At 45.1% G+C, this 144,179-nt stretch overlaps 4 protein-coding genes across 4 annotated transcripts; 3 read left to right on the top strand and 1 right to left on the bottom strand.

Moving 5' to 3' along the window:
- Positions 1-4,983: 4,983 nt before the first annotated feature.
- Positions 4,984-27,580, top strand: GDF10 (growth differentiation factor 10). The gene is made up of 3 exons (XM_006276179.4): positions 4,984-5,737; positions 15,664-16,571; positions 26,567-27,580. Exons 1-3 carry the CDS (start codon positions 5,461-5,463, stop codon positions 26,756-26,758), a joined length of 1,377 nt encoding a protein of 458 aa, XP_006276241.2. The 5' UTR covers positions 4,984-5,460; the 3' UTR covers positions 26,759-27,580.
- A 4,598-nt stretch (positions 27,581-32,178) lies between these two features.
- On the top strand, positions 32,179-39,543 carry GDF2 (growth differentiation factor 2). The gene is made up of 2 exons (XM_006276175.4): positions 32,179-34,400; positions 37,180-39,543. Exons 1-2 carry the CDS (start codon positions 34,055-34,057, stop codon positions 38,124-38,126), a joined length of 1,293 nt encoding a protein of 430 aa, XP_006276237.2. The 5' UTR covers positions 32,179-34,054; the 3' UTR covers positions 38,127-39,543.
- A 22,281-nt stretch (positions 39,544-61,824) lies between these two features.
- RBP3 (retinol binding protein 3) lies at positions 61,825-87,019 on the top strand. Its single transcript, XM_006276180.4, has 4 exons — positions 61,825-64,974; positions 76,554-76,744; positions 81,406-81,548; positions 82,997-87,019. Exons 1-4 carry the CDS (start codon positions 61,927-61,929, stop codon positions 83,323-83,325), a joined length of 3,711 nt encoding a protein of 1,236 aa, XP_006276242.2. The 5' UTR covers positions 61,825-61,926; the 3' UTR covers positions 83,326-87,019.
- An 11,347-nt stretch (positions 87,020-98,366) lies between these two features.
- Positions 98,367-143,876, bottom strand: ZNF488 (zinc finger protein 488). Its single transcript, XM_006276181.4, has 4 exons — positions 143,794-143,876; positions 115,580-115,802; positions 101,066-101,294; positions 98,367-99,763 (listed from the first exon to the last, which is right to left on the bottom strand). Exons 2-4 carry the CDS (start codon positions 115,796-115,798, stop codon positions 98,610-98,612), a joined length of 1,602 nt encoding a protein of 533 aa, XP_006276243.2. The 5' UTR covers positions 115,799-115,802; positions 143,794-143,876; the 3' UTR covers positions 98,367-98,609.
- Between the last annotated feature and the right edge of the window lie 303 nt (positions 143,877-144,179).

Raw genomic sequence — 144,179 nt, 5'->3', positions numbered from 1 at the left:
ATAATTCAATCAAGACTGTTTTTCAACAGTTGGAATTCAATTCCTTTTTTTTTCTTCTTCTTCCAGTAATTCTGGTTTCCATGGAAAGCTTAGACTTTATTAACAAACAAATGGCAGAATACCATTTTTGATAGTTTGGTTCCCTTCATATTCCCATTCTTCTCCATGGGCCAGAATCCCAAATAGACTACATCTTCCAAGAAGAGCTATGGCCAGACATTTACATAATGTATAACCTCCCAATATAGAATGAGCCTATGGAGGACGATATAAAGTACTTGAACTACAAATCCCATGAGCCAAAAAGCCAGCATTTCCAAATCAGCATTGCAGTTGTCAGCTGAAATCTTTTAGAGTACAATTTCTACTGAAACTTTCCATAAGAGAACATTATTTCAGAAAGCTCTTACTGGTGGTGACAGAAACACTGTGATTTGTGGCTATTTATTGTCATATTTGACATTTCAGTCTACTTCCTAGTGACATGCTGTCCACTTCTACAACTGACACTGACTGGCTAATTGACATCTTGGCTAGTACATATAACTGACAAGACAGGGTCTGAAGGCACAAGTCGACCAAGCCCATGGAAGCTTGTTGGTAATGATGGCATGGTTGAAGCTTGCCCAGTCACTGCCTGTGCTGTATCCGTTCTGTGCATAAACAGCAGGCTGGACAGCAAAGACATAGGCCCAGGTCCTCTGAGTGGATGGGCATCTTCTCAAGCTTGGGGAGCCATCATATTTGAGATGATCCCTTAAGGCTTAGAAAAGTGTTTCTCAAACCTTTGATATTGGAAGCACTCTTTTAATCTGGATTCAAATTGGTTCCACACTTCACTCTTACACCCCAAAAAGTGTATATATTTATATGTTTGGGAAAGTGTGTGTGTGTGTGTGTGTGTGTATGTGTAAAACATATTCCATTCCCCTGACAGAGGAAATCATACCAGTGCTGAGGTGTTCTGTTAAAAAATGATACCAAATACATCTTCCTTTAAGCAAAAGATTAATCTCTATATCAGTGATTCTCAACTTCTTTAGCTTCCAGGCATCCCTCCAAAACATTTCTGAATTTCACAACACACCAGTTGGAAATCTCTGAGATGGATCTAAATTCAGAAGAGATACAGAGCAGGTCTTGAGGCTAAAAAAAGCTAAGAACTGCTGATGGAACTGGTGCCACTTAAGGGCAGCAGGGGCAGGAACTCACCTGCTGTGTCCTGCTCCTTTCACCCTCTACTCACTCCTGACCCCTTGTCTGCACCTGATGGGGAAAAGACAGACTCTACTGATAAGGCTGCTTATGCAAGGTGTCATAAACTATTGACTACCCTGCATCCCCTCTCACCAGACCCTGGAGCATGGAAGAGATGGAGGAGAGGCAAAACTGCAAAAGGTGGCTCTTTCTGTGCATCCACACATGTAACCACCCACTTCCAACAGAACACACTGGTGGGAGTGTGATGGGGGCTGGCAAAGGGGCTGCCTGGGAGGAGGTGAAGGCAGCAGCAGCAGTGGCAGTCTTGGAGAAGTAGCTTTAGTTAGGCACCACTGAAATAACTGGGGCAGGCACAGGGTGCCAGATGGGGAAAGAGAGCTTTTACCTTCTCACACAAGGGTCACAGTTCTGTCACTCTTGTGGCATGCTAGCATGCTAGGGCACACTTTGAGAATCACTGGCTTAGCAGAATCAATCCTGAACTCCCAACAGAACATAGAAAGGGAATCAGGACATTTATTCCCTAAGAATCACTCTTCAATAGGAGGGGCTGATCTGGTCATACACTTTACATGCAGTTAGTTTGATAGTACCTGTTTTTAAAATCCAGTCTTGTAAGATACTGGGGCTGTTGCTGAATGATGCAAAGTGCCCCCATCTCCCATTGCAATCAATAAAAGATGAAGGTGCTCAGAACCTTAAACAAGCAGACCTTTGTAGGAGACCTTTAAGGGCATGCTACAAGGCTCTTGGATTTTCACTGGCTTTTCCCCAGTAGGGTTAGCTTAGAAGTGATCTGACCGGTATTTAAGGCTGATGGTGGCTTATGGGTAGTACTTTTAGAAAGGACAGAAAAACTGACTAAAACAGGCGGCAATATAAATCAATGGTATAATGTGCAGTATGAGCACCTGATAATCAGAAGGGTTTTAAATACCATGCTCAACAAATCATTTACAGATGCAAAGTTGTACTTTCATCTAGGGATAACACTTCAGATATATTAATCACTCCACAACATGCATGTGAGGTAAGAATTAGTAGAATCACTTTTATAGTTATGAACACACAAACACAGATCATTTTTTTCATTCATAAGCCAGAAGGGCCTATTAAGACCACCTACTCTGACTTCCTGCATAATAGTTTCTTACCTGTGGTCAAACACCAGCTACAGATGAAAAACCAACCCATGCATCCCGGTTCCTAATCCCTTGGTCCATGGTTCTTATTTAACATTTATATAATGACAGCACCTGGAAACCACAACCAACTTGGGCCTCATTTTGTTAGGTGTCATAACCTGTAGAGCAGAGGTGTCAAACATCTGGCCCTTGGGCTGGATCTGGCCAGCAGAAGTTTGGGGCCATGGCCTGCTACAGAATTTAGGGCCCTTTGGCCCTACTGGCCATGGCTGTCTGCAATGAACTTGACTCATGACCACTGCCCTGCGGCCTCTCCTGCTGCTGACAGACCCCCACCACCTCTGACTCAGGGCTGCCAACAAACCCCTCACCACTGCTGCTGCCTCTAGACGTGCTGCTACTGCTGGACCCACCACCACCATCAGACTTGCCACCACCGTGGTGGCCACAGCAGCTGCACTCATGCCTCAGGCTGGATCCAGCCCAAGAGAAGCTAAGTGATCCAGATCTGGCCTGCAGCCCAAGGTGAGTTTGACACCCCTGCTGTAGAGCATTCTGCTTGTTTCATGAGCTAAATTGTTAAGTATCAGAATAGCTTCATTCTTGTTCAGAAAACACAAAACAAAACTCCTTCTTCTTACTCTTCATATATCATTCTTGTTGTCACCCCATACATCACTGGGTTGGATGTGAAAAGCTTCTTAAAGTGCCACTGTTAGCTTCTTTAAGAACCTGTTTGGTCGAGAACATTTAGCCCATCATACTTCTTTCAGTCGCTGTGTAGTTAACATTTTACGTGCTTTAAGAAGTGGTCTTCTGCAAGCCTGGCTAATCATGCAACAGAGCAAGATATTTTTGTGAGTGAGAAATGAAAGATATATCATACTATAGACTGAAGCCCAATCTCCATAATGTATGTTTTATCAACTTCCCTGAAGTTTTAACTTTAATTATCCCAGCTACTAGTTTTATTAGTTAAAAAAAAAAGATGCAGGCAAAATGATTTAAATACAGACTTAAAGGTCTTATAAACAAACAAACAAATAAAAAGGCTTCAGTGTGTTACTTTATTTCAAAATCAAAAAAGTAAATCCCCCTGTTTCAGTTCTCTACCTTCTACAAGGAAACACATGCACAGGTCATAATAGTTCCTTTATAAAAATGTTTCTAATTCCACAAGAAAATATTGTTTGTTTCTTCATATATAAACTGTTGTTAATGGTGTGTAACACTATTTATATCATGTTTTTAACAGGAAGCAAGATCTGCAGTTTGAAATCTTGAATGCATGCTCTGACTATAGGGCGGCTTTCCTCAAGTCCTGGCTGTGACTTGAGCTATTTAAGAAAAAAAGACTCTACTTGGCAAGGGCTTTAATTAGCAGAAATTTCCACGCTAGGAATATTATTCTGCATGAGCAGAAATTGCATAGCTCTTGCCTGTAGATGCCTTAGAGATGCCATTGATTGGCCATATTCAGAACAGGGGAATTATGTGACCCAGTGCTAATTTGAATTCCTTTACCAAACACATTTTTATTTCATCATCCCAGCTGCATAAAAGAGTCAAAGTACCAGAGCTTTAAAGACTTTGAATTCCTGCTGTTCTGCAATAAAATAAGGCAAGAAATATTAGCCATCCCTGGTTGATTCTTTAATTCTTTCCCAACAATGTCAAAGTATCAGTGTCCTACAGGTTTTAGTGCAGGTTAAAGACTGATACAAAGTGTATGCTTGAATAGGAGTTTGGAGTGAGTTAAAGGGAGAGAGAACATTTTAATGGGACATTGGTCCAAAATAGCCCAGCTTGTTCCTACCTCCTGCTGCCTCTTCCTCCTTTTCACAGGACCTTGATTGTATAGAAACAGTACAGACAAAACCACAAACAACAAAAGGTTTGCTCACGCCCCCAGTGGAGGTCATGAGCATGCTACCATGGAGAAATAAAAAAGCATCAAAGGATGGTCTGGATTATTTATAAGCGAAGATTAATTAATGGGAGGTTTGATACTTTCACAACTTGCATTTGGACAAATTTGTTTTTGCAGATTGTTCGTTTTTACATGCAAGGGGCACAGACCAATGTGGCCTGGTGCTAATTTTAAAAATGAATCAAACCTTTCTTTGCTACAGTCCAAAACCGACAAACTTGTGGTTCAGAAACTTTCAATAGTATCTGCTCAAATTTGACACTCCAAGGTTAAAAAATCACAAAAGGGTTGTGTTATGCAGAGCAACAGTAGCTTTTTCCATCATTTTTTTCAATTATTGCATTGTGCACTCTCCAAGAAAAGTAACTGTCTTGGCTACAGGAGGACAAGCTTTTTTTTTTTTAAAAAAAAAAAAGAGGCAGAATGAACAAATTCACCTAAAATGGACTACTCTCCCCTCGAGGGCAGCTCGAAACCGGCTGTTCCCCGGCCCCGCGGGGTGTGGTCCAGCGCTACACTCTCGTTCAGACCCACCGGGGGGGGGGGGGGGGGGGGGGGGGGGGGGCTGCACGGGCCGCGATGCAAACAGCCCAGCGACGCCTCCACCCCCGCAGGCGTAAAGGCCCTTCAGCAATTCCTGCGGCCCTTTCCCCCCTCGGGCCACAGAGCTCGGCTCCTGCAGCCCCGCCACCCTGCCTGCTGAAACCTGGCCTTCGGCCGCCCCCGTCCGTCCCGTCCCGTCCCGGGGCCGCCCCGGGGTGCCAGCCACCCTGCTCTCCCGCCCCTTCCTTGCCGCCGGCGTCTTGCGTCCGGGGGGCGGCCCGCGTGTCCGCCCGCGCGTTACCTCTGCCGGGGGCTGAGCAGCGGGAGCCGCCGGCCGCGCTGCCCCCAGCCCCCGGGGGCCGGGCCCGGCCGCCCGCCCGCCGGCCCCGCGCTCCTGGTGCCGGGGCTGCGCCGGGCTCCGGCCCTCCCCGTGCGCGCCGTCGCGGGCCCGGCCGGGGCGCCTCACCTCGCAGGCAGGTGATTGGCCAGGCGGGCTCGGCATCACGGCGGAGGGGGGCCCCGCGGCTCAGCCCCTCGCCCGGCTGCGGGAGCCTGGAGCCCCAGCGCCAGCCGCGTGCGGGCGTCTCCGGCAGCGGCCGCTTCCCCGAGCCCCTCCGGGCCATGCCCCCGGCCTGCCCCCCGATGGCCGGCCGCCTCGCCTGCTGCCTCTTGCTGGGGCTGCTGGGCCGCGGGGGCTGCCACGCGCTGCCTGCCCGGGAGGAGCCCCGCGCCCCGGACTTCTCGCCCGCCGGCACCCACCCCCGAGGGGACGCGGCGCTGGGCGGCATCGCGCGGGACGTGGTAGCTGTCCACATGCTTAAACTGTACGAGAGGTACAACCGGGAGGGCAGCCGGCCGGGGGACGGCAACACGGTCCGCAGCTTCCGCGCCAGGCTGGGTAAGAGCTTCCCGCCCGCGGCGGGCTCGTGTGCGCCGGGGCCCGGCTCTGCGGGCGCCGCTGGCCGCCGGGGGAGCTTGCAGGGGGTGGGAGGATGCTGCATCGGCGACGGGTAGCATCCCGGGCTTATGAACCTGCAAAACCCCCATGTGGGGAAAGGTGTCGCTTTTCCGGAGCGTCCCTTGCCGGGGCTGTCAGCAAATGGGGGCGCCTGGCACCCCCACAGCTGCGCTCCTCCGCCCGGGAATAAAGCGGGAGTGACAGCCCGGCAAAGCTCCCAGCCTCGCCCGCAGCTCGGGCCCAAACTCCCGCAAGTTGCAGCTCGGAGCAGCGCCGCCTACGGGACTTCCTAAAAGTTCTCCAAGTCTCGTGTTTTGAAGTGGCCGCTGTGATTTCTGCGCGAGGAAGAGCAGGAGGTTTCTCCCCCGCGCGCACACACGCGCACCCCTTGCTTCGCTGGTTGTGCGGCAGGCAGAGCAGACCTGCTGCAAGACAACCGCTTAATGCGAGAAAAAGTCTGGGGGGGGGGGGGTGGATAGGAAAGCCTGCTGTTCAGTATTGGATGCTTGGCATTTTTGTTTTTTAAATTAACATTTGTAATTAGTTCCTGGAGAAAATAGTTCCTCATTAGGTGACTAATCCTGTTAACTGGCAATTATAACAAAAGGAAAAGCATCCTGCTTGTGAGAATAAGGAAAAAAGCTTTTTGTTTTTTTTTTTTAACCTTACTCTTCTAAAATAAAAGGCTCTGTAGTGTTTTAATAATGTTTAAGATCATGCATTTACAAACTGGTTTTACAGTTAGTCTGAGTCTATCTCAGTATCTCCTCGGCTTTCGGGTTTTAAAATGCTGGCGATGCAGAGCACTGTACAATATGGTAAATTAACTTCAATTTCTGTTTTTGCAAGTATATGGGAAGCAGAGTCATAGCACTGTAAGGCTGCGTGGAGGGGTGTGTGCTTGCAGTGGCACAAGTTGCCGCAGCACATACCGTTGCATACGCGCTTTGTCAGGGGACAAGCAAATTGCCCTTGCCCAGCCCCTCCCAACCCTTCAGCCAGGGATTGCTGCTGGCCCCAGCAGTCTTACCTGGTGGCCTGGAGCAGCAGGGGCACAGATCAGGCAGCACAGAGGCCTGGCCAGCAGCCAGAGCTATTGCTCTGGATGACCCGGCTTCTCTGTTCCAGCTCACACTTGTTGTGCATGCATTTTGCCACTTTTTCTTCCCGCTTTTGGTTTTTTTGTTTGTTTTTTGTTTTGCTACCAGGAAATCCTGGTAGCAGAGTTTGGCCCTGTGCTGCAAATTTGCAGTGTGGAGCATGTTTTAACTGTTTTGTGGCACCACAAAGAAGTTTGCAGGACCACAAACCTCACACCTCTCTGCGTGTCTGGATGCAACCTAAGTTCTTTTTATTGATTCTTATACCCAGGTATATGATCATCAACTCCTAGCAGAAAATCTATTTTATTAGTAAGGATATAAGACAAACCCATATATTGGAAAGGGTTACAAACCTTAGTGCTTCAAAGCACTAATCAACCACTAACGGGTTAGGAAGAGACTTCCCCTGTGGGCAAGTTATTCCATAACTGCCTGATTCGGAGCCCTGGACTGCTAGTCTGATGTAGCAGACCAATTCCTGTGTTCCTATAATATACTCTTACTCGTTCTTTGATTGACCTGCTTTACAAATGGCTTGACTGGAGGCAGATGGCTGAGCTTATTTTAAAACAAACTTTACTGAGATGCCATTATTATTAGCATTTAAGGAGGATAATTTCTTATTGGTCACTATTGTTATACCCATCTTACAGATGGTGAACCTGAGGTACATAACATTAGAAGTAATTTATCTAAAATCATGCAGTCAGTAAAGGGCACAGCCAGGTCAAAAGCCAGAGTCACCTGGCTCCCAATCTGATGCTTTCTCTACCAGATCACAACTCTTACTTCAGTAGCCTGAAACAGGAAGCCCCTCTGGCTCTTTGAAAATGTAGTGGGGAAGTAAGTGGGCTGTGATGAGATTTAATGTTATCTTACTATAATAAGATATAAAAAATATGGAAATCAATATGGCAGGAACCCCCCTAGCTTGCAGTATATTTTGCATTATTCTTCTCTCTCATGAAATTGTATAATTTCTGCACCTCACTGAAAAAGAAGAAAATAAAAAAACCTCATTGCTTTCTTTTGGTTACATGCATGAAGTTTCTATGTCTTGTATTACACAGATAGCAGCTAAGGCAATTGATTTCTGGGATACATAAAACCATGCAATAGCTATAAAAACCATCAGTGTTCAACTTCACTTTCAGTGATAGTTATTGGTTTAAAAAATAGAAATATGTGCATCTTTCAGAAAGTTCATAATGCCTGTCTGCCCTCTGCTGTAGCATAAAGCTGTTTGTTGAATTAGTAGCCACTGTATTATTACATATGTAAACATTAAGGTAACAAAGTCATGTATCAAAAAGTTAGGAAGTGCCATAATTCAGGTTGACTAAGCAGCCTTAATTTGACTCCCTTATGTGCGTGGGCATTATGATATAGTTTTAATTACATACATACATTTAATTGCTGTTTCCTCATGCATACATTTATTGCTCAGCATTGCGCCCCAGAATTAGCAGCCAATGTTCCTTATCTTCTGCATTCAGTGTGTGGCCCCATGTGCTGTTTACTGCACACCCTCCAAAACTTACATTGAACTAGTTTCCTCATGGGCCCTTTGCTGGTGCACATCACCATGACAGGAATACTCTCTCTCAATAAAAAAACTGAGGCAAAGAGATGAAAGATAAAATATTTGATTGCCTGCTAGCTTTGGGTTCCTGCTTATTTTCTGAATACTCTGCTCTTCATCTTTCAAAATGCAGCACCAATTAATTTCACTTAAAGTTGTAAGTGCTCAACAGTTGTACTAATTTGTCCCTATAAGCCTTATTTTGAGTAATCAAAAAAAAAAAGGGTTGGACAAGTGAAGCCAGATTATCTTCCATCTATTAGGTGCATGAGTGAATTTTGGATGTCTAAGTGTGATTCTAGTCCCCCTGCTCAAGTTTCTGAGCAACATTTAATGCAAAAGGTGGGTTGCCACTTCTTCCTCACTGCTTTTTTGTGATTTAGTCATAAGAACTAGAAAACAATGTGTTACAAAAGTAGAAGCATTAATGGATTTTCAGGACTTGAACAGAGTGGAACAGAATTGCACTTAGGCACTTAGTCCACATAGATGTCTAATAGGTGGAATAGAATTTGGCCCATAGGCTGCACTTGTCACTTGACTGGCATCCAATATAATTTTGTGGCAAAGATGGAAAATTCAGTTTCTCAGTGCAGCTTCCAATATCTATCTAAACCACAGACCATTTTCTCTGCCTTGGCAGCCCTGCCTTTCATCCACTACATGATTTCAGACTTTGTGAAGAAATGAAACAAGTAATGCAACTAGAGATGGGTGAGAGGGGCACCTGCTCCACACACCAAGGTAGGAGGGTCGATAGAATCACCCCCTCCCCTGCAGAGTCCATGACCTGGTGGTATTGCCATGCTGGGAACTCCAAACCAGTCCCTGGCTGCTGCTACTTTAAGAGCAACAGCCAAGGCCAACAGCGCATGCACACCAGCAGCAGCAGCTCAGCCAGGACTATGCAGGAGTCCCAGCATTGATAAGGCTGCTTTCCCCCCTACACCTCCCAAACCTGCTCTTGGATTGGTGCACAACTGGTGGGGAGATGGTCCGATGACTCAAAAGCAGTGTCAGGACCCATGGTCTCCCACAGGGTTTGCACCAAGCACCAACTCTGTTATGCCACTGAAATGAAATAAGGATCCTGCACATTGTCTGACTCTTTTCCTTTAACAGAGAAGCACTTAGCCATGTTAGTCTGAAGTCAGACAGAAAGCAGGGTAGGTGTGCACCTTATAGAGTAACTAAATCAGAAATGTATAGTATAGTCTTTCATAAGCATCTTATTTCATCAGATGCCATGAAAGACCCTTCATTTATCCTGTGCAAAGGTCCTTTCATAGCATCTCATGAAGTAAGCCCTTTGCTTACGAAAGCTTGTGCTACACATCTCTGATTTAGTTACTCTATAAGGTGCAAATCTACCCTGGACCATCTAGCCCATCCAATGAGGCAGGGATTCTGTGATAGAAGAAAAACAGCAATGCTATCATGAGAGCCAAATTAAAGTCACATGGGAAAACTTCATTCTAGCATTTTTGTAGTTTTGAGTGCTTGACATTTAGGATTTGAATGTAACTTTGGGTTTTAATGTAACTTCTGGGATTTAAAACACTAAAAATATGTAGCAGTATATTGTTCTCCTAATATGGATCATTAGTGCTCAGTTTTGAAACTTTTAAATCTGTAGTGTAGGCACCTGGCATTTGAGCTAATAGAGAGCGTCCAGACAAGCGCACACGTGCATTTCCCTGGGGACAAATAGCAGCAGCACAATATGTACTACTGCTACTTGTCCCCAGGGAATGCCCATACATGCATCATAATGTCATAGTGCTTAGGGTCAGAAGGGACCTAAACAGATCATCAGGTCCAACCCTCTGCCCCAGGCAGGAATGGGTTCCGCGGTCATATCACCCCAGTCAAATATCTGTCCAGCCTCCTCTTGAAGTCCCTCAAGGTAGGAGAGAGTACCACCTCACTTGGGAGCCCATTCCAGAGCCTGGCAGCCCTAACTGTAAAGTAATGACTCCTGATGTCCAGTCTGAACCTTCTCTCTAACAATTTGTGGCTGTTATTCCTAGTAACTCCAGGTGGTGCCCGGGGGAACAGAGCCTCCCCCAATTCTCGCTGGTCCTCCCTGGTGAGTTTGTAAACGGCCACCGGATCCCCTCTCCGCCTTCTCTTGTGTGCTGTGGTGCATGGCAAGTTGCCCCAGGTGGGGTTGGGAAGGCTGGAGCCAGTACCTGGACTAGCCCCAGCAACCTTACCTGGGGTCCTGGGGGCTTCCCAGGGCTCCAGCAGTGGTGATCCAGCAGTAGAGAGCTTAGCTGGCAGCTGGAGCGTGGCTCCAGCCAGCCAGGCTCTGGTTTCAGGCAGCACATGCTGCCACCATATGTATTGTCCCTCATTTTTCCACTGCAGGTTTTTTGACACCAGGATCACCCGGTGTCAACACCCCTCCCCCCCCCCCGCACTGCAAATTATCAGCATGGAGAACTCCCGCATGTGCAGCGTATGCAGTGTGTGGCACCTCAGGTGGGTCTGTGGCACCGCATACACATCTGGGTGCGCCTGTGGAATCTAACCTGAACTAACTCATGGCAGTACCAAGTTATCCTTTGCGGGCCACAGATGCTAGAAGGTGGCCTCTATCCAGGTTTTGGAGGAAGTGTGCTTTAGGGGTAACAGATCACTATTTCTCTATCTCCTCTTCTCTACCTTCTTGCATGTACCCCAGTAGCCTGACTTCTCCCCATCCTTTCCACACACACACAGCCTGTCTCCAGGAGCTGCTTCTTCTTCCTCCTACCCATCCAAAGTGTTGTGGTAAATCAACCTGAAGTGGTCACTGGCCTGCAGAATTTCAGCTAAAACAGATAAGCAAAGGTATAAGCAACTTTAAAACTGTCACGTGATGGAGAGGGGTAGGTAATCTTATCTATAGGCATAGCTAACAGCTTTAGTGTGTGGCACTTAAATAGTTAAGTCTGAAATAAATTTGGTCAGAATCATCTCAACAAAGGTTTTCTGGTGAAATTTTCTGATTTGTCTAAATCCAAATGATTTACAGAGATGTGACAGTTTTGACAAAAGGTCCATCAAAAATCTGTCTGGCTTCTTGCCAGCCCACCTGCCTGGTTTCTCAGCTGCCTAGACATCTAGCCTTCCTGGCTTCTCTGTGTCAAGACTTACAGGCTGCCATTGTACTTTGCAGAAAAGTTTGAAAATGTTGAGTTTTGTTCCACTTTGAAAACTAGACTTCCATAGGCAGAATTCTCTGTGAGATGGAATCACCAGAGCTATCTGCAGTCTGAAATCACACAGCTGCTGTAGAGTATCTTACTGGAGAGTAGGCTGAAACCTCCTGGCCTAGAAAAGCAGCTGGATAGACTGCACAGCTGACACATGGAGCTAAATTAACAACGTTCAGTCATGCTAGGAACTACGAAGGATTGGGACAGAGCTGCTTATTTTCACTTGATGTTTTGAGTAGAGCAGTGACTCACTCTGACAACTGCCTTGTGTCCCACAAAAAGTGAAAGTATTAAGATGGTTCTCTCCTTGGTTCTGCTTCTGGTCAAGGTTGGCAGTATAGGAAAACTTGCTCTTGAGAGCGTTCCAGGTTCTAAAGATTTGAGTTACCAGTAGTTTTCCAAATCAAGTGTGAGTCTTTGGAGGGCTGTCCTTCACAAGACTTTAAATTGGGATAATCAGGATAGAGCTGATTGATAAATTTCTGATACAAAATTGGTCAGAAAAGGAAGATTTGACGGAACTGAACCATTCTGTGGAAATGTCAATTCCCTTGACACTTTCATGGAAACTTCAAGACTTCCTAGACTGTGGCTGTCTGATGCTGAAGCAGATTCTTCCATTTTACCATAAATTTTGAATTAAAACAAAATGTTGATATTGTAAACCATTCTGGAGCAATGAAAGTTCCCTGTTCCCACGAGCTCTACTTGATACACTACAAACCTTTAACTTCTTTATGGCAGTGGACCAAAGGTTGGGAGATCCAAATCTAGTTCCTGGCTCTGACATAGCTCTCTTATAGGTGAATCTGCACATCACCCTACAACGATGTAGTGACATGCTACATCGCTATACAGTGCACTACAGTGACATAGCGATCATGCGGGTCTACATGTGATTCCTAGCTATGTCACCATAGTGGCATGCTTCCCCATTTTATCATGCCACTATGGTGATGTAGCGGCAAAATCTAAGCATACACTGTGTGCACATTGCCATAACTGCCCATACTGCTCCATGCTTTAGTACTTCCAAAAGGAAGTACTAAAGTATGGTGCCATATCAACATCACAGTACGGTGATGGGTAGATGCGCCCTATGTACCTTTACGTATGTCAGTTTCTCACTGCCTCTATTTCCCATCTATAATATTGGGTGGATAATCCTCTGTCTACTTATTGTAACCTCTTTGGGCAGGGACTATCTACTGTTGTATAAGACTCTTGTTTGGGACCTCTTGATGCTACCATTAATGCAATCCCTATAATTGAAGTATGAAGGACAGGGAAGGGGTTGTCAAAAACTAACATTAACTGTACTGTTTGAAAGCCTGTTCTTCAATCTCACCTACTACAAACAAGATAACTCTTATAATAAAAAGAACTCTAATGAATCATTAATTCACAGGCACTTGTAAGCATGGTGGTTTTATCTGGCAAGTATTATCTGTTCTTATTGCATATATATAAAAAAAAAAAAACTAGGCTAACCACGTAAAAGTAATTCATTCTGCTGAACAAAAAACTAGAGGTATTAAAGGTGGAAATATGACTATCAGGACATTTACACCAACAACCTTGCTCCAAGATACATAGCAAGAGCATTACATTGGAGAATAACCCTAACCGTATTTCAGGAGGATATAGTAAAGTTGAACTGCTTGAGACTAACCTGTAGACTGATAAAACTGTTCATAATCAATCTAAATATTTCTTTGTTCATTTTCATCTTGTTGCTTTGTCCTCCCTCGGATTGCTCTAACCTTTTCCTTTCTTTGTATTTAAATTCAGGTGTACTCTTCATTTCCATTGTCATCAGCAGTAGCTCTATACATATGGGTATCAAAGGACAGAATTTCCCTTTAAAGTTTACATCTTTTAGATCCATTCTGCTCTTCAAAATTCAAATACTTTAGACTTTAGGCTATGGGTAAATTAGAAAGGAAACTTGAAATCTTATGATCCTGCAATGCCCTGCTATGGCTATGTAAACAGAAAAAAAGAAAGAAAGAAAGAGGAATATGACAACTTTGCTTTGATAGATAATAGGCTGCAAGTGCATTTTCTGCTGCTTTGGATGCTACTTGTGTTTAGATACAGCCTCCTAAATATTAGATACACTAGAATTTCCTGGTGAATTTAGATGATGATACTAATAATTATTTAACTGAAGAATCAAGTGCATTTGTACAAAACCATATTTACAAAGGCATTTCTATTCTAACACTGATCTTTCAACTGGTTAGAAAGAGATTATCAAAAATCAGGTTTGAATCCTGGCAGCTGAATCCTGTCAAGGGCCATTTGGGAAACAGTCTAAAACATCCCTAGCAGATAGGAAAACTCTCCCCAATTTGGCTCAGTGTTCCCTAGTGGCTCCTTCATATTTTAACCGATGGGCCCTGGACATACAATCACCTGTTAAACATCCATCTGGTAGATGTTGGTCTGCACCACAAAGTTTGGAGCTGAATCCAAATATCCCCAAAGCTCAAGGTGGGTTTGGCTTTGGCTTTGGCCAGCGTCCAGTAAGAAACCTCATGTCTACACCACAGTCCCAGGTGTGACTGCAGCTCAGGTAGACCTATCCTAACTACCTTCAAACCATCTGGCTCTGCTGCTCGTAGACAGGTAGCTGTGGCAGCAGAGAACTCAGCCCTGGCCAGCTACACAAAAATGTATCCAGCATATTAGGAGAACATTGCAGCCTGCACTGAAATCCATATTGTCATGGCTACACTGCCAGTGGTACTGAGCTCACTATTTAAAGCCAGCTTGGCTCTGTCTTCACTATATGCAGTCACAGCAGGATAGACTTACCCTCAGTTTCAGAGCTGCCAAACTCTGTGCAGTTCCATGGGACACTTCTCAGTGGCAAATAGTTCTTTTATTTCCTACACAAGGTGGCCAGATCAACAAGAAGGATATCTAGGGAGACAAAAGCAAATCTCTTAAGCAAAAGCAGGTGAGGTAGAAGGACAAAGCCAGAAACTGCTTGTGCAGAGGAGGACAAGAGCATGAAGAAGGGAGATTTTTCTGTCTGTTTTACTTCTGTCTTGTTTGTGTCCAACTGCTTGACAAACAAAGTCATTATCACCATTTTACAGAGAGGGAATAGCTTGTAGGTCAACCTGCAGGTGAATGGCAGAGCCAGGAAGAAAATCAAATTCTCCCAAATCTCAGTGGAGTTTTCTACCCACTATATTGGGAGAAAGCAACCTATGGGCTACAGGCCAGATTCAGCCCACTGAGCAATGTCAGTCAATCTGCAAAGCTGGGGCAACATCAGCAATTCTGCAGCAGAATGGCAGGAGGGTGTAAGGCAGGGATGAGCAGCAGCACCAGCAAAGGGAGCAGTGACCTATCTTCAGAGTGAGCTGAGCTAATTTGGCCCACTGTTCCTAAAAGGTTCTTGAACATTGCACTAGGCAACACTGAAACCACTGTTGATAGTGCCTCCTTATCTACGCTGCCTGGACAGTAGGAAGGGGAGCATTAGGAGAGACTGCTCTGCTTCTTTGTTGTCCGTAAGTGAAAGAATAAGGGAAAGCAGAAGGAAATGAGGAAGACTAGTGTGGGGGTTAAGGCAAGGGTCAAAGATTCAAAAGATCTGGGTTCATTCCTCAGCTGTGTAAAATTGGGCAAGTTACTTGATCTCTGTGTGTTTCAGTTATCCATTGGTACAATGAAGACAATCCTTCTTTCATTTATCTGCATTGTAAACTCCCTGGGGCAAGAACCAGCTCTTGTGGTTACATTCAGTGCCCAGAGTTTTAGGGTTCCTTGATGCTACTAACAGAAGCTTGATTCTCCTTCCACTTAAGCTGGCTTTATACTTGTGGAGCTCCTTTGAGGTCATTGCAATATCTGGCTTAAAGTGAGATAAGTGAAAAGGGATTGGGGTCCATAAGTCCAACTATTTAGAAACAGTTTGATCATTCTGAGCATTAATCTACTCATTTATTCATTCTCTTGCAGAACTTTTATCCCAGAAACCTCTATACTGCTTCAATCTGACGTCAATGCAGGATTCAGAGATGATCCTTGCTGCCACATTTCACTTTTATTCTGACAAACGCCCCCGCCATCAAGAGGTGTTCTGCAAGCGGTCCAAGAACTCATCTTGTCGCCTCCTCCACTTGCCCCAGATCCCACGGCTCAACCTTATTTTCCGAAGCATCCCCCAGAACTCTGCCTATGGGCTAGTCAAAGGGAATGTGACTGTGTTTCCCCAAAGGCGGGGGTCATGGCAAGTGAAGGACATCTCACACATCATAAATGAATCAAAGCTGGCTGGTGAACTTATTCTCTGTGCAGAACTTGACTCTGGAGAGAAATACCAGGGAATACCTGAGCAGGTTGCTCGCCATTTTCCATACATACTTGTTTATGCCAATGATTTAGCAATAGCTGAACCTAACAGTGTGGCAGTCACCCTCCAACGATATGACCCTTTCCCTTCCAGTGATGGAGATCCAAGCCTGTCTCCCAATGCTTCCTCAGACACACGTGTGAGGAGGGACACATACCTTTCCAGCTCGATCCAGAACAATGAGTTGCCTGAGGTGGAATATATCAACAATGATTACAATAAACATGACATATGGGAAAGTGCCTACAAGTCCCTAAAACCAAGAACCTCACGTAAGGATCGCAGGAGGAAAGGGCATGAAAATACTGAAACACTCACAAAATCTCAGATGCTAAATTTTGATGAGAAAACAATGAAGAAAGCAAGACGGAAACAATGGAATGAGCCTAGGATTTGCTCTAGAAGATACATGAAAGTTGACTTTGCTGATATTGGCTGGAATGAATGGATCATATCTCCCAAATCATTTGATGCCTATTACTGTGCAGGGGCTTGTGAATTTCCAATGCCCAAGGTAGTATGAGCCTTTACTGCTTATAATTTCCAGACATACCTCCTAATCTTTTATCTGGTGTATGCACACTGTATTGAATGTTCCATTTCTCACAATGTTCTAGGACCTTGTCTAACTTAGTCTAAACTACTCAAACAGTAGGATCTTCATCAACTTACCATATTTATTTGCATAGCGCACACACCTTTTCCCCCAAAATTAGCTATAGGAAATTGCCCGGGGGGGAGGGGGGGGGAGGAGCGTGTCTTAAGGAAATTGATATTTCTTCAGTGGCTGAAAGTTTGGGCTCCAAGCTGGGGCAGGAATCCTCTCCTGAGCTTCACTCTCCCCCTCCCAGTTACGTGATCAACAGGACTGGTCTAACCCTCTCACAGCCACTGCTAAATTAAGGCTTTTATAGTATCAGTTTACCTATAGTGTCAGCCTACCTACCTACTGCTGTAGCAGTAGCAGCAGCAGCATCACTTATGGGGGAGGAGGGGTGAGGTTGATGAGAGTACTTTGATTTTACTGTCCAGAGCCTTCAGTTGCAAGTAAGGCTGTCTACACCCCAGCCATTTTTTCTTCCTTCTCAAAATGAGGTGTGTGTCTTATTTAAAGTAGTGTGGTATAGGAATAGTTACATTACCTCAGAAACTATTTTGAAGTCTAACAGATTTCTCCCTTAAGGAAACACACTCCAGCCTTCTTCTGGAAGCTATCTTATTGCTTCTTGCATTAAATATTCATTAGATAAACAGGAGCAAGATAGTTTCTTTCCTATTTGGGGATAGGGGCCTGGGCTGGAACCCAGGATCTCTTCCTTGCCAGGAAAAGCAGCCATGTCATTGAGCCATCTGGTTCTCCTCATCCTGGCCCCACAGATCTTCATTGTCTGGCTGTCCAGTGAGTCAGCTTCAAAAAGAGGGCTGGAGAATACTTTGGGCAATACCTACCCTGTGACTTGGAGGTAAGAGCATTTTGGGAAGCAGGCAGCACAGATTCAAATTACTTCTTTTGCTTAGAACCTGGGTAAGTACCCTGATCACTCAGCTATTGGGTTAAAAGTTTGGAGGGTTATCTTCTTCCTCTAACGCCAAACACCTGCTAGTTATTGCTGCTCTGCAACTAAAGTTTTGGGACTTACCCAACAATATGCATATGGATGGCACATATAGCATCCACAGTGCAGCCTATTAAGCTGGCTCAGTAGGAAAGCAAAGTGAGTGTAGCTAAATGGAATCCAAAGTGTGCACAAGTGCCAAAAATTGCTGTTACATGACTACGTAATTTCTGCGTATTTAGACCCAAATCTTGAATTTGTTGTACTCTATGTTGGAAGGATATATTCTGTACTTTACATTAGGAGTAATATATCTTTCAATGGTGTTACCATGGAGCTGGGAGAAAACTTTTGGTGACAACATTTTTGATGAATAATGCATATTTGGTGATCGTGAAATATTTTATAATTTTTTCTTTCATTGTGAATTGTTAGGGGTTTTTTGACATTTTAAAAGCAATGCCAACCCCTGCCAGGTGCTCTCTCTGTAGTGTTGGGCAAGTCATGCAATCTACCTTTGCTTCAGTTACCAACTGATAAAATGGAAACATTTTTTTCTCTTATATGTCTGTATTGTCAACTCTATGGTTAGGGACAGAAATTATACATAAAGTGGTATAAGTGATAGGAAACTGGTTCAAATCTGTAACACAACAGAAGTTCAGTACACATAAACTGCTGTCAAAGGTTAAATGCAGACAGTCAAAAAGCCCAAGGCTGAATTGATTCAGTCTTTGCAGGTTAGTCTAAACTGCAAAGATTGAATCAATAAGCAAATGAACAGACATTCATTTTTGATTCAGGAAATGCAGCCACATGCCTGCAGTCGCTCAAGCCAGAAGCTGGGGGACCCTAGAACATGGCTCTCTGGCACATAGCCAGCATGGGTTGTGTGTTCGCTTCATTTTCCTTATGCCCCCAAGGTCTCTGGGATTTGCAGTCCACAATCACAGGAACAGGACTCTGCTGGGTTGCTCATCACTTCCTCTTCCTGCTTCCAGGTGCCTCTGGGATTTGTAGTCCACAGTCGCACCCAGCACTAAGTAAACCAGCAGGGCTGGGCAACTCTGTACTTGGGGGGCAGGTGAGTTTAACCCCCCTCTCTGACTCCAGACCCCGGCTGAAGTTTGCCTGAGGGCCAGCCAGTGAGGCCAGTGAGCTAACCCTCACTGCTCCAGCTAAGGAGCAGAGAAGTGGAACCAGCCCTGCTCTCTGGAGCAGGCAGCACAGCCCATTCCAGATCAAGGCTGCAAAGCATGTTGGGCTGCTGGGGGACTCTGGTTTAACTTGAACCAGGAAGGGGTCTGGGACAGAAGTTTCATAAACTGGTTTGACGTAAATCAGTTAAGTCTGATACTACATTCAACCAGGTTTATCTTACACCAGTTTCAGCCATTTTGAAACTGGTTTATGTACACTGAACTTCTGTTCTGCTACAGGTTCAAATCAATTTCTGGTCACTTAAACCGGTTTATGTGTAACTTCTGTCCCTAGCCAAAATGGCCAAAACTGGTTTAAGATAAACCTGGATGGATGTAGTATCAGACTTAACTGATTTAGGTTAAATTGGTTTATTCAACTTCTATCCCAGATCCCCTCCAGATTCAAGTTAACTCACAGTCCTCTGGCATCTCAGGACATTTTGCACCTCCCCAGAAAACCCCACCCCTCACAGGCTGGGCAGGTTAGTTTTAGCCCGAGCTGTCTGCTCCAGCCAAGCAACAAGGCAAGCTCTAGCATCCCTGGCTTCTAGCCTGAGCCACTGCAGGCACGTGGCTGCATTTCCAGAATCAAAAGTGAATGTCTGTTAACTTGCTTATTGGTTCAATCTCTTCAGTTTAAATTAACCTGCGAAGATTGAATTGATTCAGCCTCAAGCTTTCTGACTGTCTGTACTTAGCCTATGGAGCAAGAACTGGCTTCTGTGGTTACAGTCAATGCTGGAGTGTTGTAGCTCCTGATCACTACAAAAAGAGGGTTGAGTTTCTTCCCATTTAGGCTGTTTTAAAACTGGTTTAACTTTAAAGAGCTTATTGTAATATAATGCAAACAAAACTTCTTTATTGCTTTTGATTTGAAATGACTCTTCATTTTGTGAGCCTATAATTTTTCTTTGATATCTTGTAAATGCTCCATAGGTAAAGAGCATTTTTAACCCAAACAAATTTTTTACTTTCCAGAAGTGCCAGCAAGCTGGGGGAAAAAAGATAGACATATAACTCCAATTTTGAATCTCTTCTATTGGAGTAGGTGAAATTTACTTTAAAAGTTCCATACTAAAGGTCCACAGGAGTCTTGGCATTAATGGCATCTGAACTATGGTTTCCTGTTTTTATTTTTTTCTGTTAGAACATAGCTGTATCATGGTGACTCATTCTTATCAAATTTACTGACTGACTGAAATATACTGCAGGTATATTCAGCACTAGACAAATGAGACTCCTACACTAACTAAGGTTCACACTAAGGTGTCCAGCCCTGTGACATAGTACCCTATCTACCCTGCCCCTGCCGCTTATGCCATGCAGGGTATCACTCTGTAGTGTCCTATAACAAAAAGCAAAAGTTGCACTTAACTTCTGTACCAAACTGGATGGTCAGCACAGGTCTTGTAAGACATAGAAGCAATTTATGCACGTTCAGAAATTCAGTAAATATATCCAGGAAATGCACATGTTGAAAATGCATGGCCCTAATTTGAGATAAAATAAATGGCTAATTGCACAGTCAGAACACAAACACTTGGTAAAACCCTGCAGCAATGAATCTGAAAGTACTGAAGGATATACCCTCAGCTTCCCTATCTATAAGATAGATAGATATGACATGGCAAAACTGCAGATAGCAGTGAGACTGAAGCATGAGAAGATGTACATGAGACAGCTTTACTGTAGCTAGCTTAGGTACCAGAAGCAGATGCAGAACAAGACTTCATCACAGGCCAGGCACACCTGCCAAGGATACTTGCATACTCTGCATACTTACACAGAGAAACAATCTGTGCTGAAACCTGTATTGCTAGCTAATTTATCACTTCTACTAGTATCAAGCTAACTAAATTAAAATTGACTTATGTTCACCTAAACATACTGCATTCACACCGCCTAACTGCAGTGTAGAGAGACTAGGAGCAAGATAATATGGCTAGTCCACTGGAATACATGGAGTCTGTGACATAGGTTCCATAGCACCAGATTTAGTTTCATGTTCTAATCATAAAATCATCTTGCCCCTTTACTATAATAAAGCTGGGTTCTTTGGGGCAAAACAGCTTTTCTGTATCAAAAGTGGGTAGATAAGTTCTTAGTTGTAATACAAAACTGAAATATCATATAAATAAACTAAGCCATTTCTAAGTTAGGGAACAGTGCATGATCTTTAAATGTCTTTTAAGAGACCTAAAATCATTAATCTTGTGCTCATGCTTTTAATACTCAGCTTACAAAGGTGTTAGAAATGAAGCTGTAATTCTGAGTTACAAAATCAAAATCTTTGTGTGTAGATGTGTGGTGTTTGTTTACACATCTTATTCTGAACAAAGCCTACTTATTAGTGGCTCACAACTTTTGTTTTAGAGACTAACTGCAATACTCAATTTTTCAATCATACCTTTTTAAATATAAGCAACAAAACTTGCACAAAGAAGGTTTGAGCAGTTCTTGAATGCAGACTTTAGTTTCAGTGCATACAAACTACTTAATCTTGGAGGAAAAAGGAATACTATTTGTAGGAGCAAAAGCAGTGTTGGGCCTTGCCAAATGTGGTTATCCAAACCACAGTCAAGAGCATGAATTCAAAAGCCTGCATATGTTGGTTTGTGATCTTAGATGTCCTAAGTCAGAGGCAATGGTGAAGTTTTTCAGATGTAGACTATACTGATAACCCTGTGAATGAAGGATGGATCATTTGTAATTGGAAAAAAAGAACTGGGGTTTCTCTTATGAGATATAGTGCTAGAGTTGTTTGATCAGAGCTGTACTTTACTGCTGGGATGTTGAGAAGCAGCAAGTCATGAGAGAGGCAAGGATTTTTTTGTGAGTGATATCATTGTTGGGATAGATTTAGACAAGATTTATAATGTAGTACATTCTTCTTCAGGTCTGAGAAAAAAGCAGGCCCAGCAAGGACTGAAAACATCCTTCGGGGCTCTGAAATTGGAGGAGAGAGAAATTCTCAGGGGTACCTGGCAGACAAAAAAAGATAGCTTGATTAGTGAAAGGTCAAGACCCTTTAACAGAGAAGAGAAGTATTATCATTTGTGGTGTGAAAAAAGATTAGCAGGAATCAGGTAGGTTACAGTGAGACATGAAGTCAATATATGTGTTAAGTCCTTGGTTCTTAGTGTCCAGCCAGTTTATGATTTTTTGTTCCCAGGCTTGCCTTTTAAAGGAGTTTTGCAAATTTCCCTTGAGCACGAGGATAGTGAGGTCAAAGTGAGTGATGGTTCTGTGATGCATTTTCCTACACATGTTTCTGGGTCTGTCTTTAATCTTCTGCCTGTAATCATTCAGTCTGGTGTGTAGTTTAGTCTAGTTTCACCCACAGAGTTTCCATGAGGGCATATGTACCCTGGATGAGATATACCAGTTTTTGGAAAAGATGTGTAGGATCTGTGGATTCTCATGAGTCCATTGTGGGAAATATTGATTGTTGTAGCAATAAAGATGCGATAGTTTTTGCATTTATTGTAAAGACAAGGCTGTATCCCATTTGATGTGTGTTCTCAGCCCTCCCCAGTCATGGCTTTCAAAGAACTTCCTAACCTTACTCATCTCATCCATGGAACCAAACTCCCCACTGATTAACAGACATCAACTGGGACACCCCATATATTACACCTTACTGGAATCTTTCCTCAAGAAGACAAGAAAGCAATCTCTCTTTGGGACTGAATCAGTGAGGCCTAAAGACATTAGATTGCCATCAACCTAGGTTGGATTCTATATTACTTAGGGCCTTGTTACACCTTACACTATGAGCTTCACAAATATTGATTAGTGTTAATGCTAGCTTGAGTTTGGAGCAATCACACATTTAGGCCAGCAGGGACCTGGAGAACTAAAAGGTAAGAATACCTCTTTCCCATTCCAGGCTTCCCTCCTGCCTCCCAGGGCTCTCCCCAGTTCTCCCTCCCCCTGCACCCCTGTCATCTGTGCCGCTGGGCTGCTGCTGTCCTCCGCTGAGCCCAGACCAAAGAGCAGCAGCAACAACCAGGCAGGAAGGTTAACCCTTCCCTGCCTGCTCCCCCAGGACAGACAGCTCAGGGGCTGCAGGGGGGACACTGAGCAGGGATCTGGGGTGCTGGGCAGGGATGGGCAGTAAACTGGATCCAGGCCACTGAGGTGGGGAGGGTGTTTACAGCGTAGCCTAACCTAGAGTGGCTATACCTTGGTATAACATGAGCTGGATAACATGGATCAGAGATAATCCTGCCCTGGAGTAGCATAACTCTGAGGCACCTAAAGAGTGCTTAAAACGAGTTTCAGGTGTTAATATGCAGACAGTCAAGGTGTTAAGAGCTCCAACAGCTGCCCAAAAATACTGTGTAACAAGGTCTTTACTAGAAAGGATGAAGTCTCTAACCTCCAAAGATGTATAGTTAATATCAGAGAAAATCAGAAAAGACCTATTACTGACATCAGCTCCAAGACTGGATTCCAGCTTAGACAGCAAGCTATGTCTTCCACAGATGTAAACCAGCATAGCTGCTTTGACGTTAATGATGTTCTGTTGATTTACACTGGCTGAGAATCTGGTTCTGTGTCCATTAGCGTGTATCTGGCATTGTGGAAAATCAGTGCTCACATTTATCCTTTTTGTGGGATCTACAATAACTAGAAATTTCTTGTTTTTGGTCCTTGTAAAATTTCCAAAACTATGAGTTTCATTTTGAGTCAAGGACTTAAACCCCCAAAGAAACATTTCCTAAAACTCATAAATGTTTCCTGCCTAGGTTTTTGGGGAGAAAGTCAAGATGAGGTAAGAAGAAGCTGACAGTAAGTGGATGTAACTTATATGGAGGGATTGTAGAGAGAGAAGAGCAGCTAATAAAGCCCTGCAGGTGTCAGATAAAACAAGTATGTGTGGGGGGGAGGAGGTACTTTATTTTATACCTCCTTTAGTTGCTTTTCCTTTATCAGTTCCATAATTTTATCCTCTAAGGACCAAACTGTTCCAAAGTGGGATTGCCCTGGAGGTGAAAGAGGGTGGAACTTGACCAACCTTATATAACTTGCTTGCCAGTGTGTAATGAATTACCAGTTGGACCATAATTATATCACTATATCAACACCATCACTGCAATGCATTCATCTTTGACTACCATAAGCTTTCCACTTAAGCGCATTGGCATAAAGGTAATGCAAAAACCTAGACCAGCATCACTCAAAACTTGAGCCAGGCTTTCAGAAAGGCTGGCAAAATTCTCCACTTGGCCTGAACTGGGTGGAAGTGCTGCTTGGTCTCACTATGGATTTGTTATTTAGGTAGCCAGGTTCCATGCAGAGTAACAGTCCATAATAAATGGTTCTTTCTGTGAACATTATTGAGGTTTGTATTTGTGCCCTTCAAGGAATGCAGGCTGTAGCAATCTAAAAGTGCTGGCTCTTTGGCAGGCTAACGTAGCGAAGAGACGAGCCAAGCAGAGAGCTGGAGAAATGATTTTAGGGAAGAAAACTCAAGACTGGCTTTCTATCATAGGGAAATCTGTCTATTTCCTGTTGTGTTACAGCCTTAAGACTGATATAACCTCTTGCAGTTTACTATCCTGAGATCCCATAGACTAGTAACTATGTGGGCTGCTGTCCATTAGAAAGGAGTTAGGGGATTTTGTAGAGTGGCGGTTTAGCATTTGTGACTGTTCCAAGTAAAAACTGCAAAATTTAAAAAAGCAAAATGTAGTTAAACAAAAATAAAAATCATGTAGCAGTTTTTAATAACATTTAAAATACTGAAGTAGGAGTCTACAGGTCCAAGTTGTACCCTTAGCTCTGCACTCACTGTGCAGTGTTGAAAGCCACCCATTCTCTTCCATGGTTTTGCCATCTGTCCAACAGGAATAATAATCTTACCAATTTAGCTTAATTCATTGCTCTTTGTAAAGGGCGCTGAGACCTACAGATGGATGGTGCTATGGAAGAACAAGCTGTTTATCACACTAAAGCATTCTAATTACAAAAAGACGATTTCCAGGATAAGTCACCTGATGAGACCTGCCTTTATTTCAAAGCCCCAAAAGACCTGCAATTAATTTCACAGATTATAGTGGCTCAGATAATATGTTTTACTTGAAAGCATTTAAAAGTTTTAGCCGGGTTGAGTTTTTACTGACTTTGAGCTATATCTTAAAGGCAGCATAAGTTGTCATTTTTAAGGTTAAAAATTAGCAACTAATTAACCTAGAAACCTCTTCTGTATAGTACTTATGTCCTAGATAATTTTGTATGCTGAACTTGAAAAATCAAGAAATTCCCATGTGTGCAATTCCAAAGAAAGCAGAAAAGTCCCTATTAATGTTAGGGGTAAAACTACTTTCTGCTTATTTATATCATCCTATATTTTCAAATGTATGTAGTATTTTATCTATTCTAAGCAATAGGACACAGTGCCAATGTATGCTGTTCAACAGTTGTAGAGGTGGCTTCATTTTAGCGGTGGTGTGTTTTCAGTTGGGGATTTCCAGAACTGCAGGCAAGTATTTGTGTACCAAACCTGTACATGTAGATTCTGCAGTTGTTAATGGCAAAAGCATACCAATAAGACAGGAGAGGTTTGACTATACATTTACAGTCACTTGCTGAGACTATGTGCAATAACAGTAACCTGCTCATGATGGAACTGCACTACACTGTTTCCATTCTGTCATAGCTTTTCACACTTTCTTTCCCTCTTACAGAACATTGTTGAACTATTCCCACTAGAAAATCAGTAGTAAAAATAACAAACAATACACTGTTCAGTGCACTGGTACTGTACAAGTTTAACCGTAAACTCATTTTACACACCCCTCTTCCCTCTCTCTCCTCCACACACACACAGGGTCAGTGAGGGGTCTTGCAGGCATGCAGAGATGGACAAAGCATTCAGTGATTAGAGGCATTGAGTCTTTGTCTATGTGGGAGAAATCAACTGGTATAGTGGTTGAAGCATAATTTAATTACTTTAGATTTACTCCACAAAGTGGGTAGTACTCTTGAATCACTCTTATTTCAGAAGAATTCCTCTGCTTCTATGGCAGAGTAATTATTCCAGAAGAAGGCAGTTGTTTCAGATTAGCATCCACTTGAAGACTTACTCCTGAATAGATATGACAGCCAATTTCCCCACATAGAGGCCGCGTCTACATGAGATGCTTACTGCACAGTAGCTTACTACTGCGCAGTAGCTCATTAGTTCTGCACAGTAGCCTCATGGAGCACAAACTGTGATACAGTGCTACTGCATAGTAGTAACATGCTACTGCACAGTCAGCATCACCTGGAAGCTGTGCAGGGACGCTACTGTTCAGTAATGCCGGTTACTGCGCAGTCATTTAATACTTGGTTATGCAAGTTCTACATGATTGTGCAGTAACTGCGCAGTCAGTGTGTCATATAGATGTGACCAGACAAGACCAAACAGATTAGTGAAGACTAGGAGGAGGAAGGGAAGTAATCTTAACCATGGCTTTTGCTTCATGAGTCCGCAGAGAGCGGGTCACAACTTCAGTGCTCTCCACCTGTGTAAGCTAAGGAGTCTAGCCCTATGACTGATTGATGCCTCCCAGGCAGGAGTACAGAGAACATGAAGGATTCTGTACTTTACTCCCCTGGGGTTCAAGTGCATGGGGGAAGACATGGGTTATTCCTGTATTTTCACTTTTTTAAAAAAACCTTATCTACAATCATTTTCTAAGCCCATTTGGGAAAGTGATTTCCTGTAAGTGAAACAGCAATTATTTCTTCCTTTGTTCCAGATTGTCCGGCCATCGAATCATGCTACAATCCAGAGCATTGTAAAAGCAGTAGGAATCATTCCAGGCATTCCAGAACCCTGCTGCGTTCCTGACAAAATGAACTCCCTCAGCGTCCTGTTCTTAGACGAAAACAAAAACGTCGTTTTAAAGGTATATCCCAATATGTCTGTTGAGACCTGTGCCTGCCGATAAGTCTTTACAAATAAACCTTCAATACAACCAACACATTCTGCTTGACTACACTGGGAAAGTTGTGAATGGGAAATGACTTAGATTGTGTTTGTGAATGAATCCAAACCCACATCTCCTTCTACAGAAAGAATGCAGAGACACTATAGCAGCACACGTGCTCACCTCTAAGGACCTTAAATTTCATCATTTGTCTTGTAATGTAACAATGATTCACCTTCCAGAAATCCCAGACTTTTCAAATCTATTTTAACCCATCTAGCTAAGAAATCTGATCGTTTTTACTTAAGTTTACCGTAACTGGAGGACTAAAATACATTTTTATATACTATTTTCCTGGCTATTTTACTTTTCAGCTAACCAAGAAGATGGGAACGGACTTTGCAAAAGCAAGAGTATTTTAGAATATTGCTTTTTTACACAAATCAAATCTTTTTGCCTAAAATTCATACCTTTAGTCCACATATTTATACTGAAAAAATGCTGTAATAAAAGGGCTTAATATACATATTTTTCTTCAGGATTCAAATGTAGTGCACTGTATAAGCTTTTATATATTCAGTATATTAATATAACTATTTTTGGTTACCTTTCCATAATATATACTTTGTTTTACAAAAGATGTAACACTATCCCACCGTCATTTCTGTGCTGGTTAATTTCAGGTTCTTAAACATATGTATTCTCTGAATAACACATACTATATAGTAATATGTTTAAATACTAAAAAATAACCAAGATTTATATTTTTGTAAATTATACTTTATATCCTTTAGGTTGCTTTTAACAAAAGCTAATAAATTAAGGTACAGTAGTATTTAAAAATAGTTGAAATGTCTTTCTATAAATACACATTGTTGTATTCTGTTAATTAGAGGAAAAGCAATGCTATCTTATTTGGAATGTCCAGGCTATGCTTGTCACAATATAATTTATAGATTAAAGCCAGAAGGGACTACTATGATCATCTAGTCTGACCTCTTGCATAATACAGGCCAAAGAACCTCACCCAGTAACTTCTGTATCAAGCATAAAGTCACAGCACCCTGGTTGAAAATTGCTGCCTAGTTTGGGAATCTTGATATGGCTTAGGTGGGCCAAGTGCTGAACTGTTCAGTCCCATCATGATAAAACTGCTTCAGGGCATGTCCAGAAGCAGAACTTTAAGTACCTGAACTTTAGTTCTCTACATCTAGAATATAAGTGATTCCAGGGTTCGGTGACAGCTGAGCAAATGCTTTGAGGTTCTAAGTTTTAGACTCACATATCAAGACTCACCTAAATCACATTTTAGACACCTAGCTCCTTTTATGGTCCTAGCTTTTATGTGCCTCCACTCTCTACCTGTAAAATGGTGGTAATAACACTATCATACTTCATATAAGTGTTGTTAGCAATATTAAAAAATAGTATGTTAATCTTATGGAGAGTCAAACCACTCACCTTAAAATAGAAGGTTAAAAACAAAAGCATTTTGCTTAACATGAGCATCTCATGCATTCTTTGGTGCCGATAGGGTCTGATTCTTTTTTCACTGTTATAAATATGGAAGAATTTCATTAAAGTTGATGGAGTTACATAAGTGTAAACAAGACGAGAACCAGACCCATAATATATGATGCAATAGCTATACCTGAGTTACAGCTTAGAGTGTAGACCTTTTTTGCAATTTAAAAAAAATATATTAAACCATTGCCTATACTGTCCTAAACAAATACTCATCTTTTCCCACAGACATGGCCTTGTTCCCATTTAACATCTGGCTAGAATGACACGTTGGTCTAGTGTATTTATGTTCTGGTCTATTACATTTTGTTTTCCTTAGGGAGCCTATTTTACATCCTGAACTGTTCCTTGGTCACAGACTTGCTTTCCAAGTCATGATGATGCAGGTGACTAGGAGAAGGAAACACAAATCTTTGATTCAATATGTTTGTAGGTAAAAGTCCCTCTTCTGTACACAGCGAGGGTACTTTAAAGAACATGGTCAACACTTAAAATTTTTGCTGGCATAGCTGTCAGCTAGATTGCAGAAAAAAAAATCACACCTCAGACTGATGCAGCTGTGCTTGCAAACCTTTCTAATGGAGACACAGCTTATGTAGGCAAAAGAGTTCTTTTGCTGGTATAACTTATTTCATTTAAGGAAACAGAATGAGACATATCAGCGAAAGGACATTTTTCCTGCTATAATCTGAGTCTCTGCTTGGAAGACTGGGAAGGTTTTCTGTCAATAAAGCTATACCAGTCAATTTTATAGTGCAGAAAAGGCCTAGGCCAAGATTTTTCAAAAGCAATGATTGATTTAAGGAACTTTAATGTGTGGTTATCTTACCTGAGATACTTTAAAAGGGGCCTGTTCTTGAGCCAGTGTCTAGAACACATCCTATGAAAACCAGGATCCATAAGTTGTGTAAAGTTTGGAGTCCAAAATCACTTGGCATTTAGAAGGCTTGCCCTAGAATGTGGTGTTTCAGTTATTGCAGTGGGAAGGGGGTAGTTTGGAGATGGAGCATAAGAAAGAGCCTGTATCAGGGAAATACTTTCTCCAGAAGCTGATTCTAATATAATCTACTCCTATTGACTTCACTGGGAAATATATTTTCATAGAACCTCTGAACAAAAGGCTACATCAGGCCTAGGCTGAAGTTATACATTACATTTAGACCATACTAAATCTGTGGAATGTTAACCAATTTTAAAAACAGAATGTGCTGTAAGCAGTTACACATTATGAGTTAATACTGTTCCTTGCCTGCATAACTCTGACTTGACACTGGAGGGCTGGTGAGCAGGGCCATGAGAGCCAAGACACCTGGGGTCTATCCCCGTTCTGAGGATGCAAGGCAGCAGTGCATCCTGGGATGCTAGAGGACTCATTTTATCTCTGTGGAGCAGACTGAATTTACCCTAAATTTTTCTAAGTAGCATGGGCCAGAGTTAACCCTCTCCTGAAGTGGCATAATGTTGAGATGCTCAGAAGGCACTTAACTAGAATTAATGAGTTTTAACATGTGGATGCTCACTTTTTAAGTGTCCTTAGTATGATCTAAGTTTAACATGCACTTTGAAGGTAAATCAATGGCAAAAAGAGTGATGTTATTGCTAAATACAAACAGGTGAATAGTGAGTAGGAGCTGGGAGGTAATTTTACTTCTGTATACCGCACTGGTGGATGAACACTAGAATACTGTATACTGAACTAGTGTCCACATGTTAAAAAGGATATTGAACCACTGGAGACAATATAGAAAAGAGCAACAAAAATTATTTGATGGGTGGAGAAATCACCTTACAGAGAGAGACTCAGAGGGTGCCTCTAAACGTGCTCAGTAAAACATCACCATCTACACGTGTGGCAGTTAGGTCAATGTAGATTTATTTACTACACTCTCAGATAGTCCCATCTGACACAAGTACTATCTGAAGGTGGAATAAATTACTGTGCTTATGTGCATGTGTAGATGGTGATGTCAGGATTAGCTTACTCCAGCTCAAATTGTACCAAAGTTTATTCAGTCGCATTAATTGCATGTGTAGACATGCCAAGAGAATTCAATCAGAAAAAAAGTCTATGAGGTGACTTATTTATTATGTAAGTACCCTAATGACAAGAAAATACCATGCATGAAAAGGTGTTTTAATATAATACAGAAAGGCATAACAAGATCAAAGGCTAAAAGTTGAAGCAAGACAAATTTAAATTTTAAAGTAGGCACAATTTTTTTTTAAGTAATGACAATCACCCAGTGGAACAAAATCCCTAAGGAAGTGATGGATTCTCCATCTCTTAACTCAAGATTAGATGCCTTTTGGAAAGATGTGCCTTAGCCAAAAACAAGTTATGTTTTATTCGGACATAATTTACTTGGCTTAATACAGGGGGCAACGTCACTGAAATGTTATTCCCTGTGCTAAATGAGAGGTTAGACTTGATGAGCTCATGTCACATCTGGCCTTAAAAACTACAAGTCCAGAAAACAAGATTTGCATGTCACTGGAGAAGAATCATGTCACGGGATGGGGTCCTTAAGGATGGCCGTGTTCTCCTAAAGCCCCTTGACCATGCCAATGTGGCCCGATGGGCACCCTCAGTTCTCACTCCACGTCTTTGATGAAAAATATGAAAATAGGGAAGCTGCCTTTAAGTCCTCTTGGACACGGTTTGATGGACTTACTGAACCCTGTGGGTTCCCAGATCCCTTGTGGGTCTCGTTCCACAATGGGTGTTTCGGGGCACCCTAGCCTTATGGGCTATATGCATGGCTCCAACTGCCCTTTTACCATGCCCTAAGCCTCACAGATGGTGCTGGCATTGTCTTGCCTTGGCCTCATTATAATTTGGTCCCTTGTCCACATTGGGCTCTCCGCAGCCCTGTCTCTGCACCCTCTCTGGCGCCAGGGTCTCTGCACCCCAAATGCCACGCCCTTTCTGGCACCGGGGTCTCTGCACCCCCAAAAGCCGCGCCTCTGGTGCCGGGGTTTCTGCACCCCCAAATGCCACGCCGTCTCTGGCGCCGGGGTCTGTGCCCCCAGCAAATGCTGCACTCTCTCTGGTGTCAGGGTCTCCGCGCCCTAAATGCCACGCTCTCTCCAGCGCTGGGGTCTGTGCACCCCAAATACCGCACCCTCTCTGGCGCTGGAGTCTGTGCACCCCAAATGCCATGCCCTCTCTGGCGCTGGAGTCTGTGCCCCCACCAAATGCTGCGCCCTCTCTGGCACCAGGGTCTCCACTCTGTAGTGGGCCCCCAGTGAGGCCTCCTTCTTCCCCAAATAGCCTCACCCAAACCACCGGTCTTATAAAACTACAAACAAAACATAAGCCCCTGAGCTATAACTTAACATAGGCTACCAAAGGTGTGCTCTGCCCCTTTACCATTACCCAGAGCAGAGGTTAGTCAGGCCTCTTTCCTTTCTCATTCTAAGAGGGCTCCTTCCCCCTTAGCCACCAGCAGAGAACTGCCTCCCTTAGTTTCAGCCTGGGTTTATATGGGCCTAAGGCCCTGCCCCTTCCTGCCAGCTGACCAGGTACAGGTGCTGACTAATTTCCACCTTAGCCGGTTGCCATGGCAACCTGCATCTGGGCTCCTGCCTGGCTCTTTGGGCTCTCCCCAGGCAGTTCCTGCTTTTCCTGCTCTTCTAGGAGCAGGGCACCTTAGTGTCCTGTGACAAATCAGATAAAAGCAGAGTAAAGGAAGATATGCTCTGTAGGGTTGTGTGAAGCTTCAGCCCCTGATTCAGTTTGGTGGAGTTTTGGCCCGATTCGGTGGCCAAATCTTCAAATCCAAATTTAATCAGGAGACCCTTTAATCTCTCTGAATCAAATCGGAACCCTCCGAATCGATTCGGACAGATTCAGAAAGATTCAGAGATTTGGACATAGACACAGCTTTAAATGTTTTTTCTACAGACCTCAAGGTACCAGGCGGCTCATCAGCACTGTGATGGTGGGGCAGATGGAGCATCCCACAGGAGTGCAGGGGGGTCCCCAGAGTGCTCAGCAGTAGACCCGGAAGTGGACCAGAAGGACTTCCAGTCCACTTCCAGATCCACTGGGGAGATGCTGCCTCCCCCTCCCACCCCCACCCCATGCTCCCGCTTGGCTCAGCAACTGGTGCCTCCTGAGTCTGGAGGGTCCCCCCGTGACTGATTGCCGAGATGGGGAGTGCAGGGGGGGCCCCCAGCGTGCTCCCTGGCAGACCCGGAAGTGGACCAGAAGCATTTCCGGTCCACTTCCAGGTTTGCTGCCGAGCACGTGGGGGACCCCTGTGCTCCTGTGGGATGCTCCATCTGCCCAACCATTGCAGCATTGATGAGCCACCTGGTACCTTGAGGTCTGTAGAAAAAACATTTAAAGCTGTGTCTATGTCCAAATCGTAGATTCTCCGAATCAGCATCAAATCTTCAGATTCAGATTCGGCCAAATTGGGGACAGTGATCCGAATTAACGAATTGAATCACTGTCCTGATTCGGGCCAATCCAAATAGAATACAGCCCATTTCACATACCCCTAATGCTTTGCTAAAAAACTGGAAAAGAATGACTAGGGATAAAATTTAGCGGTAATTTTGCGTAGGTGTTTTGAGCTCTCCTAGTATCAATGAGATGGTATGGCATCCACGCATGCTACAGGTTAATTTCTACTTTAAAAAATCATACAAAGGCAGTTTAAGTAAACTGGTTGTATAATATTAGATTAGATCATTTAGGATGGTTAAGTTCAATCAAATTAAATATCAAATCATAATATGCTATATAGATAACTAGTTTAACTTCCTGAGATACAAAAAACACAACTAACGAATCTCACTTCTTTTACTTTGGCCCAGATCTATATGGAAAACAATAACATCCATGGATAATCTTCGTTACAGTCATAGAAACCATTTACTTTCTACATTGGTTTAGTAGGCTGAGTTTTATCTTCACTTTGAGATCACTTAGGCAATAACTGGTTGTTCTTGGACCAACTTAGCCAACCTCGTGTGCATGAATCTAAGAAAATACATTACATAACGTGCTATAAAGTCACACTGTTTTTCTCCATGCATCAAAGGATGCACACTGAAAATAGAAAATCTACAAACAACTTGAAGCAAACTTGATACAAAACAGATATTTCACTGTGTACAAATAATAGCTCTCAGCTGATAAAAAGAAGGAAATTTTAAGGTTGTGTGCAATGTTGTGAGATCATGTGTTGCAAGAGCACAGAGTTCTACCAGAAGAGTGATTTTGGATCAATAAATTAAGGGACTGGGGTAAATATCTGAGGGCAATGTTTGCTAACTGCTAATGAAACATTTTGTTCTTAACCCCCACCCCTCTTTTCAGCTTTTGTAGTTCCTTAGGGAAACACAATTTTATTCTCCACCCCCAAAATGCTTCTCTTTAGACCTCTCCCTGTTGGCAAGGAAATGATAAAAAACATAATTAAGCAATGATGACCCTGAAGTGAAATGTGGATTCTTTACAGTATGCAGTGTCCTTCCCATAAGCCATATGTGTTTGTCAGATGTTTATAGAATCTTCATTAACTAAGAGCTTTGCTAGATAACAGAAGCTGAAGCATGGCATCAATGGCTAAGATAAGGGCAAGTGTACAACCAATCTGCTTGACAACTGACAAGAGGCTGTGGTTTGAAGCAGGCTGCAAAAGAGCTCAAGAAAGTGATTTGCAAAGGGCATTTCAGTTGTTTGCCTTCTGTTTCCCTTTCTTCTGGCTCTAATCAGACGAGTTCCAGTCAACTGGAATAGCCCTGTCTTTTCTTCACCATTGGAAAGTGAGCATAGGGAAAATGAACTATTTGGGGACATTTGCTGCATTGTCCATTTTCAACATCATTGCTTGTTTGACAAGAGGCAAACCCTTGGAAGAAAGAAGCAAGTTATCAGTTACGGAGGATTCTGATATATACTTTGGTGAGCTGGGAGAGATGGAAGGTGAGACGCATCTCAATTTTAGAAGCCTACTGGAGAACATGAAGGCAGATTTACTGAGGAGTTTGAACTTATCTAGGGTTCCTTCACAAGAGAGGACCAAAGAAGAACCACCGCAATTCATGATTGATTTGTACAACAGATATGCCATGGACAAGTCTTCCATCCCTGCATCCAACATTGTGCGGAGCTTCAGTACTGAAGGTATGACATCTTAAATACAGACAGGAATTTACAAGGCAGTCTGTGAGTTGGGTATTAAGTTCCTATTGAAATTCGGGGGAAGCTTCATACCTAACTCCCATAGGCTCCTTAGACCAATCCCAGCCCTGGTCTGTTTTGTAGTTCTTTCTTCTGCTCCTTATTTTCTTTTGGTCTACATGAAACATAATGGCTTTTAGTTCTTTTCTTTGATTTCACATTGTACAATCTCTCCTTCTCATACTGAATCAGATGAGGCACCACATCTATAAAATTGAGGGTTATTTTGTTATCTGTCTCAAAGCTAGAGAATTAGGGCTGAGTTGAAAAATTTGGAGCTATACGTGAGGCATCAACATAAAACCATAGGGTTGGAAGGGACCCCATGAATCCCCTCATCCAACCCTCTGCATAGATGCTGGGTATGTTTATTTCTAAACCACCCCAGACAAATGTCTATCTAGCCTCTTAATGAAAAACCTCCAATGCAGGAGTTTACGTAGCTTTCCTAGACAGCTTGTTCTGTTTTCCTTTGTTTCTTACTTTTAGGAAGCCTTTTTTCTAAGATTTAATTTAAAACTGCTTTGCTGCAATAAACCCACTGTCTTGTGTCCTGCCCTCTGTGACAATGGAGAACACTTTTTATCCCTCTTAGGTTAGTGCAGCCTTTCACATTTTTTAAAACTGCTATCCCTTCTTATGGAACAACTGTTTGCAGTGTTCCTCCCATACTTTATCAGGAGAAAAGCCAAGTAAAAAACATAGCTTGGGATTTGAACTAGGGTCACCACTCCTCACTCCCAAAGTTCTGGAGTGTTCGGATTGAGGGTTCTGGTTTGGGCCCGTCCCAGCTCAGCATATCAATAAAGTGTTGTCTGTGGAACATTTAAAAATAATAAAAGCTTAATTATTAGAAGCGATAAAAGGAGTGTTAAATGAATGTAATGATGGGGAAATGAAAAGGCCGAGGAGAATCAAATCTTCTCTAATTACAGAATAGACACTGCAACAACACTATAACCACCTTTATATTCCCTTATTAACGTGCTAACCCTGACCCACAAGTATGAGCTGGAGTACAGTTTCCAGGGCCCATTCTCTGCTCAGACTAGAGGTGACCATTTTTTGAACAGGCATGGAAATTTGTTCATAAAAACTGGACTAAAGTTCATCAGTTCATTTTACTTCAACCACCAAACAGCTATCAGATGAGACTAGAGGTGACCATTTTTTGAACAGGCATGGAAATTTGTTCATAAAAACTGGACTAAAGTTCATCAGTTCATTTTACTTCAACCACCAAACAGCTATCAGATGGTGGGAACTCTTAAACACTGCCAACCTTATCTTCCCAAAGTGCGTAATACCTATAGCCCCCTTGACTTCAGGAAAGATTGCTAGTTCTCTCTGCACTGCTGAAAAAAAAAGCAAACCCACCAATCTAATCAAGACATGAATCAGGGACATGGAAGGGAACTGTTCCTTATCTCATTACCAATCCTCCCAAAGTAATAAGACCCTGAAGCTTTTGGATTACCTCTTTTCCCTCATTCTCTTCCAATCTAAGCTGGTTTTTGTGCTAAGATATTAGGAAGACTTTTTTTTAATGTTACGATTTTATGCTAAGATATTGAAAAGAATTGAAAAGCTGGCACAAGGGCATATATATTTGCTATGTAATTTCTAAGAGGAATTTATCCTAATGCAAAATGATAGAGGCAGAGTTTGTACTTCAGTCTTCCAGTAGATTTTCAGCCTTAGTACAGGTAGTCCTCGGACTTACGACACAATTGGTTCCTGAAAACTGCATCTTAAGTTGAAACGTTGCAACTTGGAACCAATTTTCTCATAAGAAACAATGTTATAAATGGGAGATTGGTTCCTGAACCAAGGCCCGATACTCTATTTTCACCAAAAATACTCCAGAATTTTGCACTCGATCAATTATAGATGAGTAATATAGCTACATTAATATACTTATATTGTAAATAGCAATCATATTGATTTGGAAGGACTTCTTTGAGGTGACTTTGCTGCACTTTTTGAAGGGCTCTTGGTTGGACTTTTTGAAGGGCTCTTGGCTGGAGTCTTCTCAGGAGTCTTGGCTGCCGGTTTTTCTGGAGTCTTGTCTGCTTTCTTAAAGAAAGTGCCCAAGGAAGTTTGGACAGATGTTCTCCAGGGAGATGGGTGATGCAGCGAACTTGTTTGCTGGATGCCACTGCAACGGATCAAGCGTTGTAAAGTTTAAACTGAGGTCAGAAAGTTGAAACAGGGTGTCAATTTATAAACATTGTAAGTGCGAAACGTTGTAACTCGAAACGTTGTAAGTCAAGGACTGCCTGTACTTCAGGAACTCTATCTGTCAGAGGCTCTAAAGGAAGCCACCAAATTTGAAGACTTCCTGGTTGCCCTAGTATTATCTCCATTACTGACCAGTACTTCCTACTTTTTGGCTCTTTATACTCCTAGTCCCAACTCTTTACATGCCCAATGTAATATAATTTTGGTCACCAAAACTTGATCCTAAATATAGTTTGTGTCAGCAGTGACCTCTGTCAGGGTTTCTCACCTTCCTAACATTCAGATGAAGTCAGACCATTTTATTTAAGGCTATTCATTATGGTATAGCTTTAGTCTAACCAGGCCCTTGCAAAGAGTGGGTGTTTCTTCCGAAATGGAACATAAATCTTTCTAACAGCATTAGTTCTCCTCATTGGATTAGCATTATGTCACACTATCTGTTGGAAGTTAAGTAATCACATTTATTAACCTCCTGTTGCAGATGTTGTTTCTTTGACCTCATCAGAAGAAAATCCCTTTCAGAAACACATCTTGCTCTTCAATGTCTCTATCCCACACCATGAAGATGTCACCAGGGCTGAGCTAAGAATCCACATTTCCTGTCATAAGGATGCTGGCTCTCTTTCTAGACTGGAAGGCAACATGGTCATTTATGATATTCTTGAGGGAGACCTCTGGGAAAGCCAAGAAGGCACCAAAGCATTCCTTGTCTCTCAGGATATCCAAGAATGTGGATGGGAAATGTTTGAGGTATCTAGTGCTGTGAAACGATGGGTAAGGACAGACAGAGCAAAGACTAAAAACATGCTTGAGGTTGCTGTTGAGAGTAAAACACTGGGTGATTTCACTTGTGGGAAGCTGGACATCAGTGTTACCCCTGACACTAAAAATCTGCCCTTGTTAATAGTGTTCTCCAATGATCGCAGCAATGGAACCAAGGAAACCAAAGTGGAGCTCCGGGAAATGATTGTTCATGAGCAGGAGAGTGTGATAAAAAAATTAGCAAAGAACAGCACTTTGCCTGCAGAGGAAGAGGATGTACAAGAAAAATCTTTATCCATCACGGGGCTCCGCCAGCCTTCATCCAGAAGCAAAAGAAGCACTGGATCGAACCACTGTCGGAGAACCTCCCTCCGGGTAAACTTCAAAGAGATTGGCTGGGATTCCTGGATCATTGCACCTCAAGATTATGATGCATTTGAATGCAATGGGGGTTGCTTCTTTCCTCTGACAGATAATGTTACCCCAACGAAGCATGCTATTGTTCAAACCTTAGTGCATCTCCAAAACCCTAAGAAAGCTGCAAAAGCCTGTTGTGTTCCTACCAAGCTTGATCCCATTTCCATTCTCTACAAAGATGATGCTGGGGTGCCCACATTGAAATATAACTATGAGGGGATGAAAGTAGCAGAATGTGGCTGCAGGTAGTACAGGGCAGCAACTTTGAGAGTGAGAACACAAACCTTTCTCCTCTTTTGTAAATCTGTACATTAATGGTGTAAATGTAAATCCATGCATGCAAACAGTCTTTTGAAAAAAACAAATGCTTTACCTAATTATATTAATTGTAAATAAATTGCATATATCATGGTACAATTAATACTGGATTAAATCCTGTGAGATTGATAGTCCAATACATTATTTAATAATAGATAACACTCCATCCTGCATAATCTAAACATAATGTTTTGCTAATTCATTTAAATGCTCTGGTTGCAAACTAGAGGATTCTCAAAGCAGCCTCTAGAATTTGGATGCCCAACAGAATTTAATAGGAATTAATGATCTAAATACCTTATGTAGGATGAACAATCTATCATGGAATAAAAGGAAACTAAGCTTTACTGTGCTCTTTGGTAAATGCCATTTGCACATTTTTTTCCTATCAATAGCTTAGTCCTCAGTGAAACTACTGTTTTCACTTCTATTTCACACAAGGTAAGGCCATGCATGTAGGCACCTAATACATAAAATGACCCTGCCTTTTTCAAACCAATGGTAAATTGTTTGTATGTCTATACCTTTAGTTAACTTTGGAAAACTCAGTTCTTATAGAACTCAAAGAATTAAGCACAACTGGATGGTAAACTAGATGCTGCAAGCCCTTATTCCTAAACCAGGACTTTCAAGACGTTTTAGTATACATGACTTACAACCATGAGCAAAGGTTTGTCACATTCCAGCTGAGTGTTTCAAGTCTTAATTATTTCCAGTGTTTCCTTGTGTGTGTGGCAGGTGCTTTTGTTGTAGCTTTCTTATCCGCATTGTCCCTATTTTTACCGCTTTATGGCACATACTTGAACGATAAGAAGTGCAGCCTTCCGCCTTTAAGACACCATTTCCTCTGAAGAACTGCATCCCTTATCTCCAAACAGAGATAAAGAGCCATTTTGACCTACTGTACATTCTTAGTATTTCTTCAGAAGAATATGCAGTCAAACAATGTTCATAATTAGAAGCTGCATCCTGCTCCCACTGATTCCACAGGGAGCTGTTGGGTACTCAGCAGTTTTGAAAAAAAGATGTTTATGTTGGTGGCTAAATGTGCGCTGAGGGGTCTAACTTCAGGTTCCCAGCTTTCAAAAACATTTGTTAGTGAGAAATATTACTTTTCATGCCTAATATACTCTCTGCTCTAACTGGAAGTTTAGCAATAACTGAAAAACCTTAGCTATATTTGTTGAGATATAGTAGTGGGGGTGATGGTATCATTGTATGTTCCTTCAGTTGATAGGTTTTACTTTCATTAATCAGGGACTTAATCCTGAAGTCTTTAGTCAATTTGGATTCCTTTTGATTTCAGTGTGGGTTTTGCCTAAATAAAAACTACCTAAAGCCTTGTGAATTCAGCTCCAGGTGATTGGTCTAAGTCAGTGATTCTCACCCAGCAAGCTACAACACCTATCAATTCAAAATGATCCATACAATTGATGAGGCAAGAATCTAAATGGTAGCTCAATGTACAGCAAGCAACGTGATTTAAATGGGTACATATGTTTTAAATTAGGGCCGCCTGTGGGCAAGATCAATTCATTTGGCACAAACCATTCAGCTATGAAGTCTAATACACAGTTTATTTACTATTGTTAATATAGAGCAAGTAGCAGGCAACCAAGAGTGAAGCAGTTATAATTCTATCAAAAGCTTCAGGTGACATCATAAACCATGAAAACAAAGCTCAATTCACTAGAATCCTGAGACTGAATTATAGTCCTTTTCATTCAGAATTGGCCTGCACAAACCTAAATTAAATATCTGCATCCACCCATGTCCCATGATCCACTTTCCACTGCTGTTTCCCCCAACCTCACTAAGTTGCTACTGATGTTTCCTTCCAGTTCTACTCCTTGTGTTCTCTACTCTTTACCTTTATGTCTTGATATTTCTTCTACTCATTATTACTGTTCCCTTTTCTCTCAGTGTCCAGTGTTCCCACTGCCTCTGCTTCCCTACTGTCTCCTGTGCTCCAGATCATTATCACAGCCTCCCCTTCCTGTGGGCATAAAGAAAGAAGTGGAGTGCTCACATTACCAGAAAATGTGTTTAGTGACTTGTGAAGGTGATAGTACCTCAGAGCATCCATTCATTTCACATAGAAGGCCTGATTCTGTTCCTATAGGGTTTCAGTGAGAACAGGATTATGTTTATGATCAGCTGAAAGGGCAAATAACAGGAGCACCATCCTCCAGAAATTCACAGGGAGATACTCATAAACATCAACATTTCTTTCATGGGAACTTATGTTATATATTGATTTTTTTTATTTAGAGAAAAGATTGGTTTGGTAGTGCCTTTTATTGGACCAATTAAGTTGGAAGAGATGTTAGACTAGCTCTGTGGCACAAAAAAACCCCTCTCTCGGGTCAGATTTGTATTTATACATTTATTCACTGTGAAGAAAGACAAAAAAGCATGTTTGGCCCATAGATTCAGATTTCAACCACATTAGCAAAATTCCAGAGCAACACTACTGATCACTTCAGACTTTCAGCACTATAATCAGTTCCATAAGAAATGTACAGAGCCTGATAATGGGCTCTAATAAGGCCGAAGTGATGCAATGCCACCTTCAAGTAGCTCTTTTGAGTTAACTGTAGATTCCCTGGGCATCAGAGAGCCCAAAGGTTACACACAGCTGCTATACATCCAGCCAGTTGGAATGTAAGGGGAATACTCCAGCCATGTGTTGTTCTTCACATTAAACGTAAGGGAAGCTTGTGTTAAGCAAATAAAGGTTTATGCATAATATACCCACTGAGCAGCACAAATCCTGCTCCTAGCTGTAACAGGCAGCTCACTCTGTTTTGATCAGTATTTGGAACCATGCATTCCTAGGTGAGCAATGACGTTTTACATTCTCCATCCCCACCCCTTATATGACAATAGCAGCTATTTCATAGTCCTCATATCAGGGGCCCAGTATGGAGTCTAATGGTTCTGCCAGCTATATGGCACTTGTGTATTCTCTATAACTTTCTGGCTGGTTTCTGCTGCCAGAAAACTCTTGAAGCAACTTGAAACGCTATGCAGAGGTGAGGATTTGAAACCACTGTTTAAACCCACTGTTCTATATGATGTAAACTAAGTGTACAATGCTGAAGTCAAATTTAAAATATGCTTTATTAATATGCATCTCAGCCACGTTATACTGTGGATAGATTTTTTTCACACAGGCTCTAACCACAGGAAAAAAATTCTGTACATTTCATTGTTAAGCCAACAGAAGTCTTCAGTCTATTGTAATGTGTTAATTGGAGCTGGCTGCAAAATGGGAAGTGGCTCCACCAAAAAATGTTGACCTATTCTTAAAAACTGCGGGAAAACAACAACTCCATTCACATGAAAAAGCAAAGCTACACGTGCCCCTATGGCATTGTTGTTACTGCGCCATCATTTAGTACTTCCTTTGGAAAGTGCTAAAGGATGGCACAGTGCCATCTGTGCCACGCAGTTATTTTTAGCAGCTACATCGCTGTAGCGACATGCTTTACCGAGGGTGTGAGTCACTACGGTGGCATAGCTGCTGAGTCACAGTTTTTGCCCACTGATGCTGTGTCGCTATAGTACGTTGCTACACTGATCACTGATCATTGGAATAAGCCTATATTCCCTTTTCCCCAACCTTTATCCTATGCCATAACCCACCACGCAGGATTTGTAATATAATTACCCATGTGGGCAACACCAGCTGGTTACTACAGCTGAGGAAGTACCACTCCAATTTTGATCAACTTAACGACTGATAAAGTGCCAGTAACCTCACAGGGCTCTGTGCTGTCACGTCAACATGGCACACATCAACACGTTTGAGGTGGTCAGCTTATATCCACACATAGGCTTCAATCTTGGGCTAGGTTAGAAGTGCTGAGTGTTCAGCAGTTCAGTGTTGCAAGCTCTAAAAATTCAAAAATCAGGAGTCAGCTGTCAAAAGTAATGAGAGAGAGAGGGAGAGATAGATTTAATTTACAAAAATATATTAAATCATGATCAGGATCTATTTTTTGAACTCGTCCCTACCCAGCCCTAATATGTGAGGCAGTTTCAGCAGTGCCAGCTCTCCACAGCTAAGGTGACCTGTGTCCTGACTTTGCAGAGCCTCTCACTGAGAGATCCAGCTTAGCACACTTTTGTGTAAAATGCTATGATGTTCTGCAAATGAGGGAGGCAGACAATAAGAGAGGTTTCCCTACGCCTAGCCATGACTGAAATGTGCATTAGTACTAAACTTCTTGCTTCATAGGGAGAACAGGCTCCAGCAGGGGCTGAAATTAGATTAATTGAGCAGGCAACACTGCTGATCCAATGGCTTGAAGAGGACTGCCAAAGCTGGGCAAAATAAGGTTATCAAGGCAGTGGCACTCACAAAAGACTTGGTCCTGTCCACATCTAGGACTGGGTTTAGTTACTTACAAGCTCCTTCTGCAAATGTAAATCACACTAGGGTGACCTCCATTTAGAAGCCTAATGAAACAAGTTAGTTCCTCTGGACATCCACAACAGACTGTACTTCCTCATTTGGAGCGCTGAGTCCAGCAGGTTAAAACAAAGAGAACTTTGGGATGGGGGAGACACTGAATAAAGCTGGGGAAGCCAGCAAGTAATACATCATCCATGTCAACTAGTCAAGACTCCCATCCCCAGGGTGTCTTAATAGCAATCTTCACCTTATTAGTCTCTCAGGAGTATGTGGAGCTGACAAGGCAAGGGGTTCTAGCATCAACCACCTCCCTCTTCCCTTGTGCCTGCTCACACTTGTTCAGGAACCGCTGACTTAAACCTGCAAGCAAGTCCATCTTCAGCTTTGAGGGCAGGGGTGGGCAAAATACAGCCCAAAGAGGGATTCTGTCTGGCCCACAGTGGTCTCGCAGTCCTACCTAGCCCAGGCACAGGGTTAACCCAGGCCATGGCACATGCAGCCGGTTCTGCCATCCCCAAGCATGTAGTGGGGCTGGGGCGGCAGAGGCCAGACTGCCTTCCCAGCAGCACTGGTGGCAGCTCCTTCTGGCTGTCACAGCCGCCAGACATGGCCCCACTACCTGGGCACCCTGGCCTGTGTGCCCCACACCCACTGCCAGGGGCAGGACCCGTGCAGGCAGGGTGCTTGGCTGGGCAGCTGGGATGAGGCCATGGACAGGCAGGGAGCAGCATCTGGGAGCAAGACAGGCATGCAGGGCTGGGGAGACCCCGGGATCTTGGGGCAGTGATAGCATGGAGCCAGGGCTGGGGCCAGGCCAGAAGCGTGATCTCCTGACCATACGTCCCTGCAACAGACATGGACTCTGCAGGCAAGGGTGTGCAGGAAGCAGGTCATGGCTCTGCTCTGGCTCTGGCCCCATGATCCCTGGCCCCATGATCCTGGACCCAGCCCTAGACACAGCTCCCTGCACACCTATGGCTCCATCCTGTCATCCCAGCCATGCACCCTGCCCACGTGGCTCCTGGCCAGTCTGCATGGAGACCCTGGGACTGTGGGGCTGTGCCAGCACATGGCTGGGACCATGGCAGGGCCATGATTTGCTGTCCACATGCCCCTGCAATGAGCAGTCTGCAGGCAAGGACGTGGCAGGTAGCAGATCGTAGCTCTGCCTTGGGCCCCATCTTTGTGCTGTCACTGCCCCACAGCCCCATCTTCACCCACCCATAGCCCCATCCCACACAGGGAGCTCTGGTGAGCTGTTGTGCTGGAGGGTGGGGGTAGCTGTTGACCTGGCCCACAACAGTTCAGCAAAACCTTCTGTGTGGCCCACGGGTCCAAATAATTGCCCACCCCTGCTCTAGGGCATAGGTTTCTCTGGTAGCTTTGGCACCGATGCCAGCTGAAGGGGTCCTTGCTCAGGCCCTGGGTAGGGAGGCCTTTAGCAGACTACCCGCTGATCTGTTTGATCTGGCATCAGAACTGGCAAGTTTTTAGTATCACATTGTCTGGAAATTATTTAGGGAGCAGTCATCCATGATTTTTGGCAACCAAACAGAGCAGGGGTTGGCAACATCTTGGACAGAGTACCAAAAAACACACGCAAGCTTGACCTGTAAGGTGTTGGATTGACAGGGGCAGATGGCGGGGGCACTGCGAGAGGCCCAATCCTTGTTGTAGCAGTGCAGCCCTGACCCCTTCCCTGCCATCCACCCCAAGACATGCATGCCAAGCAAAAAGCCTTTTGTGTGCCACACTCTGGCACTCATGACCCTAGAAATTGAGATAATTAAAAGTCACTGAGGTTCTCATAGTTTCATATAATTAACTAGAGAACAGGAGAAAACCATAGGCAGTCTTTAATAGCTATTACTAGCACTTATTTGATCAGTATGCACCATGCTAAACAAAAATGTATGGTAGGTCCACTAGATGTTTGTGATCTAGACTTGACAAACAATGCAGTACAGATTGTATTTTCTATCTACAGGAACTGGAAGGGGCAAGATAGTAATGGCTTACACCACAGTTTCACTAAAGAATTATTTGCACCACCCCCAAAATTCAGAATAATATTCTGAGACTTTCAAGGATATTGGTTGTAGCCATGCTAGTCTAAGGACATGAGCGGAAAACGTTTTTTGGGTAAATGTGATATATTTTATTAGACCAACTAAATAGTTGGAAAAATTTGTTCTTTGCAAGCTTCTGGGTACAAACCCACTTCTTTAGGCAGAGGGAGAGTCTACAGTTGTATTGTGATCTCCTGCATAGGACAGAGGCTAGGTTTCATCAAATCCATCCTAAAACCTGTTGTCACCCAAACAGCGAGTTTTATCTATGATGCAACACACTTTCTACAAAAATTTTTAAACATAGACCACCTTCCCAACAACACCTTCCTAGCCACCATAGATGTTACCAGCTTATATACCAACATCCTACACCAGGATGGCATCCATACCTGCCTTGCATGTCTGCAAGAGCCAGAGTAGAACTCAGATTACAGACCTAAAGATATTACTGAACTTGTACACATCATCCTCACACACAACAACTTCACTTTCAATAACCAACACTTCCTCCAGATCATAGGCACAGCTATGGGCACCAAAATGGCCCCACAATATGCCAGCCTTTTTATGAGCCACCTGGAAGAATTCCTCAAGAACCACATCATGAAACCCATGCTATACTTAAGATCTATAGATGACATTTTCATCATGTGGACTGAAAACCTGCAATCTCTGGTTGATTTCCATCAGAAATTCAATAGTCATCATAGTGATGATCAATGATTCATCACCCCTCCATCAGACTCTCTCTTAAATACTCCAGCACCATCGTTTCCTTTTTAGACAGTATGGTCACTATCCAGAATGGTAAATACAAACCACCATATACAAGAAACTCATAGACTAACACATATTTGCACAGAACCAGCAATCACCCTTAGCACACCAAGAAAGCTGTAATATACAGCCAAGCCCCCCAGTACCACCACATTTGCACTGAGGAGAACACCCATGATTGTCACCTCACAAATCTCAAAAAGGCTTTCACTCAACAATGACGTTCCTCTAAAGAAGTAGATCGCACATTTGAAAGAGCCACCTGGGTACCATGTGAAGAACTGCTGCAGTACAGAAAGAAAATCCCCATGAATCGGACACCATTAGTTATGACATACCATCCTTCCCTGGAACCTATATGGAAAATCCTCAAACAATTGCAACCCATACTAGAAGAAGACCCACTTCTTAAAGAGATCTCCCCAGAACCACCCATCCTAGCCTTTAAACAAGCACTGAACCTCACCAATCTCATGACCAGAAGCAAATTTCCTGTGGTGCAGAACACACAAAATGGATCCAGACCATGCCAGGACAAGAAATGTAAAACCTGCCAACATATCTCCACCACTCCCACAATAACTACATCCCACAACAGAACCATCACCATTCCTGGATCTTACACCTGCACCTCCAGAAATGTAATATCTCATCCAGTGCACTAAATGCCCTGATGGAAAATATGTAGGAAAAACCAAACAATAACAGCATACCAGAATGAAAGCATACCAAAAATCTATCAAAAGACAAAAATACCCACTTACCTGTGGGTGGACATTTCTCACAAGTTAATCACTGTCTCTGTAATCTTTCAGTCCTAATCCTCAAAGGGAATTTACAAAACACCTTTCGCAGACGAGCCTACAAACTTCACTTCATCAATCTACTGGATACAAAAAATCATGGACTAAATATAGACATTGGATTCATGGCACATTATATCCTGTCTCCCAGCTGATAACCCCGTTTAACCTCTATATAATTTACCAGCTACATTCCTTTACCAGGTCACCATTCCCTTTTGCCCACCACCCCATCTCTCACCTATGGTCTTACGCCCACTCTGATTCCTTACTGCCATGTATTTGCATTTTCACTGACCTGCATTCCTGCACATTAGCTTCTATCCTATTCAGAAGAGCACAATGCAACTGTAGCCTCTCCCTCTGCCTGAAGAAGGGTGTTTGTATCCCAAAGCTTGCAAAGAACAATTTTTCCAACTATTTGTCTCCCTGAGACTTTCAAGGAATTTTACTTGAAGGGCACTTTGAAGCTTCAGCTTGTATCTATCTTCTGAGTGGAGCAGGTTGGTATGAACTCATTATAGTACTGCTGCATGAATTACACTGCCTCCCCATCTGCTTACAACTGCAACACTAAGTCTTGGCTAAAATTAGAGTGAATGGAAAGTGGTAAGTAAATATTGCTTAACTTATTTTTTTAATGTTGCCACTGGGATGGGAGAGTAAATGTTGGGGGGCAGGGGGAGTAATTACTGAGAAAAATTCAAAATATTTTTATATAAATTGTTTTATAATAAAAATGTAGCATGTTTAACAAAAGGTGATTTTTTTCTAAAAATGACCATTTTTCATTTATTAAAACTTTTAAATTAAAAAAAATCAACCATACCTAATTTTAATCTATAAATGCCTATGTGCTTTGGGACTTGAATGTCTCAGGAACAGCATCTTTTTTACATGCCGTGAAAACACCAATGGAACTTTTTGTTGAAGTTTGGTTTTTCAAGGGAACCTTGAAAATTTAGTATGATTTATCATTATAGCATTGCTATAATCCCTAAGAGAGCTAGTCATGCACCAAGAGCACATTGTCTTTTTGTTCTGCATGTAGCACCTAATACAGTCTCAGACATGGGCCAAGAGACAAAAGACAGATAAAGACAGATGGGGAACAAAAGGAAACAATGAGGCAATATTAATTAGCATGACCTGTAGTGGTTTCAGTACCCCAGCAGCCTAATCGCTGTCAATATTTTCTTAGACACCATCAGAAAGGACAAATTTAGGGACGAATTTTTCTTTCCTTATAATGGTCCAATCCCATCAGTTCCCTGAAGATTAATCTTCCTGACATCCTTTCACCTTTCTTGATTTTTGCTGGCATCATGGAAATATAACATATATTACCATATTTGACCATAATCTCCTTTTCCTCTTCCTGATGCATCATAGAAACTGTAATTTCCTTAACGTTCATTCCAAGCATATTTCCTCCGATCACATAATATGTCATAATATTTTTAAAATAGAAGCATTCAATGGTCATTTTCCAAATCCAAAATCAGCTTGTGTCAAAAGGTCACCTTTATCTTCTTGACCTGGAGAGCATGATGTGGAAACCAGCAGTGTTCTTGGATTGCTCTCTACTCCCGCAAAGTCTGCTTTTACTGCCACCTTCAGGTGACTGTGTTGCTACTGCAACTTAAGTGAGCTGGTTTGGTCCTTACAAGAGAAAGGAAAGTAATACTGTTATGAGAACAATAGTTGGATTGGAAGAGCTGCTAAAAAATTACATCTCTCCATCCTAGAACCTGCTTGGTATGTGAGTTGAGAGATTAATGCAGACCATTCTGGGAAAGATAAAAGGAAATGAAGTAAAGTAAGTAGGAAGTTCAAGGCCATAGGAAGTTAGAGAATGAGATGCTGGTAAATGTTTTTCAAATTGTCTATGACCTGTACAAAGTACAGGTAGGCCTGGACTTCAAGGTTAAGATTAAACATAGGTGAATTCAGAAATGGTCTTTGATTTGGCCTATCACAGAGATAAGTTTCAATTGCAAATTTTCATTCTGGATCTGGTTGCTCAGAGATTTCACATCACAGGTTTTGCTTCAGGCCCATCTCTATACAGGATTTGTAAGTTATATGTGTTAAAAGAAAAATCAAGGTTCATGTTTTAAGGCATGAGGTGTTCACTAGAAGTCAGTAAGGATTCCATCCTCCCATCATTGATACAGCATTGAACAAGTGGCAATGTGTATTACGGATTATCTTTTCTGCTTAAAAAACAATGCCAGTTAGGACAACAGAACTGACAGACCATTGGACTGACCAAATATGGAAAACCTTCTACGCCTTTGTCATGGATTTTCAATTGTGCATATAATGGAAATGTTATCACCACCCATCATGTGGAATTTTTATTATAAAATTAGTTCAACATATAAGTTGTAAACACAGTTATATCAATAAAAATGAAAATCTGAGATGACTGACTGATTGAAATGACTACTGTTGCCAAGGCTTGAGATTTAATTGTGAATCTCATGATACTGCATATATGATTTTTTTAAATACTATAAATATGTTAACATGCAGTGTCATTATTTTTTTGTGGTTAGGAAAGGTGCAAGCTTGAAGCATGTAAGCTAATGCACAGACAGACAGGAAAAGAGATCCATCCTGACACATTCTCAGGGAAATGGATTATTGTACTCTTTTTCCTGATTCCTGTCACAATGGATCCATTTTATGACCTTGTTCCTTGGCTCCTGGGCATACTCTCCTCCAGCAGCAGCATTGAAAGGAGGACGGAAAGAAAGTAACAAACAAGAAGAAAGGGTTTGTGGAGAGATCCAGGCTGTAGTTCCAGCAAGCAAAAGATTACACTACTATGTTTGCAAATCCATGTTCCGTGTCATTCAGGTCACAGGTACATTTTCAAAGTGAATGTCTTAATTCCATTTCATAATCACAATACTGGTCAACTTTGTTCCTATTCTTTTAAGTTCATTTAATCCTTGTGAACAGAGTCAGACTGCCAGTCCTGGAGACTAGCATCTCTATTGATTGACAACAAAGGAAAAGACATTTCAATTTTTTTACAAAACAGGCCTCAACCCTAGGCTAATGGGACCATATTTAGGGCTGGAAGATTAAGTCTGTTTGCCCAGTCAGTCCTATGTCTTTTAACAGTTACGTGGTCCAATACAGACTGGGACAAGGCACCTGATGCAGGAGACTGGGACTGGCTGAGCAAGAGAACTGGGAATGAGGATAAAGATGGAGAGAAAATGAGATCAGTGGAAGATTAGGAACTGGGAGAACAAGGAGCCAAATGAGTGTGGTGAGGGAGAGGCAGAGATTTAGGACTGGCAGCTAGTGAGGTAGGGAGGAAACAGACTGAATGAAGAATCCCTGAGTTTAGGTCTTAAAGACTAGGACAGGGAGAGGGGAAGACTGGGGCTTGGATGGGGACACCACATGCAGGGTGTCACAGGGTACCACCATAAGTTGTTTTGTATACACTGCCCTTTAGGCAGTCTGCCCAGCTCTCGCCCGCCACACCTTGATGTTAGTTGTTATCAAGAGTGCAGGATGCTGCCCTGGTGTTATTGTAGTAACCACTGTATTTGTGGCCAAGGCCTTATAGGCCAATTGCCTGGCTCCGTACCTCCCCTACATCATGCCCCATGCCTCTCAGATGGCATCCTCTCAGATGCAAACAGGGAGAAAGAAGCAAACAGGACAGTTTGCAAGTAGCTCACTGGGAGGAGGAAGAGGAATCAGGTACCAGATCCTACTCAGAGATGGTAACTGGGCCAGGGTGGCCTGTAGGTTTGACTGGCTGAGGGCTGTTTGGTGGGTTTGCGAGCTTGGGTGTGGGCTCTGAGCAGCTGAGTGGATTGATTGCTGACTAATTGCTGCCTGGGTGTGACAAAGGGACCTAGCAGGTCCAAGCCTAGAAGAGGTATATAAGGAGACAGTCCAAGCAACCAGGTGAAGCAGCAAACAGGGAGAAGCAAACAGGACATTTTGCAAGCAGCTTGCTAATCAGTTTGCCACCCCCATCTTTGAATGGGAGCCTGAAAGGTAAGATTCTTTTTTATATGTAATTAAGATTGACTAACCTACATAGTTTTCCCAAGCAAACTTCCCCCTCGCTCTGGATTCTAGTTAAATAAAGGGCTTAAGTCTTGGTCTAGATGTTAAGTTTTAGCTGCTAAAATAAAACTCTCTCTCACATTCCTTCACTGTAAGCTTGCTGAGAGGAAAGAGGTTGCAGGGGAAAGGGAACTCTTCAGATCAAGGGACAACAAGCAGGCCAACTACAGAGTTTTCTAGGGAAGGTCTGCTTGGAAAGAGAGGCAAGATGTGAGAGGCAGAAAATTAGAAGACCCAGAGATATGGCTGGAAGACATTGCAATCCCAGAGCCACTGCCACTTCCAGCTCTTGCTCTGCTTGCACCTCTGAAGTGTCTGTCCAGGAAGGACCACACACCATTGAGGCTTCCACCCAGGTCCTGCTTTGGTTCTGTGTAGACAGTGGTTTGCAGATTCATTCCAGTCCCAGCCAGGGTGGGGGAATGCCTGCAACGTGAGTGGTGCCTTCTAATAGTGTCCCTCAGGGACAAGGAAAGAGAGCAACAGGAGGAGGTAGTAAGGCTCTGAAGCATCCTCTGCCATGAGGACTTCATCAATTCCATGTTGGAGGAAACCTGTAGGACTGTGGATGAAGGACTGCCAGAGGTGATGCTAGAAAAACAAGAGGGCATGGACTGGACTCCCAGGAAGGTGGAAGCTGGGAGCTTGTAACTTCTGGCAGCAAGAAGTTGTCATCATCACCATTTGCAGTGGTTTGCCTGGAGAACAGATATGGAGCGCTAGCAACAGAGGAGAAAGAGCACTCTTTTGGTGGAAGAGGCCAGGCCAGGAATCCCCAAGGTGGTGAGGATCGAGACCAGTGCCATGAAGAGGAAGTGACGGGTGGTGGTCCTACCTTCTGTGGGGGACAGAGGGATCCATCTGTTGGTCTGACCTGTTGTCCTGTGATGTCTGCTGCTGGCCTGGACCCCCAGGTTCAAGATGTTACAGAACGATTACTGAGACTTGTCCAACCCTCTGACTACTACCCTATGCTGCTCATCCATGTGGGCACCAGTGATACAGTCAGGGGTGACCCTAAGCAGATAGAATGATGACAGGGCTCTGGGTGCAAGGGTGAAGGGGACAGGGGCACAGGTCATGTTTTCCTCAATCCTTCTGGTCAAGGGGAAAAGCCCAGGCAGGAGCAGACACATTCTGCAGCTCAATGCATGGCTTCACAGGTGGTCACCAACAGGTATTTGGCTTTTTCAACCATGGGATGTTTCAAGAAGAAGGATTGCTAGGAAGAGGCAGGATCCACCTAACAAAGGGAGGGAAGAGCATCTTTGCAGACAGGCTTGCTAACCTAGTGAGGAGCTTGAAACTAGGATTGCAGGGTTATGGAGAACAAAGCCCTGAGGTTAGTATGGAAGTGGGGGACCTGGAGGAAGCAGAAACAGGAGGGGGCAACAGGGGAGGCCTCATTCTTCCTGAGAAAGTAGGGCAATTGGCTAGTCACCTCAGGTGTCGGTATATGAATGCACAGAGCCTGGGAAACAAGCAGGAAGAACTGGAAGTCCTCACAGTCACAGAACTATGATGTAATTGGAATAACAGAGACTTGGTGGACTAGCTCACGTGACTGGAGCACTGCCATGGATGGGTACAAACTGTTCAAGACAGACAGGCAGGGGAGAAGAGGAGGAGAAGTTTCACTTTATGTAAAAGATCCGTATGATTGCTTAGATCTCCAGCATGAAACTGGAGATAAGCCTGTTGAAAGTCTCTGGGTTAAGGTTAGAGGAGGCAGAAGCAGAAGGGTGATGTTGTGATGGGTGTCTGCTATAGACCTCCAGACCAGAAGGGTGAGGTAGAGAAGGCTTTCTTCAGACAAGTAGTAGAAGTTTCCAGATTGCAAGCCCTAGTTCTCATGGAGGACCTCAATCACTCTGACACCTACTGGGAAGGCAATACAGCAGTGTACAGGCAATCCAGGAAGTTTTTGGAGAGTGTTGGGGACAACTTCCTGGTACAAATGTTGGAGAGGCCAACTAGGGGCCATGTTCTTCTTGACCTACTGATCACAAACAGGGAAGAATTGGTGGGGGATGTAGAAATGGATGGCAAGTTGGGCAGTGGTCACCACCAGATTATCAAGTTCAGGATCTTGGCAAAAGGAAGAAAGGAGAGCAGCAGAGTATGGGCCCTGGACTACAGAAAAGCAGATTTTGACTCCCTCGGGGAACTGTTGGGCAGGATCCCCTGAGGGGCCAGTCTGAGGGAGAAAGGAGTCCAAGACAGCTGGCTGTATTTTAAAGAAACCTTACTGAGGGTGCAGGAACAAACCATCCCAATGTACAGGAAGACTAGCAAATGTAGTAAGCGACCAGCTTGGCATAGCAGAGAACTCTTCAGTGAGCTTAAATCCAAAGAGGATGCTTACAAGAAGCGGAAGCGTGGACAAACAACTTGGGAGGAGTATAAGAATATTGCTCAGGCATGCTGGGATGAAGTCAGGAAGGCCAAAGCACAACTGGAGTTGCAGCTAGCAAGGGACATGAAAGGCAACAAAAAGGGTTGCTATCATACTTGTAGAAACAACAGGAAGGTCAGGGAAAGTGTAAGTCCCTTCCTGAATAGGAGAGGCAACCTAGTGAGAGATGATGCGGAAAGAGCTGAAGTACTCAATGCCTTTTTTTTACCTTAGACTTCACAGGCAAAGTCAGCTCTCAGACTACTGCAAATGGCAGCAAAGGTTGGGGAGGAGATGATCAGCCAACAGTGGCAAAAGACCAGGTATGGGACTATTTAGAAAAGCAGGATATGTACGAGTCCATGGGGCCAGACACAATGCACCCAAGGGTGCTGAGGGAGATGGCCGATGTGATTGCAGAACTGCTGGCCATTATCTTTGAAAACTTGTGGTGATTGGGGGAGGTCACAGATGATTGGAAAAGGGCAAGTATAACGCCCATCTTTAAGAAAGGGAAGAAAGAGGATCCAGGGAACTACAAATCAGTCGACCTCACCTCAGTCCCTGGAAAAATCATGGAGCAGATCCTCAAGGAATCCATTTGTAAGCACTTGGAGGAGAAGAAGGTGATTAGGAACAGTCAGCAAGGATTTACCAAAGGCAAGGCATACTTCACCAACCCGATTACCTTCTATGATGAGACAACTGGCTCTGTGGATGCAGGGAAAACAGTAGACTTAATCTGGACAGGCACCTGGCTGGGTTCACATGACCCCAGGTTTGGTGACCCATTTCTTGCCTGCCAGGGGCAGGGGATAGGATTAGATGGCCCACTGAGATCCCTTCTGACCCTAGACTCTATGAATCTATGAATCTACCTTGACTTTAGCAAGGCTTTTGATACCATCTCCCACAGCATTCTTGCAGGCAAGCTGAGGAAGTATGGGCTGGATAAATTAACTATAAGGTAGAGAGAAAGCTGTCTGGATTGTTGGGCTCAGCAGGTAGCAATCAATGGCTCAATGTCTAGTTGGCAGCCAGTATCAAGTGGAATACCCCAGGGGTTGGCCCTGAGGCCAGTTTTTTTCAATAAGGACAAGTGCAAAGTCCTGCACATAGGATGGACCAATCCCATGCACTGCTACAGTCTGGGAACTGGGTAGCTAAGCAGCAGTTCTACAGAAAAGGACCTGGGGGTTGCAGTGGACAATAAAATGGATAAGAGTCAGCAGTATGCCCCTGTTGCCAAGAAGGCAAACAGCCTACTGGGCTGCATAAGTAGGAGTGTTGCCAGCAGATAAAGGGAAGTAATTATTCCACTTTATTCTACACTGGTGTGGCCACACCTGGAGTATTATGTCCAGTTTTGGGCCCCCCACTATAGAAAGGATGTGAACAAGTTGGAGAGAGTTCAGATGAAGGCAGCAAAAAAATGGTGAGGGGTCTGGGGCACATGACTTCTGAGGAGAGGTAGAAGGAAGTAGGCTTATTTAGTCTGCAGAAGAGAAGACTGAGTAGGGATTTGAGAGCCACCTTTAACTACCTGAAGCTGGGTCCCAAAGAGGAAGGAGACTGTTTTCAGTGATGACAGAACAAGAAACAATGGTCTGAAGTTGCAGCAAGGGAGGTTTAGGTTGGACAGTAGGAAAATTCTCACTAGGAGGGGTGGTGAAGCACTGGAACAGGTTACCTAGGGAGGTGGGGGAAATCTCCGTCCTTTGAGGTTTTTAAAGACCAGCTCTACAAAGCCCCGGCTGGGATGATCTAGTTGGGGATGGTTCTACTTTGAGCAGGGGGTTGAACTAGATGTCCTCCTTAGGTGCCTTCTGACTCTAAATTTCTATGATTCTATATTCTACTAATTGCTTAGGCAGCCCCTCTCTGGGGTCTCAGACCCCCACAGTCTCACACAACCACCAGGCCCTTCGGTCCCTTTCCCAACTTCTCTATCTGGGCTGCCAGCCGCTTTGGTCTCATTCTGGACCCTTTTGGTCCTCCACTTTCCTGGCTGCTCTCCAGGCCCTCACACCTGTCCGGTCCCGTACTCTATTCCCAGCCCCATCTATGGGACACACTATTCCTGGCCCCTTGCTGGGACACTAGATCCTTCCAGTCCCAATACACTATTTCTCAGCCCCCTTTCTGGGCCTCCCTATTCATCAGGCCCTTCACCAGTCCTCCTTGGCTCCGTGCTTTTCTGTTGGGGTGTGCTCCCCTAGGCTTCCCCCTTCAACAGGGTAACCCACAGGGCAGGGGGAGCTGAAGCTTTCCAGTGCCCCATCCTAGCCTTGCTCTGGGGTGGCCCATGTGTGGCTTTTCATAGAGGCTGCCCTGCCACAGGCAGCCCCACCATGCTAACCAGCCTGAGTAGGGTGCAGTTTGAGGTCTTACCCAGGAAAAGTCTCTGGCCTTTCTGGTCTTGCTCCTGGGCCCTCTCTGGGCTCCCCTTTGGTTTCATTTACCCTTCTTGGGCTGTTGGCCTCTAGGCCACCCGGCTCCAGCTCAATCTCACTTCCAGGCCCCCTCAGCCCCAACTCTCTCTTGGATCCCTTTCCTTGATCCCTCCTTCTCAGATGGCCTAGCATCAGCCATCATCATCCAGGGCTGTACACCCCTTGGCCCCTTCCTGTTGCCTGTGGCCACACAAGGACCTTTGGCCTCTTCTAGGTCCTGGCCTGAGGCAAGGCCAGTTGAGAACTCCAGGCTGTCTCAGCTCTGACAGTCTCTGCTGTGGCCTGTTTCAACCTTCGGCTCCTCCTGGGTCCACAAGAGCCAGCTGAAATTCCCAGGGTCAGTCCTCCATCTGTCAGCCCTCTCTTTTCTGTGAGTCTGCCCTCTTGCACCTCTCCACAGGTCACTCACTCTGAGCTCATCCAGAGCCCTTCAAAGGAGGTCTTCACTAGCATAGCCCCTTCCTTCTCTGGGCTCATCTGGACCCCTCAATAGGCCCCTTCACTCTGCCCTGCTCACAGGGTTCACCCAAACTCTTTAGAAGGTCTCCTAAACACTTAGCCCCTATCTTTGGGCTCACCTAGCCCACAGGCACTTGGCCCCCTTCTCAGGGCTCTAGACCCCAGGGTCCCCAGGAGCCTCCTAGATACCCCTAGTTCCTATCCAAACCTCCAGACTGCTTCAGATAGCATACTCCTTGCTGGCATTCAGGAGCTGCAGCCTTGCTGCTGGGCAATGTCCCTTCACCAGCTCCCAAGATGTTACTACCAGCCCTACTCTTAGGGTCTGGGCTTATACCCTGCCTAAGCCCAGCCCTCCTCCAATCAGGTGACTCCTTTGATAAGGTCTAGCCTCACCTGCCAGCCCTCTGGGTCAGCTGGTTTTGAAATTAGCTCTGACCCCCACCTACCGGTGGCTCCAGAGGCTGCCTGACCTCTTAAAAGTGCCCTGCTGCACAGGGGAATGAAGACAAGACTAGAATTGGGAAAGAGAGATAGGTTTTGGGAAGAGGCATAAAAGGGACATGGGCAGGCTAGAATAAGACAAGAAGGATACGCTTTGAAGGAAACAGAGCACTCTTCTTTCCAGAACACGGAATGGAACCAGACATGTCTGAGTCTCATCATTTCTCTGCAGTGAGCAACTATCAATGAAACCACTGGCAAAGTGTGTGTCTCAACCACCTCTGGTACTGATCCACACAGATGATGATACTTTTACTTCTGCTATCAGTTATACCAGGGGCTGACAACCTGCAGCCTGTAAGCCAAATCTGGCCAGTGGAGCCACTGGATCTGGCCCATGGATATATGATCTGTTCAGTGGGTGCTAGGCGCCCTAGGATTGGAGAGGACTTGCTTGAGATCAGGTTCAAACCATGCTGGTGATGATCCACGTGGGTGTAAAAATGATTTCACACAAAGGAATTTCTGTTTCTTCAGTTTGCCTTTTAAAAAAACACAGGAAGCTACATCCAAAAATGGTGGTAAAAGATTATTTCAGATGCAAAGTCAAGCACCCCAAAGTAGGAAATGCCAGAATTATTGTTGTATATATTTATCTAATACATATAGATTATGATGCATTCTTTAATCTCATCATTATATACTATTTTTCACACAGAACCCCTGCTACAGTCATGGCACAGAATGGATGCTGCTCAAGGAGCGAATCTATCTGGGCTGTATAGGTAATGAAGCAGTCTATGGGACCTCTTATTTCATTTGTTTCTTCAGTTCTTTTAATGTGGGGTTTTGTGTGTAATTATCGATGTGGCCAGACTTAAGGACCCATTATACTAGGTGCAATAGGAGGCCTGAAAAATTTACAAGGTAAATGGAAAAAACAGCAATGAGTCAGAGGAGAAACATTCTTTAAGAAGTGAAAAGATTTGTCTAAGGTCACTCACTGGGACAGTGACAAGCTAAAAATTGCATCAAGGTCTTTTGAAGCCTGGTCCAGTCCTCTAGCCCTAGATCGTGCTGCCTTGGAATGAAGGTGCCATGGCCTTGACCCACCTCTAACAAAGAAAAAACTTTAGTTAAACATTGACCAATGTTTTGCTAGTCGGTCTCTATACTAGTTCCTCCTGAACCTGCAGTGTAACAGTGTCCTTGGCCTGGATGGGGTCAGAGAGGTTACAAGACTCTGGGTGGGAAAGAGTGATGCACATTAGTGATCATGACTAGAAATACGGCTTCTTGGGAGATGTTATCCACAAGCATAGCTCAAAGTAGCCTCCAGCCTCCACAACTGGAGCAGGGATGCAACATAGCTGAAAATTACTGATGCCTTCTTCTATCAGAGGCATCAAACACTGTTCTGGGTCAACGGAGGATCTTGTCTTGATGATAATTTATGAATAAATAATGATACAAGAGCTTCACCCTTGTCTAGCGCCTTCCTTTGGTGATGCTTTTGGGGCTGCAATTCAGAAAATTTCCAGTGCTGGCACAATCATTATCTGTAGTAGCTGTAATTGGATCATCCTGTTCTTTTTGCTGCAGATGTAGAACATTCCTTTTTTTGGTGTGCTTTTTCTCTTCCAACTTCTTTTCCCTTTTGCATTGCACTGGCTTTTTCCTCTCCTGCAGTTAAATCCCAGTGGTGTCACTGTGCATTTATGTGAGGCATTTTATAATCTTCAAGGAGCATATATTTTTAACAGAGCATTCCCTATCAGTTTGGATAAATACTACATGCCCTGAATTTTGCAAGCAAACTGGAAGCAGCACAAAAGGCTAAATTGCTTGAATTGCTCATGAAGCCTCAAGCATTTACATTCACCACTGTGCAGATTATGTATGATTAGGGTTGGCACATCTCTGCAGTGATACTCTCAGCCTGTGTGCAGTGCATTTATAACAGGACCCCATCTGACAGTGAGGCATAAAACTGGGGTCTTGACAGTCTTGGGATATTTAGCAATCCTATACTTGCCAGGTGCGCCATTCTACCCAGTTCACCTGTCAGGATGATAAATTATTGTTTAATACAAGTTTGGGAATATAAAATAAATACACATTGGATTAAGTAGCTAAAACACTGAAAAAGTATGGATCCAGTGATGAAGGAATATCAAAATATCAGGCCCTCAGTTGGTGTAAATCATTACAGCTTTAATAAAATCAATAGACCAAATCTCCAGCGGGCATGTCTACTAGGCCTGTGCGAAGCAGCAAGTATTCGCTTCTGATTTGGATTCGGGGGACAGTGATTCGATTCGGTGATTCGAATCACTGTCCTGAATCTATTCCAAGTCTCCAAATCAGCCAGGCCCATCCCCACACCCAGCAATGGCTGCCCCGCCCGCTCTGGCTCTTTGGAAAAAAAAGCCCTGACTCAACAGGTGCTGCCGGGTGGGGGTGGGGGGCGATCCCCGCTGTCCCCCACTGCCCCACGCTGTATGGGGGGCTCTGCATGACCCCCCAACCCCCTCCTTGCTCCCCCAGCCCCCACCATGGGTGCTTCGCCCAGGCTAGGTCCAGCTCTTTAAGAAAAAAAAAACTGAGAAAAGCATCGCACTCACCGCTCCTGCCAGCGCAGGGGACTCTCTGCTGCAGCCACTGGGCACTGTGCGAATCATCAAAGCTCTCCGAATCTTTTCTGAATATTTGGAGAGCTTTGAATCGATTCAGACCTTTTAATTGGTCCCCTGATCCGATTCGGCGATTCGGCAGCCGAATCTCCTCCGAATCAAATCACCACCCAAAGCTTCATACAGCCGTAATGTCTACATATGCCTATTAATGCAGCTGAATAAACTCCAGAGCTTATTGATCTGGAGTTTATTGCTCCCAGGTGCCATATCTTTATGTGTGTCTGGGACTACCACGTGTTGAGCTGCAGTGGAGCAGCCCCAGCTGGTGGGGGCCCCATGGGTCAGCCTGCCAGGCCAGGGCTGCTCCCCCTGGCTCAACATGTTCCTCTGGGGCTGGCTGGGGTACAAGTGTGCTTCAGCTTGGGGCTAGCCAGCAGGCAGCCCCCGCACTGAAGCACCCTCATGCCCCAGCCAGCTGAAGCATTGTCTATACGTGTGCTGCTGCAAAGTTCTTTACTCTTCAAAAAGACAGTACTTGTACTTACAAGTACTATCCTTCTGTGGAGTAAATTAGTTTACTCCAGTCTAATTGGGGCACATGTGTAGACATGCAACACTTATTGTGCAGCTAATTAGTCTACTGCACAGTGAACGTCTCTTGTAGATGCACCCAGCTGATATAAAACAAGATAGCAACGTGTTGGCCCCAGCTTCGCTTCTTGTTAGTCGCAACTACCCGAGCCTCTTGAGTGTGCAAAGTTGGACTGGAAATGTCTTAAACACTGGGTCTCTTGCAAGATTTCTGGTACTTCAAATCTGTTTTGTGTAAGGAACTGCCCCCCAGCACTAAAACATCTGAGCACTTCATTGTCTTTACTATAGTTACCTTCACGATATCTCTGTGAATTAGAGTAGTGCTATTATTGCCATTTACCCATGAGAAAACTGAGCTGAAAACAGCTAATTGGCTGGCCAAAATCATACAGAAAGCCTGTGGCAAAGCAGGAAAGTGAAATGGAGTCTCCCTGGATGCATGTACATGTTCATTAATGCACAGTGGTTACTGTGCATTTACTTTAGTATTTGTATAATCAAGTACTAAATAAATGTGCAGTAACCAGAGTTACTGTGCAGTAGTGCTGGCAAATGCCTTTTAAGTGATGCTACTGTGCAGTAACCTAATAATACTGTGCCGTAATGTATTAGCACTATTTATGCTCTGATGCACTACTGTGTGGTATTATTAGGCTACTGTGCTATCAGCGTCTTGTGTACATGCACCCCCAGGGTAGTACTCTGAACATGGGACCATTCTCCCTCGTGTGAAACAGTCTGGTTCCTGGGATTTTAGTATTTCTAATTTGAATCTGTCAGTGCTGAATCCCCAGGGGAGAAAAAGTAAATACAGGACATATAGCCAAACATTTCCAAGTGTCACAAAAGCACCAGAATATAAAAATTGTTTTTTCAAAAAGTTCTGAGGGAAAAAATGTGCTTTTCAGGTCATTCTAGCTATTATTAAAATGGCCATTTTTAAAGGAAATATGCATTTTTCCCTTTTTGCAGCCAGTTTACATGGGGGAGATTTTTTTTGAAAATTCAAAATTTCAACAGAAAACAATCATGCACATTTCTGTATTTTCCATACTCTTTGTTCATTATTTGATCTAATCTATCCTTATTTGATCTAATCTATCCTGTGGCTCGTATATTCTCATAGATAAGAAACAGGGTGGATTCAAACACATCCTGCATATACACAGTCCTGGGAGGAGGCTTAGGGAACTTCTGAACTATCACTCATGAAGGACACAGGTAGACTGCTGCCCTAGCACCTGTTCAAAGTATGGATTTGTGATTAACTTAGACATCACTCCATCTTGCTGAGGAGGCATAGCCAACCAGGTCAGGGGAAGGACCATGGCCCCTCTCCTACACACCTAAAACAAGGGGTAACCTGTTTCACTTTTTGGTAGCAGAATGAAAGGGTCACAGCTGAGCATACTCCTTCCATGTTGAGTTATTCTTGCATCTGCCCTACATGAGCTGAATTGATTGGGTGAACCTGCACTTAGCAAGCATTCTTCTCAAAGGTAAAGCCAGACTTTGGCTTTGAGTATATTAGGTATGTCATATTGTAACTCTACATGTTAACAGTTCACATGAATATGACCTGAAGCTGAATCTTGCAAATGCTGATCCTCTTTCAAACTCTTAGCATGACAGAGCCTCAAATGCATTGGGGACACAAGGAAACAACCCCTCCACCCCACCCCCCATATTCTATTTTAGTATATCAAGTCTAATGTCTATTGGCTGGAAGCTGTCACCAGACGTGACCATATGTTGCCTAGTGGTATTACAAGTAAATCCTAATTGAGTGCAAATTAAAAAGATTAAAGTCACCTCTGATTTAGCTGCATTACGATGAGGCAAATGCATTTCACAGTCTTGTTCAAAATGCTGAAAATAGTCAGCACTGAAATTAATGGGCTGTCTTTACCTTGGATTTAATGGGCCTTTTCAAATGTTCAGTATTTCTAGATGAGAGCTTGTAGCTGTAGAATGAAAATACAGTTCATTGCTGACCATAGGCAAGAAAAGACCAAAGATGTTGTATTGTAAATAATCATCTGGGCTATACCTGCAAAAATTTAAATACTTGCAGAGTTAGGCCACTGCAAAATACTCTTCATATTATTTTTTATAGGTAGCATTAATAGGTTGGATGATTATTATTCTAATTATGACTCTACATCAAACAGCTTTGCATTTAATGGATTCACTGTCAAGATAATTCTGGACTAGTTTATAATGGACACTGCTGTACAGGTTGAAAACTATTATCTGTCAGAAAGAATCTTATAAGCCAACAGCTTGGTATAAACATCTCCTCATTCACTGAATTTTATTATTGTTTCATAAGAGGTTTGTAAAGTGGCATGATGCTGAACTTCATCTATTGGTGCACTTTGGCTGATACACTCCAATTTAATGAGATTAAAGGTTTAATGCAGGTTTATCAATTGGGTGCTCCCAGATTTATCACTGGGATTTCAGTGCTGATTCACAGACACAGAGGGCTGACAGGGAGCTAAGTTCAGCCCAATCTACAGGAGTTTCTGATTTCCAAGGTGCAGTTTATTTTTGTCTCCTTGCCGATTCAAAATGATCAGGGGATATCTCCTGCTGTTATCATCCCTCTTTTTCTCTGGTGTGCGCGCTGAGGAAATCTTCCAGCCAACCCTGGTACTGGACATGGCCAAGATTCTTCTGGATAATTATTGTTTCCCTGAGAACCTGATGGGGATGCAAGAAGCCATTGAACAAGCCATCAAGAGTGGAGAGATCCTGGATATCTCTGATCCTAAAATGTTGGCCAGTGTCTTGACAGCTGGTGTGCAAGGCGCCTTAAATGACCCAAGACTTGTGATCTCCTATGAACCATTGGCTCCTACAGCTCCCAAGCAAGAACCTGAGGCTTTCCCCACTCATGAGCAGCTCCTGAATCTTATCCAGCATGTGGTCAAGTATGAGCAGCTGGAGGGCAATGTGGGCTACCTGAGAATTGACTATATTATTGGCCAGGATGTTGTACAGAGGATTGGGAGCTTTCTGGTGGAAAAGGTATGGAAGACACTGATGGGAACATCTGCTCTAGTGCTAGACCTGCGTCATAGCACAGGGGGACAGATCTCTGGCATTCCCTTTGTCATCTCCTATCTCTATGAAGCTGACAAGGTGCTGCATGTGGATACTGTATACAACCGACCCTCTAACACCACTACAGAGATATGGACACTGCCCAAGGTGCTAGGTGACAGGTACAGCATGGAAAAGGACGTTATTGTGCTGATCAGCCAGCATACCACTGGAGTGGCTGAAGATGTGGCTTACATCCTCAAGCACATGCACAGAGCCATCACTGTGGGGGAGAAGACTGCTGGGGGCTCTTTGGACATCCAGAAACTGCGCATTGGTCCTTCTGATTTCTACATGACAGTACCTGTGTCACGGTCTGTGAGCCCCCTGAGTGGGGGTGGGCAGAGCTGGGAGGTCAGTGGGGTGATGCCACGTGTGACCACTCAAGCAGAGCACGCCCTTCAGAAAGCCCTGGCCATCCTGTCAGTGCGCAGAGCAGTACCTGAAACCATCAGCCACGTCATGGACATATTACAGGACTATTACACCCTTGTGGAGCGGGTGCCTGCACTGCTGCAGCACCTCACTGCCTTTGACTTCTCCTCCATCCTGTCTGCAGAGGACCTTGCTGCCAAGCTCAATGCTGAGATGCAGACTGTGTCTGAGGACCCCCGCCTCCTTCTCCGAGTCACCACACCAGATGAAGCTGCTATCTCCCCACTGGAGGAGAAAATTCCAGTGGCTACCAGCCTGTCCAACAATGAGCAGCTGCTGCATGTCCTGGTGGACACATTGTTCAAGGTATCTGTATTTCCAGGCAACGTGGGCTACTTGCGCTTTGATGAGTTTGCCGATGCTTCAGTGCTAGCTAAGGTGGGGCCTTATTTCAGGCAGAAAGTATGGGAGCCCCTCCAAGCCACTGAGAACCTGATTGTAGACCTACGCTATAACCCTGGGGGCCCATCCTCATCTGCTGTGCCCCTGCTGCTCTCCTATTTCCAGGACCCTGCTGCTGGCCCTGTTCACCTCTTCACTACCTATGATAGACGCACCAACCACACACAGGAACACAATAGCCAGGCAGAACTTCTGGGGCAGCCCTACAGGGCCCACCGTGGCATCTACCTGCTCATCAGCCATCGTACCGCCACAGCAGCTGAAGAGTTTGCTTATCTCATGCAGTCCTTGGACCGTGCTACTCTGATTGGTGAGATCACAGCAGGGAGACTGTCACACACTTGTACCTTCCCACTGCTGCAGCCTACGGGAGACATCACCCATGGCCTCAGCATCACAGTTCCTGTCATCACCTTCATTGACAACCATGGAGAGAACTGGATGGGTGGAGGTGTGGTGCCTGATGCCATTGTACTGGCTGAGGAGGCACTAGAGAAGGCTGAGGAGGTTCTGGCTTTCCACCAGGGCATGGGAACACTTATAGAGGGAACCGGTCAGCTCCTAGAGGCACACTATGCCATTCCAGAGGTGGCTGGGAGGGCCAGTGCCATGCTAAGCACCAAGAGGGCCCAAGGTGGTTATCGCTCTGCTGTGGATTTTGAGACTTTGGCTTCCCAGCTTACCACTGACTTGCAGGAAGCCTCAGGGGACCACCGACTTCATGTCTTCTACAGCCAGGTGGAGCCAGCCCCAGAGGAACAGCCCCCCAATAATATCCCAAGCCCTGAGGAGCTGGGCTACATCATTGAGGCTCTTTTCAAAGTTGATGTGTTGCCAGGCAACTTGGGCTACCTACGCTTTGACATGATGGCTGAGGCAGAGACAGTCAAAGCCATTGGGCCACAGCTGGTGCAGATGGTGTGGAACAAGTTGGTGGATACCAATGCCATGATCATTGACATGAGGTACAACACAGGCGGCTATTCCACAGCTGTGCCCATCTTCTGCTCCTACTTCTTTGAGCCTGAGCCCCGGCAACACCTCTACACTGTCTTTGACCGCAGCACCTCTCATAGCACTGAGGTATGGACCCTCCCACAGGTTACTGGCAAGAGGTACGGCTCCCTCAAAGACATCTATATCCTGACTAGCCATATGAGTGGCTCAGCAGCCGAAGCATTTACCCGTTCCATGAAAGATCTGCACCGAGCCACTGTCATAGGTGAGCCCACAGTGGGCGGTTCACTTTCTGTGGGCATTTACCAAGTAAGCAACAGCTCACTATATGCCTCCATCCCCAACCAGGTGGTGCTCAGCCCAGTCACTGGCAAAGTGTGGAGTGTATCTGGGGTGGAGCCGCATATCACTGTCCAAGCAAATGAAGCCATGATGGTCGCCCAGCAAATTGCCGCTTTGCGGGCCAAGGTCCCCAGTGTGCTGCAGACAGTGGGGAAGCTGGTGGCTGATAATTATGCCTTTGCAGAGATTGGGACCAATGTGGCAACAAGGCTCACTAACTTCAACAACAAGGACGCCTACAAAATGATTAACTCTGAAGAGGAGCTGGCCCAGAAGGTAGATGCTGATCTGCAAGTTCTCTCTGGAGATGTGCACCTCAAAATAGCCCACATCCCAGAGCACTCCAAGGACAGTATCCCAGGGATTGTGCCAATGCAGGTAAGTCTTTCATGTGCCTAGCTGCTGTGAGTCCCTACCATCTGTTAGGTGGGTGCTACGTGGTCTGGGATCAATGAGCCAGGAATTCCCAGACCCGATTGTAGTCCCTAACTCTAAATCATCACTATTTACCAGTCTCCAGAAAGAGGACAGTGGGCTTTGGAGATTGAACTCACCTCAAATCAGTAAAGTAGCCAGGATTTAGGCTTTTTACCTGCAGCTTATACATCAATACCTGCTAGTTGACAAAAGTCTTCAAGCTCTGGGGCGGTTGAGCTAATATGTCACATAACCAATGAATTTACATGTGAACTTGCTGTAGAGGGCAGTGGGCTAAAGTAGTAGTATTTATTATAGGGAGCACTTCTTCTACCAGAACCACCCACCCTCCCCACCCTCCATGTCACTTCTACTTCAGTGCTATTGTTTTGTCCTGTTATAGAATCATTCTCTATATAAAAGGGCTTCATCCGTCTGTCTGTGTTTGTCTGTCTGTCCATAATGCTCTTGGAGCACTCTAATTGGTTGTCTCAGCAGCCAATCACAAAGCTCCGCACAGACAGACACACATGGTGGAGCACCGCCATGACCGCGGGGATGCTGGCCTCACCCCCCACCCCCAGCCCTGCTCCTTGGGGCAGCAGTGGTGCTGGCCAGCCATGACAGCAGAGATGCCATGATGGGGGGTGGGGGGGATGGAGCAGAGCTGAACATAGAGTGGGGGGAGAGGGTGGCACAGGGCCAAATGCAGAGCAGGGGTGGGCAGCACGCACGGGGTGATGGATGGTGCCACTCTGTCCCCACCCCCCACCCCCATCATTCTTGATGGACAATTTGCTAGTAGAATCATAGAATGGAAGGACCAGAAAGGACCAGTAAGATCATCAAGTCTGGTCCCCTGCCATGGGCCGGAGGTTATTGGGCTCAAATGAGCTCAACGAGTGCTTTTCCAGTCTTCTGAACACCTCCAAGGATGGTGACTGCACCACCTCTGCTGTGAGCGTGCTCAAGATTCTAGATATCCTTATGGAAAATAAGTTTTTCCTAATGTCCAACCTAAATTTTTCCTCTATCAGCTTGTGCCCATTGGTTCTCCTCCGTGGTAGCCTGAATAAATCGCCTACTTACATTATTTATTTTGGTGGGGCTGATTTTGCAATCTGAGAAAGGTCTCTGAATCTCTTACAAGAGATACACACATGTACTTTGTAATGTAATTTGTCATCTATATAAACATACATATACTTACCTTCTATTTTTATATTACTAGACTTGCACGTAACTCTCAATTTTTACCATGTACTCCCACCCCTAGCTTATCTCCTGAGCAACAGTAGAGATTTCCCAAGTGACCTATACATTTTGCTTTGGAAAAAAGCATCTGGTAAGGTCTGATTGACCCCAAAAAGAATTTGATTTTTAAAAAGCCACTTTTGCCTTAACTATGATGTTTGTATTATAGAAGGTCTGCTTGGTTCTGAGCCAGACTGATTATGAACTGACTGCACAGTTGTGCTGGAGGGAGCTCCTAGAAAATTTCACCTTCAAAATGAAGGGAGAGTTAGGATAATATCCCTGCTTTGATGGAGTTAGATCCTCCCTGACTACTAATATTGCATCTGTGCCAGAGATGACTTGCCTAGGAGCTCATTAAATTGATTTTTGAAAAACACACTTTTGCTTTTTAAATGAAATAGACTGCACCATGTGTTGGGCACCTGCAATATTTTTCCTGCAGGCAGAAATCTCCAGGCTCCCACCCTAAGAAGCCTAAGGCTCATATAATTAAAAATGGGGCATGACCTCTGTGCCATGTTCTCAGTCACTGTGGTCAAGGGCAAAGTTTAAAAATTTTCAGGGAATGGCACTTCTAAGTACATGCTGCTTTGCACCTTGAATGTGGAAAGAACTTTGGCTTAAATGGGAAATCTAATTCACAGTTTTCTTGATTTCCTCATTGTTCCACTTCTAGTACTCCTGGGATATGGGGCCCATCACAGACTAAATTTTTTGTGGGAGCTCCTTGCCAAAATATTGACAACATATCAGTGTTCTGCCATTGGTTCTCTATTCAGCCAATGAATGACCCAATCTGTGTACCACTGTTATTGATATTGGTTATTATAACATGCCATGAGCCCTGACTGTCAAAATAGGATGCACAGGACAGAATCTTATTTATCACATCCTGTCCCTGGTTAAGTCGATAGAAAAAAACTACTGACTTCAGTGAGCCTGTGTTAATTAATGCGTCTACATTAATTAGCTTAGTCATTTGTCAAGCATGGTTTTGATGAGGTTTAATGGTTTTTCCATAGGAGGGGAGTCCAAAGCAAGCATGATTGGGAAGGTGGGGAATAGGGGCAGAGAAGTTAGCAGGGGTATGCATATAAGAGAGGCAACTGAAATGCATATGTATACCTTGGTGTGTACTATGCTGGAATCACTGCTAAGGCATAATAAAAGATGATGAAAATGTCTCCTCTGAGACAGTGGCAAGGTCAATGTTAGCTGGAGTACTCTGCTGCATAAATGACATTTGCCCAATTTAGGCTTCCCAGGGGCTAGTCTTACATATACAGTTTTTTGTGATTCAGAAAATTGCCTGAGCTTTTGCTTGCAAGGCAGCTTTCCTTGTACTCCCTGATGCCCACACAACAAACCTTGCTCCTACTCCACTCCCTCACATGAGTAGGGGCTGTTTTCTAGAGTATTACTGGAGCTGGGGACAGGGACTAGGAGGTTTACAGACAAGTCAATGGGAGTAGGGAAAGATTGCTTATGTCCCCAAAACCTATGTCAGGTTTGCCTGACTAATAAAAAAAAAAGTTGCAATACTCTGTTTAAAGGAACAGTATCAGGATAGGAAAAAATAAAAACCCTATCCCTAATGTGTTACCAGCAACAGATGAAAAAATTGTATTAGAGGCTCAGTGCATTCTTGATGCATAAACCCGCTTAGGTCAATGGAGCCATGTCAGTTTGTGCCAGCTGAGAATCTGGCCTTTATTTTAATTGTCTCTTTACTCTCTCTGATATTTGTTTACTTTTTGCCTGTGTGCAGTCTGAAAAACAGCAGTGCACTAATAACTTCTTTTATGTTTCCTGGTTTTAGTCAGCTTCATTTTCGGCTCATTATGCACAAACACAAAACAGTTACATCTTGGATTGTGACAATGCCAAGAAGAAAACATTTTCACTAATTTTTTTAAACATTAAAACGTGCTATTACTTTTAGGAATTTGCAAAACTGATTTTTTATTGGAAGCTAAATAATGTGCCTATACTTATTTTGTAAGTTTCTTTTGCAGCTATAATATCCACTGTAACAGCTGTTCTGCAAACTTAACCCTGTTAATTGACAATAAATCTCTAGTGTTGCAAGCTGGTAGTGTGTTTGTGCTGCTGCACAGAATCAGAATTCCTCGGCTCTGTGGCCGTGTTGTTATTTATTTTCATTGAGCTAAAAACTGGAATTCTTGATCCTGACTGGGCAGACCAGTTGTTTAGGTGCTGGAAAAAAATCCCAAGCTTTAAAGGGTATTAACTGAATGGAAATGAAGTGCCCAACTTTATTTTCATGAATGCTCCTGTTGACATAATTTGAACTGTCATTATTTCCTTGTTGTCGATTCTCAGAATTTCTTGAGAGTCTTGCAATATTTGGTGAATGGCTTTTGCTTGCCTTCTGATTTTTATTTGAAGCTCACACACCTGGTGTCTTGCGATAGTATGAGAATCTCAGCTTTCACTTTAAAAATGTAAACTTCTCTAGCTCCGTCAGAGAAAAGTTTGAAAATATGACCTGAGTATAACACTGAAAGATTGAAAAACAGAACATAAAAAAGAAAAAACTCAAAAGGTGCTATTTAAAAGAAATGCCACAATTTTAAACCAACCTTAGATTTTGGGGGAGGTTCTTCCATGGTTTTTAAAAAACTGGGCTTGACAATATTGTTATTTACAGTACATAAAAACTCTAACAGACGGAGCACTGTTTTGTTTTGGGCACTTTACAAACACAGTCAGAGACAATTCCAGCCCCCAAAAGATTATACTCTACATGGACAAGACAGGTAAAGGAGGGGAAGGGAAACAGGCACAGAGAGGGGTCGGAGTAGCTCAGTGGCAGAACCAGGAGTGAAACTCCACTCTACAGAGTTCAGGCCAGTGTCCTACCTTCTAGTTCATGTCACACTGCTCCATCCAAGCTAAGTTACTCACATGTGATAAGAGTTTAGAGGAGAAGGCCCAGATACCCTATGCAGCTATCAACTAATGATGGTTCTTCATTTGTTCAGGTAGAGCTGTTGACATTCAAGACTCTATTCTAACTTCACTCCTTGCAGTTTTCTTCTTAATAAGGCAGAGGGAATTTATATGTAACAATTCAACCATTTCGGCTTAAACTTTCCTCCAGAGCTTGCTGTGAACTACAGTTTGTCCTTCCCCCACTATCCAGCACCTGACCCTCCAAAATGAAGGGGACTTTGGCCTGTGCAATGACCCCTGCATCCTACATCCTTAGCTAATGGTAGCAGCTGCTCTCCACATCACTATGTATTTCCAGTTGTGTAAGGAAGTAACCCACTAGTACCTACCTCAGATCCCACCGCCTCCCCACCCCTGCCCAAACCTGAGAAACATGAGATTTAAACAAATCCTTTCTATATTAGTTTTATTTGCCTTCCAGTTTCTGAGCGATTAAACTTACTTACGTTCTCTTCTGTATAACCATGAAGGTGAGAAACTTTCTTTGAGATTCCCTCATGTTCATATGACTCCAGGAGAGCTCAGTCTTCAAGGAAAACATCAGCATCGTGACATTTGCAATAAAATCACAACAGTCAACAACACAGCCAACAGGAAGTTCCCAAATGGCCAAATATTTGGTAGAACATATTAAATAGGTAGGAAAAAATATCACAAGAGGTAATAGAAAGAAAAAAACCCATGGAGCCATAAGCTAGGCAAGAGTCCATTTTGAAGGTGTAGTCTAGAAATCTATCTACATCTACAGATTAAATGTTACTTGTAGGTTAATTCTTACTGAAAATAATACATCTGCTTCATGTGTAGATAAAAAAATGGATGATGCATCTTTTCTGCCTTCTCCATTGCAAAAAGGAGGTCTTTTCTCTCCCAGGGGTCCATTTCTTCTGAACCACAAATAAGCAAAGTCAAAACAATGCCATGAACACTGGATATTGTCTTTCAACCCATGATTTATTAAGCAAAATACACTGGAAAGATCAAGTTGCATTGTTGTCACTGGGAAGTGGATTGGAAATGACAAACTCAATAGTGTTGAACTGATATGTCTGCAGCCCAGATAGAGTGGTTATTTTTCACAAGGTGAGGAGAAAAAAAAAGAGCAAGAAAGAGAGAGAGAGGTGCGGGAAGGGAGTCATTAAACTTGGCTCTTACCATCAGAGCAGTAGTTAGCATCAGAAGAACACTGGAATCAGTGTTTGAAGTTTTGGCATTGCAGAAAGGACTAGAATGGTAATTATAAATATCAGCTACAAGAGTATGCAGGAGGCAAAGCCCAGAGGCTGCCAAGTTGTGAGACCTAGGAGAAAATGCCATTACATTTAATATTCACAAATAGCAGTTACACAGCTACATAATTCATTTTTAACATGCAAATATTATGATCTTATTCCACATACAGTGTATATGCACAGGTATCCACATAGCTAATGAGCTGATCTCTGGCTGGGAAGATATACATTTGTACCTAGATGAGTATAAATCCCAAAATTGTAGCCTGGCAAGACTTCATGACTAGCAAGTGCTAGATGCCAGGGGAAGAGTGACCTTCCTTTTGAAGTCCAAAAGTTAGGGCACTCACCGTAGTAGGAAACCAAGGGAGCCTCATGCAGAGGGTACTTAAGTCTATACTCCTTCTGCTTTCTAGCATGGTACACTAACAAACAGGCTCCAAGCTGGGTGCAATCCAGGCCAGTCTCAAACTTCCTCTTGAAGCTGAGTCACCATATCATGAACTCAGTATTCATTGACTATAATGGATAAGGAATGGGCAGAAGGTTCTTCCCTACTGGAAGGGAGGAAACGTCCAGGCTCCTAAGGAGTCCCTTTTAGGGTAGTGGTTATCCTGATGAGCCTTACATACTCTTTCTCCTGGCCCCGCATGTCTTCTTTTCTTGGCTCTCCAGTGGGCCAGTTTCAAGGGGAAGGCTGCACACAGCTCTGTATAGTGCTTAGCCTATTGCCTGGGGATTAAAGCATTATGTTGTGAAGCAGCACACATGTAAATTCAAAACTCCTTTGAATTAAAGGTACATAGGTGCTGCGTCTCCCACACCCTGGGTGAATAGCTTAACCATTAAATCAGCAGCAGGCAATTATTTTGGGCTGAGGGCCACTTACCGAGTTTTGGCAAGCCATAAGGGCTACATAGATAGCCCCACCCCTTGACAGATGCCCCACCCCCAATCGCCACCTTGGGACTGGAAGTCCCTCCCCCTAACTCCTGTCCTTTTCCACCAGAAGTCCCTCCCCTTGCCCCCCGGATGTACTCCTTTCAGCAAGGGGTTTTGCCATCTCTGAACCAGAAAAATACCAAATTATATTCTAAAAATCAAACGTACTACAACATTCATTAATTTCATTTCAAAAAATATTTTTGTTGGAATTTACCTGAGCTTGTGTAGTGTGCATAGAGGTGATAGTATAATAGCTTAAAATTAAGTCTTGCTCTTGTATATTGTGGGAGGTTGTGGGTGGGAGGGTGGGTATAGTTTTATGGGTATATGGGGTGTGGGGGTGGGATTTGTGGGGGGTGGATAGATAAGGGTGTGTTTGTGTGTGGGGTCTGTGTAGGTGTGGGGGAAGGGTGGCTGTGGAGGGTTCTGGCTTGTGTGGAGGGGGAGGATTTTCCAACAGCCTGCCCCCTCCCCCCCCTGCAGCAGGCAAGAGCCTGGGCTCCATGCCCCTGCCACTCCTGGCCCTGGGGCACTGGTGCAGACCTTGTGCTCCTGCTCACTGCCACTTGCCCACCATCTGCCACTGCTTCCCTTCTCCTGCCACTTCCCCATTCCCCCCTCCCCACCCCAGCACAGCAACAACTGGGTAGGAGCGCAGGGCCTACACTGGTGCACTGGGGCCAGCACTGGTGGGGCCCAGAGTGGGGCAGCAGGAGTTCAGGGTCCGGGCTGTGCTGCTCAAGTAGGGAGAGGAGGGAGCCAGCCTAGCTCCATAGAGCCCCTGGCAGCCCGAGCCCCGCAATCCTGCTACCCCGCTCTGGGCCCCACCAGTGCTGGCCCCGGTGCACTGACACAGTCCCCATCCTCCCTCCTGGCTGTCACTGCAATCTGCACACCTACTCACTGCTCCTTCCCCCTGCCTGCCACAGCCATTTCCCTGCTCCCCCCCACACCACCCGCCCAGCAGCACATGGTTTCCAGCTGCAGCACCAGGACTGCAGAAGCTGGCCCGGCCGACCCTGAGGACTGGGGCAATCACCTGCAGTCCTCCCCTGACTCCCTCCCTCTCCTCCTTCTTATCTGTATTTCCCTCAGTGCAGGGAGGCAGGAGCAGTCCCAGGCCAGAAGCCTCCAGAAGCCCCTGCTAGGCAGAGGCTTCTGGCTGGGGCTCGGGGTAGGGGCTCGGGTTGAAGGCGGGGCAGGGCCAAGCTGGACTTGCTGCTGTGGTTGTTTAGTTCTGCCGCCAACTTTCCCTGGGTTCCAGGGGGGATCTAGTGGCTGTTTACAATCTAGTCAGGGGGGACCAGCAGGCACTGGGGGAGTCCCTGTTCCCCCGAGCGCTAACAGGAGTGACTAGAAATAATGGTCAGAAGCTGGCAGAGGGTAGATTCAGGCTAGATATCAGGAGGCGCTACTTCACTGTCAGGGCAGCTAGGATCTGGAACCAACTTCCAAGAGAAGTGGTTCCTACCCTGGGGGTCTTTAAGAGGAGGCTAGATGAACACCTTGTCAGGGTCGTTTGACCCCAGTGCTCTTTCCTGCCCATGGCAGGGGGTCGGACTTGATCTGCTCAGGTCCCTTCTGACCCTACTGACTATGAAACTATGAAACTACTGTCTCTGGCTCCTGTCATCTTTGATAGGCAGCCAGGGGCACATAAATATTAATTTTCTAAATGTTTTAGGGGCCCTGTGGGTCAGATGGAATGGCTTGGTGGGCCAGATCTGGCCCACGGTCCATATTTTGCCCACCCCTGCATTAGATTATTGGATCAAAATATGGAAAGGGCCTTCTCCTCTGGTGTCTACCACTGACTAGTTGTGGGTTTTTAACTGGTTACAATACCTGCCTATCCTGAGCACAGCCTACTATGCATACCCAGTAGGGTTGTGCAAAGCTTCAGGTACTGATTTGATTCAGAGGAGATTTGGGTGATTTGGTAGCCAAATCTCCAAATCCGAATCAAATCAGGGGACCAATTAAAATGTCCGAATCAATTCATAGCTCTCTGAATCAATTTGAAAAAGATTCAGAGAGCTTCGGCAATTCAAGCAGTCCCCGCCCACTGCAGCATGGAGCTGGACCCAGACTCCGTGCTGGTAAGTAGGAGGTGGGGGAGGGGAGGCTGGCAGAGGTGGGGAGGTGACCGTGGAGGACCCCTGTCAGGCCTCATCCCTTGCCTGCTCCCCCAGCCCCCCTGAGCGCCCCCCAACCCCTGCCTACTCTTCCAGCCCCGCATGGCTGCCCCATCTAGCCCAGCTCCCAGTTGTTAAAAAAAAACTCCCAGCTCACCAGGTGATGCCAGGTGGGGGAGGGGATCCCTCCTGCCCCCCACTTCCCCGTGCTGCATGGGGGGCTCTGTCATGAGCCCTCCAAACCCCACCCACTCTCCCAGCCCCCCCCCCCATGGCTGCCCTGCCTGCCCCAGCTCCTGGCCCTTTTAAAAACCAAAAAGCAAAAAAACCCTCCAGACTCACTGACAGCTGCAGTGGCCTTGGGGCTTCAGGGGACTTGTGGCAGAACCCCCCCATGTGGCATGGGGCACTGTGGGGCAGTGGGGATCACCCCCCCCCCACACACCCAGCAGCACCTGGTAAGTGGAGGCTTTTTTTTTTTCAAAGAGCTGGGAGCTGGGGCCGGGCAGGGCTGGAAGAACAGGCAGGGGATATGGCCTGTGTGATTCGAAGATTCGGCTGATTTGGCGGGAGCCAAATCTCCAAATCAGATTCAGCTGAATCGATTCAAGACTGTGATTTGAATCACCAAATCAAATCACTGTCCCCCAAATCAGCCAAATCCAAACCCAAAGTGAATACTAGCCACTTTGCGCAGGCCTACTCAGTAAATGTATGGATGCTTGCATGTCCACAATGCACCTGAAGTAGAATTGCTAACGACACATAAGTGCCAACGAAAGCAGTAACATGTCTGCACAACTGTCATTTGAGTGCACAAAGTGAAATAAGATTTTGCCTCTAAAGCATAGCGCCCTAGTGTGGCCTTCTGGTTGAGACACAAACGCAGAACTCAAGAATCAGAGGTTTGGATTCTACCACAGTGTTAAATGAGCAAGTAACTTCATCAGCCTGTCTCCCTCTGTACCATAAGGTTATAAAGGCATTTCCACTGTCTGAGCTGCTTGTATACATTGCTATTCAGGACCGGTGCGTGTTTAGATGCATATGGGCAGCATGTGGAGTTAGGGGGCCCTGATCTCAATTGTGGTCTTGAGGTCTTGCATTAAACTGTATTACAATTAACAATCCATCCCTTGCATCATCTTCTAGAACACAGCACAAATGTAGAACCATTACTCAGATGCATAGTCTTGTTGGTCACCCTTAAATGAGGAATACTCTCCAGGAAAGGGCTACAGCATTAGGCCCTTAACATGTCCAGTGGGCTTCACGCAGGTTGCGAGTGCTGTTTTTGAGTGGTGGTGACTCTAGGTAGACATCCAAACACTAGATCTCAGCTCTTAGAAGGCTGCCTGACCCCTTTGGGCACAAAAGGCCCAAACATCATGGAATTACTATAGTTCAGGCGTGATGAAGGCTGGGAGGCAAATCCATTCCATGTCCTTTTCTCTGCAGCCCTACATGGTTTAGGGGATGAACTATGGAAGAGGTCAGTTGATCTGTGCCTTTAAGTCTTTATCACCCACCAGACTAGGAGGTGATGAGACGGAGAGGACAGCCACTGTTTCATGTGTGTGACGGTGAGGAGAGAATTTTTACTTTACCAAGTAGAAACAATAACATACTTTTACCTTGAACTACTTGGCTCTATTTGTTTTATGAATGTTCTTTAAGGCCCCCCATCACTGAAATAATCTGAGTACTTCATAAAGATGTACAAAGGGATCCTCACAACACCCTGGTGAGGAGGGGAGAGCTGTTATAACCGACTTGCCAAAGCCCACTCTAGACACAGAAATTTGCAACTGAATGGGAATCTATATGAAGAACCACAGGTCACTGAATTAAGTACAAAGAGATTCTCCCATTTTCAGATGCATACATGGAAAATACTCATTTCTGACCTCAGGCTCAGACTATGGGACCATTGCATATACGGGTGATAGGAATAATTCTTTTATTGTTGGCTAAAAACTGAATTTAATCACATTTGAAATAAATATTTGCCATTTAATACCATAACAAACAGATAAACAAAGTAAAATTAATCACGGCCCAACACATGAGATTTCAGACACGTATCCCCGATATAAGACTCTTAAAGCATACCTATTCCTAACTGTCAGAGTGATTGGCCCTTTAATGGCACCTGAGGCCAGCATCACCTATGGTGGACCAACTACCTTTCAGCTGAGACTAATGAGGAGATTATAAATACTGCAAGTGGCTTGCCTGGAAAAGAATTACAGGAAGCCAATGGGTTCCTATGTCATGCTTTGGAGCACAGAAAGCAGTATGAGGCCTCTGGGCCTCAATCATCTGCTTCTGTCAAGGAAATCACTTTATTTTGTTTTTGTATAAAAAACTATGCCTGAAAAGGGCCTGATTCAGACTCTGGATGTGGTGGCAGCCCTTTCTCAGCTGGGGAAGCAAGCCAGCCACCCTATATCAGCACATACCCATCACGTAAGGATATTACATGTTTGTAACACATCAGATTCCTAAAGAGGATTGCTGTATAGAGTTGGGACCTATCTGACAGCCTGTGAAGAGCGTTTTTGGTATTGTGTGGCCAATCTGCTGAGGAGGGCTTTAAATTAGGTCTTATGCAGGTTGGCAAAGAAAACTTACTGATTTTCTAGGTGAAGAAATCTCAGAGACATTTGCAATAATATTTGCTGTGTTTAGCCTTCAGCAAATTAGTTTTACATTACATCTCAGGGAAGACTTCCTAACTGTGTGAACTGTAAGACAATAGAACAAGCCGTCTAGGGAAGCTGTGGAATTTCTTCCTTGGAGGTTTTCAAGAAGGGTCTGGAGAGGCATCTCTCATCTGTGTGAGGGGGGTTGGACTAAATGACCCTAGAGGTCCCTTCTAATCCTGTGATACTATGAATCTATAGGTGTAACATGAGCTAACCATTTGATTCCTTTTTAATATTATGCAGAAGAGTCACTATCAACTCATAATGTTTTTTCCAAACTCTTTCAGATCCCACCTCCAGAAGTATTTGAGGATCTAATTAACTTTTCATTCCACACCAATGTCTTTGAAAACAACATTGGCTATTTGAGATTTGATATGTTTGGAGATTGTGAACTTCTAACCCAGGTGTCTGAGCTGCTGGTGAAGCATGTTTGGAAGAAGATTGTTCACACAGATGCATTAATCATAGACATGAGGTAAATCCTGAATAGAAAGTAGTCAAGTGTCTTCTTTCTAAGTACAATTTTATTTGTTGCCATGAATTTATTTTACATGGTTAACTGTTGTCTTTACAAACTAACAATGATAGGATGAGATGAAGAAATTTCAGGGTGAATTGCCATGGAAAACTATTAAGGGAAATGGTTCCATCATGTGGTTCATTTGAAAACAGATAGGAAAACTGGAAAATTTTCAAGAGTGAAGAGTTCTGCCCTGAAGCTATTTTCTTTCTCTGATTTCTGTATAACACTTCACTGGATATGACTATGCTTACTTACACACATTGTTTAATCATATCTTTTATTGTAGGTCAAGTGATTCAGTAGTGGAAAAGTGGATAATGCTTGAATTGTGCCAAGCTATACTGGGGGATCAGCCGTATATAGTCTGGTCCACAAGTCTAGCTCACAAGTCACTTAAGCCACCTTATCAAACCCCACCACTCCTTTAGCTATTCTCAGTACTCAGAGGCACTATGGTAGCCATGGACTTATCACATGCCTAAGTTTAAACAAAGCTTCATTGTACTTCCCAACATATGAACAACACTCTGTGTGCACGTGCCAGTATATGCTGTTCTACTTATTTGCAACAATTAACAGTGCTACACATATACAAATATATCATGTTTTTATGTAGCACTTCCATAAGTGTGTTTCTTTTGCATTGGCCCAGAGCTCCTATTTGGAAGCCCACCACACTTCAGGCAAATATTTATGGAAAAACAAACCCTGTGTCAGAAATGGTTTCAAAGACTAAGGAAACACATATATCCACTACAGTCATAAATCTTCCCATATTTGGAACTTTTCTTCAAGCCACATGATTTCCATTTTTAAAATCAATGACTGTCTAATGTTAAAAGGATGAACAATCTTGGCAGCAGGAATGGAGACCCATCCTAGCAAGGATATGGCAGTGTCCCCTTTATGGGAAATACCATGGTCAGTAGGCTACAGAATCATAGATTTCATAGATTGCATAGACATTAGAGCTGGAAGGCACCTTGTAGGATCATCGGGTCCAGCCCCCTGCCTAAAGGGCAGGAAGTCAGCTAAGGTCAAAGGATCCCAGCAGGATAAGCATCCAAATGTTTCTTAAAAGTGTCCAGAGCAGGTGCTTGCACCACCTCTGGGGGGAATCTATTCCAGGCCTTGGAGGCTTAGACAGTAAAAAAGTTTGTCCTTATGTGCAATCTTTAGCTTTGATTGAATAGAAAGGAGAGAGGAAGTGACACTAACAATGCAGCCAGTCTTCAGGCATGACTCTGGATATATATTTTTTCCTTCATTCTGCCTTCCCAAAATAAGGTGTGTGTGTGTTACTTGGGGACATGTAGTATGCAAGAAAATATGATATTTATTTTCAACAATCCCCTTTTAGAGCAGGGCTGTTATGCTCATGTTCCACATGGGTTAGTGAAGTCCAGAGAGGCAAAATAGCTTCCCCAGTGTCACACTGGAAGTCTATCATAGAGTGTGAACTTAAACCTACATCTTCAAAGTCTGAGACTGGTGCCCTAACCACTGAACTGTCTTTCATCTCAAAACTAATGTTCCCTTAAGGGCTCATTATCCTAGTAGCAAAACATAGGTGGACATAGTTAGTTCTACTCTGTTATTGTAGGTCGGTTTCGACCTGGAAGGGTGTGGGCAGTGGGGTCCCGCAGCGCTCGGTCCTTGGACCGATACTCTTTAATGTCTTCATCAGCGACTTGGACGAGGGAGTGAAATGTACTCTGTCCAAGTTTGCGGATGACACAAAGCTATGGGGAGAAGTGGACATGCCAGAGGGCAGGGAACAGCTGCAGGCAGACCTGGACAGGTTGGGCAAGTGGGCAGAAAACAACAGAATACAGTTCAACAAGGAGAAATGCAAAGTGCTGCACCTAGGGAGGAAAAATGTCCAGCACACCTACAGCCTAGGGAATGACCTGCTGGGTGGCACGGAAGTGGAAAGGGATCTTGGAGTCCTAGTGGACTCCAAGATGAACATGAGTCGGCAGTGTGACGAAGCCATCAGAAAAGCTAATGGCACTTTATCATGCATCAGCAGATGCATGATGAATAGATCCAAAGAGGTGATGCTTCCCCTCTATCAGGCGCTGGTCAGACCACAGCTGGAGTACTGCGTGCAATTCTGGGCACCGCACTTCAAGAGGGATGCGGATAACCTGGAGAGAGTCCAGAGAAGGGTCGCTCGTATGGTTAAGGGCCTGCAGACCAAGCCCTATGAGGACAGACTAGAGAACCTGGACCTTTTCAGCCTCCGCAAGAGAAGGTTGAGAGGCAACCTTGTGGCTGCCTATAAGTTCATCACGGGGGCACAGAAGGGAATTGGTGAGTATTTATTCACCAAGGCACCCCTGGGGGTTACAAGAAATAATGGCCACAAGCTAGCAGAGAGCAAATTTAGATTGGACATTAGGAAGAACTTCTTCACAGTTCGAGTGGCCAAGGTCTGGAACGGGCTCCCAAGGGAGGTGGTGCTCTCCCTTACCCTGGGGGTCTTCAAGAGGAGGTTAGATAGGCATCTAGCTGGGGTCATCTAGACCCAGCACTCTTTCCTGCCCATGCAGGGGGTCAATGATCTATTGAGGTCCCTTCCGACCCTAACATCTATGAATCTATGAATCTATGAATTGTCTTGCCAAAACATTTATCATCTTTGTCAGCATCCCAGAGCTCTTGACCATGTGTTTGGAAACTTGGAGAGCCCCCTAAGCTGATTTTCACAGACAGGAGGCTTTTGACATTATCTGTTCTTTTGGAGTGCTGTGGACTCAATCGACTCAACACAATGTGAGCTGCACTGTAGGGCAGGCAGCTGCTCTGTCATCTCACTGCCTGGCTTTCCAATGTGGCATAGCTTTGTCCCTCTCCTCTTCTGCTGCCTGCCCTTGATTGCATTCTGGCATATCTAGGATTTTATCCTGTGACTTTAATGCCTGTATTTTCTCTTTTCACTATATGTGGGTTACTCAGTCACATCATAACTGCAGTCCAGCAAGAAAGGGGTGGCTAACAAGAGACCAGCATGATTCAGTCATGTTCATTCTGCCAGGCAGCAAAATCCCTGAAGGGCAGGTACAAATCTCAGACTGCAGGCTTATGCATTGACAAATGATTAGCCAAGGTATCTCCTTCTTCACCTCACTCAGAGTCACCTCAACAAGTTAGATACCACTCACTACCATGACACCTGCAGCAGCATGAGGCTCGGTTGTGACAGCCAGAGCATTGTATCCCTGGGATGTCCTGGCTGCACAGCAATACTCACATAAGTCTAGATAGTACTAAGCAGAAACCACCAACAACCTGATTTGGTTTTCAGCAAGCTCATAGCAAACATAACTATTCTGTATACAGTTGGAGAGGTTTCCTTACCCAGGGATGGAGTCACCCCTAAATTTGCAGAACTGCAGAGGAAAATTCCTAGAACCAAAATTTATTTTCTTGGTTTCTGTCTGGATTGCACTAAACATCAGTATCAAGCAAGAAGTTTCCTTCAGACATTACTCGATGTGGTTTATGCCATGCACCATAGGGTAAATTACACAAGGTAAAGCCTGTGCCATCATTATGCTAGGGAATAAAACATAAACATGTGTGGTGTTGTACACATCTTTTTAAATAGGAAAACAAATTAACTCATTCTCAAGTCCTGTTGCATCCTCCTTATCAGCATGAACAAATAGGCCGCAGGATACAAAGGAAATCGGGAACTTTTTTTGGTGCAAATAGCTTGTTAAACATGAGCAGCACACTGCATAAGGGTAATATTTACCTCCTATGCAATGGCATCAAAGATACATTAGAAATGCTTCTGATTGACCACTAGATGGAGAGTTACACTACATGAGTAGAGCTGAAGTAGAAATGGAAAATATAAATGGTTTGGTGTTCCTGATTCAAAATGAATACTGTTCTAATTGTAGGAGGAGGTAATCCCATAGTGATACTTACACATCTATGACTTCCACCCTGAGCTGTGATGTGAACTTAGAAGGAGTTTTCTAATGTAAATTGTTTCAAATTTTCCTCTAATTGAATCATCTAGATCAACTACTGGACACAAAAAGAAATCGCTTGAGGTTAGAAAGTGGTGACCACTTACACTGGCTTTGATGGGAGATGTAGATTCTCAATGCCTCTCCACTCAGACACTTATTTTTTGCCCCTAAATGAAAATTAATTGCCTAAACATTAATAGCAAAGTCTAAGTGTATTGGCTCAGCTTTTTAAATTCCATTACTTATGTTAGTAATAACTGTAGGTTATTAAAAATAAAAGAACTTCAAGAATCTAATATCTCTCTAACTATCTCTTCTGATTTATTTTATGGGGTTTTTTTCACCAGGTTGGTCCAAGAAAATAGCTTTACATTTTTATTTCTAGCCAGTTTGTGAACAATAACAGTATCAGGTTCTCCAGCAGGAGTTCAGTTCTATATCGCTAGGATTGCAAATACTGTGAGGGAGAATGCATTACGCAGATATAAGACCTTAGGTCTGAACCATTTTTTTGGAGATGCTATAAAACAGCAGAACTTGGGAATTAGGGAGAGAAAGGAGGATAATTACACAGTTTGCTACAAATGTTCAATCGTGACCTGGATTCTTTTCTTGTTTACACAGATACAATATTGGAGGCCCCATCAACTCCATACCAGGCCTGTGCTCTTACTTCTTTGATGAGGGGCACCGAGTTCTTCTGGACAAGATTTACAACAGACCCACTGGCTCAATAAATGAGATCTGGACCCAGTCACAGCTCACAGGTGAGATGGCAACCACACTTCATAATAACTTTTACTTTTAGGTATGTATGATTGTAGCTTCTTGTGAATTTCCTAGGAAAATGGAGTGCTCGATCCATAGCCATCCATCAGAAACTACATTTTTCCTACTGAAAACACCTGAAGCCAATAGCTAAATCTATACAAAGAAAAAGCATCAGAGGAAAACTAGATATTCTGCAAATTTGCTTATGGTCCAGATCTGTGAGACCCTGCACTACCTCTATTCTCCTAGTGTCCATGACATAGTGGGCATGTCTACATGTTGCTCTATGACACAGGTGGGCAATTATTTTGGGCAGAGGGCTGCTAACTGAGTTTTGGCAAGCCATTGAGGGCCGCATGACAGGCAGCCAGGGGCAGATAAATATTAATTTTCTAAATTTTTTAGGGGCCCCACAGGCCAGATAGAATGGCCTGACAGGCCACATTTTGCCTGCCCCTGCTCTATGGTGACGTAGTGACATGCTACATCACCATACAGTGCACTATGGTGATGCAGTGATCACACAGGTCTACATGTGATCGGCAGTTACATTGCCGTAGCAGCACACTCCCCCGGTGTAGTCACCGTAGACAGTTAAAGTTGGGATGTGCTAAGGGAATAGAGTTATTATGGCCACAATCCAAATCCCCTCAAAGAGAATGGGCTTCAGCGAGATTTGGATCGAGCTCTGCATTATATATCTGCTTTGGACAGAGTCTCCTAATGGCCCATAACTTGTCAGTAACAAAAGAAGTTCCATTTAAAGTTGTTGTGAAAATTAATTCTGTGAAAGGTCCCTCGTGTGATGTTGGGCCCCTTCTTACAAGTTAGAATTATAGTTAACTCTCATACCATTGGTGCATGTGATAGACAGACGCCAAGGACATTATTACAGAAGCATAGGATGAACTTCCCAAGTGCTCAGGTTGCTCTATGATGCAGAAGGCCTGATTTAAAAAAAAAACCAGCTCAGTCCCCAGCAAAATGTTATTTTGAATGTGAAATTATGAGAAAATCTACCGTTCTTTGTTGGTTAAGTAAGGGAAACAATCAAGTCAGTCCAGTCCCCAACAATAGATTTTCTGTAAGGGGATTTTGGGTAAAACCAAAGCTAAACTAAACTTCCCCATTGTAATTTCATGGAAGACCATTTCCATTCTAAGTTTAAATATATCCAAAACTTCTTACTACAGGAGAGGCAGGAAGTGAAACTGATGTAGCAACATCAATGATAATGACCAGACTCTTTACAATGTACAAGCTGTTTATTGGAAAAAGCAAATTCCAGCCATTGCAGCTGGAGAGTAAGTCAGGATTCTTTCAGGCATTAATAACAGATGGGATGGAAATACAGTGTGCCTCTGCTCTTCTCACACTATTCTGCGATCTAAGTGGACCTTTAAATGTAGATGTGCTTAACACTGTCTTATCTTGTCTCTTGCAGGTGAGAGATATGGCTCACAGAAGGGTTTGGTAATCATCACCAGTGCTGTGACTACTGGGGCTGCAGAGGAGTTTGTGCATATCATGAAAAGACTGGGCAGAGCTTATATCATTGGAGAAATGACAAGTGGTGGGTGCCATCCCCCCCAGACATATCATGTGGATGACACCAACCTCTACATCACCATCCCCACCTCTAGATCAGTCATCTCCGCTGATGGCATCTCTTGGGAGGGAAGAGGGGTGCCTCCACACATGGAGGTACCAGCAGAAATAGCGCTTATCAAAGCAAAGGAAATGCTTAAAACTCACCTACACAGCTCCAGATAGACTGGTTGGTGCAGAAAGCATCCAGTATGAGAGAACTAGATTGCAACTTTCTAAGAAGCCTGAGAGAATTAGACACCCAGTGGCTAGAACCAGTAAAGGACTTAGACGCCTAAAGCAGGACTTATGTGGAAGGTAGGAACCTAAGTGCAAAATTATGATCCAAACAACCCTAGCTCAGCTGCCCCCTGACTTCATAGGCGCCTTAATTTTTTACCTTAAAATTCTCCAGGTGACCAGACCTGTGCCTCTGGTCATACCTACAACTGCCACAGTTCGAGCAGCTACAATTTGGATTCACATATACCCCTAATCAGGTTCCCAAAAGTAAGCATTCTTCCACTTAAGTCCAAATCTAGTTGGTGTTTTCAGAGCCCATTTAACTCTCACTAACAAGAGGCTCCCCATGAAGAGCAACTGCTTTCTTTCATGACATGGCAGGCAGTGGCTCTCATCTTTGATATCAAAGGCCAGTGGTTAGATCACACCCCTGCAAGAGGAAAACTGAGTTTCATTTCTTTCCTTAGCATAACGGAGTTCTAACCTTTACCTCTGACTCCGTGGTGAGCATGGGCTGTATAAACTACTTTGGGTTGCTGGGGCACATTTTGCCCCTCATATTGAAGAAGGGCTACTGGAAAGACAAGAATCCTAGGTACATTGAGTCAGAGAAAGACAAAGAAAAAGAGCCTGACTAGTCTAGTGGTTACAGTACTCATCTGCAAAGGGAAAGCCATGGCTTTTGGTCCCTGCTTCCCAATGCTATGCCTATATTTTACATTAAACAGTCCTTGCAAGTACTCATTTCTTTCAAAGAAATGTTGTAGGTACCTTTCAGTTCAAAGGGAGGATCCGGAGTAGACAGATGTTCCTCCTTATAGTCCTGAGTAAGGCACCTACACTATAGAGAGGGACAGATTTCCTATTGACCAGCTCTAGGCAGCCCCTATAGTGGCTATTTTTTACGCTATTCTGAGGTACCTGGTGGCTTACCTATAGCACTGCAGCAGCAGGTCCCATTAAGGATGGGCCCAGGCACTTCCTAGTCACTCCCTATCTACCTGCATCCATGGGCACATTCAACACCTAGGGCTGCTTTGGGCTTCCCCTCTGTACTCAGTTTCCTGCAGGCCTGAGAGCAGACACTGGAGGCAAGCCTGGAACAGCTGTACTGATATATTTCCAGTTATAATTGTGCCCATGGACTTGGGTGGGCAGGACATGCTAAGCTTCATCCTCCTTGGGAACACAATCTCTGAACAATGTGCTGGCAGCCTGGAATGTGCTGGATGTCACTGCAGAGGGCAGGAACCCTCTGCAGAGGGCAGAAAGCTGGGGGCTACAGAACCAAACCTTCAGTCACCTAAGCCTCTTATTGGACCTAGCTTCTGAATCCTCTTACTTTCCTAATTCCCCACTGAAATATCCCAGTCCTATATGCTTAAGAATTGCAAACTTCCCCGTTATGTGGGCATTTATTCAAGTGTAAAATATGCATTTCTTATGTACTTTGGAAAATAACACATATTTTCACCGCCCCATGTCCTGAGGAGGAATGAAAATAGCCACAAAGGCTTGTTTTCCAAACTGGAGAAGCTAAATTAGTTTCCTTTCCATTTGCCCCTTAGATCAAAGAGGCTCAAAGATAGCCAACTTGTCAGCTTATCAGCCACTGCCCAGTATCCTGGTATTTCTAGAGCTGCAAATCCAGAACTCACCAACACACAGGATGCCCAAAAGCAGAGTTAAATACAGTTCAGAGCAGTTGTAAGTTGTAGGTTTTGGGAGGTTTTTTACTGTGAAGATTTAAAAAATATATATCTTCTGTTTAAACACCTGATTTCAAAGACTCTCAGTATTCACATGGAAGGAATGTTAACAATCAGACAACTATCTGTCATTTCTGCAATGTGTTTATATTTCAAGTTTCACTCAGCTGGGTCAGATAAATTAAATTGTTCACACTTTCCATGCTGTTCATTTTCATTTTCAGACTCTCATGCACTGGCCCAGTATTAGGTTTTTTAATGCTTTGGGGGAATGTTTGAATGAATTTAGGTTTATGCAGGACTCTGTCTATCCAAAGTGCTATATAAATGATGAGTATTAAAAGTACTAAATCCAGAAAAGGCCACATCTGTCAGTGAATTAATAATAAACAGAATAAACATATTTTAAGTACTAGATTTTTAAAGCTCCCCTTCAATATATAAGTGGCCTAACCTTGCTTTTATTTTTTCTAAGCACATTTGCATATGCACAAAAGCCTTCGTGTATGAACAATATTGTTTGCTGTTTGTTATTGGCAAGTCAAAGTCAGTCAACCAATCCGGAACCAGAAATTATACCATTTGACCAAGATAGCTAATCTCACAGCAAAAATACTGAGTAATTGCAGTCAGTGCACATGTGGTCTGAAATTTGCTCTCATTGACTACATGGTGAATGCTTCTGAATACCAGACTTATTTACAGTAGCAGGAATCCATTTGGAAAAGAGAAACAAAAAGGATGATTTTTCTGGCTAGTCTATTTGCAACAAGTAATTTGATCAGATCTAGCAAATCCTACAAGACTTTTCTTCACCCAGAAGTTAGATCATGACCTTGAAGAGTTGTGTTAACTAAGATGCTGCCAAACACAATAACATACGGTATAAACAGATACTATTCTTAAGTATCACATCAGCTAGTCCTGATTAAACTGTATTGAAATTACAATGATTCAGTAACTGACATGAGGTTCAAATACAGTTTGTTCCTATTAAGTCATATTTACCATCATCCTAGTTAACAGAACTTCAAGGTGGTGTTTCTATATGATCTGATTTCTAGACAAACAAGACCAGAGTCATGAAAACCTCTGTTATTACAAGAGACTGAAAGGACTGGGACTGCTTACTTTGAGCAGGAGATAGAGAAGAAGGAACCCAATAAAAGCTTTCAAATTAAGGAAAGAGATAGTCTACTGATCTAGCTTCTCTATTTCCTCTGTGTTATGACACAAGTACAATGAAACTGAACGGAGGGTTCAGCAGGATTCAAAAAGGGTTCAGCAGGATTCAGACAATTCTAAGGTCGTCATTATGCTAACTGAGAGCTTTGGATGGGATCTAAACCTTCCATCACTAGAACAGATGGTAACCTGTAGCTGTTGAGGGGTCAGGGCTCTTCTTCTAAATAGGTGTCCTGAATCTGCCTCCAGCAGGGTCCTTCCACCTTCCTGTGACAGATTTGAAGCAGGAGGCAGGATACTGAGCCAGCTGGACCACTGTTCTGATGTTAGAGGTGAAGATGAGCTCTGGGTGCAGAGACCAAAGCTGGGAGTTGTCAGAGCCCAAACAAATTGAAATCATCACAGCAAACAAACATGGGAATCCCATGAAAATGGATTCAAATTGTGACTGCCCAGGAGGGTAGCTAAAGGACTGTATCATGCACAGGCATCAAAAATAATGCTGCCAGTGGTGTAAATTGTGGGGATGAGAGGGGCACTAGCCCTGGGCACTAATTTAGAGGGTGCATTGGAATGGCACCCCCATCCACTGGAGTCTTTGCCATATCAGGAGCAGCCCTGTGCTGCCTGGCCATAGGAGCTAGGTACAGGACACACAGGACACAGCAGGAGCTGTAGGAATCATTGAGTTTTCAGGAAAGGTAAGACCTTCCTTCACCTTCCCTCTCCCCCTGCTCTCTCATACCCAGCAAAACACTACTGGGAAAAAATTTTCCCAGGACACCAAATGTGAAAGTTATACCCCTGAATGCTGGCACTGCTGCCAGTGCTTCATCTAATGGCTCCAGAACTGTAAAGGTCTAGAAACAGGACACTATCCCAGACAGGGATAGATATCCTAGGATGCATGACTCCACCTCCATTCATACATACCCCAAGCAGAGGTCTGAATGCTAGAGGAGGTGGAGATTAGGCAGAGACAGATGAAACAAGGTAAATGGAAGAGGAATGAAAGGGGTGGATAAGGATGAGTGAGAGAAGTGAAAGAGCAGAATGAGGAGAAGGGACAGAACACAGAGAGAAATGAAAAAGTCAAGGAGACTGCCTCAGAAAGGAAAAGGCAAGCTCAGCAGAGTGGGCAGCTCAAGAATGAGGGAAGTGAAGTGCAGGCATAAGAGAAAGACAGAAAGGCTGGGAGAAAGGGAGGGAAGAGAAGAAAAGGTAAAAAAAAGAAAGGGGAAGAAATGTGGGAAGAAAAAGGAGAGAGTGGGGCAAACTGGGGAGGAAAGGATGCAGCCTGGGAGTAAGAAGAGTAGCACAGAAGCCCATGGAGCCATTGCATGAGGTCAAGGGTATAATGAGTCTGAACCCAGCTGAGGAGGGTTCAGCTCAAGGCGCCAACTGGAGATAAGAACCTGGCTGAGTCATCCCCTGGGGCAATAGGAAGGAGGGTCCCACTCACATAGGCCTGTATAAACCCAGAATAGATCACAGCAAGCTTTCTAGCCAGAGACAGCTGTGTCTGGCTTCTTTGTTGGGGCTTCTTGGTTGGTGCTCTTTGCACAACCCTGGTTTCTGGCTTTCCTCCTTGACCTTTTGACTCCTGACTTCAGTTCCTCAGACTTTAGTTCCTCAGTCTTGGCTCCTGACTCTGGTTCCTACAAACCTTAGCGCTAGACATTGCCTCTCGGACCCTCCCCTTGTCATCCAGGTGAACCATCCTAACTACCTATGGCCTGCTCTGTTACAAAAGGATGGATCTCAATCAGAACTGCTCTAGTGGAGTCCATGCAGCTGTACCCAGCTGAGGAATAGAGATGCTCTGGCAGGATGGGTAGGGGTGGCCCCAGGTTTATTTGTCTGAGCACACTGCAGTCAAATCTGTGGGCTACTATGGGGAAAGATCATGGAGGGTCAGGCAGCCTGCTCCTGCTCTGCCACCCACTAATTCAATGATTCCAAACAAGCCAAATCCTCCAGAGAAGCCTGTGATTGGGGTTGCCTCAGTTTCCCAAATCAGAATCATTTAGCAGTTTTGCAAGCAGACTATAGGGACCCATGAGGCTGAAATAGCTAATGCGGACAGAAATGAGCCCCCAAGGCCTTCCCACACCCCCATTCACCAACACATGTTGTTGGGAAGGAGATCTTCTTGAACATACTGACTTCCAACTATGAGTTCTCAAACTCCATGAGAGCTAATGCCACCCACACTCCATTCATGGGGGAAATAAAGGTGTTGGAATTTTGGACTATGTTGAATTGTCTCTCTGTCCCTTTCAGGAGTTCACAGGGCAGCAACCACTTATTTTATGGGCTGTGATGGGCTCATATATGCTCCAGTAGGGTATAGTGAGTTTGGCACAAGTTCTTCTTGAAAAAGTTTCAACTACCATCTTAGTCTTCCCTCCTAACACACCTCCCATGCAGGGTCTCACTTCACAGAAACACTAGCTAAACCACCAAACCACATAACTTCCCTTTTTATTGGCTGGAAACAGAGAGCATAAATGACTTGACCAAAATGGCACAGGCAGTTAGGAGTAGAGGCTGGAATCAAATCCACATTGGCTGTCTTTCAATCAAAGCCTCATCTTTACTTTAAAAAAATCCTTCCCTTGTTGTTTTTCTTCTCTTGTATAAAAGCAGGCATTTCTGCTCATAAAAAAAAAAAATTACATTCCTCCCCAGAGTCAATACACAGTGTGATATTGGACTGAATTGAGTTGTAAATGCCCTCCCTGAGTCTTTGCTTCCCACCAACCCCCTCAGTCGCAAAGGAGTCCCAGCAGGATTTCCTTTCATCTGTACCAGACTAAATGTTCAGACTTATAAACATGAAATAAAAATACTTTGAGGGTGACTCATTTGTAGGACACTTGTTTTTCTTTGTCTCATTAGGCTTCCTCATCTCCAGCCACGCTTGGTTCTATATAGAAATAAAATCCCCTCTGTTCCTGAGAAGTCATGCTGGACAATTAAACTCTGAGATGCTCAGTTAAGTATCTGCTGCACCGGGATTCTTGCAAGAAAGCTCATTTTTCATACTGGGAACTCACGTTCTGTGGTCTGTCTGTGCTCTTTGCTACTGTAATGTCAGCACACTGTAACTGGCTACAGAATTTGGACCAATGAGTATTAACCCAACCTATGGGCATGGGCAACTGGTGCCGCCTTAGTCAGGGGGGGCACATGGCCCCCCCCCCCCCCGCAACCAGTCCCACTGACCGGGGGGACATGGCCAATCCTGCCAAAGGGCGGGGGGGGGGGGGGGTCTGCAGCCGATCACGCTGCCCGTGGGTGGGGCGGGGGAGCCCCGCAGCCAATCCCGCAATGGCTGATCACTGCAGCCACTTCTGGGAGTGGCTGTAGCGACTGGCTGGTGCTTGCAGGGGGGCACTGGTGCTCCTGCTTGCCCCCCCATTATCTAAGTGGGGAGCACGGCCAGTCAGGGAGTACACCAGCACTCTCAGGGGGTGTACATGCACCCCAGTGCACCCCCTATGCATCGCCACTGCCTGTGGGTGTGTATTCACCTGAGCCTTAGTTCAAGAAAGTACTTTAGTATATAGTTGAACACATGCTTAGCGACTGACCATCACAAATGAGCAAGGGCAATATAGTGAAGGTCTGAATTCTGTGTGCTTCCAAGGGTATATGAAGACATTTCAGGATTCTTGCATGTGAGGATCTTGCTTTCAGTCCTGCTCTGACTGTAGAGGTGGGAAAAGAATAAAACCTAAAATCTCTCCTGTCTCCCTTTTTCCTAAATCCTGGGTTGTGAGTCAGTTCTACTACTATTTAGACCTGATTCTGTTGTTGACTTGTTCATCTAGGGCATTTCAAATCGTGCTTGTCAACAGAGTTGCTGAAAATCTGTGGCTGAGGTACTCCCATGCACAGCTGGTTAAAATCTGACTTTTCCTTCTAAGCAAAACCACCTCATCATATAACTTATCAAGAACAGCTGCCAGGGATTTCTCTGCCTGCCCTCTTGCTTCCATGGTTAGGCAAGCAATGTTTCCACTGTTTGGTTACTGAATCGGAGACCTTCATGCTCACAGATTCTACACACTGTGGCAGGTGGTATGTATAATGCAGTAGATGTGTCCAGATGTGCAATTAATGGAAGGCAATAAACTCTGTAGTTTATTGCTCCCAGGCACGCTGTTTGAACACGCACCGAGAAGCAATAAACTCAGAGGCTCTGGGCCCAGGACTGTAACACGTTGAGCCAGGGTGGAGCAGCCCTGGCTGGCAAGGGTCCAGAATGTCAGCCTGCCAGCCTGGGGCTACTCCACCCTGCTCAACATGTTGTGGAGGACCTGGCCTGGGCACAAGGATGCTTCAGCACAGGGCTAGCTAGCAGGCAGATCCCACACTAAAGCAGCCTCGTGCCCCAGCTAACCGGGGCAGCATCTACACTTGCGCTGCTGTAAATTAGTTTACTTCAGCCTAATAGGCTGCTTGTACATGCCATGGGGGGTTAATTCAGTTTAGTTCTCCCTAAGTTGAAACAGTGGGTTTTTAAAAACACTGCTTCAATTTAGCAAGAATTAAACCAAACTAAACCCTCGTAGCATGTACACAAAAGTAGGGGCCTGAACCTTACCTGCCTCTTTGGCGGTGGACAAGGAGGGTGAGTTGCCAGAGGGTGGCACCCACGTGCTGGCACCTGACCCGGGCAGTCCTGGGGGGTGCCGCAGAAGTGGAGGGAAGCACTTCCGCCCTGCAACCACAGAGGGAAGCAGTAGGCCCCTGCACCGTTCAGGCAGGCAGGCTGGCTATGGGGAGAAAAAAAAAAAAAAGATCAGGCTCTAGGGCTATGCGAAATTTCGCCACTAGTTTTGTTTCAACGCTGTTTCAACCTGTTTCGAGGTCGAAACAGCAAAATTTAAATGAAACAGATATGGTCGAAACAGCCTCAAAATGAAATGAGGCAAGTTGAAATGTTTTGCCATTTCAACGCCATTTTGACATTTTGCCCATAGGCTATAATGGGAAGGTCAATACAGCCTATAACTTTGTCATTTCTGGGCAGACTTGGATGAAACTTGCAGAAATGATAGCGCCTTCTGAGGGCATGATGCATGCTGAGTTTCAAGAAGATAGGTGCAGGGAGTTCAAGCAAACTGCACCCCAAAATCCTGAGAGCCAAAATTGTGTCGTGTATGTGTTAAGCCACAACATGGTCAAAACTACAGGAATGCTAGCCCCTGCTGAGGCCACAGAGCCTGCCATGTTTCAAGGAAATAGGTGCAGGGGGTTTGGAGAAATCGCACCCCAAAATACTGAAAGCAAAACTCATGTCACGTGTACATCTTAAGCCACAGCAGGATCAAAACTGCAGGGGTGGTAGACCCTAGTGAGGCCACAAAGTTTTCCAAGTTTCAAGGAGATAAGTACAGGGGTTTGGGAGAAACTGCACCTCAAGCTGTGGACAAGCAAAACTCGTGACATGGGTGACACTGTGTGTGTTAAGGTGAGAGCTGCAAGCCTGCTAGCCCCAGCTGTGGCCACAAAGCCTGCCAGCTGTCGAGGAGATCAGTGCAGGGCTTCTGGGTTCTGGGGCCTTGCACCTCTGGCTGCTGACAAGCACCCATGACACCACATTTGCCTGTGTAACTGTGTCTGTCTTGGGACACGGGGGAGGGGAAACTACTGCAGGCCTGGAGGCTAGGCCCTGCTGCGGCCACGACACCTGACAGCTGTGGAGATCAGTGCAGGGGGGTTCTGGGGCATTGTACCCCTAGCTGCTGACAGACAAAACTCATGACATGGGGGCTTGTGCAACTGTGTCTGTCTTGGGGCAATTGATTTCCTGTATTGATTATTTCCTCTCCTTAGTCTGTAGTTTTGTAGGTGTTAATCCATGCTCGTTAAGTCTTATGTAGTAGCTAGGTACTATGTATTGAGCTGGTCCCTGAGTGAATCATGACTGATTGGTAACTGGTAACACAGTAGCTTAGCAGCTAGGCCTGCAGTAGTCTCTGTCTCCCCCCCTCTCTCCCCCCCCCCCCACCAGTGCCCCAAGACAGACACAGTTGCACAAGCACCCATGTCACGAGTTTTGCTTGTCCACAGCTTGAGGTGCAGCTTCCTCCAAATCCCTGCACTTATCTCCTTGAAACTTGGCAGGCTTTGTGGCCTCACCAGGGGCTACCACCTCTACAGTTTTGACCCCACTGTGGCTTAACATATACATATGACACAAGTTTTGCTTTCAGGATTTTGGGGTGCAGTTTCTCTGAACCCCTGCTCATAGATTCATAGATTCATAGATGTTAGGGTCGGAAGGGACCTCAATAGATCATCAAGTCCGACCCCCTGCATAAGCAGGAAAGAGTGTTGGGTCTAAATGACCCCAGCTAGATACTCGTCTAACCTCCTCTTGAAGACCCCCAGGGTAGGGGAGAGCACCACCTCCCTTGGGAGCCCGTTCCAGACCTTGGCCACTCGAACTGTGAAGAAGTTCTTCCTAATGTCCAGTCTAAATCTGCTCTCTGCTAGCTTGTGGCCATTGTTTCTTGTAACCCCCGGGGGCGCCTTGGTGAATAAATCCTCACCAATTCCCTTCTGTGCCCCCGTGATGAACTTATAGGCAGCCACTAGGTCGCCTCTCAACCTTCTCTTGCGGAGGCTGAAAAGGTCCAGTTTCACTAGTCTCTCCTCGTAGGGCTTGGTCTGCAGGCCCTTGACCATACGAGTTGCCCTTCGCTGGACCCTCTCCAGGTTATCCGCATCCTTCTTGAAGTGCGGCGCCCAGAATTGCACGCAGTACTCCAACTGTGGTCTGACCAGCGCCCGATAGAGGGGAAGTATCACCTCCCTGGACCTATTTGTCATGCATCTGCTGATGCACGATAAAGTGCCATTGGCTTTTCTGATGGCTTCGTCACACTGCCGGCTCATGTTCAACTTGGAGTCCACTAGGACTCCAAGATCCCTTTCCACCTCCGTGCCACCCAGCAGGTCATTCCCTAGGCTGTAGGTGTGCTGGACATTTTTCCTCCCTAGGTGCAGCACTTTGCATTTCTCCTTGTTGAACTGCATCCTGTTGTTTTCTGCCCACTTGTCCAGCCTATCCAGGTCTGCCTGCAGCTGTTCCCTGCCCTCCGGCGTGTCCACTTCTCCCCATAGCTTTGTGTCATCTGCAAACTTGGACAGAGTACATTTCACTCCCACGTCCAAGTCGCTGATGAAGACATTAAAGAGTATCGGTCCAAGGACCGAACCCTGCGGGACCCCACTACCCACACCCTTCCAGGTCGAGACCGACCCATCTACCACGACTCTTTGGGTGCGACCCTCTAGCCAATTCGCCACCCACCGAACTGTGCAGTCATCCACATCACAGCCTCTTAATTTGTTCACCAGTATGGGGTGGGATACCGTATCGAAGGCCTTCCTGAAGTCCAAGTATACGACATCCACCCCTCCTCCTGTGTCCAGGCGTTTCGTAACCTGGTCATAGAAAGAGACTAGGTTGGTCAGGCACGATCTGCCCGCCACAAACCCATGCTGGTTTCCCCTCAGCATAATTTGCCCTGCCGGGCTCTCACAAATGTGAGCCTTGATAATTTTTTCAAAGACTTTACCAAGGATGGAGGTGAGACTGACCGGCCTATAGTTGCCCGGGTCCTCCTTCCTCCCCTTTTTGAAAATGGGGACCACGTTAGCCCTTTTCCAGTCCTCCGGGACTTGGCCCGTGCGCCACGAGCATTCGAATATTCCCGCCAGTGGCTCTGCAATGACGTCGGCCAGTGCCTTCAGCACCCTCGGATGGAGCCCATCCGGGCCTGCCGACTTAAAGGCATCCAGTTCTTCCAAGTGACTCTGCACCACCTCAGGGTCTACGCATGGAAGTCTGGCGCCCTGCTGCTGCCTCTCTACAACCCCAGTGAGAGACTTGTCGCGCCCCTCGCTTAGGAACACTGAGGCAAAGAACTCGTTGAGGAGTTCAGCCTTGTCCCCTCTATCTGTCACCAATTGCTGCTGCCCATTTAGCAGGGGTCCTATTCCTCCCTGGGCCTTCTTTTTACTCCCAATATATCTAAAAAACAATTTCTTGTTGTCCTTTACTTGGGTTGCCATCCTCAGCTCCATGGTAGCTTTGGCCCGCCTAACTGCCTCCCTACAAGCACGAGCAGAGGAGGTATATTCATCTTTAGTGATCTCACCCTTTTTCCACTTTTTATGTGCTCCTTTTCCACTTTTTATGTGCTCCTTTTCCACTTTTTATGTGCTCCTATCTCCTTGAATCATGACGGCTTTGTTTCCTCAGCAGGGGCTACGATCCTTGCAGTTTTGACCCTGCTATGGCTTAACACATACACATGACATGAGTTTTGCTCTCAAGATTTTTGGGTACAGTTTGTCCAAACCCCCTGTACCTATCTTCTTGAAACATGGCACACATTGTGCCCCAAGAAGGGGCTACTATTCTGGCAAGTTTCATCCAAATCTGTACAGAAATTACAAAGTTGTAGGCTGTATTGACCTTCCCCATTATACCCTATGGGCGAAACGTTGAAAGAGGGTCAAAACAGCAAAAGGTTTCGACAGAATGAAATGGAACAGTCATTTTGACTCTAAACAAAAGTTGAAATGAAACATTGTTCTATCGAAACGTCAAAGCACTGGTCGAAATGAAACGCTTCTGTTTCACACAGCCCTATCAGTCTCTCTCTTGTTCTTTTTCCTGCAATGAAGCCTGACTGCACAGGCTGCTGCTGGGTCCCACTGCCCCTGATCTGTGCAGGGCCCACCTAGCCCCAAGCACATCAGCTTCTAGTGCTCCCTGCACTGTTGCACTTTGTTAGGTAGCAAACTAAAACACCTCAGCGGTATTTTATCTTGCTACATACCAAAGTCATTTACAGTGGAATACACCACTGATCATACAAACAGCAACTCCATTAAAGGGCAAAAGGGCATTTAAGCCACTTTAAAGGCCAATGTTGTGGCATGTACAAAGGCCCATAGAGGCATACATATAGATGCTGAGACATCTACTGCTCAGCTAATCAGTCTACTGCACAGTAAACATCTCATATAGACACTCCCAGTATGCATTTCCCTGTTTTCTGTGAATGAGTTTTTCTTGCTCAGTCATTTACTTCTGTGCAAGGCTGATGCAAAATTCTACCAGATGGATCTGCTCATGTTTTATGCTGGTGTATATGACATCCTATGTATCGTACCCTGGATAATTAGGCCTTTGATGCTGGCGTAGACACAATGCCAAATAGAGTCATAGGGAGCCCTGTGCTAGTGCTGCTGCTGCTGCTGCTGCTGCCTTCTTCCAGGGTAAAATATACAACCATGTGATCAAGCCCTCAGTTATTAAAGAATCTATGAAGTTTTTTTGTAGCTACATGAAAATATGCTTTTCCACAACTTTACTACAATTCGCTTTGCCTTCCTTATGCTGGGCCATATTCTGATCTCAAAGACATTGATCAAAATTGATTTGGAGTAAGTGAGGTCACAACCTGGCCATTCTGTGGGTGTGTGCGCACAGGACGCCTTAATGCACAATGGACTGTTCTAAAAAATGCCTTTGCTCCTGTGCATTAGTGCAGCTACTGAGCCTTTCTCTAGTACTTCATATTAGAGGTACTAAACTTAATGCACAGTAGCAAAGATGCAATAATGAATGTGTAGGCGCACCCACTAACAGTCATAATCCTAACCATTAGGCTTAGACCTATAGTAGTCATAACCCTAACAGTACATGTTACACCACTGAGGTCTTTGTTGCCCTTTCTGAACACTTGCCTTCAGATTAAACTGGCCAGATTCCAGACAAAACCAGATGGAGCTGTTTGGCTCAAACAGTTTGCCATGTATAAATTCCCTACGCAGTATACTTTATGGAACAAAAATTGGAGATGAAAAAGTTTAGGAGAAAACCAGCTGGTCCCTTTGCTGGGTTATTTCCTGTGCTGTGAATTTCAAGGCTTTTGTTCAATTTAGTTTTAAATGATTCCAGTGAAGGAACGTCCATCACTTCCCTTGAGTCTATTCTACAGTCTGATGGACCTCCCAGCCTTCGTTTTCTCCTTGCTTGGTTCCGTAGCAGGAGCCACAAACTGTCAAATGTAATAATTTCATCACTTTATATGGAGTAAAGATAGCAAGGCTTTTGGCCTGTGAAAAATCACTTTTTTTTTACACTGATGCAAAATATGCAAGCATTAATAGTCAACAGCAGAATCCTCTGAAAAAAAAAAATTATTTCAAGACTCATGGTAATCTCCCAAGAAATGATTCTGAGGACAGTAATACACTGGAATGAATTGACAGACACCTGAGACTTTGCAGTTGTCATTCAGTCATTCTCATGACTACTATGAATTTCAGTGTGGAATTCCAGTCCAAACATATAAGTTGCTGTCTTGTACGTGAGTTCCAGACCTAGGATTCAGTGCTGAGAGCTCAGTGAAGGCACCTGTTTAATGATCAGCAGTCAAAAAAAACAAAACATTGGATGGCATAAGGAATGGGATGGAAAGCAATAGTGACAATATTGTAACTGGGAGACCCTTAGCTGGGAGACTGAGTGAAGTTCACGTCCTCTCATCTTTGAACAGTTATAGCATGAACCAAGAGGGTTCAGAAAAAGGAAGCAAAAATGATTTTTGGCCTAACAATTTGCTACAAGGATGGAAATTGAAGAGACTGGGACTATTTGTTTTAGATATGAGATGAATAAAAGGGAATGTGATAAAGATACTGGGCACATCTACATGAGACATTTACTGTGCGGTTGACTAATTAGCTACGCAGTAAATGTCTCAGCATCTACACATGCAGCCCTATTAGGCTGGAGTAAACTAATTTACTCAACAGCAGAATAGTACTTGTAAATACAAGTACTATCCTGCTGTGAACTAAAAAACTATGCAGTAATGCATGTGTAGGTGCTTCCGTGGCCGGCTGGGACATGAGGGTCATGGCTACTATTGCCTCCCGAGTCTGGGGGGGCACCAGGTTGCCGACCGGGAGGGGGACTTCTGGTTTTGCGGCTGGCACTTCCAGGGGGTGCATGGTCAATCTCAGGGGGTGCACGTGCACCCGCGTGCACCCCCTACACATTGCCAATGACAAGGGTGCTTCAGTGCAGGAGCTGCCTGCCAGCTAGACCTGTACTGAAGCACCCTCTGGCCCTAGCCTTTTTCCCTATAATTCCCATTTCAGGGAATAAACTGAGAACAAATTGACAATAAAAAACAGTTATACCCTGTGGGCATAACTGTTACAGAGAGTTTAGTACTTTCTTCAGAAAGAACACTGGCTCATGTCCGACACATACTACTTGGCTTCATCAGCCTTACCCAATAAATTCCTACATTTTTACTTAACTTTTTGAAAGAGCTTCTTTCAGCTGCTAGCAGCAGAGAACCCTTACCTCAGAGCTAAGCACATCTGACACCGTTTAACAGAAGGCACTGGTGACACATAGGCCCTGCCTACTTCATTAACATAACCAGGAATACACCACAGACACATTCTGTCCTTGCTATCTTTGTACAAATCTAGATTTCAAGGGAATAATGGACTTGGGCTTGCACCTGTTCAGTAACAGTGAGAATGAACCACATTTCCTTCTGTATCCAGGTTTGCAATAAGACATTTCAGAGGTGACAAAGCCAAAAATAGAACCTGGCTCTGGTATTTTCTACCATATTTTTTGTGAGTTTGGGGCAAACCATTATATAGAGGGTCATTTACAAAATTCTTATCTGAGGCTGGATATCAAATCCCTCCAAAAGCCATGGGACTAGCTTCAAGATCATCGATACAACCAAATGTGCATTTCCCTTTGGGTGGGTGTAAAACCTTCAGTACATGTGTCCTCTTCTGGTGGCCAGTCCACATGAGATGAAAGGAAGCCACTATAACAGCCACACAAAGAAGTTATTCTTTTAGTTTAAACATTTGAGTCTCATCCTCTTTAGTGCTGACAGTCCCAGATCCTGGAAGGCAGGATGCCTCACTGATGTATTCTGCTCACCTCTACAGCAGTTTGCATCTTCAAGCAAACAACAGATCCTCAATTCATCCCAAATTAATACTCTCTTCCAATTCATTTCACTCTTTTATTTCCTCAAAAATAGATCAACAATGGCTTGGTTGCATTTTCAAATCTTACAACCCACTTGGAGTCCTGTAAACACTTTTATCTTTCTCATGAAGTGTCTATCATAAATTATTATAACCAGTTGCTTCCAATAAGAAATTAATTTAAACACAAAAAATGATACAAATGAAAATGTTTTTCCCTTCCCCCTTCCTACCCAGTCTCTTGGCAGGATCAGTCTAATGGCTCTAATTATGAGAGGTCATGTGCCTTGATAAATGGTGGCGTTCCCGAAAGTACTCATGGCATATTGGACACGTTAGCTTCTCTTCACGTCTCCTCTTGCACTGAGACTCAGCAGAGGAGTATTCTTTTTTATGATGGGATCGCATGTGGAAGACCAGGTCAGACGTCATACGGAAAGAGAGGTTGCATTTGGCACACCAGTTCTGGGCAGCCACACCAAAGGAGGTGAACGTGGGAGGCAGCAGTGTCAAGGAGGAGGAGGAAGAGGAAGTGGTGGTACTCTGCAACTGCCCTCCCATTTGTTTGTGCCACGGTTCTGAGGAGTATGAGAAAGCTCCAGTCTGAGTAATGCTGGTCTGCAGCATCCGAGAGTTACCCACATCACCAACAAAGAACTTGGAATTCAAAAGATTACCATAGCACATGATGTCTGTGGTGGTGATGAAGCTAGATAGGTCCCCCAGACTCTTTGTTGAATCATTCACAGGGTGAAGGGAGTTTACCGCTCCCTTGTCCACTACACATTTGGTGGGTTTACTAAAAGCACTTTTCTGCTCACCTCGGGCTCTGGTGGGCCACACAAAGGAGAAAGCACTACCAGAAGAGTTCAGTGCTACATCCTTGGGGATCTGCTCCTTTCCATACTGGACTAGGCCATCTCCTTGCTCCAGTTCCTTAGCTCTCTCGCTTCTCAGCTTGTCCTTTGTCCTCCTAACCTCAGTGAAAGCACTCTGTTTCTGCTCTGAGTTGTCCTTCTTAGTTGCCTGCCTCCCTGAACTGATCTTCCAGAAGGAACCACCCAACACGTGCTCCCCACCCACTTCCTCCTTGCCCCCAAAGCTGTGCTCCTCCCCCAGGTTGTTGGTTTTCTCTAACAACACTGTTTTCCTGCTCCTGTTTTCCACCTCTTCTGATTTTGTTCTCCTATCGCCTGTGCCATGGGCATCATCTTTCTTGGCAGACATTTTGATCTCCAGGTCCCTCACCAAGCTGTGAAAGTTTGTGGCCTGCTCAGCTATGTTGCTTTTCAAAGCCTTACGGTCCTGGAGGTTTCTCCACAGCGGGGCGTTCTTCTCTGGGATGCAGAGGAACCGGATATGAGAGAGATACGAATGCTCACATGTAAAGACCTGGTCACATTCGGGGCACTTCAGCTCTGTGGAAACAGACAACAGCCAATGAGTTCTGTACAGTCAGAGGCATGGATGCACATCGTACCCGACTGCTCTCAGCGATGGGAACAGAAGCCAGGAATAACTCCACTGATTTCAGTAGGGGTTGAATGATTGTAAAGTTAATACAAGTGCTGAATCAGGTCCTATGTCACTATAGAAAGTGCCATGAGTGCACATGGGAAGTGCTTCATACACATTTACTTCTGTGCTACACACAGCAGTGCTAACACTTACGCTGTTAAGCCATGTTCTCATCCAATAAAACTTCATGGTAAGCACTAGCCTGAATCAAACCCTCTGACTTTAGGGTGGTTCAAAGCCTAAACCCAGATCTGCACCTACACTTCCCAGCAGGACCCTAGCTTTGCCACAGGCTGGATACCAAGCCCACTGTAACACTGAAACGAACTGAGTAGATGTCAAAAAAGCAGGGTGCACAGGCTGTGGCCTTAAGTAACTACACAGCTTACTCAAGAAGTTTAATGTTTTCTATTTAAAAATCCTCTGAAGATAAATCCTGAAATCTGTACTCCTTGGCTCTCAGCCAAGTGATTCGTTGAATATAAGTGAGCTTCTCCCTATGGTGGTAGAAGTTATCATTTAAAGATGCTCCCTATCAGGAGACTGAAGGAGTTGGGTATTGGGACATGGTTAGTGACTAGTTAGGTTAGTCAGTGAGAGAGATACAAAGGGTCTGCAGAGGTAGTTTGCTCCACAACGAAAGTTTCTTCTCATTCATGCATGCCTGTCAATACCCAGTGATCACTAACTCCTGCTGCTATCAAGACCTGGGCTAATGTAGCAGACTAAGGTACATCCTTAGCATGAGTTATACTGAGGGCCAAGATCAGTTGCATCATTCAAACCAAACTCTGATCCCCTCCCTGGTTTCCAGGGGAATAAAAAGGACATGACGTATGGCTGGTTTTTCCATGGGAATTTTCAAAGCCCAAGGGAATTAGATACCAAAATGTCCCTTAGGCCACTTAGAGCATTAATATAGAAAAGGCAAAAACACATACAACACTCCCTGAAAAGTGACAATGAAAACAGCATCAAGGTTTCCATGTTTGTTCTGCCTCTCAAAGGCTCCAGCATGGGGCACAAGTAAAACATTTTCTTCTGCCTGCCCAGCCCTGAAAACCCAATCTAAGGTAACAGTTAAGCTGGGTTCCTTCCCATTCAAGCAGCATTGCCTACAACAAAGATACAGCAGGCTGACTTCAGCCCTCCCTGACCCTGGGGAAATCTTAGTTTCTTGCAGTTAGGCCTTTTGTACTCACCATTTTGGAGAGTTCTGGCTTTTATCTCATTAAAACCAAGGAGGCTGGAAAGCTCTGCATCATACCAAACAAGGAGCTCCTCATTTCTGTTTATTCTCCTAGTAGACCGGAAGTACAACTGACTATTTTTTAAATAGGCTTCCAAGTTCTGTTCCTTGCTATTGGCAGCTGCTTGAACAAGCCTCATCCAGGGCAGTCCAGTGGGGCTATGCACTGAGGAGACATCTACCTGTGAGACATAGGACAGAAACAAAAACTTTAGGGATTTTAAATGCTCAATGCAAGATTTTCCCCCAAAATTCATCAGAAAAACCCATTCATGTCTGCTTCATATGTGAGGCAATTTGTTAAGGGCTATGGTCCTGTTTCTTATGCACATAGGGTTTGATCCAAATCTGACAGGAGACATTCCCAGCGAATGGATCAGGTCTATGGGGTGAAATTCAAGGGTACGTGGAAGGCTGCTTATGGCAAATGACACACAAAAGTCTCACTTAGACCTGGTTTAGGTGGTTTATTGAATTTTTGGGGCCTTCTCTTGTTACCCTGCATACAGATAAGTTTCATCTTATGAGTGTTTTTAGAGAAAGAAATAGCCCAGTTGACTCCACTGGATTTGGTCACATGTAACCAGACTGCTGGATAACCAATAACAAAGCCCTGGCAGATGTTACACTTAGAAACCAATCAACCTGTTAATCATGAGTGCCTGAGTGCCCTCAGAGGTTGCGGGGGCACAGCGAGCTCCTGCAGGCAGTGGCAGCGCTGTTGGCAGCAGGAGCATGGCAGTGGCAAGCAGGGAGCTTCCACAGGTGGCTGCAGTGCTGTTGGTGGCGGGGGTGTGGGGGGAATGGCGAGTGTCAATGGCAGTCAGTGACCACCCGCAGATGCCAGCGGTGGCATTGGTGGTGAGAGGGAGGGGGTGGCAAGCAGTGATTGCCCACAGGTGCCACCAATAGTGTCAGCAGTGCCTTTTCTCAGGGGGTGCACCGCCATGCTCAGGGCATGCATGTGCACCCGCATGCACGCCCTACACATTGCCAATGCTGTTAATCATACCATAAATATTAACCCTGCCACACATTCAGGAAAATGGCACGACAAAATGATGAACAAGCCACAAAGATATTCCACAAAAGATGTGTAACATATTTGGGGTTGCTTTCCATCGTACCTTAAATCAGGGATTTTCAACCTTTTTTTAAGGAATGTACCCATTCTGGGTACACTTCTGTTGGGGGGGGTGGGGAGGTAGCAGCCGAATGCAGAACAGGGTGGGGCTTGCATGCGATGGTGCAGGGTGGTGGATGGCAGCAGCAGCTACTGTGTGTGAGCTCCCCACCCCACGTCTGGCCAGGCAGCATCTGTGCAGCCCACAGAGGGGAGCAACTGCCCTCACCCCACCAGCCCTGCTCCTGGGAGGCAGAACTCCATGTCTCACCCTGACATAGCACAGCACTTGTTTTGCCCCTTAGTTCCTATAGGGGCTGTGAAGCAAGACATGTTCTGGTACAGTGAGCCATGGTGCTCACCAGAATACAGTACCAGAATACACCTTGATTCCTAGCCCTCACAGGAGCCTTGGGGCAATGTAAGCATTGTGCCAGGTTGGGACAGGATGACTACTTTGCCCCACAGCTCCTAGAGGGCTGCAAAGCAAGGCACTTGATGCATCCTGGCCATGGGAAGCCTGGGACTAGGGAGAGGTTCCCTAATCTGAGGGTCCCTGTGCACTGGGACCTGAAAAACTCACTTGTGCAGCTAGGCTGTATACAAGGTTTTCTGATATCCCAGTGCATGGGCCTCTGGCACCAGCCCTAGGGCAGCCTTGAGGTTGGGACCAAGAATCAGCTATTTATTGGTTCCAGTCCCATGACCACAGTGGAGTCTTGAACTTCCCCTGGTGCATTTCCAGAACTGAGACCAACAATCAACTGATTGTCAGTCCAGGTCCCAGGTTCATGGGCCATGCTGGGCTGCAGACACCCAACTTTCAATATGCAAGTGCAGGGGGAGCCTGGGATCATGATCCTGGACTTCTCCTGAACTGGCAGCTAGTGATGGTGCTATTGGTTCTGATCCCCAATCCCAGAATTGTGCAACCTGTCTGCACATGTGGTGTGGCAGGAGGCATGGTTGTTGGGATGGGAGATCAAATTCCATCAGGCTTTTAAATAAACGTGTGCTATGGTCCTAAAGAACACATTGCCAAAGCTTGGTTTTGTTCTTAAAGAACAAGCTTAGCTTACTGCTGTACACAACTCCTTTTATGGTTACCATTTTATACCATATAATCTCACAGAATTAATTTAACCGCATGTGCTGTCTCACAAAGAGAAGTACCCCAAAATACACAATACCAGAGATTACTCAAGTTTACTAGTAACCATGTGGTGTCTTTAGAGGAAGCAATGCAGAGAGACTAGACTCTTACCACACAAAAATCAGATCCTACCCCTTCATTTTTTAACAAAGAGAGCCAAGTTACTGCTTATACCAAGGATGGGCAAAATACAGCCAACAGACTAGATCTGGCACACTGAGGGATTTTGACCAGCCCATGGTGGGTCCCTTGGTCCTGCCTAGCCCAGGCACAGGGGGCAGCTTGGGCCATGGCACATGTGGCTGGTCCTCCTGACCCTGGGCGCACAGCAGGGCTGGGGTGGTGCAGTGGCTAGACTCCATTTCTTGGCAGCCCAGGTGGTGGTAGCTCCTTCTGGCTGCTACTGCCAGGCTGTCCCGCTTCCTGGCCACCTCGGACCATCCTCACCACACCTACCATTGGAGGTAGGATCCACACTGGCAGGGTGTGCAGCTGGGTGGCTATGGTGGGGCTGTGGGCCAGTGAGGAATGGCATTCAGGAGTGAAATGGCCAGGCAGGGCCAGGGAGACCCCAGGATCTTGGAGCAGTAATAGCACGGGGCTGGGGCCAAGGGCAGAGCCATGATGTACTGCCTGCATGGCCCTGCAATGGGTGCAGGTTTCATGGGCAGAGGTTCGCAGGGAGTGGATCGCAGTTCTGCCCTGGCTCTGGCCCCATGCTGTCATCACCCCAAGATCCCAGCCCCAGCCGCAGCCCTCCACCTCCCTGCAGCCTCATCCCATCCATCCGGCCATGCACCCTGCCTGTGCAGCTGCCTGACGGTCTCCATGAAGATCCTGGGATTGTGGAGCGGTGACAGTGAGAGGCCAAGTCTGGGGCCAGGGCAGAGCCCTGTTTCTATGGGCAAGGATATGCAGGGAGTGCATCACTCCCCGAGACAGGCAGGCAGAGCCAGGGAGACCCTGGGATCTTGGGGTGGTTATAGCATGGGGCCAGGGCCTGAGGCCAAGCCATGATCTGCTCCCTGCATGCCCCTGCCCATAAAACCCACACCCATCACAGGGCTGTGCAGGCAGCAGATCGTGGCTCTGTCCTGGGCCCCAGCCCCGTGCTGTCACCACCCCGCAACCCTGTCCCATGACCCCAACCTCACCTGCCCATCCTGCTCCCGAACACTGCTCTCCATGTACCTGCACCCCCATCCCACATAGAGAGTTTTGGTGAGTTGTTGGGTGAGGGAATGCTGACCCAGCCTGCAACAGCTCAGCAAAACTCCTTATGTGGCCCCTGAGCCAAAATAATTGCCTACCCCTGGTTAATACTAAATTTAGCGTGGCTTAGGCTATCAAACCCTTCACATAAATGACAAAGTATTATGGGAGTTCAGCTAGCTACTTAACTAACATGAAATGTATGACCCTAATAAGCATAAGTGGTGGTGAACAGGTTGGTATTGACTTGGAAGGATGTTGGCAGTGGGGTCCCACAGGCCTCAGTCCTTGGACCTGTACTCTTCAATGTCTTCATCAGTGACTTGGATGGGGGCATGACATGTACTCTGTCCAAGTTTGTGGATGATACTAAATTGTGGGGTGAACTGAACACACCAGAGGGTAGGGAACAATTGCAGGAAGACCTGGGCAGGTTGGAAAAGCGGGCAGAACACAGTAGGATGCAGCTCAACAAGGACAAATGCAGAGTGCTGCACCTACGGCATAAAAACATCCAGCACATTTACTGGCTGGGGAATGACCCTCTCAGCAGCACAGAAGTGAAAAGGGATCTCAGAGTCATAGTGGACTCCAAGATGTACGCAAGTGTGACGAAATCATCAGCAAAGCTAACCACACTTTATCATGCATTAGCAGATGCATGACAAATAGATTCAAGGAAGTGATACTTCCCCTCTATGTGGCATTGATCAGACTGGCATTGGAGTACTGCATCTAGTTTTGAGTGCCATCTGTAAGAAGCATGTGGATAACCTCAAGGGGGTCCAGAGGAGGGCCACTTGTATGGTTAAGGGTTTGCAGGCTAAGCCCTATGAGAAGAGACTAAGGGAACTGAATCTCTTCAGCCTTCACAAGAAAAGGCTGAGAGGTGATCTTGTGGCCACCTATATAATTCATTAGTGGGGGGCAGCAAGGAATCAGAGATGCTCTGTTCACCAGGGCACCTCTTGGGGTAAATAGGAACAATGGTCACAAGCAGATTTAGGCTAGATATCAGGAAGAACTTCTTCATGGTAAGGGTTGCCAGAATTTGGAATGGGTTTCCAAGGGAGGTGGTGCTCTCCCCTACCTTGGAGGTCTTTAAGAGAAGGCTGGATAGGCATCCGTCTGGGCTCATCTGATCCCAGCACTCTTTCCTGCCCAGGGCAGGGGGTTGGACTCAATGATCTGTTGAGGTCCCTTCTGACCCTAGCATCTATGAATCTATGAATCCTAACCAAAATAGGTTTGTGCTCATCCTCTCCACTCTTCCCATGCTCCTGGGGCCAGGTTGGAGAGGCTGCAGGAATGGTTGCAGGTATGTGAGACCCTGCAGGAACAGCCTCAGTAGTTGAAGCTGCCCTTGCCCCCTGAAGTATAGATTAGGGGTCCGGAAGGGGCAGGCAGTGGACAGAGCAGGGCACAGCAGGGTGAGGTCTTGCCTCTGCCACCCTTAAATGCCACCAGTTACACCAGTGATTCTCAAGCATTTTTGGCCTCAAGCCACCTCCCCTCCCCCCTCATATCTCTTCTGAATTTAGACCTCAGAGATGCTTAATTAGGCAGCTGTGAAATTCGGGAAAGTTATGGAGTTGTTTTTTTAACAGTGCATTTCAGCACTGGTATGATTTCCTCTGGCAGGGGAATGAAATACATTCTATGTTTTGGGAAATATATACATGTCCACACCAAAAATATGTATATATATATGTACACACACCATATTTACCTGAGTCCAAGATAAAAGCTTTTTCCCCTATCAGAGAGTGTGGGGAGGGAGTGCATGGTGGGGTGCAGGTAGCAGAGGGACAGACATGGGGGGATAGGTACAGGCATGGTGGGATAAGGGGCAAGGGAGCAAGGAACAGGGGTCTGGCCCCTTGCCCCCTCCTCCCCCCCAGCACCCCTGCTTTCCCTGCCACAGCAGTTGGGGGAATGAATTTAAGATGAACTTCCACTAATTAGATTCTATACAGAAAAATGGTAACACGTAAATTTAAAGTTGTCTTGGATTCAGGTAAATATGGTAATGTATACCTTTTCAGGTGTGAGAGTGAAGTGTGCCACCAATTTTAATCCAGGAAAAAAGTGCACTGCAGGTATCAAAGTTTAGGGAACACTGCCATAACCCTTCAACTCATTGCTTTCCCATTACACATCCCACTCCTGAATGGGTCCATTTAAGTAGGGCTCTTGGATTACCTCGCACTCAGCAATCTAGCCTCATTCTAATATTCTAAAAGCCTTAGTCTGTCTGTCTGTAACGCTGTATTCACACTCTGATTGGTTGTCTGAAACAACCAATCAGAGTGTTCCAAGAGTGTTCCGGGCAGGTGGCGGAGTGCTGCCATGATGGCGGGGACAGAGTGGGGGTGGGGGGAGGCGAGGCCAGTACCACAGGCCTTGCCAATGCCCCCTCAGCCCTGCTCCCTGGAGGTGGCAGTGACAGTGGATGGAGTGGGCTCGGACCCCAAGCGACGTCGGGGGGAAGGGGGGAGTGGCCCTGGGCCCCAGACCCAAGTGGTAGAAGCACAGAGGGGGAAGAGGGGGAATGGGCCCAGACAAGGGGAGGCAGACACAGGGCTCCGTCCTCACCCTGCCCCCCACCCCCTGTCATTCTTGATGGGCAATTTGCTAGTATGTTGAGACAGGTCAATGCAGTTCTCCTCAGTTTACAGATGAGGAAGCTGAGAGGGGCAGAGATTTGAGGGGTGGAATCCTATTTTTTTGTATGCTTAAATGGCACTTAACAGCTGAATAAATAGCCTTTTTTGCACTTACTCCCGGTTTGCAATTCTATTACCCCTGCAATGTGGATGTATAAGCATTCATGTGGCTGGACAGATATGTGGCTGTGTATGTGTATCCCTGAGTGTAAGTCTCAAAATAAGAACCCATCCATGTCTTGTGGTACACTGCAGTACAGTCTTTAGTTATACAATCATGCTATTTTTGCCTCAAGCCCTTCTTCCCCTTTCCTTCCCCCACACTTTCCTACTCCCATCCTCCTCCCATCTTACTCCTCTAGCAATGATCCAGCTAGGCAATATTTCCATTTGTCCTCATCTTGCAACTTATCTTATTTACTCTACACCATCTGAACCTTGCATTGACCAGGGACTTTTATTTTCTGAAAGAGATTTTCTTTGGTGTCTACCACAACAGTATTTGCTTTATTTGCAGGCTGAGAAGGGGATGGGATGGGCTTTCACAGCTCAGAGAGGAACAGGGAACAGGTCAATGTCAAAATATACAGGAAAAAAAAGTCACATCTAATTTCTGAGAATTTAAGTGATGGCTTTGGAAGAGAAAAATTTGGGAACGGAAAATATTTAGTGGTGAGCACAAGCTTGATTTTCTTCCTCACTAATTCCACTGCAGCCATACAATTTTTCTTCTTTTGCATTGGAAAAAATGTTTCTTTTCTGTCCTTTCAGTTTTTTCTTTTGTTTTAACTCTCTTTGGATGACACCTATCATGCAAAAATGTGATCATGGTAGCAGCATGGCTATAAGAATGAAATGTTATGAGACAATTAGTGAAAGAGATAATTAAGTAAGGAAGACACTAAATAAGCAAGCCCTGCAACTGGCTCCCTTTAAAATATACAATAATTCAAAATGACTGCGAAATAAAAGAACCTGACAGTGACACAAACATGCAGTGGTTGTAACTACCAGCTACAACACAGGCTGTGACTAATTACGTCTGTTCCTTGAAATTGCTGAGCACACACCCAAGTGCTAAAGACAAAAATGTGGCCATAAGAAAGAGGGCTGAAAATGTATAAAGGAAAAAGTGAGCGTGCAGGGCAAAGTGGAAGTGTCTGGCATGACAAGAAAGTGAAAAACCAAGGGGATTTTTGGTTTGTAGGAGGATGTACCCACAGATCCATAACCCAGCCCCTCTGTGGACAGTGGCTATAAATTCCTTCTGCCTACAGAGAACAGCTTAGTGAACCAGGTGGGATTGTTAATCTAATGTAAAAAGCTTTCAAGGCCTTGTGAGGGGAAGATAAGGAAACTCACCTCTGTCCTCCAGATTCCCAAGAAGCCACACGCAGTGGTAAGTTATGGGGCAAAGAACATGAGGGCTCAGCAGGTCAGGTTGATTTTCAGATGTTTGGTTTATTTTGTTGGTTGGAACAGTCACTGCTTGAATTCCTTTGTTAGTTTTTGTGGTTGTTAAACTGGGAGCCCTTGGCCATAAAGGAAATGAGAGAAAAAGAGGATTCCCATGGGAACTAAAAGATCATAGATCATAGTGCCTACTCAGGGAGACCCTGGCTGGGGAAAGTCCTACCTGAAAGTCTGCGAGATTGCTATGGACAAAGATGACAGTGAACCTAAACTGTTGAATTGTGATTCATATTTTGCCTCATCCTAGACAGTGAGTAGGTGGATGGGTGCACACACACACATGCTCCTTTTATACAGCTTGTGTTATAGTGGAATCCGGTTCTTGGTAGGTTCCCCAATACTATATTAAGAAGACATAAGTGAGGATGTGGAGGATGTGGAAATCACTCAAAGGAGAAGTTTTGCTTCTGGAACAGTTACCAGTAGCTTCTCAGGGAGCAGTTTTAATCCTAATGCTATCTTCCATATTTAAAGCAACCTAGGCACTGGAACTAGATGTGTCCTCATGAAATTTTAGATGACACTAGGATGGGAAGTACAGCTAATAGAGAACTGAACTGGATTATTATGCAAGAAGGTTTAAATAATCTTGTGGAACAGAGCTTCAGAAATGCTATGAAGTTTAACCATATGAAATGCATTCATTTATGGACCAGTAACATGGACTTCAGCTATAAAAGGGGGATGCATAAACTGCAAAGATCTAAGGAAGACAGGGACTCTGATGTATTGGTCAAGTGGAGAATGGTCATAATCTGCCAGTGCAAAGCAGCCAATCCTAGGTATATTAAAGTACATTAGTGCCCCTGAGCAGCAGAGACAGGGAGGCACTAGTACCATTGTACCAGACATTAGTAAGATCCCATTTGGAATACTGTGTGCAGTTCTGGTTACTGATGTTCAAAAAAAGTTTAACTTAACCCAGGATGAGTACAAAGAAGGCCCCCTGAGCTGGTTAAGGGAGATGGAGGTTTTTTCTTATGAAAGAACAGAAGGCATGTCTAACAAGTTTTGTGCTCTGGGCAAAAATCTGCTAGGGCCGGGGTGGGGGGCAGTTACCAAGTGCCAGAAAGCAGGGAGCGGTCAGTTTTATCTACTCCAGGAGACTCAAAAAGCTTTCTATCATCTCACTAATTGCCCAACCCTTGCTGCAATCTCCAAGCCTGGCTTCTACCACAACAGAGAGGGGCTGTTGCTCCTCTATCAAAAGCTCCCTGAAGAAGCTGCCATTGTGGCGTCTCCTCCTCATCTTCAAAAGGAGGCTGGTCAGTCACTTAGCCAGGGTCGCTTGACCCCAGCATTCTTTCCTGCCCATGGCAGGGGGTCAGAGTTGATGATCTGATTAGGTCCCTTCTGACCCTACCAGCTATGAAACTACAAAACTAAATTTGTGCTTGGGGCTGGTGCCCTGTTCACCCAAACCTAGTCATGATACTATGGGAAAAAAAGGAAATGGCTTAGCTTGTTTACCTTCACAAAATGCAAATTAAAAGGGCACATAATTGCTCTTTACTAGTACAATTGTAGGGAGAACATTAGGGAGCAAGAAGACAAAAAACTAGGGAGGAGTATAAGAGTATTGCATAGGCATGCAGGGATGAAATCAGGAAGGCCAAAGCACAACTGGAGTTGCAGCTAGCAAGGGACGTGAAGCAGGGTTTCTACAAATATGTCAGCAACAAGAGGAAGATCAGGGACAGTATGGGTCCTTCACTGAATGGCAGAGGCAACCTAGTGACAGATGATATGGAAAAGGTCAGCTCCCAAACTACTGCAGTTAGCAGCACAGTTTGGGGAGGAGGGAGCAGCCAACAGTGATGAAAGAACAGGTTAGGGACTATTCAGAAAAGCTGGACATGTACAAGTCCATGAGGCTATACGTGATATACCCGAGGATGCTGAGAGAGTTGGCCAATACAGTTCCAGAGCCACTGCCCATTATCTTTGAAAGCACATGGCAACTGGGAGACAGCCTTTATGAGTGGAAAAGGGTAAATATAATAGAGTGCCCATCTTTAAGAAAGGGAAAGAGGAGGATCTGGGGAACTACAGACCAGTCAGCCTCACCTCAGTCCCTGGAAAAATCATGGAGCAGCCCACAAGGAGTCCATTTCTAACCACTTGGAAGAAATGAAAGTGCTTAGAAACAAGCAAGATGGATTCACCAAGAGCAAGTCATGCCTGACTAACCTGATTGCCTTCTATGATGAGATGACTGACCCTGTGGATGTAGGGTGAGCAGTGGATATAATATGTCTCATCTTTAGCCAGGCTTTTAATACAGTCTCCCACAGCATTTTTGCAAACAAGCTAAGGGAGTACAGGTTGGATGAATGGACTGTTAGGTGGATAGAAAACTGGCTTGATTATTGGGCTCAAAGGGTACTCATCAATAGCTCAATGTCTCATTGGCAGCCACTATCAAGTGGAGTGCCCCAAAGGTCAGTCATGGGGCTTGTTTTGTTCACAGAAGTTTGGGGCTGGAAGGGACCTCGTGAGATCATCAAGTCCATCCCCACTGCTCTGGACAGGAAAGACTACTGGGGTTAAATAACCCCAGCAAAGTGTGTATCCAGTCTCCTTTTGAAGATCTCCAGGGTAGGTACCTGAACCACCCTCGCTGGGAATCTATTCCAGAGTCTGGAATAGAGTTTTTCCTTATATCCAGTCTGAAACTTTCTCCTAGGAGTTTATGACTATTGCTCCTGGTTTTCCCTTGGGTGCTCTGGTGAACAGTTGCTTGCCTAAACTCTAATGCTCTCCCCTGATATATTTGTAAGCTGCCATCAGTCCTCCCGAAGTCTTCTCTTTTCTAGGCTGAACAGTCCCATATCTGTTTTTCCCTGCCCAGATGGAGCACTTTACTCTTGTCAGTGTTGAACTGCATTTGATTTTGGTCCACCCATCAAACTAATCTGTCTAAGTCCACCTGGATGGTCATCCTACCCTGATGAGTGGCCACACTGCCCCACAGCTTAGTGTCATCAGCAAACTTTGCCAGTGTCCTCTTCACCCCCAGATCCAGATCATTGACAAAGATGTTGAAAAGCGTTGGTCCAAGTATCAAATCCTGGGGGACCCCATTGGCTACCTTCCGCCAGGTTGACACAGACCGGTCTATTAGTACTCTCAGGGTTCAACGCCACAGCCAGTTTCCCACCCATCTAACTATTGAATTGTTGAGCCCATAGTCCCCTAGTTTTACCTTGAAAGCCTTATGGGACACCAAGTTAAAGGCATTCCTAAAATCCAAATAAGTGACGTCGACCTCATTTCCCTTATCCAGGTAGTGAGTAACCTGGTCATAGAAGCAGATGAGGTTAGTCAGACATGACCCACCCGCGACAATTCTGAGCAACAGCCAGCACAATTTTTTGTCTTCTGCTATCTTATCACATATGGACTCCTTAAGAATTTTTTTGAGGATTTTTCCTGGGGATTGAAGTTAAGCTGATCAGCCTATAGTTCCCTGGGTCCTCTCTCCTCCCCTTCTTGAAGATGGGCACAACTTTGGCCCTCTTCCAGTCTTTTGGGACCTCTTCTGAGCACCATGAATTCTCAAAGAGATTCACCAGCAGTTCTGCGATGACTTTGGCTACTTTGTTCAGCACTCTCAGATGGAGTTCATCCAGTCCTGCTGACTTAGAGATACCCAGCCTCCCTAGCTGTTCCTTCACCAGCATGAACTGTTGGTAGGTGACCATCCCTACTGTAAATATTCTGTATCATATTTGCATTTGGCAGGCTATCACTCTTAGACTGGTGTAATATAGATGTGAAGTATTCATTCAGGAGTTCAGTTTTCTCCTTGGTGTTGGTGAATAGTGGTCCCATGTTTCCACTGGTTTTCCTCCTTGATTTCTTATTGTCCTTGATTTCTTATTGTCCTTGATTTTGGTTGCTAACCTGAATTTGGTCACCACCTTTACTTTTCAGATCTGCCCCCTACAGGTGTGGGCCAATATCTTCATCAATGTTCAGTATCTTCATCAATGATCTGGAAGATGGGATGGAGTGCACCCTCAGAAAGTTTGCAGATGACACCAAGCTGGGGAGAGTAGTAGGTTAGGGCTAGGATTCAGAGAGACCTTGACAAATTGGAGGATTGGACTGAAAGAAATGTCATGAATTTCAACAAGGACAAATATAAAGTCCTACATTTAGGATGGAACAATCTCCTATACCACTACAGACTAGGGAAGGGGTGGGCAAAATACGGCCTGTGGACCAGATCTGGCCCACCAGGCCATTCTATCTGGCCTGTGAGCCCCTAAAAATATTTAAAATTATATATTTATCTTCTCCTGGTTGCCTGTCAAAGATGACAGGAGCCAGGGGCAGTAGGACCCAGGGAGAGCTGGCAGGAGCCAGCTACAAGGCACCCCCATACACACCTCCATATGCTCCCTCAATGCACACTCACACCCCCACCCTCCCCCACACACCACATACCCCTCACCCTCCATAATATACAAGAGTAAGACTTAATTTTAAGCTATTGTGCAATCACCTCTGTGTACACTACACAAACGCATGTAAATCAGGACAAAAATATTTTTTTGAAATCAAATTAATGAATGTTGTAGATGTTCAAGTTTTAGAATATAATTTGGTACTTTTCTGGTTCTGAGATGGCAAAACCCCTTGCTGAAAGGAGTATTTCCAGGGGCAAAGGGAGGGACTTCTGTGGCAAAGTTTGGGGGTTAGGGGCCAGGACTTCTGGTCACAAGATGGTGACCAGGGGGTGGGGTACCTACGAAGCGGCAGGGCTACCAATGCAGCCCAGACCGCTTGCTAAAACTCAATAAGCGGCCCTCCACCCAAAATAATTGTCTACCCCTGGGTTAGATAGTAAGAAGAACTCTCTCACTAGGAAGGTAGTAAAGCACTGGAACAGATTACCTAGAGAGGTTGTAGAAATTCCATCCTTGGAAGTTTTCAAAACCTGGCTAGACAAAGCCTTGGCTGAGATGATCTAGTTGGGGATGGTCCTGCTTTGAGCAGGGGGTTGGACTACGGACTATATGACCTCCTGTGGTCCCTTCCAACCCTAATTTTCTGTGTTCTTCTGCCTGAAAAACTCTTAGAATCAGTGCCAGCAAGTATCTGCAAACTGGCTGTGGATGCATTTAGGCTGATACAAAGCTTCCAGTTCCAGAGGAGTCAAGTTTGAAGTGCTCTTCTGAGTGACATAGCGAGCAGAAGACATCTTAATCACTTTAAGATCAAGCTTATTAAGTTTATGCAAGGGATAGTATGACAGGATTGGGAGTACTTGGTTCAACACTCAGCACATGATACATGAAATGAGGTGTTTGCAATTCCCATGTTGGGCTGTAGAGATAATGCTTTGGCTATGTGGTAGGTACTTGCTTCAGGCAACCAGCAAGAGCCATGATGGGGTCTCTGTTTACGTCCCATGGCACATAGCTCTGGCTGTACAACCCATATCCAAGTCACAGAACAGGCCCCACCCATCAAACCCCAGCAGTACAGGCCAGCTCCAAAGAACCTTTTTTCCTAGAAAACTCACAGGTCTCTCTGGTAGCAAAGACTGAACAAGCCACCTTGCATTAAAGACCAACACACACACAACCAGGCCATAAGGTTTCTTCTTCCTGGGTTCCCACACTCCTTTCGCTGCCTGAAGAAAATGTAAACAACCAAGACCTCCCATTAGCTGCCCCTACACTCTCCTTGCCCTCTCCCTTTGGAGCCTACAAACTTCAGCAGCTCCTGGGCCCTTGGATAGATCTACACTAGTTCAGCACTGCTTTCAAGGGTGTGGCCAAAATATAAGCTTTCTCCCCCTGCTCTCTGTTCTATATGTCCCAAGGGCTGCATTTCTATGTTTGAGTGTATGGAGCAGCAGTAGATGGGCAGGGCTTATTTTTGGCACAATCTCTGAGACCAGCACTGAGCTATGACAGCGCAGACCCGGCTTCATCTGGGCTCAAGGAATGGGGAGGCCTGCTCTCCCTTCACTTCAAGGTTGTGCCTCCTAGGCTTCATCTGGACAAAGCAAGCAGCCTCCAAACTCAGTCCCTTATAATTGATCTAAATAGCATTACCTTGTGCCACACAGACTTCAGGAGTGGTATCTCTATACAGTATTGCATCACACTGTGTGTACATGCCCTCTCTCAGCAGTATCTGCTTTGGCCCCAAGAATCTGTCTTCAAGACTACATCTGCACTATATGTGGAAGATGCAAATGCAGCACTGGAAGGCATATGCAAACTAAATTTAATCTAGCCAGCTCCAGTCAGTACTAGCAGCAGGGAAACTATGGCAGCATGGAGCTCAGTAGCATCCCAAACAGAGAACCCACACTGCGATCAAAGCCATCACTGCCTCCCTGCCACTGGTACCAAAGCTGATGAGATTAAAGCTAACTCAGGTTTGCCACCAGGTGAACAATCATACTTCTGACTGCATAGCCTAAGAGAGAGTACAATCCCAGATGCTGCCTTCTTTGGTCTTAAAAGCTAGCTTGCCCAGTTACAAGCCTTTGGTTTTTCATCTCAGAGTGAAAAAATGCAGAGGTGAGGAGTCATAGCAAACTCTTTGATCCTCTCTCCACCCCCGCTGGGCTTGAAGCAGATCATGGATGCCCTGGGCAAAAATGGGAATAAGCCAAGATATGGTGTGTCATCTTCCCTGTGAAGAAAGTGCCTTTACTAGCCTCCAAGCTAGCATTGAATTGGACCAGTTTCCCTTTTCAGGGCAGCTTTGAGCTATCTTAGGCTATAGATAAGTCTACAGCTTGACCATGCCACCTGTCAAAGGAGGATGTGGTTTCCTTGACTCATTACTAGCACCAATTTCACATTCTCCTACCTTAAATACATAATGGATATTTCTTCGATCAGAGCATTTGAGAGCAATAAAAGCTATAGTGTCCAACAAAGTATTCTGGAGGATACATGGTCCAAAAATGGCCTCTTCTGGGATGTCTTGGGTGGTATGAACAGTTGCCAATACATCTGGAAAATGGTGATGCAGGGCCTTGTTATCACTTGTCCAGAGGAGCTTAGGCAGAGATGTAAGTTCCATCATAAGCCTGTAACAAAGCAAGGAATCACAATGAAACTAGGGGTAGAAAACAGAAGGAGGAGGGGTGAATATTTATTTCTGTTTATTTATTCAATGTCTATACTACCCTTCCCAAAGTCTCTTATCTCTATCATGGCAGGGACAGATATTAAACATAAACAGATGTAAGTGATTGGAAATGGATTCAGATCTGTAAGAACAGAAGTTCAGGGCACATAACTGCTTTCATAATGGCCGAAATTGGTTTAAGATAAACCTGGATGGATGTAGTATTAGACTTTAACTGATTTAGGTTAAATAGTTTATTGAACCTCTGTCCCAGATTCCCTCCAGATTCAAATTAATTCACAGTCCCCCAGCATCCCAGAATGATTTGCACCTCCCCCGCAAACCCCCCTGCCCCACAAGGAGGCTAGCCTTGGCCCCAGCTGTCTGCTCCAGACAAGCAAAGAGGTGTGCTCTAGAGCCCCCCCAAGCTTCTGGCCTGGGCCACTGCAGGCATGTGGTTGCATTTCTGGAATCAAAAATGAATGTCTGTTCATTTGCTTATCAGTTCTATCTACACCGTTTAGACTAACCTGTGAAGATTGAATTGAATCAGCCTCAGGCCTTTTGACTGTCTGTACTTAGCCTGTGTGTTAAGCAAAGGTATTAAAGAACTGGAACTGAATCATAGTGGGGTGGAACATTACAAGGTAGCCAGACACAGACCTAGTGGGGAGCAACACCCAGGCATTTGTGGAGTTTGCTTGGCACATTGGAGCTTGCATCTTTATTAATGTCCAGGCCAGGAAGAATAAAGCCAATCTGTTTTAACTCAGAAATCTTAATCTTGTGCATAAGTCAGTTGGTCTTTTCCAGGGTGTTAAATCACATACTCCAGAGAGCCAGTTGTTCCTACAGCACAGACTGTTTATAGCCAGGAACCTGAAGCTTTGGGTACAATAGGGAAAATCTTCAACTGATGAAAATAAAGCTGAATTAGTTCAGCATAATCTCAGGCCTCCTGTTGCAGGTTACAGGCTCGGGGTCTCTCTCAAGACACATTCCTTGGCTGCTTCAGCCCAGCAAATGGAAATGCTTGGATTATTTTGAATTATTGGGACTTTTCTTCATCAGCCAAAAACTTCCCCCACTGTGCATACTACCTTTTCTTTCGCATCTGTAGAATTACTGGCCCTACTGTCCTGGCCATGCTACAGTTTGGGTGATTGCTGCTGTTGTGTCAGTTGGACACAGAGTTTTCTTCTTTATTTCCTGCCCTGTTTTGTTGAGCAATGTTGTTGTGAGCTGATAAACAGCTGCCAAGTTGCACCCCTGACTAGACTACAATGCCAAATCCAAGTGGAAATTTGGAGTAGTTTGTATTTCATCAGGTGCACAAATTAATCCTATTAAGTGTTTTGGGTTCTTTGTCCTTTAGAATGAGAAGTACTACATAAAAGCAATGGTGGTTTTGGTTTGCCACATCTGCCGCGGATCCAAACTAGAGATGGTTTGATTTCAAATTCTATTCAATCTGAACTTAGAGTCCATGGGGCTGGTTGAATAGAAGGGTCATTTTTGTCCCATCTTGCTATACGAAGTACGTTTGTATGTTTTATTACTGCTATGAAAGCCAGGGCAGATGACTACTCTTCTGCAAATGTTCCTAGGTAAGGATCTCAGACAATAATAACAGTGGAGGCAGGGAAAGTGTGTTCTTGCATCACAGTCAGCTTGCAGGTATTTGTCAGTAATTCATGGGGAAGAAGCAGATATGCTTTTGCCAGCATATCAGGCTTGAACCTGGGAATTCTGCCTGTGGTGAGGCTGAGACTGTCATTCCAGCCCGCTCCAATTTGTTGACTGAAATAGAGCTGTATCCAACTCCCACAGTGATCAATGGGAGGGCCTCATTTACTCCAGTGGGAGCTGGATCAGGTCCATTAAGCAGAGAAAAATTAAGGAGAACAGCACCAAGCCACAAAGATGTCTTAGTTTAATAAATATTGAGAGAGAAGAACTGAAGACCCAGTATAATCCTTCACACTCTGTGCCAACAGAATTAATTTGTTACAAAGCCACTCATGACTTAAACAGCAATGATATAAACCATTCAATGCACAAAAGAGCTGCACTGATTTAACAAGAGTATTTTCTAAATCAATTTAGTTCAATCACTACTATGTTCTCATGGATACCATAGGTCTAAACTTCTAGTTTGCAAATACTTTTAATATTATGCATGAAGCAGTACATTTTGTAGTATCAAGTTCTTAACAGACAAGCCAGGCCAAAGATGGAAAGGGGGAAAGGGAGGAGGGGGGAAGGCCCCTGGAAGATATTACATTTATGACATGATTAACATGTTTATCAAACCATAAATCACAACATGCCACAGGTTCAGCCAATTTATGGCAACATAGAGTGGCAAACCAGCCACATAATTGCTCTACATATAATGTAGAACATCTTTGTGGCTGGTTTGCATGACACTGTAAATTGAATGTATTGCATGTATTTTGTTCCAGATTGGGGCTTCCCTACCAATGTCAACAATCCGTTGATTGTCAGCATTGGCTGAGTGCAGTCCCAAGTCTCAAACTGGACCTGGGACTGCTGCCAACAATGATTGTTGGCACTAGTCCTAGACAGCCCCCAATCCTGAACCAAACCCCAGGGCTGGTACAATCACTTAATTGTCATTCCTGGCCCCGGACAGTCCAGGTCCTGGGGCTACCCCCAGCCTGATTTCTGGAGATCAGGCTGTGGGGCATCTCATGGTCCTGAACCAAGACCCAGGGCTGCCTATGCCTGATCTCAATGCTCAGTTGAGCTTTGAGATCAGGCACAGTCCAGGCCCTGGGTCTGGGACAAAGCCATCCCTGGCCCTATCCACAGGTTTAGCCTGGGGGCAGCCCTGCAGCAGCACAATTGGGATAGGAAGAATTTTATACTGTCACAGGGTGCAACTTCCAGGGATGGCTGTAAAGCCCCTGGAGATCAAAAAGTGGCATAGAATCATACAAAAGCAGGGTTGGAAGGGACCTCAGAAGGTCATCTAGTCCAGCCCCCTGCTCAAATGGGGGCAGGGACAGGGGGCTGTGACTCAGGAGTGAGGGCCACTGGCAGGGCTGGGGATAGGGGCTGTGGTTGGGAGTGAGGGGCAACAGCAGGGTTTGGGGGGCCAGGGGCCACAGATCAGGGGTGAAAGGCACTACCTGAGCTACTGGGAGGCTGCAGCTTGGGGATGAGGGGCACCGCCAGGGCTGGGTGGGAGGCAGGGGGCTGTGGATCAGGAGTGAGGGGCATGGGGGATGGGATGGGATGGGTGACTGCAGGTTGGGTGTGCAGGGCACTGGCAGCACCAGGGGGCTGCGGGTTGGGAATGAGGGGCACCAGCAAAGGGTGGGGGGCACAGTACTGCTGTTTGGGAGTGAGGGGCACTGGCAGTGCTGGGGTCAATGGGTCCAGAGCGAGGGGCAGCAAAAGGGCTGGGGCGTGTGGCTTGTCAGTGAAGAGCAACAGAATCAGCAGGGGCAGGGCACTGGCATGTTACTGCATTCCCCCCTCCCTGTGACAGATGTCCTTTTTTTTGGACCTGGAAATATAGTAACCCTACCCAGCCCCCTAACCATTTTTGTTGCCCTCTGCTTGACTCTCTCCAATTTGTACATGTCCCTTCTGTAGTGGGGAGCCCAAAACTGAACACAGTACTCCAGGTGAGGCTTCACTGGTGCAGAATAGAGGGGAATAATTACTTCCCTTGATCTCTGGCAGCATTCCTACTAATGCATCCCAGTATGTTGTTGGCCTTCTTGGCAACAAGGGCACACTGTTGACTCACATCCAGCTTATTGTCCACTGTAACCCCCAATTCCTTTTCTGGAGAGCAGCTGATTAGCCAGTTGATCCCAAGCCTGTAGTGGTACATGGGATTGTTGCATCCTAAATTTCCTGTATCCTGTACCCTGCTGTATAGGCAGTATGTCCTGCTCTCACCCACTACACATTTACGTTTTTCATTATACAGAATGCTGAAGGGTGCCCTGGTCTTATCATAATGACCACTGGGTTTGTGGTCAAGGCATTATGGGCCAATTGCATGGCTCCATTCCACCCCTACACCATGCCCCAAGTCTCACAGATATCATCTGCACTGATGTTCTGTCTCCTCACTCACGTAGCCCTTCTCTGGGCCCTCAGACCCTTTGGCCTTGGCCAGCCCCACTTTGGGTCCTCAGACCCCTCAGACTCTTGTGCAACCCCTCCCTGGGCTGCCAGTCCCTTCGGTCTTTCACTTGGCCCCTCTCTGGGCTGCCAGGCCCCTTTGGTCTCTTTCTGGACTCTTCTGGTTGTCCATTTTTCCCCAGCCACTCTAGACCTCTGGCCCCTTGCTAGGCCTCACACTACTCCCCAGCCTCTCACTGGGCTACTGGACCCTTCTGATCCCCCTCTCCCTTTCAGCCCTACTGGGGTTACAGATCACTCTTGAGCGTAGGTGATGTGTAGGGAGGGCATGCAGGGGCATGTGACCCCCCTGAGAGCACTGGTGCCCCCCCCCCAACAGCAAGTCTGGCTGGTAGGGGGGCTGAGAGAGTACTAGTGCCCCCCCTGAAATTGGCTCCAGTGGGGCTGGCCACTGGGGGACCCCCACCCAGTCACCAGCTGGCTGCTGGGAGAACATCCCCCTCCCCCCCCCCGGTCATGCCCCACTGCTGCCAACCCAGACTTGAGAGGCAGAGTTGCCTATGCTCTTGATTTGGCTCTTGCTGCCCAGACCTGGGCACTTTGCCCCTCATGGCTACTCCCAGGTGTGACCTTGGATTGATGCCCCTCTCTCTGCCCCATCTGGGCCCTTTGCCCATCCTGGCTACTCCCAGGGGTGGCTCTATCCACACCCTAGGCACTTTGCCTATCATGGCTACTCCCACATGTAGCCCCTTTCTGCCCACACCTCAGGCATTCTCCTCATACTTACTCCCAGGTGCAGCCTTAGGCACTGGCCCTGATCCCAGCTTTCCTCAGGCACTCTGCTTGTGGATCCACTGGTCCTCTCACTCTCTCTGGGGCTGCACAGTCCCCCTCTTTCCTGGCCCTTCTCCAGGCCTGCATAGTCCCACTCTTCCTCCTTCCTTTGCTGTTAGGGTGTGGTCCCTTAGCCTTTCTCCTCCACAGAGTAACCCACAAGGCAGTGGGAGCTGAGGCTTTAAGGTGCCCCATATTTGTTTTTCACTAGGGTGGACCATGCATGGCATTTCATGGAGGCTGCCCCACTACAGGCAGCCCCACCATGCTAGCCAGCCTCAATAAGGTACAGTTTCAGGTCCTACCCAGGACCATCCTCCAGGCTATCCTTCCCTGGAGATCCTGATGTTACACATCACTCCTGAACTATGGGCTTCCAAACCCATTCATTGCTGTTCTTGGGCTACCGACCTTCGGGCCCCCTGGCCCCAGCTCAGGCCCTAGTCTCTCTGGGCTCACCTTTAGCTCTCCTCTGGGCTCCAGACTCCTCATTAGACCCCCTACATTCAATCCCTGTTTCTGGGCTCACCCAGACCCCTCTCTGGGTCCTCTTCATTTGTCCCCTCTCTCTAGGCTCCCCTGGACCCCTCAATAGGTCTCCTTCATTCAGCCCCTCTCTCTGGGCTCCCCAGACCCCTCACAGGTGCCCTACATTCAGCCCCAATCTCTGGGCTCACCCAGATCCCTCACTGGGTCCCCAGGAACTTTCACCAGCTCCTTAGATCCTACCCAAACCTCCGAACTGCTTCAGATTTTGCCCTCCCTACTGACCTTTTGGAGCTGTAAACATCTTGCTGAGGCAATCTCCAGAACTTACTGCCAGCTCCTCTCAGGGCCTGGGCTTACACCTACTCTAAGTCCAGACCTCATTCCAAGTCAGATGAATCCCACTATCAGGCTTAGCCTTACTTGCCAGCTCCCTGGGTCAGCTGTCTCCCAGTTAGCCCTGCCCCACACCTGCTTCACAGGCTGCCTGACTCTTAAAGTAGGAGGCACTCCAAGTGCCCTGCCACATATACCCCATCCCAAACATTGTTTATCCTGCCATGCACATCTGGCCTAGCAGGGTGCACAACTTTTGGGATGTGGCAATCATGTCATCATTTTAATGTCTGCCAAGGGGCAAAAACAGTATGGAGAAGTGAAATAAAATGCCCAAGGTTACAGAGAAAGTAATTAGCAGGTCTGGAAACATAACTCAGGTCTCCTGACTTGCATTGCATTAAGTCAACTGAACACACACTATCTCTCCTTGTGCTGTACTCCTTATAGGCAGTACAATTAAAATGGATAGTTTTGCTTTCCATTCTGATTCTCACATATAATCATGTTTTATTTGTATGATGTTAGACCATCAGAGGAGCTTATTTTTTATACTATTTAAAAATGGTTTTCATTTAAAATACATGGCTTTTTTAATCAGTGAAAACCTGCTGGTCACATTTCGTTTTTAGATAATATTAAAGAGCCCATAAACTTTAGATCTTAGCTGCTTGAGAATGTCTCCAAGTTAAAAAAATCCTTTGGAATAAATTATGAATCTTAAATCAGATCCTTAGTGTAGGTAAATTATACCCTTTATAGAAATTGAGAAAATCTACAAGTTGGGAGTTCAGGTGTTTTCCCTGCTATTATTTAACTGCCTTCCTATGTTCCTAGAAGATGCCTGCTATCACTGATTTGCCCATGGGGGGAACTGGCTTCAGGTGGTATCCCTAAACTAAGGCCCCTGGCAGATATTCAACTTAGGACACAATAATCAGTTAATTGTATCTTAAAGTGTAACTCAGCCACACATTCATGCAATTAATGATGACACAAAACACTAAACTAGCCACAAAAGCATGAGCTGGCAGGGACTGATCAGCTGATTGTTGGCTGGCAGGGACCCTACCATGGCCAGTTTGAACCCCAGTCTAGTCCTGATCCAGCCAAGGAGGAGGAGGACAATGACAAGGTTCCTAAAGACCCAAGGAGGGGTCCAGGAGCCTAGTGAGAGGCAGAGATCAGAACTGGCAAGGGTCCAGGAACCTCAGGGGAGGGGCTAAGTGGAAGAGAACATCAATGAGGATACTGTGAGGCATGGGGTAAGGGGGGGGAAGAGACCTGACATTAGCCCATAAGGCAGGGAGCACTGGCACCTGCTGGCCATTTGGAAAAGCAATTTAGCAAGTCCTGGGTCAGCCTCCATCATAAAAATAAACAACATCAAGGCATGGTGGGTGACAAAAGTAGTGATTGTCCAACAAAGTGAGGGCTGCAGGGACTCCAGGGGCTTTGTAGCCACCTTGGAGAGGCACCCTATCACACAGGCTCCCCTTCATTGGCAAATAGGGTGTGATTGGGGTCTAATTCCTGATGGAAAATCTTGACCTGCCATGCATATGTTGTATGGTAGGAGGTAGAGGTACACTGATATATCAGTCATATCAGATTGGCACCAATAACAGGAAAATTAACATTATTGGCAATCAGCTGTTTTTGGCTGATAATGTCACCTATAAATGCTACATGCATGTATGTGGCCAGAAATGTTGCACAGCAGTCTGTAAAGCAGCGTCCAGCCAGTAAGTTTGTGCAGGGGAAGGAGCGGGGGCAGGGCAGTTGAAGGTCCCCATGGTGAGGGAGGGAGTGGGGCAGGGGCAGGCACTGCCCAGTCAAGGAGGTGAATGCGACTCCAGGGCATGGGACAGGGCAGAGCCAGAGGTGACTCATCCAAAGGGTGTGGGGGCATCTCCCTTCCACTGTGCACACCCCCAGGGGAGGCATGGGGGCATGGGCCCCCACCAGATTTGTGCGTATAGTGAGGGTGGGCTGCCCACTACAAGCTTGGGGCCAGGGGTGGCACTGGCTTCTTCCCAGTAGGGGGTTGGGCCAGGGCCACACTTGGGATGGGTGAGGTGAGCTCAGCTGCATGAGGTAGGCACTGGGAGGGGTGGCTACAGGGGGCTTATGGGGAATTTTGCTGTGGCCATAGCCCCCCCAAGCCCTCCCTAGTGTTGCTGTTGCCTGCCCCAAGCATAGCCCTGGCCCACCCCATCCACTGGGAAGAGGCCAACGCAGCCCCTGGCCCCCAGCCTGCAGCAGGCAGCCTGCCCTTGCCCTGTGCACAACTCCAAGGGCGAGGGGGTGGCACATGCCCCCCATGCCTCCCCCAGGGGTGCACACAGCAGCAGGAATCCAGCCCCCTACCACCCTCCCCCCCAGAAGAGCCACCCACAGCTCCGCCCTCCGCCCCACCCCAGAGTCACATTCACTGCCCCAGCTGGGCAGTACCTGCCCCTGCCCCTGTCCCACTCCCTCTCTCACTGTCAGGGCATCGATCTGCTCTCCCCCTCCTGCCCCTGCAAGACTTACTGGCAGGAGACTGCTCTCCAAGCTACCAGGCTGCATCTTTATCAATGCACCTCTGGTAGGAGGCACAATTGTTAGGATTGTGGATCAAATCCCACCATGCCTTAACTGAACATTTGTCAGCAGCATAAGATACTGCTGTTCCCTTTCATATATGAGTATCATCCCTCTCATGAGAGATACCAGAATTCTAGTACCTTGGAAAATGAGTTCCTAGTGTGGGAGAAATCAGCCATTCTGGATTTTTCTTCCCTGACCTCTTGGACACCTGTCCTGGAACAGAGGTCACCAAATGGATAGAGATGATCTCCCTTCTCCAAAAATCTCGTTCTATGCACCGATATCCTCTTTCAGGAAAGAGATTCTTACTTACAAATATAGACAATAAAGCAAAGAGTAAAGTCTTTGCTACCTGCTGCTTTTCTTCACTTGAGCACGTGTCAAAGGACTACTGAATTATAAAACTAAAGGCGTGAATGTCTTTCAGACTGAAAATTTGAACATGTGCTAAGAAAAATAATTTTTGGAACTATGTGTAATAGCACTGTGCAGTGATTCCTGCCAGAACATAGTTCCCAGCATGTGTGCAGATCTGAAAGGATCCAGAGACATAAGAAATACAGATGGGAGCCCAAGGCATTAGCACTATTGTTCTATATCCTCCTTGACTCCAGTCCAGTGCTTCTAAAATAGACATGCCATCAGTGACCCACAAAAGGGGAAACGTTCCCAGATTCTGCATGAGGAAATTGGACATCTGAATACTGCCATCTCCACTGGATGTATGTTGCAATGCACATTACTTCCTTCCCTTCTACAGATCCCAGCTATGGTAGAGTTTTCACAGGTGGGAGGTAAGGACTGGGAGCATTACTGCAGAAATAGCAATCCCTAATTCAGTGCCCAGCAGAACTGGTGCAAGCCAATCCTTCTTGTCTACAGAAGTGAAGGGAAGATGCGACTCCTTGCACTTTGACATCCCCACCATAGGAAATATAGTTGGAGCACTCTCTTGCAGCAAAACCAATATAAGCAGATCTTCAGCTCCACTGCACCCTTTCCTTAATAAGAGTACAAGGGAAGAAGCCAGAGTGGGAAACCTAAATATTATCTGATTAGTACATCTCTCCATCCAACCACTAGTATCTCTCACCTATAACACATTAATGTTGCTGGCTTGTTTCTAAGAGCCTGATGGAAATGAGCAACGCTCAGTGGCAAAGTTCCCAGTCCTATAGCACTGGATAGAAAAGGCTCAGCAGGACAGATTCATTTGTTGTGCAGAAAGACCAGTTCTGTGAAGCATAAGAGAAACATGCTGCTTGTATGCAAAGAATGGGCTTGGTACAGCAAGTCCTGCGCTACCTGTCAGTGCTGAAAGTTTTCAACATGTGAGAAACAAAGATCTTTACAGGCCAAATATTGCATCAACTGCACCATCTAGTGCATAATCTCAGAATAACACAGCCCTCTCCTGCAGAATTAGGGCAGGCTAGATCTCCAGGCCTTGTACCGCCCACTCGCCCCACTGGGGTACCTATGAGACCAAAATTAGGAAGAGCAGACACACCAGGAAGAAATACCATGTGTCTTGGAGTGACCCTGACAGTTCCCCTATCACTCTCAGGCTGTCTCTAAATCAGTGGTTCTCTACCTAGAGTTCTGCAACATGCTTTTAAAAGTGTCATGGGGTGTGCGTGGCTTCCCAGTGGTCTGGCATGGCCTGTCCCCGCTGTACACAGGATGGTCTTGTGGAACTGCTGATGGTACTCTGAACTAGCTTGGCCTGCATCAGATGGTGCTGGCAGCTGCAGGTGCCCTGGTGCTCAGATGGAATCAGCACAGGAGAAGCAGGGGCAAGGCACAGAGACCAGAGGCCAGCAGCAGACATGAAGTTTGTCCTCTCCGACTCAGCTCAAGCATACTCTCACTGCCCCCAGATTCCCAGGTAGTCTTCAGGAGCCAGCCTTCAGGGCAAGAACCTTTGAGTTTACTCTGCACAAGTGCCTGGCTTGCCTCATTGCTGTTATGTCTGAGCACCTTCTGGTCATTCCGTAAGCCACACAGCGAACATTGCTTAATTCATACATTCCCTCTCTCATTCATTTCCCAGTGGAAGAATGGCAGTGGAGATTGTATTGGTAGGGCTTGGTTTGGGGGAGGAATTTTAAATGCATGTGCTGCTCCTTGTATATGCTTACAAAACCCTGCTAAAGTGCATCTTGCCTTTGGGGTCAGAAGGTGGTGAGGTTTGGGATGTTTCTTCGAACCTGGGAGAGTTTGTTCCACAGTTTCAGCCTGGCCCCTAGGAAAGTTCTGTCTTCTGTACAGAAGAGCTTTACGTTTGTGGTAGAAAGTCCACTTGTGTCCCTGAAGTGGATCTCTCAGCTACAGCCTCTCCTTCCTACAGCTTTGTCTTACTCTTTTTACCCAGAGCCTTGAAGATAAGGACTGAGACTTTTAACTTGCCTTGATGTGACAGAGAAATTCTCCTGCCTGACCTTTTGAATTTCCTTGAGGCAAAAAAAGATGAAGGAACCTTAAGAGGAAGTACAAAGAAAAAAGGAAAGTATAGGACAGTGGCAGGGCTTGAAGTAGAGCTAGGAGTCTGTAAAAGCTTTGTAGGCATCATGGACAATGGGTAGAGCTCAGATATCCAGTAGGGAGCTGCAGTGAAGAAAGGGTCAATATTTGGTTTTGATTTGGGGGATTTTCCCCCCCCAAAAATTGCTATTGGTAGCTCTTTTGGTCTTTGACACTTTTATAAGTTAAGTTGTAGTTGTAGACATTTTTAATTTTTCTTAATAGAAAAGATTTATTTTTGTGTTCAATAACTACTTCAATGTAAATTACTATTAAAATCAGAGACCATTCACTGTAAACCACAATGGGTACATTTTTTGAGGCTTGTGAACTGAAAACATAAAATATTGAGAAACCTTCTAATTTTGTTATTTGAGCAGTTCTAGGGTGATGCAAATGAACAGGGCCTGACCGGAGAAATTTGTCCTGCTTTGTCCAGTCTCCTGTGACTCCCATTCTAACCTTCCTAAAGTTCTGTAAGATTCAGATCTATTTAGAGTGCCTCTGGCACCCATTACAAGCTCCAGTAAAGCACCAGAAAATCAAAGTTCTGATGCTAATGCGCTGAGGAGGAGTGCTGCTGGCAGAACATAACGCCAGATTGCTCAGGACTCTAAATCAGCTCTGCCTTTTTTGTTGTTCTCCTGCCACTCATTGCAAGTGCAAAGAAGAGATGATATGTAACAACTGAATTGACTGTAGCTTGTATCCAGGCTGTAGCTGTATTGGTCTGGAGGAAAAAGCAATCAGGGCTTGTGGACAGATGTGATGTCTTTTATTAGACCAAGATTTTTGCAAAAAAAATTTCTTTAAAAGAAATTTTAAATTTCTTTTAAAGAATTTTTTTTTTTTTTTTGGTGCAAAAATCTTGTTGGCCTAATAAAAGATATCACCCCTATCCATGAGCCTTGATTGCTTTTGACTGCAGCTTGGTCTTCTGCTAAATTCTCTGCAGGAGTTTTCATTAGGTATATGAGTAAACTATATCAGAAAGCAATGATTGAATGCAAGAGAGGCAGCTCCCCAACTATCAGAAGAGTGAAATTTTGCAATCATCTAAGTAAAGTATTGGGAGCAAAAATAAAACCTGATTCTCTTTAAGATTGAACTGGATAAGTCTTACGGAAGGGGTGCTATGATGGGCAGGGAGTTTTAACACAACGATGTGCATGATGTGGAGTCAGGTTTCAGTGATCTCCAGACTGGGGAACAAAGGCAGCTTTTATGGTGTGGAAAGTGTTTGGTGATACCATTATTTACAGCATTTGCTGGTTGCCACTTAGGGCCCTAAATGCAACTAGATTCAGGAGGGGAGGAGTGGATTTGGTTGAGGTGTGGTGATGCTCCTTCCAGCACAAGGTGTTCCTGGCCAGAGGACTTTTGAGCTTCCAAGTCCTGGTGTTCCTGGCTAGGGGACTTGCTCTTCTACTCAGGATCATATTGTTCACCAAATTTTTGGTCAGGAGGGATTTTTTTCCCCTAAATCAGTTTGGCAAAACTCTGGGGAGTTTTACTTCCCTCTGTATCATGGAATATGATTCTTCTTTGGGATCTTTCATCATATGTTAACTAACTACTTCAGCGCCTTTGCAGTGGCAGGTTATTAGCAGTGTTCTTCTCTCTCTTACCTTTACCTATGACATATTATAGGGTGCTCTTGATTCAAATAGTATGCCTTGTAAATGTGTTTGAAGTGGTGATTTTCTGGAGATTCCTTAGTAAATTATTGCCTGTGAATGCAGACTGGATTAAGTGGCCAAGGCGCCCCTTCCTGTCCTATCTTCCTAAGAGATGCAATGCAAAATGAGAGTGTAACATTGCAAATACTCACCACCCTAGTCAGTACTTGTGCTAGAAAGAAATAACTGTAACACTGTGGTGGTGGAGCAAAGTGGGATCAGACACAGATAAGCCAAATGTAGAGCTGAAATGTAAACACCTGAATTTTGGTAAAGAGTCCTTGGATCTGAACCAGCCTCTCTGGTTTTCATTCCAGTTTGGATCCACAACCAAAAAAGACCTAGTTTCCCAGCTTGGATGTGTTTGAGTTCTTGCAAGAACACCTGAGTTTACAGTTCATGTACTGAGAATGATCTCAAACATGAACATTGTGGAGGAATAAGCCACTCTGCCTGCCTGTCTCACTGATGTAGGGCTACAGCTCAACCCCCCCCAGTTACAAACTCTGGCTGCAGGATGCACCTGGTCTCCATGGTAACAGGGTTGTAAATTCCTGAGGTGGGAGGAACTTGCTCATCCTCTGTCCTGTGTAACCCTAAACTCTCACCTGAGAGTGCTGACCAACCAGTGTCAGCTGTGGTCTGAGAATACTGGCTTATGGTTGTGTCCAAGGGATGAGGTCAGAAAGATTATTTAAGGGCCCCTCCATCTTGGTGGAGGGACAAGAGACAACTTGGAGCTCACGCACACACACACATAAAGAGGTGCCTGCCTCCAGAGGAAGCTCAATCAGCCTCTGGATGATACTTGTGAGTAACTTACCTGAATTTTACCTAGTAATGTAGGATGAAGTGATCTAGAAATGTGTCAAAGGGCTACCAAACCATTTCTATTTGCTCTGGAATTTTCTTTTGCTACTGCTCTGACCTGTAGCCCTCCCCAAACCTTCCCTCCCTACCCAGTAAAGCTACCTGCTACAACAAGCTTTGAGGTACATGCTTGAGAAGGATGGGGCATGCCCTTCTATTCCTTTAACTCTGCTGGCCAAGGGAGACTACCTTCTGTGCTTCAGGTTAAAGGAAGCACCCCAAGATCTTGCAGTGGGTTAAGTGCCCTCAAGGTCTGCAAGGCCTATGTACCCCAAGGGCATAGGGCCGGAGCAATGACCAGACCCTGGGTGGTGGCAACAGTTACCCCAGGCTTGTGGGTGTGCTCCAGGAAGGGGGTCAGTCAGACATAGGTGCCCTAGGGAGACACTTGGAGCTTGGTAGGTGGTCGGGCACAGAGAGGTGGGTGGCTCAGTGCAGGAGCTCCCCTTACTGGCCTGCCACAGATATAAACCTTAGAACTGATGTATCTACAATCCCAAATCCTGAGCCCCGGCCTAAGCCTAATGTCAGTCTTGATTTAAATACAGTGGCCACAGCAATAAAGTTGGCATAGTTTTGCCAAAAGCTATAATCATTATTGCAAATCTTTATATGGGGTCATAATTAGAGAATGAGAAGACCTATTAGGGTGTCTAACTTTCCTCGCAAAAGTCAAAGTAGATGGGTTACTTGGATAACCAGTGACAAGCAAGAGACACAGACAGAGAGAGGATCTTAAAAGTGAGTTTCTAACAGCTGTGTGTGCCTATTTTTAAAGAATTTAATCATGAAACTGTTACTTTCTTTCATGGGAGCTTAATTTCCTTAGGCTAACACCATCCTGCAATTCCCTGTTATAACCCATTAATATCTAACAATCTGCTCCTTTCTCTCCTTGTGCTTACACCTGCCAAACACTTGCTGGTAGTTATCCATCACTGCCTGGTTTTTGTTTCCATAAGCTAAGCATCTGGGGTTATTCACTTGTTCCTGAGAAGTCAAAGCTTCCAGCCTTTAATTGGCTTGGCTGCTCTTCTTGTAACTCCCCCCAGTACTGAAGTGTTAATAACACACCTGTCTTGATCTTGCTTCTCTAGAAATTATTCTTAAATACTGTTGTCCCCATGCCTTTAAGTCAAACTTTTAAATCTTCATGAACTTTGCTCCTGGTTCAGTTGTTTTCATGAAGTTCCCATGTGTTAGTGTTACAATGGCTTTCCAGGGAAGTGCTTAGTTGTATTGAATAATTTCCACAGAATTATAAAATGTTAAGGGTAGAAAAAGCCTGTTTTGCCGTCTCCCCTACCTGGGCACAAGTCTTTTCTTGCTCCCTCTAAAATCAGCAGTAATTCCTGCTATCCTCAGTGGCAGCAGGAAGCAACTTTGGGCTTGATCCCAACCTGCACGTTTTTAAATGAATCTAAATAGAACACTAGCAAATGGCCCAAGTATCACTTCCAAAACTTCTAAAGTGACACTAGTCCACACCCTAAATAGACTCCATTCCCAGCTCTACCACTTGCCTGTTGGTTAACCTTAGGCAAGTAATTCAACTCTACCACCCTGTGCCTCAATTTCCCATTTATAAAACGGAGATAATATTGGCATCCTTAGTGAAATGCTTTGATATCTGTAGATGAAAACTGCCATTACAGTTTTTCCCCTTCCTGCATCCAGCTGCTAGATGTAGCCCCTTGGTACCTACCTAGATAATTCTCCTTCAACATTGTCATCTATATCCTTCAATTATTCAGAAACACTTTCATCAAAATACTGAATTAAGGTGTTGACTAGCTCTCTTACCAAGCAAACAGGACTGAGGTAGTATTGATACAACATTGCTGGTAGCCTACATTTACACTACTGCAACTGTCAGTCTAGCTACAAGCAATTATCAAGTGCCTATCACAGACCTGTAATCTTAGTTTGAGTTTCTCACACAGCTCTGGGATACTATAAATAGCTCTATGTATTATGTGTGTACCAAATGCTGCATTATGATGAACCTTCCGCTGTGAGCTGCTTAGCCATTTCATTTCCAGATGCATGCATAGCATAGTGTCAAGGTTTCGTGGTGCAAGGTTATGTAACATGGGTACATGGGTCATCCCCATTAAAGGGCTTTGTACGGTCATGCTGCTCCCTTTTCCTTCATCTGAGAAGGAAGTTACTTTAGCCCTTTGCAAGTCTATTATAGCCAGTATTTTGTAGATGACTGTGCCAAGGTTCTGGCCCCTCTTTTTCCAGCTACTTGGAGAGGAGGGGAACATGGAGGAGCAGTCCCTGCTCTATACTAATGTGCAAAGTCACAAAGAAAAAGCCATTAATGCAGGTGCACACAGGAGTAAAAATGAGATCTTCCTCATCACATTTCTTTAGGTTGGACACAAGCCAGACAGTCTTCAAATGAAGCCAAAGATCTTAAACATACATGAGCATGGAAATGCTGTTATGTTGAAATGTTTTCTTGGTTGCTTCCTGAGGAGTCATAGATCCAAAGTCAGGAACAGAACCAATGATACTCACATAGACTCAACAGAATGCACAATCCAGACCGTTTCATATACCACAAGCAAGATAAAAGGACCATATCCTTATACAATGAAATTGGCTCTTGATTAAGGTAACCATTTACAAAGGGGTGGAAAAATCAGCTGGCATTCCAACCTCAGGTATACACGCTGATTTCTCCATGCCTCTGTCAAACTCTTTCTTCCTGCCATTTTATGCTTCTCCTTCCAAATTCCATGCAGGTCTGTACACCTGCAAATTATAGCTAACCACTTAAAAACTAGACAGCACGGTGGCCAGAAACTAGCCACATAACTGAAGATTTTCCATCATTAGAATGCAGGAGTGAGATAATGGTTTGCAGTCTGTGTACATTGGAGGAAGAAAAGCCTGGAAAAGCAGTTATGAGCACGACCTATGGAAAAACAAAATTTGTTGAGCACAGGACTCAATGTTTTGGCATATGTGGGGATTTCTGAGTAAGGAAATTGCCTCTTTTTTTGCTTCTACTGTGTTCCATGTTTATTTATCCAAAAAAACCCTTTTCATAAAGAATATAGATATAAGCCACCAGTTCACAAATTCGGACTAATTGTTCAGGCTAAAGTCAAAACAATACTAAATCTTACCATGCCTGTTTCTCCTGTTGCCATCACAAAAAACAACCTCACCAGCAATCCCATAAGTCTAATCATTACATTTGGATCTTGCAGTTTAAGTTTATAGAATTTTGTGACCTGCCTTTTAGTGAAGGGTGCATTTTGGGCTGGGACATGCCATGTTTCAGTCTAAAGCCCAGAATCTGGAATGCCATCACCTTCTGGAGAGACCACCCCTATTCAACAACTTTCTGTTATCCCCTTTCACACTTTGCATGAGAAGTTCCTATTCCTTTGGGTTTTCCCACATATGGGCTTCTGAAAGTGAAATAAAATATTAGACTATTAGATTTAAATGAAGGATACTCTCCGTATTCTGTCTCTCACAGGTGAGAACTCTTTATATAGAGGAGGTTAGGAACTCCTTGCTTTATGCTATGGGCTCCTCCTCCCCCCTGTGTCTGATGTACACCCACCCACATCCCATAACACCTGCATGGACTATCTGCATATGGACTCAACCCTGCCCTGCACACAGATTTTCCCCTGCTCAGCATGTGTCTGGATGCACATGCACATGCATACTGGCTCTCTGGCCTTTGGTGCCAAAATTCCCAGTTACACCTCTGCTCTCCCATTAGATGGAAAACTGTTGGAGCCAGAACTTTTTCCCAGTTCCGTATGATTTCATCTTAGCCAGGTTTCACTGTCTATGAAATGGGGTGCTCATACCATGTGTTCCCAGCTTGCTTGTTCCACAAGCAGTAACCAGTGTACATTGAATTGATTTGGAAGGTTCAAATTTCTGAGCTGGAGACTGACCACATAGAATCTGTGTCCCTTTTATTACAGGTTATGTTAGGAGCGTAGCCTACAGTTAAGGTTATGCAATACTCCTCATTCTAAGGCCTTGCTGTCATTTGCTTTGAAGTCGGTAATTGTTTGGACGGAAGTTGTCCACGCTAGGTTTCTGCCTTCTGTTATTTTTTTTCCTAGAAAATTCAGGCAACCCCCTCCATGCCCCCCCCCCCCAAAAGCAAAAACTATCCAGCCATTGCCAAGAATGAACCTAATGCTTAAAAATAAAGTCGGTTGTTCATGTTTAATTCTGATGGCTTTTCTTTGAAAAGTTCTAGGACCCATTGCTTTGGAGTAGGAACCTCAAATCTGATAGAGCTTATTTTGTCATCCCCATGAAAATCTGACCAAGTTATAAGCCTCTGAAAAAAATTCAATTTGCACATGCACTGTACAGATTTCTCAAATGTTTAGCAGCTAAATTCTCCAAGGATTTTGCTTATGCTCCAAATTGGGACTGATTAAGGCTTTTTTCTGCAATTGCAGCTCTTGGCAACTGCAGGTTTTACCAAGTCAAGGTCCAGAATTGTAGGCACAGAAGCTGGATCTCCTGTGCTGTCAGTGATCCTCTTGCTGAACCCAAGAGTGAAGGAAGATGCTTAATTGGAGTGCTGACACAACAAGCACTGACCTGCAGGTGGGTCAGAGAAGACAGAGTAGGACAAAGAGCTTCAGGGGAGAGACTGGTGTTAAGAGTAATGCAATTGTGCAATAGTATCATTACTGTTTATTTTGCATGCACACAGGAGGCCAAGTTCAAGTTGCAAAGACAACCTTAATTCTGACATTCTCTAATTTGAATGATTTTGTGTTCTTTGTACATGCAATCTTCATTCCACATAAAAAAAGGTAATGGTTTCCTTACACTACAGTTTGTTACAACCTAATACTAGGGAAAAATGAAGGGTTTTTTAACAGTCATTCAAGGTAGGTCCAAACTACTTGACCCAATTTAATTGTGGGGCAAATTTGACTGGTAGTTTAAATAAGTGGAGACATATCATGCCATCAGTTGTAAGGCATAACTCCATGGTGGCAAAAATTGGAAGTTAGGCTTAAAAACTCTTGACAGAGTATGACTCAAGGTCTGTATATTCCCAACAACTCTTATTAATCATTATTGTGACTGCTCTGGACATTTGCTTAACTGAACCCTAAAGAAATGCTGATTCCACTTTATAAAATGTTAGTCTGGCCTTGCTTAGAATAATAGGTATTCTAAGACACCAGCCTCTTGTCTGAAATGTTTATTACCTCCTATTATTTATTATTATAAAAAGCTCCCCAGACTACTTTACCAAGAGGAATTAGAAGAAGAAAGACTCTATTTATTCAACTTATTTACTTTGTGCATTTGCCAGAACTTTGTGTAGAGTTAATTTTACTGTTTTTCTGTTTCATTGCCTCTGTCACCCAGCAATAAGGTAGAGGAGAGGGAAGGGAAGGAGAGACATATTTCTAATAGTAGAAAAATGTAATTGCAAAACCAGTCAGATACAACTGGGCATCTCTCTTCCCAGCCTCTCTGTACTGAAGGAAGCCAAATATAATTTTGACTCCATCAAGGTGGAGCAAACAGACCTGGTTACCGTGATGGATGTGAGTGTACATCCCTTGGAAAGAAAGGTTTGCATGCTGGTGCTGCTGTTAATGTGATGAAACAAACCTGGCTAAATGCTGTTTGTTTCTGGATCCAAACCGAGTACATCAGCTGATCTTCGCTAATAGACCCCTGAAGGATATTCCTAGAACCAGGGATAGAATTTGAGCTGCTTCTTTTCTTCCCAAATCAGCAGTGGCAGGTCTAGATCCAAGGATTCAACACTCAAATCCATCTTATTTAAACATGAGTAGGGACTGCCCACCAATGCTAGCATGATTTTCACTGCTCATGTCCCTATGCAAGGGGTAAAGAGTGGTCTGATTTGTGCTTTGCAGACAGCATCATGACAATGATAGTGTGCTGTGGGGAAATGAGGATGTCTTTCTTTATTAAGGCTATAACTGGTGTTCTTCACAGGTTCTTTCCCTCATCTATTTATCTCCTTTATCCTTAACATGCTCCTGATCTGGGCTCTTCCTTTTCAACTCATCCTTTTGGGAGGATAGAGTCCCTGTAGCTGACCTGGCCTAGGAATCTGAAGATGGTAGAAAGGAAGAAAGTTGCATACGAAGCATGAACTTAGCAGCTCAGAAGACAAAAATAATGGTTTTAAAGGGGAATCCTAATGTGATGGAGTCAGCATGGCTCATGAAAACAACCGTTCCCATACGATTATCATAATCCTCTAACTTCCTTCATCACATCTTCCCATACATCAGCCACCTACCATTGATTTGGCAGCTTCTGCAAAAAAAACCTGGGAACATCTGCTGCCTAATGTTCTCTAAAAAGACCAGAAGAGGGATGTATTGATTTGAGCATAGTCTGAGTTGTACTTCTAAATCTTAGGAATGGAAACTAGATTCAAACTCCAACAGAAGTCAATCTGGATGTCAGGGATGCTGATGGAGCAAGCCTGGCTGGGCTAGCACATGAGTTGCCACACCTGGTCCTGACCCCTCGCTCATGTGGCTGACTCAGTTCTCTGCAACCAGATTGGCTGCTGAAAGCACCGCTCACCCCTTTTAAACACACCTGCAGCCTCAGACTGCAAGCATGCCTTCAAAGAACCCCAGACTATTCGTGCAAGCCTTGTATTCCCAGTTCTCCTGGAGTCTCATGACTTGTGATGTGGCTTTAGCTTTCTCTGACCCTGATCTTGGATCTCCCTGGAAGCTCAGTGCTGGTTCTGCTCTGTCTGGTTTTCCTGGTATCCTGACTTGGCTTGGCTTCCTTTGACCCTGATCTCAGATTATCCCTGGAACTAAGCACTGGTTCTCTGACCCCTAGCTCCTGACCATGGTGTGTTTTCAGACTATATCTCTTGACCCTCCCATCTCAGATCTGGTAACCTGTGCCCTTACCTGCTAAGCTCCCAGTTGCCTCCCCCAAGGCCACACGCCTAGCCACCTACATCCTGGCTGAACCCTCACAGCAAGGCGTACTTCCACAGACCCATGGTGGTAAGGGGGGATAGATCTACCACTGGGACAGATTTCTGATGATTGCTATACAGAGACTGGAAGCCCAGATTGTGGCCCTGCAAACCCAACGTAGCCCGCTTCTACGCCCACCAGGGAAGCCAACCCACTTGGTTCACCCTGAACTTCCGGTCCCACCAAATTTGACGGTGACCCTTGCTGCTTCCAGGGGTTCATTAATCAGTGCCTCCTTGCTTTTTGTCTCTGCCCCAGAACCTACCAATCAGATAAAGCCACGGTAGGGCTCATAGTCTATTGACTCATGACACCCAGGCCTGGACTTCCCCACTTTTGGAATCAGCAAATCCTCTCCCTGACAACCTTGAAAGATTTTGGCCATGGCCCAGATAAAGTTTTGACGTGCACTGAGTCCATATTGCGGAGCGAACTCTCCAGACCCTGAGACAAGGCTTCCACCTGGTGTCAATTATACCACAAAGTTTAGATGGTTGGTAGCTGACACTGAGTGGAACTCTGCCAGGGGCTTCAGGACCATATTAAAGATGAGTTGCTCAGGTGGAGTCCCCAGCTACTTTGAATGGACTCACTGGTCTCAGTATCTTAATTGATGCCCATCTGTCTGAAAGACAACAAGAAAGTTGGGCTAGGCCCTCAAAGAGCCAGTGCCCCAGGGGAGGCCATGCAGATAGATGTGGCTAGAGAACAGCTCCTGCTGGAGGAGAAGGCTCATTGTCACACCACCCAAGACTGTCCCTAGGGGTGGATGAGTGGGGCGGCTGCCCTGGACCCCGCACTTTGGTGGGCCCCGCCCCGCAGGCAGTCCCCTACAGGCCCCACCATGGCCGCTAGCTCCTCGGTCCGGCCACTTGCCACCTCCCTGCCAGCCCCACGCAGACTGATATGCCCTGGGCCCCGCATACTCTTAGGGACAGCTCTGGCACCACCAAACTCACCCTTGCTGCTCACCCTTTGCCTACAGTACCCGTCTGGGGTGGACATCTTTGTTCCAGCCCTCTGAGACACAGGAGGCTCTTGGTAATTTCATGGACTCAACCTTCAAAGAACAACATCAGATGCTGGTCCAGCCAAAAGAGAACCCCTAGATAGCAGAAACCATAGACAGATCCCCACTCTCTTCAGGCCCCATCACCAGCAAGACAGTCCAACTAGGAGTCTCAATCAGTGATGATCACTAAGAATCTTTGTGTTAATCCTGTCCATTCCCCTCGCTTTTTGGTTATACTAGAACCCCTTGGTTATCCCTCCACAGCCTGGACATCTTCTGAGGGTTAAGGGAACCCTGTTTCAACTCACCTTACTGCTTGTGCTTTTGTTTAGAGGAGTTTCCCCAGCCAGTACCCAGGCTGGGAACAGGGCTGAAGATATCAGGTTGTTTGCACCTACCAAAGAAGATCCATGGCCAGCCTTAGCAGAAAATACATGTTCCCTGGACCCTGACACATCTCTCCCTGCCAGGTACCAGGATTTAGCCAATGTACTCGATAAGAAAGGAGCGGACCAACTTCCTCCACACAGCCATTATGACTGCCCTATCGATCTTGTGCTCGGGCACAGATTCCATTCAGTTGCATATATTCATTTTCTAAGCCACAGCTCAAGGTGCTTAAGGAATATATTGCAGAGAACCTCCATAAGGGGTTCATCAGGCCTTCTACATCCCCACCTGGGGCCCCATTATTCTTCACAGCCATGAAAGATGGCTCTCTCCATCATTGCGTTGACTGTAGGGCCTTAAACAGGGTAATAGTTCATAATCATTATCTGCTGCCGTTAATGAATAAATTATTTGAGGGGATGTCAGGTCAAGATTTTTTTTCAAATTTGATCTGAGGGGCCTAAAACCTAGTCAATATACAGGAGAGGGATGAGTGTAAGACCACATTTTGGTCCCACTGTGGACATTTTAAATACCTGGTTATGTCCTTTGGGCTCTGCGATGTCCCTATTACATTCCAACATATTGTTAATTATGTATTTTGATATATATTGGACTCACTTGTTATAATTTATCTGGATGATATTTTAACTTTCTCATACTATCCCACCCAGCATTCAGAATGTGTATGCCAAGTCCTGCTCCAGCTTTGAGAGAACCACCTATATGTTAAGCTAGAGAAACGTGAGTTTGATCAGAGTTCATTTGAATTCTTGGGTTATATAATTTCTACCGAGGGCCTAACAATGGACCCCCATAAAATAACTGTCATTACTCAATAGGCAGAGCCATGCAATGTTAAAGGGGTCCAACAGTTCATGGGCTTTGCTAACTTTTATAGATATTTTATCAAAGGGTTCTCACAGCTAGCAGCCCTGCTGACTGCCCTTCTTAAGAAAGGGGTACGGTTCAAATGGTCTCCAGAAGCCCAAACAACCTTTGAGATGCTGAAAAGGGCTTTCACCTCTGCGCCCATCCTCATTCACCCTGACTCCATGAAGTCATTTTTAATGGAAGCTGACTCCTTGAGCTGAGCCATAGGGGCTATTCTGTGTCAGGCTTCAGATACTGCAAACAAATTGCACTCTTGTTCCTTTTATTCCTGGACTCTGACTCCCTTTGAAAGGAATTATGACATTTGGAACCAGGAATTCCTCATGATCACAACAGCCTTCAAGGAATGGGAGCGCCTTCTGGAGGGGGCATACCACCCTATCCAGGTCATAATGGACCATAACAACTTGGAATATCTTGAGACAAGCCAGAAACTGAATTTGCAGCAGGTCTGATCACTCTTCCCATTTTGATTTCATAATCACATATCACTTAGGAGCCAAGAACCAGAATTCAGATGCCCTGTCCCATAAGGATGAACTCTCTACTCAAAACCCATCATCATCTTCCACCATTCTCCAGCCTAAGAACTTAATTTGGGGAACTACTCAGCAAAGCCTCTTCTCAGCCATCCAAACAATCCTCTTACTAAGGAACTGTGCCAATTGAAAAGGCCTCCCCAACCTGACTTCTGGTGTCTTGGGGGTTTTTTTGTTTGTGTTTTTTTCAGCAGCATCTGTACATCCCAGATGGTCCCATAAGGTCAAGAATATTATGGCTCTGTCCTGTCTCAGCTCCTGTGGGACACTTTGGACATATCGAGACCCAGCTCTTAGTCTCAGTTCTCACCAGCTCTCACCAGTAGTTCTGGTGACCCCAAATGGGCTATGACATCAAAAAGTACATCTACTCATGCAGTACATGTGCCCAAACCATGAAATCTTGAACTAGGCTGCATGGTCTCCTCCTTCCATTACCAGGTCCCACATTACTTTGGTCAACATTCTCAGTGGATTTCATTGTGGACCTCCAGCGTTCTGAGAACTGCTCCACAATCATGGTCATGGCAGACACATTAACTAAAATGACTCATTTTAGCCCTGCCCAAGCTTTTCCCATGGCCAGCAAAATGGCCAACCTATTTCTGAGATGCATGTTTTGCCTACAGGCTGTCTGTGTCAGGTTCTCTCTGGCTGTGGTTCCCAGTTTATTTCACACTTCTGGCAGGAGTTCTTGAGTCAGTTCTCTGCAACCAAATTGGCTGCTGAAGGTGCCACTCACCCCTTTTAAATACCTCTGCAGTCTCAGGCTGCAGGTATGCCTTTGCACAGACTTAGTCTGTCCTGGCAATCCTTGCATTCACAGCTCTTTCTGGTTCTCGTGCCTTCTGACCTGGTTTTGGCTTTTCCTGACCCTGATCTTGAATCTATCTGGAAGCTCAGGGCTGGTTCTGCTCTGTCTAGTTTTCCCTGCATCCTGACTTGGCTTGGTTTCCTTGATCCTGATCTCAGATTTTCACTGGATTTTGTTTTTTTAATTCCAAGACCTATGTATTATGTACCACCCAAACAGAGCTCAAGAGGGGTTTAAATGGTGCATTAGCTTTGTGCTGTCCCTCCACACAGGGCACTGTCACCCTTTGGGATTTCTCTATGAACAGATTTAAATTCTTATGAACTGGTTTCCTAGCCCTAATTGTACAAGAGATGCCTTTCATAGATATATTTAAATTTCCTGGTTATTGGTAAACAGTTCAGTCAGTAATATACAACATTCAATATCTGATCTGTGTGACTAGTCACATCAGTCATGTTGTCTGTTTCTTTTCCTCTGTTAATGTGGACTAACCCAACCAGGAGGAGTGCCAGAAGCAATTATTTGGGTCTTGGAATCTCTCAGGGAGCAAATGGAAAAGGAAATGGAACAGATCTAAGAATTTTCCATTAGCATTTCAAATCTTTTCTTTCCCACTTTCTGAGTTCACAACCTCCCCTCCCCTATATCTATATAGCTGGATTTTAAGGTAGTAGAGTTCCTTCTAGGCTGAAAGAGAACATTTTTCTGTCAAAGGGTTACAAAAATAGTTTCTCATCTCATTCTTAACAGGTAGCTATGTGCATGCATCTCTCTCTCTCTCTATGTATTCCTAGTTACAATCAGAACCTTATTTGATTCATTTAATCTAAAGTGTTCCAGGCTGCTGGCCAATGTAGTTTGTAAAACTAGATACTACATCACCTCCTGCTGCTTTGTCTACATGTCAGGTGCACAGATTGAGTTCACTGGACTCCGTTTGCTGTTGCACTGCTGTTTGCCATCACTAAGAGTATGAGTTACTGTTAGATTGATGACAATACAGCCCCCAGAACCATCAACATGGTTTCACAGAATATTTTCCTCAAATGCTGATCTCTCTACATCACTCTCTGGCCACATACTCAGGCAGCATCTGGAACGGGCACAAAGTATCTTTAGGCAAAGGAGCATTCTACCTCGACCCTGCTGTCCCATCTCACTGCTTCTTGTGCTAAGTGAAAGCTCAGTTCTTTGCTTGCAAAAAGCATGGACTCTTTCTGTTCTCCTGATCTCTTCTCATTTTCTAACTCCCCAAGACACAGAACTACTATATAACCATGGAAAACATTTCCAGTGCAGATGCATTTGCTCTCACACAGATGTGTAAAGTCACTCATGAATAGCAACATTCATACAAATATCCATGCAGACAAAAGCAGCCCCATGAATAGTCACAGAGAAATGAAAAACAAGATTTTAACAAGGTCAGGTTTAACCCAAATTCAGTACTGATGAAATTATTCAGAAAACATCTTCCTCATTATTCATCCAGCTGTAATTCACTTTATAATAGTCTTCTTTCTTGATTAAAAATAAATTATTTTATCCAATTGGTTCACAAGATTTATAAGACACATTTGTGTTTAACAATCATGGTATTTTTGGTAGTCAAAATACTGTTTCAGTGGTAGCTGTGAATGAGTTGCATTTTGAATGTACACAGTAACGTAACTCTTTCTTACAATACACAAGTTTACAATGTCGCAAGCAATTCTCGTATTTCCTTTATGATGAAAGATTTTTAAAAGCTAATATCACTTGTTTTTTCATGCCTAATGTTAAGATATGGTTGACTAAGTGGACAAGGATAAAAACTGCTTTAAATTTCTCTTATGCAAAGAAATACTTCATAGAAAAATAAGTTGTATGAGTTGCTCTAAAGCCAGACTAAAATAACTTATGCTGCAACACTGTATTTTGCCACATTAAATTCTAAACAACATTTTGATAATGGCATATCACTGTGTCATAGGGACATTTTTATTTAATTGTATTAACAAAAATAAAATCAATCCACAGTACAACAAAAATAAGAAAATATCTATGTATGATACAGCTAGTCATTTTCTTTACACAGAATTCAGTCATGCACTCTAATAATGAATATATCACATTCAGATAATGGAATCTGTTGCCATATTTCAACTCAATTTCATTTTTAAATGGCAATAATGCTAATATTTCTGTCCTATGAAATACAATGTCCATATTGCAATCAAAGGGATTACTTAGGGTATTTCAAAGTTGCTTCAATCCTGCCTGTTTTTTCCTTCTCAGTGATCTACTTTAGCTTTGATTTAGTTCCTCAAATAAAAGACTGACAAAAAAAAAATCTCAGTATTATTCTCACTGTCTTCCTATTGCCTAGAGAAATGAAACTCCCTCTCTCTGGTACCAATTATCTTGTAATAAATGGTAACAAAAGCTATCAAGCACCATATTAAGCATTTTTTGTGGAAAAGATTGAACATAAGGCATAGCTTCTGAGCTAACTTGCATTCAACTACTGAGCTAAGCCTACAGTCATAATTGATTTTTTTCTAAGAAAACCTAGACTGTGTATCAGGAAAAACAAATTGCATTTAAAAAACCAAGAAGTCAGTTATCTCCATCAAATATCTGTTGGTATCCATCTCAGGCAGCACATGCTTGATAACAGAATAAAGTCACTAAAATATTTCCAACAGCTACACTGAACTATTTATTACAACCTCAGCTCTTTCATGGTAACATTTGCAGATTTGAAGATCTAGGTGGTGTTTTAAAAAAGAGACAGTAAGACAAGCTTCTGGCTTAATGAGTTAGCCAGGTGATTCCTTCTGAAGAACATGGGCTTGATTTTATTAGATGTCAGTGGGCACATCTACATGAGATGCTTACTACGCATTAGCCTAATAACCCTGTGCAGTAGCCTGGTGGTTAAAAATCGTGCTGATAGACTACTGCACAGGGTTATTAGGCTAATGCACAGTAAGCCTCACAAAATAACCATGCACCAGTGCTACTGTGCAGTAACTAGAGTTAGTACTTTATTAAGCAAGTGCTAAACTAAATGTGAAGTATCTAAGGCACATTAATGAGCATATAGATGCTGCCTCCACTAAAGACATAACTAGGTAAGAGAATGTCCATCAAAACTAAAAGGTCATGAGCTCCTAAACAAAAGCGTCTAAGCCATCATCTCTTTTGTTGCTACATTGACCCCACCAGCTCTGGCTGAGCTTGTACCTGCGGCAAGAACTTTAAAGCAAGAATAAGTATGAAAACTAGGGAAAGGGCAGCCTGCAGCGGGGAGACGGGTGGGTTAAAGATCTGCTGGGGGCGGTTAAATGTTGTCTCTCCTGTGGATCCGCTCCTAGAGATGGACCCGCTGTGCCCTGGGCTGCGCGCGAGCAAACCCCGCTCCCGCGCGGCACAAGGAAGCGTCGTCTTTCATGAGACAGCAAGGCCGGGTCCGACCGCCCTTCCCCAGCCCGGCCCCGCTCCCGGGAAGTCCGGCAGGACCCCTCACAGCCGCACCGGGCTGCTCCCCCCAGCCTCTTCCTTCCCGCGTCCAGGCGGGCGATTACAGGGGAGCTGGGTGAAGGGAGAGAGAGGGTCACTCGAAGCGCAGGAGCAGCTCTCAGCTCTGCCCCCCGCCCGCCGGGCGCTGTCCCTGGGGTGCCGCCCCGGCCCCCTGCAGCTCCGCAGCGCTGCCGCCCGACCCCTCCGGCCCCGGCCCGGCCCGGCCCGGCCCGGCCCGGCCCGGCCCCAGCCAGAGGCACTCAGGGCGGTCCCAGCCCTCCAGCCCCGGGCAGAGGCAGCTCTCCCCCGCCGTGCCCCCGGGGAGCGCCGCTCGCTTACCGCCGCCGCCGCCTGGCCGAGAGGGAGCGAGAGCGCAGCGCAGCGCTGCCCCGCTCGGCGGCGCGTCCCGGCTGCTGTCACGGGCGGGCGAGGAGGGGCGGCGGGGACACAGGCGCGGCGGGGGCGGGGGCGGGGAGGGGGCGGGCGGAGCCTGGGAGGCCCCCACCCCCCACCCGCACCGCCCCGCCCCAGCCCCCAGCCCCCCGGCTGCCCCAGCCCGGCCCCCGCGCTGCCTCTCCTCGAAGGGCGCCGCAAGCGCCGAGGGCAGGGCAGGGCGGGCGGGCTCCGGGGGAGCGGCTGCCTCCGAGGGGCCTCTCCCCGCGCCTGCGACAGCGGGCCCCGCGCTAAGGCCCCTCCGGCCAGGGGTGCCCCTTCTCCACAAGCAC

This window comes from Alligator mississippiensis, chromosome 6, assembly GCF_030867095.1.
Source record: "Alligator mississippiensis isolate rAllMis1 chromosome 6, rAllMis1, whole genome shotgun sequence".
NCBI classification, from domain to species: Eukaryota; Metazoa; Chordata; order Crocodylia; family Alligatoridae; genus Alligator; species Alligator mississippiensis.
Note: the sequence above shows the minus strand (reverse complement) of the source record. Positions and strands in the feature narration are given on the sequence as shown.

Bases quoted from the DNA above. Each gene is read 5' to 3' on its own strand.
- GDF10 (XM_006276179.4), top strand. From the start codon at position 5,461: ATGCCCCCGGCCTGCCCCCCGATGGCCGGCCGCCTCGCCTGCTGCCTC. The intron at 5,738-15,663 runs GTAAGAGCTTCC...ATTCTCTTGCAG, and splicing joins CAGCTTCCGCGCCAGGCTGG to AACTTTTATCCCAGAAACCT. The intron at 16,572-26,566 runs GTAGTATGAGCC...CCTTTGTTCCAG, and splicing joins GTGAATTTCCAATGCCCAAG to ATTGTCCGGCCATCGAATCA.
- GDF2 (XM_006276175.4), top strand. From the start codon at position 34,055: ATGAACTATTTGGGGACATTTGCTGCATTGTCCATTTTCAACATCATT. The intron at 34,401-37,179 runs GTATGACATCTT...CTCCTGTTGCAG, and splicing joins GCGGAGCTTCAGTACTGAAG to ATGTTGTTTCTTTGACCTCA.
- ZNF488 (XM_006276181.4), bottom strand. From the start codon at position 115,798: ATGATGGAACTTACATCTCTGCCTAAGCTCCTCTGGACAAGTGATAAC. The intron at 101,295-115,579 runs GTAGGAGAATGT...TATGTCTCACAG, and splicing joins ATATCCATTATGTATTTAAG to GTAGATGTCTCCTCAGTGCA. The intron at 99,764-101,065 runs GTGAGTACAAAA...CTGTTTCCACAG, and splicing joins AGCCAGAACTCTCCAAAATG to AGCTGAAGTGCCCCGAATGT.
- RBP3 (XM_006276180.4), top strand. From the start codon at position 61,927: ATGATCAGGGGATATCTCCTGCTGTTATCATCCCTCTTTTTCTCTGGT. The intron at 64,975-76,553 runs GTAAGTCTTTCA...AAACTCTTTCAG, and splicing joins CAGGGATTGTGCCAATGCAG to ATCCCACCTCCAGAAGTATT. The intron at 76,745-81,405 runs GTAAATCCTGAA...TTGTTTACACAG, and splicing joins GCATTAATCATAGACATGAG to ATACAATATTGGAGGCCCCA.